At 38.9% G+C, this 139,512-nt stretch overlaps 1 protein-coding gene across 5 annotated transcripts; it reads right to left on the minus strand.

The window, feature by feature from the left end:
- Positions 1-2,370: 2,370 nt before the first annotated feature.
- On the minus strand, positions 2,371-113,402 carry RSPO2 (R-spondin 2). 5 transcript variants are annotated; one of them, XM_068933126.1, is made up of 6 exons: positions 94,116-94,174; positions 92,597-92,663; positions 59,685-59,873; positions 47,717-47,860; positions 47,380-47,568; positions 2,371-2,839 (listed from the first exon to the last, which is right to left on the minus strand). In XM_068933126.1, the coding sequence occupies exons 3-6, from the start codon at positions 59,764-59,766 to the stop codon at positions 2,730-2,732; spliced, it is 525 nt and encodes a 174-aa protein (XP_068789227.1). In that variant the 5' UTR covers positions 59,767-59,873; positions 92,597-92,663; positions 94,116-94,174; the 3' UTR covers positions 2,371-2,729. The 5 variants fall into 5 exon arrangements, with proteins under 5 accessions (XP_068789227.1, XP_068789226.1, XP_068789228.1 ...); XM_068933125.1 differs by lacking the exons at positions 92,597-92,663; positions 94,116-94,174 and adding an exon at positions 112,966-113,402; XM_068933127.1 differs by lacking the exons at positions 92,597-92,663; positions 94,116-94,174 and adding an exon at positions 112,628-112,689.
- Positions 113,403-139,512: the final 26,110 nt, after the last annotated feature.

The following is a 139,512-nucleotide window of genomic DNA, read 5'->3' on the forward strand; positions in this document are numbered from 1 at the left end:
TGGAGTGAATCCAATGGAGGACCACTACATAGGTCACCTCCAAAGACAGGTGAAGGAAACTGGGGCTGTTTAGAGGCTAAAAGGAAATCTATTTGCAGTCTTCAGCTACGTAAACAGGGGTTATAGAGAAAACTGAGCCCAATTCTTCTCAGAGGTGCACAGCAAAAGGACACAAATTGCAACAGCAAAATTCTGATTAGACCAAAGGCAAAAAAAAATTCCCCAGAAGGTGGTGAAACATTGGAACAAGGACTAGAGAGGTTGTGAAAGCTTCATCTGTGGACTTACCTGATTTACTTTTGAAGTTAGACCTGCTTCAAATGGGCGCTGGGACTAGATCACCTCTCAAGGTCCTTCCCAACTTCAGGGTACATATGATTCTATGAAATCTCCAGTGCTATGAATACTTTGATGGGATCCACTGGGCAGGATGAAAACAGATGTCCGGGGTGAAGAAGAAACTTTACATGAGGGCACTTGTTACTTAGGGATGAGTTTCTTGGGCTATACCCAGGGAAACTCTGAATATGAAGATGACTGGGACAAGCGAATTCAATGTGTATGTAACGTATGGTGCCTCCTTGAGTAAGGATGCAACCTTTTCAAATATGGTATAAGTATCAACCACAATGTCTAATTGGAAAATCCCTAAATTTCCCGCTCCAGTGGGAGAAAATCTGCATTCACACACCTTCTCTGACTCTTCTGTGTCCATTCTATTCAAAAGGAATACACTCCTTAAATTAAAAAGGACCAAAATATTTTACTCAGAAGCTTGCAACAACATTTTATTGTATTTTGTAGCATTCTTTTCATGACATGCCTAATACAATATTTGTGACCACTACTAGAAGGATTTTATGTGGATATTCACTGCACTTGCAGCCAAATTTGATAACCAGACAGTAAGCAGACAGGCAGCCACAGTTCTTACTGTCCTTATTTTTAAAGTAAACCATTTGAAGTTCAAAATAGCAGCCCAGGATCAAAACAATCTTACTGTCCTTAACAATATTATGCTCTAGGTAAATACGAACATACTCTAAATGAGAGAAGGTGAAAACTTCATGTTTAAGTGGACGTCCACAAGCAGTTTCATAGAACATTCGTATGTGGCTAAATACTGCGCTTTTTTGTAGCAACACTTCTCCTAGCTATGTATGGATATATTTGTGCTTACAGATGCTTTATTTCCCTAATTTATTTCTAAAGAATAAAACTCATAAAATTAAAATTGTGAGAGCTGTGCGATTTTTCTGAAGTCTATGACAAAAAGATTTTTAGGGGTCTGTTTTACCTTTTCCTTGGTTTGTGAAGGTAACAATACAATTAGAGTTTTAGTCCTAGAACTGGAATAACTTCTGTAAGTGACAGCAGAAATTACAGCCATTTTCATGTAGACTTTTACAGGCAGACTTTCAAAAATCTCCTTGAATGCAAGCCCAATAACGCAAGACTACTAGTTTACACATCCTGAGCCATTTTTACTTCCCTACAAGGAAAACGCAAAAATAAACAGATGCAGATTAAATATGAGGAACTTCTATAAATAACTGGCAGCACTGGGAACTGGGACTGGTGTTTGCTATACTTATGAATTTACATAGACTTTTCTTGCATTTCTCCCTTATTTAGGTACTCAGTTGCTGCACTGGACCGGACTAGGGCTAATAGAAATAAAACGTGGTGTGTTATATTTGAAAAGCTACACACATAATCTTAGATACCAAGAGCTTTCCATATAATTTTCTTCCTGACACTCAAAACATCTATCATCATCACGCCTCATCTTAAAAAAGCTACACTTCTTTTTGCTGAGCTTGGGGCTTAGATAGGAGTACAGAATAGCAGAGAAGACTTGAGTTTTACAAGTCTGGCAAGTATATTTCAGAGCTGACGCTCCACTGTGAGGGTCACTACAAGGTAGTTTAGCCATCCGAATGTACTTTAGAAATGAGAAAAAATCTGGTTTGTAACTATTGAGAAATATGAAAAGATATTTAAAACATAGTAAAAAGTAAACATGTACTGGATTATTTTAAAGCATATTACTGGAACCAACAGGACATAACTTTAAACATGTATAATGTATTATACATTAAAATGCATAGATGTACAGTAAATATGTTTATTTATATGTATACAGAGTAATATGTACACATAGGGTCTGTTGTGCTTCTGAAACTCTAAACAGTAATTCCTGTGGTATATTGTCTTAAAGCAGTTTTATTATACAGCTGTTTCAATGTAACAGGTGCTGAGAACAATGCACATTAACGCTAAGTAGATAAGTCATACCCATTTACTCTTGAAATGTACAAATACAGGAAACAAAGGCCATAAATGCAATAGTCCCTACACCTCCAAGACTTCCTCTTCGTTATTTAAATACGCACAAGTGTGCCTGATGGTGACGTGTAGATTTCTTTCCTGCTTCCATTCCATGTCAACATGTTGGCCAGGCACTCAAACTAAACCTTTGACACACTTCAGCACCGCCTCCACTGATTCAACGCAGTGCACTCCTGACCTTGAAGTCTCCAGGTCAAAAATAAGAGAGAAAAATAAAATAAAAAACATATAAATAAAACAAACAAGCTTGTGGGCTTTTTTCACAAGTTATTTGCCACCAATACTGTCAAAGCAGCTGAATCGTAGTGCATCCATGGGCAGGAGCATATAGCAGCTTTTGTGCACTTTGCAAAATATATATTAAAAAAATCAAGTCTCTACTGGCTTGTTTTATCTGTAGCTAGAAAGATGCTGTGCTGCTTCTGAGCCCTTTCCATCAAATTCTTTTTCTTCTTTTTCTTGTCCTTTGTTTTTGTCGTCCTTCTTCCTAAACAAGAAAAAACAACATAACATGAACAGGTCAACTAAGAAAGGAATACAGAGGTAATATTAGAAGGTAGTCAGAAAACTCAGTGACCAGGGAATTATCAATGGGGAGTGTAAATGCAATGATTAGTTAATAAATTTCAGTCATCACTGGAAACAGAACTTTTCAATATGGTAGAAAAGGAAGTTGGATCCCTGGCTGTCAACACTTGTCCACGCACACAATTTTGCTGGTATGAGTAACAATGTTTATGTAGGTCTCAATTTCAACACGATAACTCACGCAAGCAAAGTTATGCTCCAGGCCTAGGGCCCAGAGCCAAACAAGCATGTACGTAGACTCCTAACTCACTGAAAGCTGGATTTGTGCCTTAGACCCTTGCGTAAATTTGCTTGAGTGAGTAATCCCATTTAAATCAAGTCCAATATATCCATGATTTCAATGAGAAATCAGACATCACAGCCCAAGTATTTGTTTGGATACAGTCCTACATGCTTCGGCAGAAACAATGCCACCTCTGTGAAGAGCTGCTACTATTGCTTATGAGCGTACAGTGCTTAATTCTCACTGTATATCACTATGTAGAAACCAAAACTTCATTACACGTTTTTTGTCCAAAACTACCATATTTGAAGTTCACTGCTTCTGAAAAACAACCCAAGTCAGGAAATCGAGATCAAGGCAGGAAAAAGAATTCTCAGACTCCTGAGATGAGGAAACTGTTTCCTATTCAGAGCCTTTTCATTATCTCAGCAAAGATATAACGGACTGAAAATCTACAAAAGCCCTGCTTCAGCACTGACTTACCTTTTAAGCATATACTTAAATCCTATATACTTTAGTAGGATTTAAGGAGATGACTGAACATTGTCTTGAGTGAGAATTGTCTGGGTTTTATCAGCAGTATCACACTGCAATTTGTGATCAATGGAAAAAACTAGGGATGTAGTTCTCTAGAGCTGCCAACTCTAAACTTTCCGGAGAACTAAATTCACTTATGAAGATGAGAGTAAAACAAAATTCAAGTAGCAGATAACACAAAAAGGTGTAAAGTGTATTTTTCAACTACACTGATAGAATAGTCTTAATTGAGAGAAATGTTTGCCAGTATGACCTCGTCTTACTTCCATATTGTTTCTTAACTAAAAAGGCTCAAATCAATATGAAACATTTTTCTGTGTTGGATAATAAGGTTGAGATATGCATCTGATTTTAAAATTAACAATATTTAAGATTCATTAAAAATGTATGGATATCGTTAAGATCACGTATTTGTGAGTAATATGCTACCTAGGCTACTATTCACTAGGAATAGTAGTGGCAATAGGACAGGACATAAAAATAATGAGAACATGAGTTTAGCTTACTTCTGCTTCTCATTAAAGTCTGGCATTAATGCTGCTATGCCATTTTGCCATTTTTAAATCTAGTTAATCCTACACAGTAAAACCTCAGTCCAACCAAACATTAATCAAAGCAGCTTTTAAGTTAAAACTCTTTAGTAACACTGTATCTAATAACTAGGCACACCTAATGAGGTCAGAGAGATGGAATACTTGACACAAAGTGGCATTACAAGGTGGTTTCAATTACAGAAATTTCCTATCAAAATTTTATTACGTGATTCTACTAGTTGGTACATTGAAAGGCATCAAAACTGGGATGAATATATAGTTGAATACTGTATTCTATCTTGTACTTTAAATACTCAAAAATTTTTAACCCGAATCTTTGAAATATTCATTAAGGAAGTAGTAGATAAGCAGAAACAACTTGAAATGACTGATAATGCTGCTAGCCAGAAGACCAACAAGATTCAATGAGAGCTTTACCGGAGTTTTGCTATGATGTTCGCTCAGCGATCTTAGATTCTGAGTTTTTTCACTGTGCAGACCAATTAACAAAAAAGAATTAATTTGCAGTCAGTGCCACGTCTAGTTTTCTCTATGCTCTCCTCCAGAGAAATAAAGCAAATGCTCACTGTAATGTTAAGGTAGTAAAAGATCTATTCTTTTTCCTCTGAAGATCCTGAAATGCACAGATAAAATGACACAGTCCCCACTGGGCATCTATTTCTCTAAGCCTTATAAGGTAGTCTGCTCTAATACAAGCATCAAATCAAACTGCCAGTGTGCTCCCAATGTGATACCCTAAAATAAAAAAGAAATGACCTGTAATAGACTTCAGTGATTTGATATGTCACTGTACAGCAAAGACATTACCATGTTTCAATGGCTGTGCCATAATTGTCCCTGTACCTGCTTTTACCCCAAGGCACACAGAAGGCAGCTTATCTTCTTTACGTGTGCCATGGAGTAAAAACCTGCACAGAGGCAGCGACCTCTGAGTAGCTGATACCTGATAACTTGTCCTGGTGTTAGTGAACTCTTTGGCTGCACACTGCATTTCCAAGTGCCCTGCAGTACAGAATGAGTTCTCTTGTTTTCGGGACAATATTAAATCACACACAGAAAAACCGAATGCTTGGTGAGGGTCATACAGTTCCAAATTCCAACTGTTATTTTAACCAGAAAACTGAATGCAAAAGGTATTCCTTGACTAGCAGTTGGTTCCCATATTGTTATTAGAACGCAACAGAGATTGGAGATTAGCAGAAAAAAAGGTAACTATAAAGACTACAGAGTTCAAACAAAGTCTGCTGCTGAGATCCCCATGCATGAGAACTTTTATTAAATTCACACTTTGTGCTTACCAGCAAAAGAACAGTGAACAGAAGTAATTTCCAAATATCTTGCTACAGGCTCCTCTTTCGAAAGCCATGATGTTTACAGTGCAGAAAGTGGATCTCCAAAGAAGATCCAACAACCAAGTCTCCCAGTTCCCCAGAGGGAAGGCAGTGGGAAGAGAGGGCCGACGGAAGGGGCCCCCGCGCGGGGCCCCAGCAAGCTCCCCCGGCCGCGAGCCACCGGTCCCCTTGGCTCTTTGGAGAACGCCGTCTGCCGGGGATCCGCATCCAGCCTCCTCCACCCCTCGCGCACGCTCATGGCTCCTGAAAGCATGAGCTCTGCATCCAAACCCACCTCTTTGCCTGAAACAACACTGCTCTGTTGCGCTTGGGTTTGCTGGGGCTGCTGAAAAGGAGTGCATTTTATCCACAGTTTATTATATTCCAGTACTTGCTGTTGTCAGGAAATCAGCACAGACTTCCCAGCCTACGACACAGGAGGAAAGTCCTGGCTTACAACAAGCTGTATGAAGCAAAAGAGGAGGGAGAGCACAAGGACCCGGTGTCTCTGGAAGGGCTTTGCAACCCGCCATGTGGATTCCCAGCCCTCGGAGGCAGTGGGACGGGCGAGACAGCCATGATCATTCTTGCTCTTGCTCAGCAAAAGCCTTCGGTGTGGGCCAGCCAGGCTGGGAGAGCAAGCCGCCTCTCTCAGAAGGATGATGAAACTTTGTAAAAACTGAGCAAACCTACAGAGCCCCAAATGCGTAAAAATAGGGCTATTTGAAAGGGAACAATGTGCAATCCCCTCCCACACTTCCCGTGAAGCTCCGGGGCCTCACATCAGTCTCTGCCACAGCTAGTTAGCTATTAGTTAGTTACTCAAGGCCTGCAACACAGGCCTCAGGGTTTCCTCCCGGTCTGGCTCCAACTCTCCGCTATCAATAGCAAGTTACAGTATCACTGCAGAGGACAGGAACCGACAATATCTCAGATGGTAAGTCTGATCCACACAGCCTATAAAATCCTCCTTATCAGAACGAGAACTCCAGCGAGCAAATGGTTTAGTGCAGCAGTCTGGGATCTGCAGCCAGCAACACTCTTTAAGTGACATGGCATCGTTTCTAGTGATAACTAACTCGCCTGCTTGCCGTCTGGCAGATAGCCACAGGCCTTGCTTCTACTTTCCACGTTATACAGGTTTCCACATCAGGGCTGTTTTTCAATCTTTATTCTATTACTGTGGACAATCTGTCCTTGAAAGTCCTTGGTGCTAACAGCAATGGGAGCAAATACAAATAATTCAAATGAGGAGCAGGATATCTGCACACGGACTGTTCACAGTACTATATTCCTATTACTTTCCCTTGTACACTAACTAAACACGTCTTCAAATTAACACTACTTTTTTCCTTAAAAAGCATTTTTATCTCCCACTATCTAAAAGAGGGCTCCTCAGTTGTTATCATCTGAATTGGTTCCGAACACAATTTACAGAAATTATTTAATACTCTGTAGAGTCCTGTGTATACACTGAAATACATACAGGGCCTAGGAAAGATCTGAAACTTGGCTAGATTTGCTGTGCAATTATCTAGGAAATAAAACCCTTAAATGCTTACCAGTCATTCTGTATCTCTCGTACATCTGCACTGGTTATTTTAAAGAAGAAAGACTGCCAAAGCCATTCAGTCAAACTCTTTATTGCAATGAAGATATGTTACAAATTCAGCTTTCCTGCTTGCTTTATAAATTACTGATGAGTAAGTCTGTATGTTCTACTAAGTAACTGTTATCACAATGGTATCTTTACAGTGCTATTCACGAAACTTTCACGTGGACTACTTACTTGTCCATGGTTGGTAGATGGTCCACTAATATGCAATGAAATATTACTGTTTTAGTTAACAATGTACAACAGCTTTTAATGGTAAAATAACATAAAGGTAATAATGCAAATTCCAACATGATTTCCTGAAATACATATATATACACACATATGTATATTTACACTAATACACGGAGAGTTTTTAACAGCAGTTGTCCATACCGTGGAGAGTAACAGCTATGCGAGTAATTAGTTCTAACCTGGCACTTGGATCTGTGGATGATTTCTCTTGTTTTTCTGTTGTTGTTGTACCATTTTATCCTTGTTGCTCCTACAGCTGCAGCATGCTAGTACATTAGAGAGCTCATGCTCAGTTCCCTGCTTTGTCTCGTATCCTGAGCTCCAAGAAAATACTGCATGTTTCCTCTGGATAGACTCTCACAGACACAGCTTGGACTGCATAGCCTTAACGCTCAGGGCACTCCTGATTTTTCAAAAATAAAACAGAGCAAATGTATTCACAGAGAAAGAAAGAGAGTATAAGAGCTTGTCATAGGCACTTTTTCTATGTAAAAGTTACAAAATAGATCACTGCCATGCTGCTTGAGATGATTGCCTAAGATGTACGCTTTCAGTTTAGTTTTCAAATTGTCCTTCATGTACAACTGTATGACAGCATTTCCTGCTCTTGTGATGGAACCTGTCCATTTCTACTTTCAATAGATGGAGAAAACACAGTATACATCCACATGAGGGCAGTAAGGATTTAAATTTAAAGCTTAAAAAAAAAAGACTCTCTGCAGCTTTGCTTTACAGTGTATCTGTTTTAATTCTCTCACAGTTTTTCAGTGTTCACGCATACAAATTGTTATTTTATTTCAGAGATATCAAAATCTTTAATTCTCCCTTCTTTGTTTAAATCATTTTTCTCTTCTACAGATGACTACTGAATAATGGGACTTAAAGGTGTGCGACTATTTCTCTTCACAATGTTTTCATATGCAGAATTTCCACTGCTAGCAGCAAAGGCACAATTGTGTCTCAAGATAATAGCAGACCTTGCTAAATACACCTTTTGATCTTTCCCTTTCATTTATCCTTTTAGGAGCTACATGCTGTGTACTTGTAAATCATTCTCATACGGCTGCATTTCTAATTTAGACTCTGTGGGTGGCAGCATCTCCTCCACATGATAAGCAAAAAAAGTTATCACACTAAAGTAGTATCACTGAAAGATAGCAGATGCCAGATGAACTAATGACAATAGTGGACACAGGACAGAGGGACCTGATGTTTAACCAGTCAGATCAAAATCAAGAAAAACATAGCAAATGTATGCTTCTTGAGGACTCCTCTCTGACAGAACAACTCTCCATTTGCAGTGTACATCAAGGTTCACATGAACAGCGACTGCAAAAAAACAACAACCAAAGAAAAGGATCCAGCCCAGAAATAATGGAACTGAATCGAGTAAAATGAGCAGTTGCAATGACTGCAAATAGACAGAACTAGAAATATATAAAATACATAAATGAAACAAGGAAGCTCATGTGTATATCCTATTATTCTCCAAAGGCAATTTATTTCCTGGTACTTTCGGCTGGGTTAAAAATTGGAAGAAGTAATGGCATTTCTTATGTCTTTGTGTTGCCTCCAGCATATAGGTAGATGCCAGAAGGAGGTAATTCCACCATGAGTCACTTAAGCATAGGTCAATACTTACAATGTTATGCTGTGCTGAGAAACCTGCAGCAGAGCCATAAGCCAACTAGTATCAAATGAGTGGTGCTATCAACAATAGAATGAACAAAACACAAAAGGACTATAACACGGTCAAAGAAGATGCAAAGAACAGAATACTTAGCAGAAGCAGAGGAAATGAACTCAGTAAATGCCAATATAATTATTTGTTACATAGAGAGGTCATAATCAGGATCAGAGCTCTACTGTATTGAATGACGCTCGCAAACACAACATGGACCTGTACCAAAGACTTACTGCTTACATTTTCGATACTGAAACTGCCAGAGGAATGCATACATTGTAAGAAGACTTCTAAATATATCCTGAATAAAAGAAAAATTCCCTTGCTACAAAGTCAGTCCCTTTCAAAAGTGTGATTTACAAACCAACATTGACAAGTGGCCCTCAGGAAGGGAATGCAAAGAACTTCAATAATGTAGTAAACTGGATGTTACAGGCATCACTACCAATACTGCCTGTTATGAGGAATTCACGACAAATTTGTTAGTAAGACTCTAGTTTGCAGCTGTTTTTTAACACTTGCATACGTAGGCTGAAAATGGCTCAATGTGTGCTACGGGAAGAATATGACGTGAGGAAAATCAGCCAAAGTAAAATGGCCATTTTGGTTAGGGACTAGGAGAGACTGGGACTTGGACAGTGACACAGAAAAAGAAAGGAGACAGGTTGAGCAGGTGGGACAGAATGGGTCCAGTGCCAGAAAACAGTTCCTCATTTGCCTGGGTGAATTTCTGACGTCATTCTAAGGAGTCTTGCATACTCACGTTTGCCTCTGAAGACAACAGAAAGGATGCTTTGAACATATAAAGAACACTAGCTCCGCCTAACGCCACTTTTAATCCCAAAACATCAGTATTTAGGTTAATGAATATTTGCCAAGTACTGAAATACGCTAACAATGGACACCATAGAAAAGCCACAAATTATTTTATCCTTTTTTACTTCATTTGCAAGGGTTGAATAATGTTGAACAAATTAGGCCTTAGAATATTTACTGAATAAAAAGGGAGAAAAACATACTGTAATTATAAACGGTATCATAAGTGATACAAAAAGGAGCAAATGATGGCATTTCTTCAGTTTTGAAGTGTTTGATTTTACAAGCTTACTGGTGTTTTGTATAGTTTTTGGTGCAGTATTAATAGTTAACGGAACATATTATCCATATTCCTGGCCTTTTGAAATTAATAAAACTATCAGAATAATAGACTATGAACATTAGTTTCTTTATGTAAAGGGCACAGTTAGATGTTTTCAGCTGATTCTTGTCTATTTGATGTTAGTTTTCTTGATGAAAATCAGAGAAATTTCTGTCTTGAATACACTTTGTGTACTTTCTGCAGTCATCACTGTGAAAGCAGAGTCTGTTACCCTGCTAATGCACAGCTAACTTGGTTAATACCTTATTTAGTTCTTCTCAGACAGAATTCTGATATTTTATTTTCAACACTGTCACTTAATCACTTCACAGCTTTGGATAAATGATTATATCCCAATCCATATGACATTGCACGTAACCAGTATTTGCCCAATGGCACCAGGCATCAGCTACTGAGATGAAGGCTAATTTAAAAGAATCAAAGAATAATTCCTCAACTAAAAGAAATGTTAAACTATCCCAAATCTATATGTCAATATCACTGTCTTTGCCAAAGTAAAATGCTTTTAATTTTGACATATCCACTAAGAAATGAAAGTTTTTATTAATTAGGGCAAGAATAAGTAAACTAAGGTACAACACTCTTTTCCTCCCAAAATAAATACCTACTTCTTGTTTGGTTTGAATAAAAACTATGCAAGCAAACTAAAATTTGGCAACTAAAATTGTCATCTGTCTAAGAGATACTGATTTCTATACAAAGAACAAGAATTCAGTGGATTTTCCCTCGAGTTTACGACAAATTCACTGAGAAAAGAGTCTTCTTACACTGGTGAAATGCAATGCATTTTCCACAGCGTGGTTTTACAGCTTGTACAGTAGGTAGCAGTGAGATATGAAAATTGGCCTGCACTCCCGATTATTAACCTCCTTTCATCCATTCAAAGAGCATTATTTTTTCTTTATAGAAGCAGCCCTTTACTCTGCCTAGACCATAAACCAACTGATTCTGTTTAGTAAAGAAAACTAAAATTACAGTTAGGACCTCATATATGCAGACTCATAGAAGAAAGAGAAAGAAAGTACACTGGTGGAAGAGGAGAACTAGGAAATTCAAAGTGACATGAAAACTCTCAGTAAATTCTTTTAGGCAACATATGTTTAAGTCAACAGTGTCGATGTTTAAATATTGTGTCCAGTCCTCCTTTCAGTCACAAACAGGTGGGTCTCCAATGCAGCCAAAATGTTTATCTAACATAGATTTAGCTCAGAATGCAATGATAAGAACATCAGTTGCACAGAGGACACTCGCTATTCTTATCTCTGCCACCACCATGTCAGATCAAACGCTTTGCAAGCAGAGCCAAGCAAAATGTTTTCAATGGAAGGTTTGGGTTTGTTTGTTTTTCTTCCTTTCACACGAAATATAAACCAAATCTCAAAATAATAAAAATATTTATACACAGTCAAAAATATGTATCCATGTGTAAAAATATTTTATCTATAGAGACAACAATCTTTGATAACTCAGGCTCTCTACCTAATGATCTAAATTTAGCTTTCAGGACTACCCTTCCTGTGTGTACATCATGCACACTATGGCCACTGGCTTCTCCTCAGCATTCACTCTAAGTTTGTCAAGAAATCTTGTGGGATTTACTGTCATTGTATCCGGGAGAGTAAGTCGTTGAACAGCTCTCAAGGTTATTGCAAATCCAGTTACTGGTCTTTCAAAGTTTCATATCTCCTAAGAAATAGAGAGAAGAAGGAATTCTTTGCATCTGTTTATCAAGGCAACCACAGGTCATTCTTCCGAGACCGTGACTGCATACGCAGCTGACTCCATGCAGCAATTGACATTCATGCAGCAACTGAGAAAGGGGAGCTGCCCTGCCTTTCACCCCACTCCCAGCTGCTTGTTCCCAACCCTTCCCTTGTGTGGACTATGGCATTCAGGCAGGTTAAGGAACTCTTCTGGATGAAAACTAATCTACACAGAGCCTGAACCAGGACTCAACAGCTACATCCGTACATGAGACCAGAGAATGTTTTCAAACACTCACTTGTCCTGTTGAGTTTGACCTTCGCCAAGCAGCACTCTCCCTGCCATTGCCAGGCTCGGCTCAGGAGACATCTTGGGCCAGGGACTGCTCCCAGCAGGCAGGTCCCCATTTTGGAGCTGAAGAGTATAGTCACACGGACAAGGACTCCTCTATGCTGGTTCATGTCAGTGCCAGAGAACAACCAAGTACATTTATTTAACTAGTGCAGAAGTAGCTGCTATCTTTGAGCCATGGTCAGTCTGGATTTAAAAGATGATGAGTTATATGGCATTATCCCTAAATATAGGAGTATTTATTTTCTCAAGACTGACTGTGAGGGCTCTTTGACCTACTGCACACCTGAAGCCCACTAATTCTCATAAGCGTGCCACGCTGATTTATGCTGCGACCAATCACTTCCACAGCACATATCTACAGAAAGTTTATTCACTATTAGAAGCTGGAAAAAGGCACTTTTCTCCCTAACTCTTACTTGTTTCCAAATAGACACATACTACTTTTTCACCGATATCAAAAGTAAAACTGCACAGCCATTTATAATAAAAACAAATAGGTATAGTAACCCATATGGCACTTTATCTTGCTCCAGCATTTGTTTTTTTACTAGTATTATCAAACTGCTGTCACAACTTTAGAAACAGCTTTTTGGACCATGGTAATTAAAAAGCTTTATTTTTTGGTTTCTTGTTCATGTGGAGAATACAACGAAGTCAGGAACACAAAATACTTGACTGCTTTTTCTAACTATGATCTTTTGAAGCTCTGCTTTTCTCTTTGAGAAAGATGCACAAGAAGGTCTATAAGGAAGTGAAAAAGGATTAGGAGGACAGGTACCCTCCATAGCACTGTTGCGCTGCACCTGAAGTGTGCTACTGGGAGCAGTTCCCTTCCCTAACTCCCTGCTGTATTTTGGAAGGGGCATGGGATGTCAGTGACACACTCAGCATGTGGCAGCTTTCCCAGGATGTTGCTGGCTTTTCCTGTCACTATGATACTATTTCTCTTGCTGCAAAGGTGCCATGGAAAGGAACGGCTGGACTAAAGGGTGAGATTCAGCACTGCATGGGAAAACGTAGTTAGAATCCCTTCTCACCCCAAAACCGATACTCAAACAGGCACACAGCTACTACAGTGTTCACCAGAACACAGAAATAGTGCAACTTCTTTGATTTTAGAGAAGACGTATTGAGACTAAAATATTAGACAATGAATAACTGTTTCATGTTGCCTGACAGACTAGGTCTGGAACATGAAAGAAAGAATTTGTATAGCCATCAGCCATTTGCATTACTGTTTATTTTATTTTATAAAGTAGTACTGTTAAGCCTATTTTTTTCATATATCATGAGCCTAGAGCTTTGCTGTACTTCTGGCTCCTAGTCTATCAGTTTTTTTGGCACACAGATAGTGTCTGTGGGGGCCACCTCATAGTTTGGACCATTAAACTTCAAAAACATTCATCAGGAATTTAAAACTACTGAACAAATCTTCTTCAAACTTCCTCCTGCATTTTTTTCCTGAGTGGTTGGATAATATTTGGTTGAACCGTCTGCATAATTCATGCTACAGGAAAAACTCTGCCCCCCCCTCAAAACCCCTCTTTAAACTGCTGCTGTGTTGTAAAGTAGTGTTAGCTAACCTTTTTTGACTGACTGAGACTTGAGGCTTGAACAAGAGTCTGCTGAGGACAGGAGGAAATATCAGCAAATCAGGGTTAAGGCCCTAGGATAAACTTAGCTTGAAAGTATTTCTTTTAGGCCCTGTCAAAAGTAACACATAAACAGATTACCAGACCACCTAACTCTCCACCTTCCAGACACTAAACTGGTGAGATTCTTGTTCCTTGGAGAAAATAATTTCTCTCAAGGTATTGTGAGCCTTTAAAAATATTTTAGTTGATGGGTTTTAGTGAACAGGTTTTAAAATATTTAATATCACTTATTCTCCTAAGGCAGATATTGAATTATTCGTAAGCATTTTTTTCTTTTCTTTTAATTAGAATAGAGCACAAAAGCAGAAAAATTCAATTTGATATGCTTGGAGATTTTCACAGTGAAAGAGTCACATCTGAAGGAAATAAACTAGGTGGTTTCAAAATTATGGTTATTTCAAATACAGAAATTCATGTACAAGCAATCTGTGTGTGCTGCACTTCCTTTAAATTATTGTATATTGTATTGCATCTCCAAATAAATTCAAGGTTGCCTGTAATAGCAGCATTTGAAGCAATGCATTATATATTAAATTTTACTGCAGATGCACATGTGAATATAAGGAGGACAAAACACAAACTAAATAGCCTGTGATTTCTCAAAGTTTATTATTAGGCACAATAACTTAATGTGCCTTGTTTGCCTTGAAGCAAGCCAGATGAACCAGTTCCTATCTGAAGTTTACTGCGCTAAGATTATCTCAAACCTGCATGCCTTTCCAAAGTCTGTAGATTAAATAATAAAGACCTAGATAGCAAAATTAGATAATGTATGTTTCTTCAAGAACGCTTTCACTTTGTATTAATAAATATAATTCAAAACATAATTTACTCTTTAAAACTTGAGATGCATTGATTGCAAATGAGAACGGGGAGGGGACCAAGAACATCTAGTGAGATCTCTTAAATAAACATGAGCCAAAAAACTGATTTTCACATGCTGTTGAGGCTAATAACTTGTTGGAGAAATGCATCCGGCCTAGACTTGAAGATAAGTGGAGACAGAGGATCCACCACTTCCTCCAGTAATTGTTCCAGCAGTTAATCATTCCACCGCTAGAAATATGTGCCAAATTCCTAATTTACATTTTAATATCCAAGTATTATTTCTGGTTATGCCTTTCTCTGCTAGATTAAAGGACTGTTTTATACACTGTAGACAAAACTCTGCTCATCATCTTTTTGAGAAGTTAAACATACGGTAGCCTTTGTGCACTTTTCTACGAAGCTTATTTTCTAGCCCTCAGCTAAAGTTTGTGATTCTTATCTGCACCCTCTTCAGTTTTTCAATATATTCTACAAAATACAAGTCCCTGATTAGATGTTACAGTTCAGCCCATATAGAGGATAAAATTGTTTTCTTGTACTTTTTCATTATTAGCCAAGTTCGACAAGCAAAAATTGCATTTCCACTTTTTCTCATAACATTGCAGTGCTCTCTTGCCAAGGTTTCTTCTCAGAAACACTACTTTCTAGGTGCAATTCCTCTTTCTGGAGGTATGCATTCCTCATTCACTAATTCTTTGATCCTCCACGTATAACTTTACGTTTACCCACATTAAAATTAACTTTGTCTGAATGGAGACCATTTTAGAAAGCAACCTGGATTTTTCTTTAGGTCTACCCTAGAGTATTTATTGTTTACCACTAGGCCTATTATTCTATTACCACTAGGATAATACCATTGTATTATCCTGAAATTCAGATCATTCCGTATATTATTTCTAGATAACTTTATATAATTATATGATTGATAATTTTTATATAATTGACTCAAACTTATTAAGGCCACCATCACTCTCTCCTGGACATCCAACCAGCACATCCTTCAATTTAATCTTGTAGTAAAGATAAGAAAACTTTATAGATCAATGCAAGTCCCAAGTCTGAACATCCTCACTTCAGGCATGGTAGTTATTCCTGCCCAGGATGTCTGCGAAATTTTTGTTTTTTTCATTTCTATAGATGTAAATATTAATCAATTGATTATGCATAAGCTTTCCAGAAATGAATATATAGGCTCAGTCCTCATCATTTTGAGAGGAATTCTGTTCAGATATGTCATCTGCTAGCAATGTAAAAAAACAAAACACAACCCTTGGTACCACTTAACTACATGCCTCTAACAAATTTGACATCAGAAACAGCAATAAACAAACAATAAAATATGATCATCCAGGAAAGTGCTATGAAACCAAGATTTGTTATTCACCTTGACCGTAAGTGCTGATGTTTGGAAGAGACATGAGAAACCTGAATAGATTCTATTTCCAAAGAGAGGTCTTTAATTAAGGCCTTATCTACCCAGCATAAAATGAGTATTGCTGAGGTTGCAAGGAGTGCTCCTTTTCTGGATCCAGGTGGAGCAGCTGAGGACATTTTTGCCCCAGCTGTTCCTCGGTGCCCGCCACGGGGTGACTATCACTCTCATAGCTTTGTGGACAGAAGTGAACAATTGCTAAGCCACTTAAATACAAAACAAAACCTGCAGGATTGCTCAGACTATCTCCCTTGATGCTTAAGCTCACAGACTGCACAGAGCTGAGCAAAGAATATTCACACACTCCTTCCCTCAGCACAGCTGCACACACAGAAGCATCTAGAGTGAGGCAATGCTGTCTCCAGATATAACAAACACGCAAAACGGAACAGAACGGAAATGATTTTACTAAATTGAAGTAAATCCTTGAGAAAAAGTTTATCCATATGAGTTAAGCATAGTGTGCTTAAGCAGACTGAATATTGAGTATACATTTCAACCTTCAGTGTATCAGCGTTAAAACAAATTTTATTTAAAACCATACATCTTTTATATTTAGCACAGACATTAAGAATAACAACAAAAAATACATTGTTTCCATCTCTGAGGTGGCAGACATGGATTTATTAGGGGAATAAATGGTCTATAGCATCTCCATTATGTCAGCCTAGCGCTTCATGTGCTCTCAGAACCCCATGGCTGTCTTCCCCCCTCACACACACAGAGGCTGGAGACAACCTTGGCATCACATGAGATAAGAAGCAATATAACGTTGTATCTAATAATATGTATGGAGTGGACAAATTAGCTTCTTTTCTTATTCCGATACATATCTGCAAGAAGGACAGCACTATAATCTCCACCATCAGTTTAAACGGTCAGTGCAAACTATATTGAAAAACTAATTTTTTCCTGCCTAAATCATTTTTTAGGTATATACTCACTGATAAAGATGAAGAAAAATGTGTGAATGCTTTGTGAAGAAGAAAAAAAATACATGAGATAGACACAGCATGTAGCTTAAAGGCCACTTGCCATAAAGGCTTTCCTTGACTGGAAGTTACAGATGTACTTAAAAACAGATGCACAAAGACTGTTGTTTAGAAGCACAGAGAGAAGTAATTATCAGATTTTTTTTTCAAAAAAGAAATTCTTTATTCTAATACCAATAAAACCTTAGTATGTACAGAATGATTCTATGGGTTTAAGTAACCATATGAAAAATATAAATGTATATGCTATTCCTGCTCCATCTCATCATATTCTTACAGAAACTCTGGGTGAGTTTCTGATGGACATGAGATCTCTACTTCATTATTTTGTGATAGTATTAGCTTAAAGACATTGCATCACTGAAACTGTTCAACTTATTCTGAAGTTAGCAACCAAATGCCTGATGCCAGCAATTCTACGCAGGCCACCGGTACTTCTCCTAGTAGACATGCAGGCTGCCAATACAGGCAGCCTGTCCTGAATGGGGAGACAGTAGCACAAGCCACAGTCCTTGCCAAACCAGTGACTGGCCACAAAGGCTACATCTTATCAACGAACTGAAGAGGGCCAGAGTACAGGTTTGAACACTGTCCTGAAACACTTATTAGCAGGTTTCCTGGCACATTTCTGACCTGTGCCAAGTAGTAACTCTCCCAAGAACGGGTGGGGGCAGCATGGGCCAGGAGCTGTTCCCAGTAAGCAGTACAGTTGAGGTCACCCTGCTTTGGTGGGGAGGAGAATGTCTTGCTGAATGATCACAAAGTAGGCCATGAGGGCCAAAGAACAAGCCTGGCTTATTTTCTTTACATGTATAGATGTAGCTAAATTAGGCAGGGTCAGGTAAAAAAAAAAAAAAAGTGTATCTGTGGACATCTGATAGTTGAGCAATGCTCAACTGGTATAAACTATCAAAATTTCATGAACTCCTAAAAAGTATGTCATTTCATACCAGCATAAAATCTACCTTATATCCTTCTTTTCTCAAAGTCTTTCCGTCAGTGCCGCACCTCATATGAGACAAATGATCACATGAATACAACTCCCTATAGCTGAAGAGCCTGGGGTGAATCAAGTTTTAGATGCATGTTTTTCTCCCAACACAGAAGTAAAACGGGGTAGATTTCAGCATCTCTACCAGTAAAGACAAGCAGAGAATGAGTCAAAGTGAAACAACTAAGTGGTGCTTTAAAAACTCTTGGTAACGTATATCCAACCTGTGGCATTGGCATTGCAGCACGTAACATAGCAGGAACAATTTATTTGTTCTTTCATATAGAAAGACAGAGACTCAAAGTGTTTTGATTAATGAAAGGATCACACTTTCCTATACACTCTTTTCTGTGCATCCCTTGAAGAAGATCAAGAGATGTTTAAAGAAACATTTACCTTAACTCTTCAAACATCACTAAATTCAAATGAGTGGCTGTCCTTCAAACTGAGCAATTTTTACAGTTCTGGTTTTGGATGCATATGTGATAAGCACCAGGATCGGAATATATTGATCTAAAGCCAGACATTCAAGTGTATAACTTTGGCTACATGCTCTGGCTGAGCTAATACCATTTTGTACACTGGAAGGAAGTATTACTTGAATCAAGCTCAGTTAAGTGATTATCAGCTTCTCACAGTGAAGTAAAGCTGATCTCTACCGAACGCTAATTATTTCATCACGCTAGCAAATACTCATTTCTTAGCCAGTGCCTTTATCACAATCTCTTCCATGAGATCACTTGAACTGTCCTATAAAATTAATTTTGGGTGACAACAGGATCATTTCAGGGTTTGATACACCCATCAAATTAGTCACAAACATCTATCTACTCAGATGTTTATTTTCTTCTACTGAAGCAGTTAAACCAATACATCTTCTCTCTAACTCAGACTAGCAGGTAACATTTTCTTCTTGCTATCTGTTGACATTATGAGATTCCTGAGTTTCTGTCTGAATTTATTCTCTTTATAGCTATGGTTAACATCTTACCAGTTTCCTTCTGTGCTGCTGAATGATAATTTACTCCTTAGTGCTATTTGCTATTCTTCTTTAAACTCTTTCCACAACTACGGGGCTTTGAACACGTGATTTCTGTTGTTACTTTCTGTGCAAGTAAACTTTAGATAATAAGCTCTTTCCCAAACCTGAATTCATCAGAAAAGATAAAGCATTAATATCTTGTTGAAAAGAAATTTATATAATAAAGAATAAGCATTTCTCCACGGTTTGCCTGTCTACTCAGCCAGTTATAAGTATGTGAACTATTAGTTAGAAAAAGCCAGTATAGTTCATTTTTGCCAGGACTATGGAAACATCCTGGGTTAAGAAATGCTCTCGGTTAATTTTAATTGTCATGATGTCTGCATTTTATTTTTTTGCTGAATATTTTTAGTAACTTAGTTCCTAAGATGCATAATTTTTCTTGCATAAATGCAAGAAATACACGAGCAAAACCCTTGTGAATCAAGGCTTTACATGCCAAGTCTCAGGTAGGAGGGAATTTCTACAATTAAGTATGAATTCCTGGAAAACAAAGTGTATTATGGAAAAACTGGCAAGACTTCTGCAGTATTTGCTCTAACAGGCGCCACTGTAATGGACTGCAGATCTATGGAAGGCCAAGAACAAAAGCTAAAACTAACACAGAACAATACAATACAGGGGAGGAGAGTTTTTTCCTTTTATTTAGCGGTAATAGATGGGACAGGTTTCAATTTCTAATTTAAATACTGAGGAACTTTACTGGAGTGATCCCATCATTTCTCCAAAAATATTGTTTTGATAAGTAATGCAGTTATGAAATTTCATCTGGCAATGACGATATGGCCATTTTTGGAGACACGATTTATTATCTTCTTACGTATAACAACTACCGCTTGGGATAATAACTGGGTTTTCAAACAACAAATCAGATGTATGACATTACTATTAGCAGAACTTTCTTTATTCCATGCTGGCCATCAGTCTTGAAAAATGCTCTGATCCTCAAATTCACAAATCCTTATAAGCAGAGGTGCCTAATGTTACTGGCTGAGATAGACAGCTGGTACCTCAGAGTACAAGAAGATGAAAGAAGATTCCTAACACTGAAGACAAGAGAGAAAGTCTGGAGAAAGGAAGACTCTCCCTTGGTGGAGGAGGATCGGGTTAGAGATCATTTAGGCAACTTGTCATCCACAAATCCATGGGCCCCGATGGCATGTACCCATGAGTTTTGAGGGAGCTGGCGGATGTTATTGCTAGGCCACTCTCCATCACCTTTGAAAGGTCATGGAGAACAGGAGAGGTGCCTGAGGCCTGGAAGAAAGCTCATGTCACGCCAGTCTTCAAAAAGGGCAAGAAGGAGGAGCCAGGAAACTACAGGCCTGTCAGCCTCCCCTCCATCCCTGGAAAGGTGATGGAACAGCTCCTCCTGGAGGTCATCACTAAGCATGTGGAGGACAAGAAGGTGATCAGGAGTAGTCAGCATGGATTCACCAAAGGGAAATCATGCTTGACCAATCTGATAGCCTTCTATGATGGAACAACTGGCTGGACAGATGAGGGGAGAGCAGTGGATGTTGTCTCCCTGGACTTCAGCAAGGCTTTGGACACTGTCTCCCATCACATCCTCCTAGGTAAGCTCAGGAAGTGTGGGCTAGATGAGTGGACAGTGAGGTGGATGGAGAACTGGCTGGATGGCCGAGCTCAGAGGGTTGTAGTCAGTGGCGCAGAGTCAAGATGGAGGCCTGTGGCTAGTGGTGTCTCCCAGAGGTCAGTCCTGGGTCCAGTCTTGTTCAATATATTCATCAATGACATATGAGGAAGGGACAGAGTGCACCCTCAGCAAGTCTGATGATGATACTAAACTGGGGGGAGAGGCTAACACACCAGAAGGCTGTGCTGCCATTCAGAGGGACCTGGACAGGCTGGAGAGGTGGGCCGAGAGGAACCTCATGAAGTTCCACCAAGGCAAGTGCAGGGTCCCGCACCTAGGCAGGAATAACCCCATGCACCAGTACAGGCTGGGGGTTGACCTGCTGGAAAGTAGCTCTGCCGAGAAGGACCTGGGAGTCCTGGTGGACAAGCTGACCATGAGCCAGCAATGTGCCCCTGTGGCCAAGAAGGCCAACGGTATCCTGGGGTGCATTAGGGAGGTGATCCTGCCCCTCTCCTCAGCCCTGGGGAGGCCACATCTGGAGTACTGTGTCCAGTTCTGGGCTTCCCAGTACAAGAGAGACATGGCACTCCTGGAGAGAGTCCAGCGGAGGGCTACGGAGATGATTAGGGAACTGGAGCACCTCTCCTCTGAAGAAAGACTGACTGCGAGAGCTGGGCCTGTTCAGCCTGGAGAAGAGAAGATTGAGAGGGGATCTCATCAACGTGTACAAGTATCTGAAGGGGGGGTGTCAAGAGGATGAGGCCAGACTCTTCTCCGTGGTGCCCAGCAACAGGACAAGAGGCAACGGGCAGAAACTGAACCACAGGAAGTTCCATCTGAACCTGAGAAAAAACTTCTTCACTGTGAGGGTGACTGAGCATTGGACCACGTTGCCCTGAGAGGTAGTGGAGTCTCCTTCGCTGGAGATCTTCAAAACCCATCTGGATGTGATCCTGGGCAATATGCTCTAGAGGAGCCTGCTTGAGCAGGGAGGTTGGACTAGACGATCTCCAGAGGTCCCTTCCAACCTAAACCATTCTGTCTTGCTACCAGTATTTTTAAGATTCCCTCTTTCAGAAATTGCTAACATCAGACAACATTCTGATGTTAAACTATCATCTTCGGGAAAGGAAATAGAAAATGTTTTCCTGCATGCTTAAAGGGGTCAAAAAAGAGAAAGGCATCTGTTAATATTCTGAGTTGATGCTCAGTTATTCAGTCAGCCATTGTTCTAATGCAAATACTAACAGTTTTTTGCAGATGTTCAGCTGAATATAATGCAGCCAAATCTTTTCTTTTTCTTTTTTTTTTTTGCATTGAGAAACTACACATAAAAGATTGCAGGTTCAGTAAACATTTTTAACAAGAATTCTGAATATAGTGACTACTTGTCAGAAAAATACTCTAAAACTGTCGGCTTCCAGAAGTAAATATTATTTTGAGAAGATTAAAATGTAAGGACTTAGAAGCCAAGGTGGTAGTAGTTTGCTAATAAATTTCAAGATAGAAGAAATCTTTTCAGGTTCTGCCGTCATTTATTTATTTTCATTATTATTTTTGTTGCAGAGGCCCATAGATAGATACAGTAACTCCAAAACAGAGGGCATGTTTTAGGATTTACTATCCTAAAAGTGAGACAAAAGTGGTGCTAGTATCTCAATTGTAAGGACTGAGTGCCCACAGTGTAATGAAGAGTGATATTCAACCTTGTGATAGATTGAACAAGTTACAGAAATTTTGTTGGTATTACTATATCCTAGTAGCTTCTAACTAAATTTTTTTTTTCCATAGCTCTCTACATATTTTTAACACTTCCCCTGCAATTGTCGTCGATGTCCCAGTGAGACTTATGGCTTTCCGTCGCTCACCCCTACTACTATAAATTGCCCTTCCCCAGTCGGGCAATGTCTACAGCTGACCTAAAATATCAAGTGCTCTAATACATAGCACCAATGCACATGTTGTATCACCCGTTTTTCTCTAATTAACAGAAAGCCATATAAGTAATAATAAAACCATGAACTTTCTACCTCTGACAGCATTCTTACTTTCAAAGACATAGAATAAAAACCGATTGATAATTAGTTTACCGTCACTTCAAATTGTGTTTTGAATTCAGACTATGTCTATATAAATTCATTGAGATTTCTCACTAAAAGCTATACAAATATATCCACGTTATTTAGAGTATCTGTGAAATACAACATGGTATCAAGCAGCAAAATTATCTCATAGGCAGAAAAAAGGATATTGTCAGTGTAAATGAGTTACATCAAGGAATTTATTTCACATAGACTGGAAGCAAAAGTAAAATAGTGAATTATCATGATAATGAGTAAATAAACAAAGCATATGAAGTGAAAAACAGGAAAGTGAAGTGCAGGAAACAGAAGGATACCAGGAAAGCTAGGAGGGAAGAACGGTGTCAAAGACAGAAGGAAGGGAAGGCAGAGGGAATGGCATGTAGACATTCTGGTGAATTTACGTTAGGTGTTTTTTTAATCACCCTCAAATCACCTCAAAATGAAGGAATTACCTATTTAATATATTATTTTTAAAAGAAGGTATTGAAATTATTGTATGGAAGCAAAGGACAGAAGTCTGATAATACATTATGCATGCCTCCTAAGTTCAGCAACTTTGAAAATTCAGTTTTTGGTAAAGCTACTAAACTCTGGTAAATGCCTAGAGGTCTCCTTTGCAGCATGCACTGTGCGCAGCACCTTTACAAGCATTCTCCGGCTCTTTTGCCTTTGCATGAGATTCTGAATGCAGCAGAGCTCAGTCAAAGCAGAATCCTGAAACTTGCCTCAATACAGAGCTGACAAATCGCTCATGAGATTTGAAAGGAGCTGTTACGAAATATTACCCGACATTTTTTCCTGAAATGACTTTAAAAACATATCAAGTTTTTTGTGGCTACATTAGAGAGCTAAGTTAAAGAAAAAACAGTAGAAATATCCCAACAAAAATGCACAGTGTGCGCAACAGCTCCATCTCTTCTCCAAACTACATTATTTCATTGAACTCATTTATTGTAGTAACCATGAGATGGAGTTTTAAGGTTATTTACCAGCCACATCTTGACATTTAGAAAAATAGCTGTATCTCAGATAACACAATTATACCAGTACAATAACAATATAATCATACAAAACAAAACACAATCCGTTAACCACCATTTGAATATTTCATATGCTTCTGCAATTCTTAGTTTTAGTCAGTGCTGGAAGCTCCAAAAAAACTGCCAGAAAGATTGTTCTTGTGGCATGATTATAAGGTAAAGTTTTAGATGTTTCTATTACCCAATTAAATGTCTATTCCTTCTTTTTAAGGGTAAAGGATATTAAATCATGTTGAGGCATTTTTGTAATAATCGGGAAAGATAAAATATTCTTGAGGTCAAGGTACTATATTAGAATTCAGCAGATGTGGGTTAATATTTTGACTCTGTTCAAAAATATGCTGTTGTAATTATTCCAAACTAATGTGGAATTTACAAGTAGCTACAATAAAGACATCTGCACAGTCCCTTGCTATCCCTTTACTATTCCACTGCTTCATTTAGCTCTTTTAAAATATATTTTAAAATACTTCAAAATAAATTGATTAATTTTTTACTGATATCTGGCAAGACCAAGAATAGCACAAAAATGTTTTAATGCCTAACAGTTTCAAACCCAATTTCTACACCAAAATCATGGAGTACTCCTTTAGATTCAGTACATGACCTTTTTTGCCTCATTTGCACTAATAAGTGTAAGTGCAGCATATTCAGGAATATTTCATAAATTAGGTCACTTGTGAAAAAAATGAGAATATGATTCTATGGGATTATTAGCAATATGGTTTTTTGCAATCTTGAATGTTAATCTGCAGTAATGTAATACTGCAAAAATCCTGGAGCGCAAGCTCTATAGTATCATTACTTTGAACAGAAAAAGACTAATATTAAGATGGAGCTTTTCCAAAACACCAGAGGGATTCAGAATAGCCAGTTCAACTAGAAGTCAGTATGGAATTTTCAGGAAAAAAAATCTCTTTAAAAAACCACTAATTCTTTTGAAAAGATTCTCTTCAGCAGCAAATTCTCCAGTAGAGAACTATTCACTACAGCAATTTTCAGTATGATTTTCCAGAGTGCTCAGCGCTCAGTAGCTGAATTTGGTGAACTTGAATTGGTGAACTTTTCAAAGTATGAACAACAGTTGTGTATTAAAAGAAGCGCTAGTATCTAAAAATTGGTATTATTCTAGCAGCAAGTATTTTCCTGATTTAGGAAATATTTGCAAACATGGAAAGGTATACAAACATTTTATTTCTATACATATATACTTTTTATTTATATTACATAAAAATAAACAACTATTGTTCCAACCTAAAGTGGAGCGTTAACTTTTGAGGATGACATGGTAAGTTTTAGGTATAAATGAAAAGCATGAGAGATTTCAAACCTATTACAAAAATTTAAGCACACACAAAATTTAAGTTCCAACATCTTAGCCAAATGTGTTGAGACTTATAAAAATCAAAGCAGAATAATAAATGTTGGCTTTGAAGTTTCAGTAACTCAGCCAAAAGTATTTCCAAATTTTAACGTTATACACACAACTAAATATTCAATTTTCTGCTCTTTTTCCTTCAAAATAAAGCTAGATCGTAATAAACATTGTATGAAGCTTCAAGCAGGGGATATTCAGATCTAATCATTATTAATTCTTAAATTTGGCAGGAAAATATTCCAAAACTTCCAGTTTAGACAAAGTTCCTCTCGCATTTATCTTTACAAGTGTAAGATCATCATAAGTACATTTTAGTTCCTTTTTAAAAGGAAAATACGCTCTCTAGCAAAAATGAGATGACAAAGCTTGTTTAGTATTAACTTCTGCCAAGCGTAAACAATTTTCCTCTGAGTTATCACTGAGTCGTATGGCCAACAGCAGTAACTGTTATCACTTCATTTTCTGTAAAACAGTTCAAACTTGAACCCCCCTACTTTTTCCCTTGCAACTACTCTGAATTGTTAGACGATGAAAAAGTGTTGCTGTCAAAATCTAAGACATTTACCCTTCAACGACCTTTTAAAACGCGCACTTTTTGATGTTGAATTTGCTCAACTGAACACCACATTCACATGATCGCTAAAGTAGTGGGATAACTGTTTAATCAAATTAACTTTGGAGACCACACATAACACACTTTTAAAAGAAAGTTACTTTTCTACTAACAGAATTTAAATATAAACAGAGACGGAAGTATTTTTATCTGTATCGGAAATTAATAACGGATTTGGAAAGTTTGGCTCTATCAAAACTGGATCTAGCGCTTTCCCTTTGAGCGCACACAGTTATACCAATTTAACACAGACGAAACTGCTGACAGGAACCAAAGTAGTAAATTACCAGATATTTAGCTTGTTTTCAATGCATTCTGTTATCGCATTTTCAGGGTCTACACTAGAATATGCATTTCCAATCTTCTCAAATTAGCATGCTAGATTACCGCATTGAAATGTTCTTTCACTAATAACACTTGATTTTTTGCAGCTGAGTAGGTTTTACTTAAATACCATGAAGGTAAGCTTTTTGGAAACATGCCAAATCTACAGTCATACAAGACAATATTCTGTTCTTCACAAAATATATGCCAAATTTTTCATAAACTGAAATACATCAGAGTTTTCATACCTAAATGAGACAGAGTTTCGACATACCTTGAAAACTCTAAACCAGCACCTTTACATAAGTTTCTTTTGGTGTTGGACGTCATGCGCAATTTTGACAACCCCACTGATTCAAAAATCATGAGCTAGCCTCAATGTCATGAATAAAATGTAAAACCACTAGATTTTAAAGGAGTAGTTCATTTCCTGTGCTTTTTTATTTCTGGTGTGGAAACATTCAAGGAATTTGTGTTTTCAGATATTTTCCTGCAGCCACAAGGACTAGAAAAATTGCTTAAAATATGAAAACTATTATCAGGTGAGTCCAGCAGCTGAGCTTTAAGAAAAATTATAAGTATCAGGAAACTAGTGACAAAAATCACAAGAGAAAGCAATAGGAAACTCCCATCAATGTCCTCATTACTACTTTACTCTCTTCACTGGAAAGTCTTGGAAAGCAAAAAGATAAAGCCTTTTTACTACCAATTACAGTAAAAGGGACACAGGGTAACTCTCCAGAATGCTAAGGGTTCAGTCTAACGAAGCAACCGAGTTTCTGCAAGTGCCCGTGGGGAACCGAACACCCCATAGGGTTCAGTCGTTCTGCTACTGAGACAAAATGCTTTTCCTTTCTGTTGCTAAGGCAATGTAATAACGACAGTACGAGCATCTTCTGTTTCCAGAAAAGGTCTCTTTCCATCATGTGTCACTTGATCGAGTTAGAAGCTCAAGTTTTCTACATTGCACTGTTCTTAGTAACTAGGCCTTCCCTCTGTTCTCTTGCTTAATATTGTCTCAGAACTAAGCAATTTGAAAAAATAGTGGAAGTGGTATGAAAGGCGGACAAAGTAGCTCGACTGCCTCTAAGCTGGCATGATATTGTTACCTCATATCAGACACTCCTAGAAAGTTTACATAGTTAATTGTGTAGTTAGATGAAATACTGCTTCACATAAAAACTAAAACACACACCTATCAATAGATGCTATAACCTGCTTTAATAGCTCTGAGAGGTGATATGGAAATGCTGACTTAGTCAGTTGTCTAAATTTTTTTTTTATTAATTTAGATATTATTCTATACTCATCAGGTTGTGTGTGGGGGTATATTATTTATCATCATTTCTCCTATTATTTCCTTTATTTATCTCCTACTTATTATCCATTTCTCCTTCTGTAAAACAGATAGAGGCTCCAAAATTGCTTAACAAAGTGGGGAGGACTGCAGTTATTCTGGCATCTATTTCAAATCCACAGTCTTAATTTCCGAGAACCAAAAATGTCTTGATTTTATAGTTTTATATGTGTATGTTACAAGCATATGAAAACATAATGAGACCAAATTATTCTATGGAATAATTAATGAATACAAAACGGTCACCTTTCTTTTCATTTAAATCAGTCTTGCAGTAATAAAACTTTATTGGCTTTAATGGAACTTCTCTTGACCTCATGCAATAAGCATGAAGAGGAGCAGGCTCATCAATGCTATGAAAGTTAAATAGGAACTCATCTGTGGAACAACACCGACTTACTCCAGGTGAGACTGTCACCCAATGAACAAGGATGCGGATGCTTTATAAATCAGAGTCACAATTTATGTCACTGTAAAAAAAAGGTGGTGGTGGGGAGGTTCCCCTTTAGAGAAATAGAGATTTCTTTGATCGCCTTGAAAAAATAATTCAGATGGTTGGAGGGGGGAAAAAAAAAGAGCAAAGGAATATATTATTCTTTCACAACAGACTCCACCCAAAAACATTATTCTGAGAAAGATGCATGAATCAACATTTTTTAGAGTTTGAAATTTTAAGGAAAACTACTTATTTAATAAAAAAAAATCCAGTGGAAAGAAATATTCAGCATGTTATAAAACCTCTTATGAAATACATTGTCCTTTTCTGGGCCATCTCTATTACAGAGTTCTGCGCAAATGATGTCCCGGTTCTCCTTTCCATTGCCTCAGCTGCAAGAAAAATGAACCTTATTTCACAATAATTTTCCATCCATATATCAATGAACTCTTCATCCACTGGCTTCCCCTACTCTGGAAAGAGGCATTAGTAAGCCTATGCTCAAGCTGGCATTGGATTGTAGAGCCAATTGGGAAAGCGTGGTGGCAGAATAATCATGTACTGAGTTGTGCATGTTAAAGCTGAAAGCATCTATCCATAAGTGTTGCAGATTATATATATTTCTTCTCCGCTAACGATTATGAAAATTTGATTCTGGCACTAGAATGTCAGTATTTCGTGTTATGAAGCTGACACAGTCCACAGGGATTTTCAAACCGACTTCGTTTTGCTTCAAGACTTATCGCTCTGTATTCTGCTATGGTGCTTTCTTTAAAAGAGAAACCTTCCATCTCCTATTCTAGGTGACTAACTGGAGCAATAAAATTCTGTTCCAAACCTGACATAGCACTTGCTCAGTACTTTTCTAATTATGGAGTTTTTTTTTACGATACAAATTTCCTTGGTCATCAGTTAAGTACACTCTTTTCTTCTGTTGTAAAAACATTCAAAGAATCTGAGTTATATATCAGTCCTAGTGCTATATGGCAGTTGTAAAAGATTTTTAGTGTTTGCCTCTTATGTACACGCTCGCACTGCTTAAAATTCACTCTCTGTATTTTGCCAAATTGTGGGTTTTCTTTGCTAGGCTGTATGAAAGTTGTTCTTCTAATTTAGATATTATAAGGAACAGATGGTAAAAGAGGAGGTAATAAAATAATCTGATCCATAAATTCAGAGCAAAAATACAAAGTCAGAATTTAACTGTCTTTGTTTTAGAAACCCTTCAGGCATTTGTCACCTCAAGTAGCACATAAATGCAAATTTTCTCAATATCAAAGGTACAATAATATTAAAACTGCATAAAATCTAGCTTCAAGACAATTACGTTAAATCTGATTAAAGCTACTTGGAACTTGCATCTGTAGTCAACAGCTAAAGTTTCATCATGCAGCCTTAAAAGCAATGAAGTAAGTAAAAAAGTTTGACAGTTTTTACAGTATTGTTTCTATTGTGCTGAGCTATTGGCAACCCATTCAAGATGCTCGCCTTTGTCTCTGACAGATAAGCAGAATAGCTTAAGAGTTGGCTGCCGTTTTCATCAGGAATTCATTATAATGTGTGTCATGGTATCATCATGTGATAGTAATGTCCTTGGAAATACCAGTGATCTTTATGCCACGTAATGACGCGACTCAAACACAGGTGCTCGAGAGTCATGCCGTTTGTTTGAAGTTCTTACAGTTCTCAATAAATCTGCCACACTGCAAAGCAACTGCTGTTATTGGTATCCTACTGCTGCTGAGCTTTGCAACCAGATAACCTGCAGGCTTTTCTGCTGACCAGCACAGTCTGACTTAATACAAGGTTCTCAGCAATTATCAGACCTATGATTGTGATAAGAGTGAAGAACCCTGAAGGATGCTCACAGGAAACCAATAAATTGTAGTTTGGGTAAAAAGGAATAAATTGACAAATACATGAACGGTCAAGCTAATCAAGTTCTACAAGAACAAAGATCTCAAAGGAACAGTCTTAAAAAAATGTATTAACACTTTGCTACTGTTACTGCATGATAATATTCCAGACAATAGATGTGCACAGCATAAGACTGAAGTGCCACACTTGGAGGTGATATGTAAGGCAGCGTAAATTCAGCCTTGATTTCAACTCCAATATATATGACTTACTGTGTGTAAAGCATATACCAATCTACTCTCATATTAAACAGCAAAGATGACATAAGATTCAAATACAGTGGAAGATACTTTAAATTAGACTTTTGGGCACCTTCAAAATCTAAGTTATGCCAATTCAGACCCCAAAACTAAACGTGATTGCTAAGGCATAAAGGAATATCTATATGGCACAATGCTACTGGAACGCCAGATGGGCATTCCATAAGCTCTCTTGGGAACCAAACTTATTAGTGCAGTATTGTGTCCATCATAATCAGTACTGCTTCCATGACTGATCATATGGGACAGAGTGTTATACTGACACAGGTTCAGGACTGAGCTGTCTCTGTGGTATTGCACTGCTATTTAAAATATCAATACTCGTTTCAGTACTGAACTGAATTCAGGGCTTTTAAGATCTTTCTCAGAAAGTTATTTAAATATACCAATTTTTAATGAGAAGCTATAAAGCCATGTAAAATAAGAAGTGCATATTATTAATACAGAACAGGGAAGCGCTGTTCCTCATAAGCAGTGCTTTCCTTCCATTGCTTCTCTTCACTGTTAGCTTTCCCACTCCTTTGCTAACATTGTCTGCTGTTCAGATTGAACCTAGAATTCAAACAGTTCAAGAGGAGGTTCTTTTCATTCCCCTCTGAAGGGTTAAGCAAATCCATAAGTACTAAAAGAATCAGTGGTGTTCAAACTTTCCAGTCTGAGGTAAACCATATCTAAGGTCAAGAAAATCATACCTGTTGCAGAGAGAGCAACAGAAAAAGAGAGAAGAGAGATCTTCTCTGTTCCGTTGTTTCTGTGCTGCTCAGGAGAGGTAAAGATACAGAAACACCTAGAAGATCTCCACGAAGGATTTCCATAGCACATCCTTAAAAAATAGTGCAGTTGCCTCCAGGCTAGTTCTAAGACTGGGGGTGAATTGATGACATGAGAGCAGCTGGGGAGACTGCTCCTCCACCTACTCCCTAGTGGCATTCTCCTTGACTGCTGTAGCCAGCTGGTGCTAGTTAATTTAATTTGATCTGGCCTACAGCAGAGTATTGGAAGCTGCTGCATTTATGAACTGAGCAGTGTGCCTTTCCAAAGTTTTTGTGAGCCCCTGTGTGATAATTATTTGACAGGAATTCACCATATAAGAGAATGAGACCCCAAAGTTAGCACCCATGAGCTATACACTCCCACAACAAATCACTGTTCTTTACCACAAACATCCTACCTCACATCCTGAGAGCGTTATATCCACGTAGCACTGTGCCCAATCTAGTAAATCCCGTCTATCAGTAGAGTTAATTAACTCTTGCACAGCATTATGCCGATGCTTTTAAACTGTTTCCATTCCTGGAGCTACCTTACTCAGCACTAGCTTCAGAGCCTCTGAACTGCACAATACTGTAGACATGCCCATCACGCGTGAGATTTTAAGGCAATGGAAGCTAGTCAGAGTAGCACCACGTGTGGATAGGCTTCACCTTTTGTACTCAACTTAGAAAACCATTAATTAAGACCCAACTATGCTTTTGTGATTTTTTTCTCAGTACTGCTGTCTAAAGAGCCAAATAATACAAAGAGGCCATAATGCACGGTCTATTTCCCAGATTCTTTCCTCTCCTCTTTGTTGGATTCTTTAATTTCCAGAGTTGTCCTTTCTAGTTGTCAGATAGGGGCAAACCATTTCTGCTGATTTCAGTTTGAATCTGTCAGGCTACTGTCCTGGATTACCTTACTTTGCCACTAGCTATCAAGTAAGCGAGCAATGGAGCATTCAAAATGATTTTCCATAATAAGAAAGCCATTATAAAGGATACAGGCAGGCTGTTACACTCAATCCAGTTACAGTAACATAAAGGGTTACTAGCTTATCAGCCAAGCAGCTGTAGTTAACTGCATGTACGCTGCTATTGTGCTGCTTCGATAATTTACTCTGCATTGGTATTGTGCAAGGAGTATGCACACAGTTACGGCTCAGCCAAAAACCTTTAACTACTTAAACTGATGATTTAACTGTTGAGAATCCCATAGGCATCCAAAGAATCTTATTTCTGTTACAAATAAGTTGGTGATGATCTGTAGCTGGTAAGAGATCACCAAGCCAGATCTGCAGAACACAGCCCAAACATTCAGAGTCATACAGGTATTTTCTTATAGCTTGCTAAAGGATCACAAGGCAGACAGATAAAAATCACATATTGTCTAAATGTTATATTATGGCAAAATCTTTATGCTGCAGTCACAGTTGCTGTTACTTATGAAATAACACTTCCAATATCTGAACCCTGCCATACTTAGTACATGTACTGCTGGAAAGATTAAGTGTACAAAGGATGAGGAGCATCAGAAACACCCAAGTGAAAATTGTGTTCAGGGTAAGTTAGGATGTGGCACGGTATCAGTGTTGCAAAAAAGAATATCTGTATAACCTATGTTTATTACTCAAAAAGAGACCGAGGAAAAGAAAGGACTTAGTGAATCTTAAGAATCTTTAAAAATAAGCTAGGTAGACTGCTCTCTACCGCACCTGAAGCAGATTGCTCTCTAGACCTTCCGTACAGGGGCCTGCGGTTTGGGAAAACATATGCATAGAATTGTGCTTTCCTGACCTTTAGGGAAAAAGAAACAGTCTTGGGTAGGTGAGATGGTTTCTCTGCTGTAACTGTAACAGCTAATGCTATAACGTATAAAAATAGCTGTCTGGCTGAGAATCAGAAATGAGTATATGGTTTTCCCTCGTACAGGTGGATTGCTGTTTCAGACGGAGCAAAAGAAAAACCTAATAGGAGTTACTTCATAAAGGCATGCACAATAAAGTTTGTCAGTTGCCTTTTATGGAGAAAAATAATTTGTGCACACGGATCAGCTACAACCATTTTCAGTACTTGTATTTCCATGTGGATTAGCATCTGGCTCTCTTTCAGCATTTTTAAACAATCCTGAACTGTATAATTGTCATGGGACAGTTCTAACTTGTACTCTGGTCATTTATGAGGATTTGCGCTCTGGTACCTACTCAGTTATTCATTAAAAACAGATAAATCCCATAGGAAATACTGCATCACATGATATTCATGCTGCTTCTGAAATGTAATACACCTAAGGAAACATGCATGTTAAAAGTACTTACCTGGTCTAGATATAATAATGGCTATAAATTGTGTGTACGACTTTTTAATGACTGGAAAAACTACGTGAAAGTTTTCTCAGCAAAATATTTCCTTATAATTTAATGAATACAGAGAACTGAAGGAGTATTTGTATTCAGAAGAAAGGAGAAAATGTGCTCGAGTTGGCACTCCTGTACTACCAGTAATTCACTGATGCTCCTTTGAAAATAACTTGAAAATGTATCATGCTGCAATAGGATAACACAGTACATAAATTCCACAGACTGAATTGAATTGTCCTGATAAGGCAAATAATTAATGCCTTACATCTTGCACTCAGGTGTATATAGTCCATTACAAGGGATGCTTTGGGGAGTAGTACTAAAACAAAACAGGTAACAGATAACCACAAGCCTTTTCTACGAAAGTGTTTTGAAGGGTACCCTGTAAAGGTCTCTATCTTAGTTGCCTTCCAGTACAGACAGACAAAGGTCTTGACAGGCTTGAGATAAGATATTTATTACAACCAAACATCTCCTGAAAAACCTCTTTTACTGCTCACACAACTACTCACTTTATGGAGCTTTAAGTGTCTGATGGATACAGCTTTTCAAAGGAGCATGGACTCAATAAGCCCTAAGTTTGAAATCAAGAACTGGTAACAACTTTAGGAGATGACAGATGTGATTTATTTTTAGCCTTATAAAGAAACATGGGTATGTAAGTCCTGCTTCAGTCAAAGCAAATGAAGCCTCTTAAAACCTTTAAAAACCTAATCCATCAGCTAAACAAACAAGCAAACCAAAAACAAACTTAATCACAGCAGCATTCTAAGGAAATGTAGACTCCTTGAATATTTCTAAGTTAGAGGTTTCAATATATTTAATGAATTATATCACCATATTCGCACATACCCATACTCATCTGGACTAAGAGAGCAAAAAAGATTTGTAGGAGCACATTCTGTGATTTCATATCAAGCTACACCAGCTCCCATGCCATCACGCCACTTTCAAGGAAAATAACACACACAAGTATTGAACAGTTTAAAAAAAATTCACTCAATTTTTGACAAGTTCTATGAACAATGAATGGGCATAAGCAAAGACAAAGCATGCTAATTACCTAAAGCTTAGAAGGGCTATTTGCAACCAGCATTGATATTTTTCTAAACTGTCTTACTACTGTGACAATTATGCAGACTTTTTCTCCCTGTTCTCAGCCTCTTCTCTGCTCTTACTACTTGATGCTTGGTCTCCCCATGCCTGATTATCTATCAGCTCTTACAGTTTCTTACTTCCTCTTGACTACTTCCTCTATTTAACTCTTTTCTTCAACTGGTATGATTGCTGAATCTCTTCATTCCTCAGTCTCTCCTTCATCTGATGTTTCCATCCATCCTATCACAAGGTTTATCTTGCTGTCTTTTCTCGAATCAGCTTTCTCTCCTCCTGCTCCTAAGTTCACAGCATCTCTGGCAAGATCCCATGATCATGGGATCAATTCCCATAGCACTTCTGTTATAAATTCAGTTTTCCAGAGATTTTTTTCCCTACTGAAGACAATATGATACAAATATAACCACAGAATAATTCAGGCTGGAAGGAATCAATGGAAAACATCTAGTCCAACTTCCTGGTCAAAATAGGGCTAACTTCAAAGTTATACCAGTTTACCATGGGCCTTGTAGTTTCGAAAACCTCCAAGAACGGAAATCCCACCACCTCTATGGATAATGCTGTTTCCATGCTTAACCACTCCCACCAGGAATTACCCTTCAATTCAATGAGAATTTACTGTGTTAAAACATGTGCCTACTACCTTGTCCTTTGGCTATGCACTGCTGAGAAGAGTTTAGTTCTGTCTTCTATATTCCCCTTTTAGGTAGTTGAAGACTGGAATTAGATCCATTAGCCTTCTCTCCTTCAGGCTAAACAAACTCAATTTTTCCCATTTTTACTATTTTCATATGCTCCAGTTCCCTAATCACCTCAGTGGGTCTTTGTTGGACAAGATACAATAAGGGTGTATCACTCCATCTCTCTCCAATTTGGGTACAAGGACATTACAGGAGATTGCCAAAAGCCTTGCCAATTTCTGTCCTAGAGGAAAAATTTCCAAACTTGCTTACTATTACAAAAAAAATAGAACACTAAGATCAGATTTGTCTTTTTTTCATAAAAAAAACCTTTTCATGGTTAATAATTTTCCAAATAAACTGAAGCAGACATAAAACTATAAAACTCAAAGGATTTAAGTCACAATAATATCAGAGTTACCAGTTAATAAAGGTGTTCTGGCAACAATTACAGAGCCAAATTAAACTCCTGCTTCCACATATGAAGCTGCAAAGCAGGTGCATCTGCTGCTGTCAAAAACATACTGTAGTGTTTCAGGTTTCTTTGTATGAGTCAAGAGTTTGACGTTCCAAGCTAAACGAATAGTTCATAGTGAATGTAACAAATATTAGGGGATGTTTTGTTACGTTTATGTCATAAGCAGTGATGAAAGCCTTTTTTGCATAGGTATGGTATATCTGTGGTTTCTATATATACATGTGTAAGGAAAACACACGTATATTAACTGTGTTGAATGATCTGTCTCTCTCAGCTATGCCATGGCATTCCTGGTTTTCTAAAGCAAGAAATACAAAGCTGGAAAGTGATGCCAGTCATCAGGGATCTTGATATAGGGACATACTAGGTTGTTCTATTAACATGATGAGCATGTTATTTCCGTATAGATTCAGTCTGCCCAGACAGCTTCTTCTAGGACTGTGGCTGGGTAACAATATTAGTCCTTATGAAATCTACTTTTACAACTGATGCAAAAGTCTTTGTACTTAAGTTAAGTCTGAATTTGGACCAAAGAACTACTTTATTAAACTGCTTTTTAAAAAGTGTTAGATGAGAAGACAGCTATGTCCTTTTAACATCTAACATACCCACCTCAATAAAAATTGCCACGTGGTGTTTCAATTCACTTAAACTGTATTCTTACCACTTTGATGGGTATTAGGAGAACATGTTATTCTATACAAAGGAGCATGAGAACGAAGATTTGAGGATGTTGCACAAACTAAGCAAGCAACCTTCCTTGTACAAGTTGCATGAGGATTCATCAAGTGGCTTCCAGGAAGATAGATGAAGGATCTGGATACATTCTAATAGAGATCGTCTGGGCTCTCCTTTCTTCTACCTACCCCATCTCCTGCTTACTACGTAACTTAAGAGTGGAAGAGAAGAGCTTCCATATGCTGACTATAACCCCACTTGGTAAGTCAATTCTTCACCAAGATAGATAAGAAGAAACAAACTGGCATGAGCACAAGGGGTACAAACAATGCCTTTAAAATACTATATTTCAGTGATTTTATAGGCATGGGAATTCCAGAGTTCTTTTTCTTAGATGGTCAGGTGATGATTACAGAAATCATACACTCTCTCTTTTTGACAATTAAAAAACATCGTAATTCATCCGCAGCCCTTTTAGGTCACTGAATTGCTTAGCCACTTAATTTAATTGAACTTATCTGAAATACATAGAAAATGGAGACAGATGAATCAACAGCAGCACCTTGCTCAAAACCTTGTGAGAGCCCTCTAGACCATCAAGCAAGATCATGTAATTCAATCACAGTGAGAGAGTCATTCCTCCATAAAATATGTGAAAGAAACCTGGAAGTAAGCCTTGCTGGATAGTACTCGGTTTTAGAATCAAACTACTACTACTTAAATTGACGTTATATAGCATTTAAGCAATTATTTCTAACTCCTTTTCAGGCATTGGTCTAACCAGATTGCATTGTCCCTTAGAAAACAACTAAGAAATAGATTCCTTCCAACAACATAATGGAAAAATAATTCCCAGCAATTTTTAAAAAGTCACTCTAAGCTTATATTTCAACACATCTTAATGAATCTGAATCAAATGCACACATAATAGTCATTTAATTTCTTAGCTCACACATCTGTATTCATTTCACCCTGACATCTGCTGCAAAGAGAGCACAGCTAGGCACAAACAGTCAAGGAGGTTCCTGCAGAGCATTGACGATAACTTTTTGACACAGGTGGTGGAGAAAATAACGAGAGGTGTGCTGCTGGACCTTGTACTAACAAATAAAGGGGGAGTTGAGCTAGATGATCTCCAGAGGTCCTTTCCAACCTTGGCCATTCTGTGATTCTGTGATTTTTTCCTGCATGCATTCTGTTTTTTTAATAAAAGTGCTGTAACCTAAATTCAACAGAAACATTTTCAATGCAAGAGAAGCTCTAGAAAACAATTTAAAAGATTCATTCAGCCACATATTTCATCCTTCCTATGAATAAAGATCCACACACAAACAACACTGTATGAAAAATACTATTTATATCTTTCTATATCTCTGTCCTAAGGGGTGAGAACATCAACATGAAATACTGGGTTGTCAGGAGCTAACAGATTTATTATTCATCAGCCCTAAGGAAAGAATATATCTGCTCATCCTTCAGCATTACCATCCACTCTAGTTTTCTTTACTTCTTTGATATTAAAGCATAAAGGAATAAGACTCCCCTGTCAACATCTTACTAATTTTCGTATCCCTGCTTGCAGGAGGGAAAATACTACATACGAGAAACAAGAGCATAGGTTTTGTTTCTTAAGTTTTTAAGAAATGACAACGCAAAATAAGTGGAATGGTTTTACGCAGAAAAGAAGATAAGGGTTTCTTGCCGTATTTCAGTTACTTTATAGTAGTAGCCTATTGGCTGAGAGGCGCACAGCTTATTATTTGGAAAACTAAGAGGCACCAGTTGACCATGCAAGTGCTCCAATACAGATACTTACATGCATAATATTGAGTCCTTACACGCACAATATTGTGTCAAAAAGACTGCACAAACTAACAGACATTCAAATGCAAAGCTTTCACAAAGAGTTAATGAATGCACATGTCATGAAAATTTTAAATTTGCTGTGCCTTTCTATGTTTTCCACTTCGAAACAGAAAACAACACCATTTTCCTGATCATTTGTTAACCAACATTTCACAAATGATCATATAAACAGTAGTACAGCTAATGCCCCAAAAAGGGAAAATATTTTATCTTCAAGGATTGTCAAGAGTAATAGCTAATCCTGCTTTTCTCACAGCTGACCTGCTTTAAGTAGGACGTTCGACTATATGACGTCTTGAGGTTCTTTCCAATCTGAACTATTCTGTGACTCTAATACGCTAGATTCACAATTAGTAGAGATGAGAACCTTTGTGCTCTTTTTAGAAGCTGATAATACAGCTATACAGCTTGCTTATGTCCCTTAATTTAATATACTCAAAGTCCAGTTGCAGGTGCTCTCACTGCAATGAGAGGAATTATGAATTTAATTTTCTTTATGGTCTAGCTTTCCTTCACAATTAATTTTCATCTGCAGGAGTCTTAGTGCTATTATCCCTTCTAAATGCGATCAGCTAAAGAATAGAAAAAAACATGTTAATACTCTTAGGACAATGCTCACATACGAAACAGATGTTGACAGTCCAGATGAGCAGATTCTGCAGCTGACAAAAGCTCGTTTCCTGAACAAACGCACTAACAAGCATGCCAGGCTCTGAGGGTTAAGCCATACTATAAAACAGTCTTGTTCTCTGGAAGGCCTCCAAGCTACATTCTTGTCCCTTCTTGCTCCTACTTGCTGCCCTACTTGCTTCGCAAAATGTGCGGAATGGCCATCAACTAAAATAACTACACAAATATTTGCTCATTATAATTACTGTCCCAACCTGTCCTGTGCAAATAAGCATCTTTGGCAGAGTTTATTTATTGTAAATTATTTGCTGATGTCACATTTTTTTCCCCCTTCAGAAGCCTTGAGTCATACTTTGTTAGTGAAAATTATGGGGTATATTTTCAGACAAGCTAAGGTCAAGCCTTCTTGGTCAGAGTGTAATTGATGCCCACAAAACGTATTAGGGAGGCAGGCCTGCTTGGTGGTACCACTGTTCTGGCAGAGCCAGCATTCATCAGAGCTACACTTATTGCACTTATTACACTTATTACACATGGTCCAACGCTGCCGCAAAATTAACAGAGAGCACTGAAACGGAAAGTATATTGTTGCAATACTGAGTACTAGTCTCACTTAAAATGCCAGTAAGATTTGTAAACTCTAGATTTTAGTGTTACCACGATTAACAGCACTCCAATGCCTTCACAATTCATGCAATACTAACCAAGGCAATGAGATCTTCCTGTCTGTAAATATTACCACCTCTCCTAAAACCACAACGCTTTGTTTGCTACCATCCCTCTTCAGCTCATGCTTCAACTTATCAAGCTAATATTTTCAAAGTAGGATCATTTTCTTTTGTCTGTAACATGCCACATACATATATGTTATGCCTTTAATAATGGAAAGAAATCCTCAAGTTATTGAAAATGTCAACAAGGTGTAGAATGGATTTTTGTTTAAGTTGAAATGACCTTAGGGGGGGAAAAACAAAAAAAAAATCAAAGCAAGTCTAAAACTAATACACGGTTTGATATCTCTATAGTACCTATGCTGGTCTTTCAGTGTTCAAGATTCTTAGACTGTGATAGTGCATTAAATTAAAATAAAGGTACATTGTGCTATGTATCTTTCATATCCTACATGAGCTTTTCGAACTACAAGCGAGTGGCATTCAGCCAATGACAATTAAGTGAACAATGAATAAGTGAAATAATAAAGTAAATTAAGAGATAAGCACTTGCATCTATAACCCAGAAATGCATGAAGCTACAGTTATCAATTTGACTGGCATTATATTCAAAACATTATACATACTCCACACGTTCCTCCATTATCACTAAAATAGACCAAATTAAGAGATTTCAGTACTAGAAACAAACATGATCAAATTTTGTTTGTTTTTTTTTTTTACTCCTCTGAGCAGTCATCCTAACTTCTTGCTAATTGGAAACATCATATATCGGAAATTTTAAAAGTCCAAACAGAAATAAGTCTTTCAGCCTAAAGTCACAGTGTGTTCTGCCTTTCTCTCATAATTAGAGAATCATTCAGGTTGATCCCTACTCCAACTTCCAGCTCAAAGCAGGGTCAAGACCTTTCAGACCAGGTTGCTCAGGGGTTTGTCCAGTCATTCCTTGGAATCTTCCAAGGATAGAGACTGCACAACCTACTGGACAAACCTGGTCCAATCCTTGTCTGTCCTCCTGGAGAAAAAGACCATTCTTGCTGTTACAGGTTGGACAAGTCTTCTCCACTTATGTTATCTGTTCTTGTGGCAACATAACATGACCAACAGGTGACATAAAAGGTTGCGGTTATGTCCACAAAGTCCCACCTACAGAGAGCCCTAGCATTGACTCTCAAAAGGCAGTTGGTGTTTGTAGGTATTGGGAACTCAGACTGACTACAAGCGCAATGTAGAAATGAAGGTCTCAAAAACATCCTGGTTTACAAACTTCTTCAGAAAGATAAGCCACTTCAGGAAAAAGCTCAAAAGGATCACAGAGACTACTTCCTGAGCTCTTGTGCTGCATTTATTTTGAGCTCTTTTTTTTTCATTTCTCATTTCTGAAGAACAGATCATTGTAGCTGAAAGGAACCTCACAAAATTCATTAGAGACAAGTCCAAAGTCCTGCATCTGGGAAGGAAGAACCCCCTGCAGCAATATTGCCTGAGGACTCACTGGCTGGGGAGCAGCTCTGCTGGAAAGGATCTGGGGGTCCTTGTGGAGAGTAGGCTAAACATGAGACAGCAGTGTGCCCTGGGAGCAAGGAAGGCCAACAGCGTTTTGGACTGTATTACTAGAACAGCAGACTGGGGGAAGCGATTATGCCCCTTTAGTTGACATTCAATTGACCACAACTGGAATACCACATAGGGCTTTGGGTCCCCCAGTACAAGAAAGATATTGATGAACTTAAAAGAACTCAGCAGAGAGCTGTCAAGATGGTTGGAGCACTTGCCCTGTGAAGAGAGGCTGAGGGAATTGGATTTGTTCAGAATGGAGAAGAGAAGGCTTTGGAGAGCTTTTCAATACCTATGAGAAGCTCATCAAGACAACAGAGCCAGGCTCTTCATTACTGGAGGATGAACGACATCAGACAAATTGAAATGAAAGGTTCAGACTGGATATAAGGACAAACTTTTTCATCATGAGGACAGTCAAGCATTGCAACAGGTTTTGCCTGAAAAGGTTGTGCAGACCCCATTTTGGAGGGATTTCAAGACAAGACTGGAGATAGCCCTCGACAAACCAGTCTGATCTTTTTGCTGACCCTACTTTGAGCAGATGGTTAGACTTCATGACCTCCCTAGGTCTCTTCTAACCTGATCTAGTTGATGATTCTGTGATTTTGTTCATGGTACCATTACAAGATTCTTCAGTTAATCTCTAAGTAAAATTTTGTTTATGTTCAGTGAGAAATCCAAATTTCCTATGACAATTTTAAAAGGAAAACAAACACAGACATCACAAAACTTTTCTCATGGAAACAATTTTTGTTGCATATTTTTATCTGCAAGGCGTCAAGGTAAAGCCAGAAATTTTTAAACATTCACATTCATAAAAAATATATAATTCTATAGAAGGAAAAAATGCTTACCTACTAAACCTAACTATACTGTAATATTGCTTCTACTAGAAATTATACTAGTTTAGGACAGTTTAAGCATCTTCACTTCAAGACAGCAAGATATATCAGCCCATATAATATTTCGGCCTACTAATTTTCCCTGTTGCTTGCAACTTAACCACTCTTTTCAAAATTCCTTTTTCTTTTTTTTTGTTCTAAACAGTAGAAAATTCCTGACTGTGAAGAGACCAGCAAGGAATGGCCTCAATGATCCAAGCCATCTTTTTCTAAGTCCAACCTCTCTCAGTACGAATCATGTTACACCCAAGCCACAGGGTGACATACATAACATGAACAGATATACAAATGTGACACCTCATCTGGTAATAACAGTTAAATCAATTAGTACTGACAAAAAGTAACATATTTGAACTCAGCAGAGTATCCTCTTTTATGTTTCTGGCTTCAGTAGGAAAGAAGTGAAATCATCTTTCACTTGCATTCCAGCTTGTATCTCAAGAATTCTGCCAATACTGAAAAAGAGTTCCTCTTCATAAACTAGATTTGTATTATAGCCATATGGCCAGATGGATAACATCTCCATCCCTGATAAATATAAAACTGAAGTAGTTAGTAGCAAAATTTAATTTAATTACACCCCTTCTGCAAAGACCTGTAAAAATGTGTACAAAAATGTTTCAGAAGTTTTTGTGTAATGTGGATCAAAAATACAGTACAGAAATAGAAAGCATAGGTCAAAAGCACTTTATTTGACCCTAAACCACCAAAAATATCCTTACTTCCTGTGCTCAATTTAATCCATCACAATCTACAACCATCTTAGCTGTATAATCTAATAATTATCCCACACGTTTCTGTGAATTTATGTATCAAGAGTATTAGGAAGAAAGGATTTATTAACATAGCCTCTCAAGAGGTATTTATCGTGATTATGGTTCTTCACTTCTCGAGAACACTAACATTTTCTTTTATTTCCTCAGGTTCAAAATTAAGTTACAAAATTTGTAATAGTAGAAAAATGCCACATCTTTTAAAAACTAAGAATTCCTTCTCTAACAGCCAGGCTGTACTTGATTTGAGCTCCCATGTAAGCAAATTTTCTGCCTCCTGGTACTTCACAGTGGTTAAAAAAGTAACTAAGCATTTTAAATGACTAATAGGGAAACCTGCTAACTTAATGAAATACGATAAAGGAATGGGATCTTAGATGTACTGTGCATATAATAATTAAAATATATTACGAAGCACAAGATTCCAATAGAACAAACCCAACAGCTTCCTCACCTGCAAAGGTATCCAGGTCCAAGGAAAAATTTCCTTGGACACTGAAAAATAGCACTAACACACCCTCTTAGGAGACAAGGAAGTTTATACTCTGGCCAATGTTCTACATGATTGTATAAAAGCATTACTAATCATCAGCATTACGTATGGAGAGTTCAAACTTGCAGTTACGTATGCTTTATTCTTTATCCCTGAAAATACAGGCAGGGAACTCCACAAAGTGCAAGGACAGGAGGCCACTATAATGTTTAGAACTTACAGGAACCCATAGTTATGAAAGAGCCCTACAAGCTTTTCAAACTGAGTCTGTATTTGCAGCAAAAAACATCTGATTATATACTGAATAAAATACAGAGATTTGGTCAAAGTTTTTGATGAAGACTGCACAGTAAATTTCCTAACTCTCAGGAAAGCCTACCAGCATGCCTCTGAAAAGTTAAAATTTGAAAGATAAGTCTAATCAGTGACCTGAATCGCCAGACAAGAAAATCTGAACAACTAAAGAGAATTTGGCTATAAAACAATATGAATGTCCAATAGTTCCAAATTACTACAGTATCATGAACATGCTACAGTATTCATAAATATTGTGGTCCACTAAGCACACTTCTCAAACTATCTAAAATAATTAGAATAATTTGGAATCCTGACTAAAGTATCAAGACTAAAACCATACCTGTAACACTACTTGCCAGGATTTTATAAACAAGCTAGATACTATATCCACAAAATAACTCCCGGCATACACATTGGATTTATAAGCCAGAAGGAAGGAAGGAAAATTATCTAACTAAATCTCTGCCATATGGAGTTCAACTGAAAATATTCAGCAATTTTATCAAATTCTCCACTGCAAGCTCAACTTCATGCATCTGAAAGGCAAAAAAAGGAAATACCGATTGTAGATTTTGTGGAACTTCACATAGGTTCTTTTCGCTTCCTTCTGCTTTAGCAGTAAAACACTTTGCTGTTTAATCTCATCGCTGCCATCACCTGAGCTTCAGAGTTTGTTAAAATAAACAGGACCAGTTCATGTACCTCAGCAGGCTGTCTGCAACACTACTGAGCATGGTCACCTACCTTGATATGGATGCTTCTGAGTCACAACAAAGATGCCCTGAGCTGGATACCATGAGAGCCCCATTCAGCCTTGATTTCTACCTTTTTATTTGTCCTTCCTCCAGAGGAGTTCACTTCATAGCCTTTTTCCACCTCACCTCTAGATGCATCATTTCATTTCATCTGTCCTGACAGAACTGATACCAAAACCAGTCTTTCTGTTAGACAATCAATGTATTCTCCCTTTTTAATATATAAGCTACTTTCTAATATTGTTTATATTAAAAAATGAACAGATTAACTTAAAAATAAGAACAAAGTTTTAGAAAACACAAATAATGTAGAAGGTGGTGTTATGGGCTGTATATTGCATATAATATAAATCATTTTGATGTGGCATAAGAAGCCTATATGATCTCTTGTTTGTGTTACATTTAAATTGCTGAAATTTTAATCTCAGATCATTTTCAAAGAGAGTTCTGCTGCTAGTTATACAGAAAAATACTGGTGGTTCAGAATCATTATTATAAGCTGACCATAAAGTTGCTATCCATCCTGGCTACATGCTGTTTTTTATACTAATCACATGCTATTGATTTCTTGTATTGAGAGTTCAAGCTATTTTGTTTGTATTTCATCTTACACAGGAGTAGTACCCAGACAGCAAAAGGCTACAAATAAAGCTTTTTACATTTCAAGGTATTACAAATATTATCCAACAGGACACAGTAAAAAAGGACTATTAATAATAGTAAACTTGTTGAAATTGAAAGATGTTCAACTACAACACAAAGTTTTTATATAAAAAGATATACAGCAACTAATCTAAGTAGCAGTGCATGATTTAGTGCACACCATGTGAAAAGATGAATCTCTGTACTTACAGTCCATGAAAATCTGTAGTAAACAGGGAGAAGCTGAATACTACATCAAGGAGCATTAGGATGAAGGAAGGTTAATACCTTCAAATATGTAGACTGTAGGAGGATAGGCTATTATTCATCATTTTGATATTGAGGGTAGGCTGGATAAAATGGATTGCAATAGTTTGCAGAGCTCTGGCTGACCGTTCTTTGGTTTGAATCAGTTACAAGAACACAACAGTACTAGACCATGTTTTTATCTACTCCCTTCCTTCCTTCCCCATTGGTCAGTTTTCTGAATTTGACTCTTAATCACCTAATAAATAACAGGAAACAAACAAACAAAAAAAATGGTTCTTATTTATGGTAAGGCTGCTTTATGATGTCTGATAAAGGATACAGAAGTAATTTAAGTCCATTTTCACTGTTATTCATGGAGGTTTGCACGTAACAGAGAATCAGACCAAGTGTATAACGTGACAGTGACACTTAGCTGTCATTTAAATCCACTGTCTTTCATTTATGACCATGACTTTTTGCATATTTGCTTTGCAACTGACTGCTATAATTGCGCCCCCATTTCATTTACGTAAATAAAAAAATTAAAAAATAAAAGGAAAACATGGTACCATTGTAGTCAACTCTTCAATGTCTTCAGGAGGTTTATTTAGATTGCAGATTAATTATGCCTCAGATACAATGCACTAAGCAAGCTCTGGCCAAATCATTAGCCGAGGTAGTGTCAATATTGCTTAATACCAGCCCTGCCAGACCTAAACAGAATCCGATAAAGCTGGTCAGACCCCTCTGCACTACCCCTCGGTGCCCTAGAGTCCAAGAGAACATGGTACCGAAGGCATGGCACTGTTTTGTAATTGATAAACCCTCCTACAACAGTAGCGGCCTTGATAAGCCCGCTTGGTTCAAGGAGGACTTACTAGCTTTTGGGTCAGGAATAAGCATGCCTGGCTGCATGCTACACGGTGCACCCCAGTACCGCTATGACTGTATATGTGAGGGCATGTAGGCGCATGCATGCAGGTATAGCGAGCCGGAGAGGGAGGAAGACTTGGTTAACCTGGATAACAGAGAATCGACTTTATGTTCTCTTCCAGAAGGTATTTGCATACTAGAGACAAACATTAAACTTGCATGGATTTATTCTTTAAGCTAAAAGTTTACATATAATTTTCCCACACAGCAGCGGGCAGCATGTTCAAGCCACGAGGGACATACTCAAAAATTCCAGACTACAAACCATACGTATTTATGTACCTATTTTTAGACCATTTCAATTTACCTTACTCATCAGGTCATGCTTTTTTCTTAGGACTTCACAATCCTTTATTCCTTTTTATTTGTCTGATCTCATGGTTGACCCTGCTTGCAGCAGGAAGTTGAAGTAGAGATCTTTTGAGGTGCCTTGTAGCCTGAATTTTCCTTTGATCCTATGATTCCAAAAGGAATGGTATCTTTACTACCTGCTGATCACCCACCCCTCCTATGAACATTTAGTTTCCTTTTATGCTGGCTTTTTTGCAAGAAGCTCACTTCCCCTTCCTCTAATTTCTTAAACCATTTCCTTGACTTTCAAAACATCTTGGTTCTCTTCTGCCTTGGAGCCTGCAATAAAACTATTGCCAATCGGTATTAGACTGCAAAATAGACCAGAGACATGCTTTTCCTAAGAATGATCTCTCCTTCTTAAGAATAAGTACGTGTAGTTTCACCCGATGTACAATATTCAGAATAAGTAATACATTCATAGTTCCAGCTAACACTGCCATATGCAACTTCCTTCATTTAATTAAAAAACACCAGCCAGAAGCCAAGAACACCATTACCAGCACAGCATATGTAGCCTACACTGAGATTTAGAAATATGATCTTCCCTGCAAAGTGCAGAGCAATTACTTATTCCACAACACTACAGTCTTGATGTTGTAGCTCAAGCATCAACCTGTTACAGTTCTTCTGCAAGGCACCTCTTTGAACAAACCTCATTACCACAGCAGGAAGAACAGTTTCTCAAGCACACTGAGAGGCTGATACTCCTGCTCTGAGCCTTTCCTTCAAGTCTTGCTACAAACACTAGGACTGCAGCGGTATTGCTGCTTTTTCAGCCTTGCGTGGCAGAGCAGAAACAGGATTTTCTCTTCAGTTGGGATGAAATAGCTCTCTTGTTTCCAGTTAGAAATAGGATTTGAGTTAAGGAAAGCTTAAACGTTTTGTGGCATGAACTAGGCTTACCTCCTGGACAATGCCTCATGGCCATTTTACACCGTCTGGACTCTGCAATGGTTGGACACTGTATTGTGTCTTTCGCTGGCTTTTTCACAATTTGTCTTGTTCTTGTTTCCAGGCCCCATTTAAATCCACACGTTTTGTTATTTCTGCTGCAAGTTCCCCACTCACTCCACTGACCCACCTCGCAGCCTTCTAATAAAGCAAAAGAAACACAAGTTAGCAGGTCATTTGGCACTCAGGGTTTTTTTTCCTCCTTCTTTTTAATTATCAAGAATATATCTGAACCTAGCCACCTGGCAAAAGAGTTGCTTCAGCAGCACTAGTGTGCTGGAACACTCACCCACACACTCCATAATCTCTTCCAAGGCTGCAAATCCAGGGGGGCACCCTCTGAAGCAGCGGCCTCTGTGCGAGTAGAAGCCAGTTTTGCATTTGGTACAAAAGTCTCTGCTAAAGCAGGAATCGCAGTTTTCTATTCTGCATCCTAAACCAGAAGGATCACAAGGAACAACATGACAGTTAGGTTAGGATAAGACTAAAAATTAAAACGCTTTTAGAGCAACAGAATAGCAAATATGAGAAGTACTATGAAGAGGAATACTGCCAACCCAAAACCTACCCAATATATATGAGTAATTAAAGTTAACTATAAGTACCACATTTTCTCCCATATCCTTCTTCTCATTTTCTTATTAAGAAAGGAAAAAGTCATATTGAACTGTTGTACAAAGATGTCCTCAAAGGAAACTGACTAAACAGTAGAACGGATAACACTGGTAATGAGTAATAATGTTTTTAAAGTAAAAAGCTGAAATGCCGAAACTGTAAAATAAAATAAAATTTCTAATTAAATGATCTTTGAGTTGATCACATCTTTTTGGAGGAAAAGTGTTCAATGTAAATATTCTTCTGTTTAGGCAATTTTAAGGAAAAAAGACGTGATAAATTATTTTAGGAAGTATGTATATATTGTGCGTATTAGGTTTGTTTTATCATTTGTCATTGCAAGCAGGATCCAAAAGTTTTCAATGAGCTGACCCTATAAATAGCTGGATGAATGCTTTCACATACCAGGTTTGACTTCCATATCTACATGCACACACGCGCTATCTTGCAAAAACCTCAATTCTCCATTATTAGTGAAGCCAATCCATAAAATATAACCCTTATTAAGTGATTAAAAGACAAAGCTAGTCAAGAGGGAAAGAAAAATTTCCTAACATTGAATTTCTCAGAGAATTTAAGAAAAATACACTCAACAGATTCAGAAACAGCCTATTCCATACTAAAACATGGAAACTTGGAAATAACGTAGATACCAAGAATTATACACACACCTGAAAAGCAGAAAATACTTACATGGTTGGTTATGAAAAGTCAGTCATACATACCTACAAAAAATGTCAGGGAAAAATGTTCCAAAGATTACAGAGAAAAAGCTATTATACTGGAACAGTAATAACAGTACCTTATAAATTTTAAAGATAAAAATAAATCCTTCAGCTAATGTTGTTTATATGAACTACATTAATTGTATATTAACTGTCATCAGCTACATGAAGTTACAGCAATGAGCATTTGTTATTCATTTCATATAACAATGTACTAGTCTTTGTGGTCACTTATGTCATTCATCTATTTTTTTCTTTCTACAGAAAAAGTTCACAAAATATGGCACTTCTGAAATAAGAGCAATTCCCCTAAAAACACCGTAAACTTAGCCAATCTTTATAAAACAGATTTTAAAATTTATTCTTGAACTTCAGAAGGCCAAAACAGGATATACTATAACACAAACTAAGTGGTGGTGGGAAATTATTCTTTATGGGGAATTTTAGGGAAATAAGGCTTTTTAGACCATAGGTCTTGTGGTTGCACTACAAATAAGGCAGATTGTATGGAGGGGGAAAAAAAAATCAAATGCTAGTATTCCTTCTTGCTTTTAAAGAACTCAAAAATCAGAACTCAACAATCAACAAGTCAACCATCAGAACTCAATCATCATAAACAAACCGTTTGCTATTAACTCTAGTGTTCATAAGCACCAGAAATTTGGCTCCCTATACACAGTTTAGTCCATAGGAAATTTCCAGGAACTGTCTTTTCTTTTTTTCCCCACAAAGTTTGAACTGACCTTCAAAGAGAAGATCGATGCCCACACAGGATGCTTGAAAGTAATGCAGACAACATAGGTCTACAACAGTTCCAAGTAAATTCCTAGATAGGGTCCCTTGCCTTGCAAGAAATTGATTTGTCTTACTTGGGCAAAACTCCAGATGAATTCATATAAACTACTTCATCTATCCAAAGAACTCTGAAAGCAGATGGTGAATGAAAACAGATATAAATACATTATTATTGTTAACCATATGGGTTTTGGTCAGAGATATTAAGTTAATATATCTTTAATATACATAGATAACCTATTAAGAGTACGACCCACAAAATTTCTTCTCCAGATTAACGTGTGTCTGCAAAATTAAGTCATAAGGTGAGGTGCTCTGGAAACGAACTGCAGTAGTTAACTGCAAATCTGGTTTGTTATACTCAAGTTGTACAGCAAATGTTTTATTAATTGCAATGCTTGAATTAAACATGTGTTTAAATATTCATAAAAAGATTTGCCTCTTGCCCACCCACACAAGACAAACTGAAAAGACATCAAGGTTTTTCCAAATCATTTAGTCCAATGATGAGGCGCAAAACAGAGCATTAGAAGAAAAATTAGTTTCTTGTGACCCACCTTCACATCCAAGTGACGCAAATGTATTTTTGAAACAATGTTTTAACTATTGCTTTCAAAATATGATAGGGAGCAATATATTTACAGTTTATTCCATTTGAACTCTATGGGGTAGAAGAGGGATTAAACAAAAGACTTTTGGCACAAGTCGCCCTTTTATAACATATAAATACATTTACCAGGTGAAATCCTGCCTCATCTGACCCTAGTGCTACCTTACATAAAGCAACCCCTGTTTTGATTTAACAGCACATACCTGAATACCCTGCATTTAAACATTAAATTAATGAATCAATCGTCTTTCCATTTCTTGATCATAATTCAAGACTCCCCTCCTATTCATATCTTTTCCTTTGCCTTTTATGGGAGCTTTATTTTGCATTACCGTAGAGTCTTTGCCATTATTAATCGTATTTTGGAGGAACCAGTAGCAGCTCTCCAGGGTTAAGGTTCAGCTGAGATTTCCACCAATGCAGTTTATTTTCCAATTTTTCCATGAGGATAAATTACTCAAAACATGAAACACCTAAGATTTAATCTATAATAGATGCAATTTAGAGGAAAACACTGAAAAAAACCCACTAGGCTTACTTTAAGAATTCTAAATGCACGGGAGCGATATTCAACACAATGCTTAGGGCTATTTTGTGCTAACTGCAATTATAGTTTTGATCACACTGTTGCTGAAGATCACTTGGGAGTGACAACTCCTCCTTTTCAATATCCTCAAAATACTCTTTTTCAGAATATGAACGGTGCTGGCACAGCTCTGAATCTTGTAGCGACTTCACCAAGTTGGATAATTTGCCAGTGAAATAAAATATTTTCTCATGCCTTTGCAACCATGGCAAAGAACCAACATTTTACCACTGTTTTTGACAACAAACTAAGATTTTTATCAATTTATTATTTTTGGTGCCTAGCTTCATCTTATCATACAGTTTAAATGATCTCAGGGCAAATTTGCTTTTACTTATTTTTTAAGTCAAAGTGCTATTAATAAATGATTTTAATGGTGAATGAGATTAGTAAATCAGAATAAATTATTTTAATTCTTTTGCTTTTGCAGCTAAATATACCTTCACAAAGAGAAAAAAAAGTGTACACATTTTTAGTTGCACTCCTGAAGAACTTTGATTCTCCACTGTAAGAATTAATATACATTGGTTTGAAACCAAATGTAACTTTGTACCAAATTCTGTATTTTTTTGTTAACCAACCTCATTATCTATATATACTCTATTACATATAGATCTTAACTGAAGTATATTCCAAGTTTCCACTTTATTTGCATTGTATTGTTTAAATAATAAATTGGATAATAAATAATGTAGTAACCTACAGAAAAGCTATTTGACATCATATACAATAATTAAGAAAAACAGCATTTAAAAGAAAGTTTTTATCTATTACACAAACTAATGTAATAAAAACCCAAGAAAATATATGTAAAGTTAATGAACCGAACTGCCTTCTTCTGACTGCCACAGTTTTCAACATAAACTTGCTGATCTTAGCATCTTATGTCTAACTTTGGAGAAGTAAATCTTTTCTACGTTTTCTAACCCCTTTCACCTTTAAATTAACTAGTTAGTTCACTGGTAATAATTGCAATAAACTGAAATAAAGGAAAATTCTTTTTACATCTGCAGAAGATGCTTGACAAAAGTAAAATTTATGACTTCCATTTACTGCCTATGAATCCAATTTTTTCCCACCAGTTCAATGGTTTTATTTTCTATAAAATTTCAGTTTCAAAGGCATGCTGCTGGTATATTCTTTTTATTTCAATTAAAGGATTACCTAGAATTTCACAACAACAAAAACAAAGGGAACAGGACCAAAACACTCGAGCACAGTTAAGATATTAGACTCCAGGAGCTCTTTAAAGGAAAGAGATGGGTATTGCAGAACCCACAGTATTCCCCAGAAATGCTTTGATTTTTGCTCTTAAATAAAGGTGCCCACTTCCAGCTATACAAGAATAACGGAGATTTTAGAAGTAAGAAGTGGTAAAGAAAAGAAGTAGGAAGTGGGAAAAAAGACTGGTGCTCAGAGAAGAATGAATTTATAAAATGAGTCTTTCTGAAGAATCCCAAAGAGCAATCACACACCTTTGAAATGCCTACCATACTTGCAGGATAACACTGTTAAGCGAGCAAACCTAATCTTAAGAACCTGAGACTGCAGAAGTAAAAGGTGCTTTACCGCTGCTATTCCCACTTAGCTAGCAACAAGAGGGTCTGACGGCTAGTGGCAGATATTTCCGAGTCTCTACCTTCTCCTTCCCTTGTACTCAGTTTGCAGTATCTCACAATGGGTCTGCTTCCCACCAAACCTCAAATGCCTTCTATTCCTGTTCAGCACTACATCTCCTTAGCACAGTTTATTTCTAAAAAAAAAAAAAAAAGACAGCTCTTAAACAATACTGCACCATACTTTCCACAGGAGTTATATGTCAATACTAAAAGAAATTCTGACCTCAATGAAATCAATGTCAAAGGTCCTAATTGCTTCAGCAAGGTCAGTTTTCACTAATAACTTTCTTACCCCATCAGATAGATCAGATCCCACTATAATTATCTGAATGGATAAAAAGGATATTAAAACCCCTAAAAAGATGCACTCTTTCATGATAAATATGTATTTAAATCACCCACGCTTTTAAAGGTGAAAGCTAAAGGAAAGCAGTACTCTAAAACTTAGAAAAGCTAATTTTTGAGAAGTCTATTTGCAATGATAAACTGTCACAGGAGTAATTATAAATCATAGCTCCGTGACTTCACTTCTCAGGGGAAAGGGTAGAAGAGAAGTCACTGCTCTGCCTGGTAAAGCTAAGCTGGGCTGAAATTATATAGAAGTGCTCTGCTCAATATCCTCAGTGTTTAGACAAAGCAAAGCTAAACGAAAACTTACCTTTTCAACAGAGCTCTGAATTCTGATTTATGGGACATGAGCAAAGATAATAATCATCTTTATCCTTTTCCAATGGAAAGACTATTGATACTGTGCAATCTCTTAACTTAGCACGACAGAAGAATGAGAACTTGAATTCAGTGCAACGCAAGGGGAGAACACAGTACACTAAAGTGCCTCCATAACTGAGATACGTTACAGTACCAGTATAGGCTCAAGAAAGAAACGTAACTCCTCGAGTTAAAAGCGTGTCACTCTTCAGTCAATGGCCAGGAAACTCAGAGAACTGAGGGACTAAATTCTTTATCCTGTAGAGTTTTCAACAGACAATTTGACTGAAGTGCATTTTAGGTCAGAATCTTCTCCTCTTCCAGAAAAGGAGAAAAAGGATTATAATCTCTTTCTCACAGCCTCCTTTCCTTCTCTCAAGAAGTCCATTGTCAGGAAAGAGTCCAATGACAGAAATTTAAAATATCTTAGACTTTGCTTACTGAAACAGAGTAGCAATAGAAAAGTTGTATAAGGGACTTAAGAGCCAAAGTCCCCTTTTACTTCATCTGTAATGAGCTCTAGCATCCTACGGCACTTTAGAAATAATCTTCTTCTAAAGTGTTTTTAAATATACAGCAGGTTCTTTGTTGTTTTTTTTTCTTTGTTTTTAAGAAGTAATAATAACGGTTCTAAACCATGTTTCAGCCAAAGTCAGGGCAACCAATACAGTCTATAAGAAGTGCGCTTAGCTAGCCAGAAATAAAATATTCAATTTAGACTTTATAATCTTATTTACACTGACCCAAATATTAATATGCAATTTACTTGAATAACAGGAAAAACCAAATCTGATTGAGGTGGATGAAATTTAAAATATATATAGAAAACTACATAAATGGTGCATTAAAGAACTCTGGAGGGAAAAAGCCTGGATTACAAATCATGCCCAAATTAGAGACATATTTTAAGCAGATGAACCACAGTGATATTAAAAGATTTTCCTGACCTGTTTTGACTTTCTGACAGCCATGATAAGCCACTACTAGTAATTCTGCTTTTAAAATAAGCATTGAGGAATTTACAGACTGATAGGAGTTCAAAATACAAAGTTCAGATATTGAATTAAATCTAGATTGAGATGCATTTGCCTGTTTTTGTAACAAAAAAAAAAAAAAGAGTATGCGCTCTCAACAGCAACCTCATTTTGTATTTTAGTTACACAGAGCATTACATTACTAAAACAAAGACTCTTCTTCCATAGTAAATTTACCACCAGCTTATAAAGTGATGCAGAATACGATGAACTGTTGGGAAAGATATGCCTCTGAAGCTCAAAGTGAAGTGTAAAACGCTCCATATTGAGATGCATCAGCTTTTATTTTTACACATCTTAACAAGAAGGTGGCTTATAAATTAAGTTCTCATATGATGAATTTTAAGATCACAAGAGAACCTATCTCAGTTGCAAAGAGTGGTTACTCATTTGTAAAGTACGGTTAGTGATGACCATGATCTTGAAAATTTTACACTAGCCTCTTTTTACTTTTGTGGTAGATCCATATCCTGTAGTGTTTGCATCAGTCTTTCTAAATGTACACAGTGAGGTTGAATGTCCAACCATAACTCCCTTCACAACAATGATATTTTGCAGTACACATAGCAGAAAAGAGTAATGTCAATAACAATAATAACTATTCACAGACAATACTGCTGTACATGAGAGGCAGACACCAATGAACAACACGCGAGTATTGGAAAGGAAAGAGAGAACATACACATCAGGGAATCTGCATGGGTGGAGTCCATCAAACAGTAGACTAAGAAAGAGAACAGTACGGAATACCTTAGAGAAGGAGCAATAATGATCATATTTTGCCAAGGGAAGCTGCAGATTGAGATTGGGGAAGGAATTTGGCATTCCTAAACCGAAGGGCCTGGTAGTTCACGCATACATTCCTGCACTGAAACTGCGCTCCTTGCTTGAGGTGTCTCCTTTTGTTTAAGGAGTGAAAGTGATAGCAGATGACGACCTACTATGGTCAGCGTTTTTTTTCTCAAGTTCTTCCATTGAGCCATCATTGTAGGGGAGCCTCTGGTCCCGTAACTTGTCACCCCAGGGTAACCAACCTCACAACTGCTGCCTGGTCCAAAATGCCATATGTCCACAGTGGGCTCTGAGTCACAGCCTCCCAACACCTCTAGCCTCAGATCCCTTTGCCTCTTCTAACGCAGACTGTTCCCACACTTCACCTATGCCCAAACTGTCCACATTCCTATTACACTCACTGCTTCCAACTGTCCTAGCCTAAACGCCTTCCCGCTCCCTTCTTCCTGCTGCTCAGTAAAACAGCATTAGTGCTGCAAACCTACATCCATACTACCATCCTGACGTGGCTGCTGGCACTCCACATCACTCTCCCACTGAGCAGCACCACCTTCTAGGTTAATTCTCCACAGAAGTTCCTAAAGCAAGAGGGATTTAAAAAATCCAGACAGACTACACATTTCAAATTCACTTTGCGGACAAAAGAAAAGGGCACATTAGGGACAAAGAGTGTGTTAATGCTTACGTGGGTAGGAGTCAGATGGACAAAGCTGAAGAGAGCTAGGACATGAGAACAATTTTTGTAGGGGAAGAACTATCAGTTGAACAACCAAAGGAAAAAGAGCAGAGACCGAAATGTCAGTCGATTTCTGGGAATGTCAGTGAAGAGACAGTAAGGAAAATTTATCACAAGCGAAAGAGCTCCAGCCTACAAGGGAATAACTATACAAGCTAGGAGTATTTTTAAATTCCTAAAAGGAAGTGGCTTTGGTAGTTGCAGTATTTTATCATTATTATTCAAATAAAGATTTTTGGCAAGAGTGATGAGAGAATGATATACACAGCCACTTGACTATAACAGTTTCTGGAGTTTACCACACAACAACCATATCAGAGAGATCAACACCTGGAACAGGGAATGCTAATAATGGAATACTATAGTGTATATTTTTAATGAATTCCCTTAATAAACACTTACAATATAGCTTCAGTATGTTCCAACTTTGATTCATTATTAGTTGACATCTTTTAAATAAATGCCAAACCACAGTGTTTTCAATTAGTATTTTGCAAACACACAATTACCTTATTAAATCTAAATTGACTACAGATTTCAGAAATTTTAATTCAAAGCACTATTAAGATTTTTCACTGCCAGACATATGGAAGGAAGCTCCTTTCACAAAATACTGAGTAAGGCCAATAATCAACAAGTTAAGAATGTGACCAAATCCTTTTCAAAAAAGATTTGGAGGAGAGAAAAGGGTAGAAGATATGAGAAGAAAAATAAGATGCCTGTAAAATAATGATCAATGTAGACCTCAAGTTCTGGCTACCTAATTTAATTTGCAAAATCGAAAATGCTATGTTGAACCATAAAGCTCGTTTTTTAAAGATAAAATCATATTTGAAGGAAATGAATGGAAAAGTAATGAAAACTATTTCTAAAAACTCAGAAGAGTCATTTTAAAGTTCAGTGTGTTGTCCTTGCGATCCTTGATCCCACTGACAGTCTGTTTTGAATTGCACTGGCTACAGAAATCTTAAAACTTCATATGCCCTGCTATGCTACATGAGCAACAGTCAAGCCATGATATATTAATGAAGTCTTGCTATTTTGTAACAGGTTTAAAAAAAAATCATTACCTTTCTTAATACAGCATATTACCTAAATGTGCTTAATAAATACTTGAGCTGTTTAAAAGCTTCTCTTTATCTTGTTTTTACTTAAGGTACATGGAACATGCAATAACAATTTCAGCAATGTCAGGCCCTCCTGCGAGAAGTAAAGGTGAACCTAAACAAATGGAATAGCCTATCAAAGCTGAAGGGAACTGTAATTACTAAATTCTAGTAAGTGCTTCCTCCCCCAAAATGGTAAAGGTTACTATGGTTACATACTAAGTTGAAAGGTTCAAGATAGGCTTGATACATTAATCAGATCGCTGTTAAACGAGCCACTGAGGTGACAGATTTCATATTTATTCTTTAATTCAACATTATTTTTTTCTTGGGAGATTATTTCTTGTTGAGACAGTTCAGTTCAAAATTACTTAATTATTACAATTTTTGGAAAATAAACCTAATGCAGTTTTTCTCTTGGGCGTTCTTCTACAGAAAAGACTGAACAAACACTTTCAAATTCCATGTTCCAAATGTAGTGCACGTCATGCTTCAGTGTTCAAGATGAAAATCATGCCATCTAGAGAAGTTAGTTTCTTTCAAGCAGAAAACTTCACTGAGAGATAAGCAATCTCAAAATTACATGATTCGCCATTACTAGAAAAATAGTCTAGAACCACTTAGCAATTTCAAAACACACATACTGCTTACACGTACAGAAGAAGTTAATCTTGAAATTCAAAATTCCCATAACTTTGGAGCTGTTACTTTTGGCTGTAGTACATATCATGTTATGTTGGGCACTAACTACATTTGACTTTTAAAATCATGCCAGCTTGTTTCGCAGAAGCATGCTCTAAAGCTTCTCTAACACAAATGCTCCAGTAATAAAATTTTAAACAGCTTTTGTGTTTGTAAAGACATTAATAGGGCAGAAATAATTTTAGCTTATGCAAGTCAAGGGCTCCCCAAGGTTTTTTTAACATAGCTAGCATTTTTTACCATTGCTAGCATTGTCTGTCATTTTTAACTGGGAAAACACTATCTGAGCGATAGAACCTGTAAATAACTATGTATAAATTAAGTGCGCCTATTCTATTTCAGTAAGACTATTCTGTTTAAGAATATTTACCTTAACTCAACTGGAATCTACAAAACGTCTGTGTCCCCACAGTGCAATGCATGTGCCATGTAAGATCACTAAACCAAGAGCAAAAATGAAAATGTGATTTACAAATACGTCAGTTGGAAATTACATCAAAAGAAAATTATATAATGCACAAATCACTGGAGAGGAACTCGAATTGGTCTGTAAATGCAGCTACATCATTATTCTCAGAGGGGGAGACTGTCAAAGGCATGAGGGTGAGTTAAATATCTAGCACTCAACACATGCCAATATTGGTTGGACACAGCTCCCATTTATGCTTTTCAAAACGTATCCTGTAGTTCAGGAAAAGAGGCCACTTTCTGTAAGTGATAAAATTTTTAAAAAGTTGTATTTTATTCACAATCCACCCTCTGCAAATAACTTGACTTAAAGAATGACTTCCTATACAGACTTCAATATTTCCTATATCACAATCACAGTAGAGGCCAATATAGATGAATTTATCTATTTCCCAAAACTATAATAGCATTCAAAAATTGTTTTTTGTGGGCAAGTACTTATAGGCCAGCTTTGAAAGGTTTAAAGTGGACAAGCTGCTGAATTCATAACTGTGTTATGAAAACTAAGGCCAAGATCCCCAAGTACTTTACAAAAGGGATATATATAAACTATATATTAGTCTCATTTCATTTTTCATCAAAATCTAGCCACCTGGTATGTATTAGGCAGCGCTCAGCAACATTACATAACAGTTGGGAACACAAAGTGAAGACTCTCATATCCACTGAAACTGTACAGGGAATTTAGAAAAACAGGCGGGATGTCATTACATGAGTTGGAACCTGGCCAGAGCATTGGAGTTAATGCTCTTATTCCAGTGAAAAGTGCCACAGAGTGACCTCATATGGATATCAAGATTATATGTCATCTGAAAGACAGCACCCACTTCCTCACAACACAGTGCATCCCAGTGACGTTCTGCAGTACTGTGGAGGATGAGTGCCATACATTTAATCAACATTTGACTATTTCACGAAGCAAAACAAGATATTTCTCATTTCAGGTTCTTATGTTTGGCGACCTAACTCAGGTTAGACTATGAAACATGACAAAATCATAAATAGGAATTAGAGGTAGTAGCAATGATTAATAATCCATACAGGTAATACCTCATGTGTGAGCATATCGAAAAAGCCATACAAATAGTCACAACTGGCTGATACAGATGATGGTGAAATAATGTGTAGATACACTGGAGCACTCATTGATTTAAAAAGTTGTGCTTTTAGGTACAAACATGCAAAAAAAAAATCTTGTTGCACATTAGCAGATTGTAAATTTCCATATAAAATGTACTGTTAAAAACAAACAAACAGTCTTTCACTTTTAATACTACATCTGTTTTATTAAAATAGCAACACATACTAAAACAGGTCTGGTGTGAGGTGTCTGGTCACATGACATTTGTGTGGGAAGAAAGGGGACAGGACACGTCTGCTCTGCCCACCCGTGTATAAGGACATACACTAAACTAGTAGCTGCACGAGGCATTGTTAAATTAACACTTAACCCTTTTTAATTTCATGTAATGGGAATTTGTTTGTTAAAACTAGGAATATCTGTCTAAATCCTCATTTTTTCCTAAGTTACCCTTCTAACTAAAATAACAACAATAATACTAAACTAAGTCAATACACTATTTGACTTGTTCAGTGTTGCACATCTTGGTTTTAGCTTGGATGTTCTTTAGCAAAGAAGTTTTATGACTATCCTGAGACATCTGTAGAAATATCATTATGTTCTGCAATATATCATCTTAGAAATGGAGCGTGAATTATGGCTTTTCTACAAAAGTGAATGTAAACTTTAAAAAGACTCACTTGAACATCTGTTCATATCTGGCGTTCGGAGTCCATAGTACCCTGATGGGCAGGAATGTAAGCATTCACCATATTGCCTCATTCCTTCTCTTCGTAGGAAGAAGAATAACTTATGTTGGCATCTGATGCACCCATTATCCTTTGAACAAGATAAACAGCCTTTGCAAATTGGATTTGGTCCATAGCTAGCTGCAAAATAAGAAGATAAATCACATTTTAAGATCATTTCAAAAGTTTTTTTGGCTGGAGGTCCTCTTCCCTCTGAAATCTTACTTATCCACTTCACAGTTACAGGTAGTTTTGAAAGGAAGGCTCTGAAAGCGCGCTCATTCTAACACATCTGCACTGGCCAGGGAATAAATAGAAATGCAATCTCTTTGTTTTTTTTAACTAATATGTGGTGCCACTTAATGATAAAATGAAATGGCGCCACTGCTTTCATAAAGGTACAGGCAATGGAGATCAAGGTGAATAAAGTTCACTAGCATAACATAAGTAAAACCCAGGTGCTAAATTCTAGCTTGAAGCTAAGCACATAAGCCTACAACAGCAGCAAAACATAAACATAACATCAGCACCCTAGTATATGCACCTGAAATGCCATTGCGATGAAAATCCAGAAACCACACTAATGCAACTTTGAAATAAAAAATTACAACACACTTGGATACATTTATATGCCTTGTGAACAGAGAGCTAGTAAGAGCACTGAACTCACTCTGCAAAACTGGGGCAGAAGGAGCAACGGCCGCTCTTACTGTGGCACCTGTGCTGCCCCCTACCTTTTAGGGTACTAGAGTGGCTGCCTCCGCGCAGTTGCTTCTTAGTCTTTCTAATGGGAATGTCAAGGCTGTTATTTCCAACTGGAGAGAAGCAGCTTTTAGCTTCTAAGAGTTTTTATCTGCAAGTTTCTATCCAAAACGGGCCTGACCGCCCCCCTGCCCCGACATTACCAAAGAGACATTTCAAGCAGATTACCATTTTAGGTCACCAGCTGCTGGGGCTTCAACTACGTTATACTCTCCTTTTCCGAGTTGAATGATACTGCAACACAAACCCGAACTGCATTCTGCTCTTAGGGGCTCTCGCTACCCTGCCTCTCTCCAGAGTCACACAACTCCCCCCTGCCCGCATGTGCCATCAACTCTTTCTCAGGTGCTGAGGTTAGCAGAGGGAGGATGGCTCAAGAGGCTTCTGAAACCAGAATAACTTAACACATCTCTTTTAAATATTAAATTGGCCGCAGGGCTTTACTGAAGTTTGCTAGTTCAAACCTGGTTTACCAGAAGCAAAAAGAAACATTATGCAGGAAAGCGTCTTCTTTGGGGTGTCAAAAGCTTTTCAATAGCAGTAGCTCTGATGGCAGCTTGCCAGGAGGACAAGGACCATGTTCAACTGTTATATTTTCAAACAATTAAAATGATCCATACTCTACTTTGGTACTTTTAGCTAACATGAATGCTTAATAGGGAACGTTCCGTGGCTGACTTCACTAGCAGAACCGGGAAAAGAAAAAAGAAAAAACCCACCGACCTCTGGAACCAGTAGCTGATAAGCTTTACTCTCACCTTCACACATCTGCACGCCACATTCTCACTCCCTCGCTGCTTCCGTCCCCCATGCATGCCTCAGCAAGTTTTGCACGATAGCATTCAACTTTCTTGTACAAAGTAATTCTAGTGGGTGGCAGGCCGGACAAGGAGCCAAGAGATCTGGTGTGCAACAGCTCAGCCAAAGGGACCTGCACAAGTGCTGGAGTCCCTGGACACTGGGCTCACATGCTGGGAAGATTCTCCTGACATGAACAGCATCCAGACCTTCTGTAGTATATGCACTATTCTCCAGCCCTGTTAACCCCTTTGTAATAACATTCCCTACCAGATCAGCTGCCCTAAACCCCTGAACCAGTGCTCATCTCCTGGTATACCCAATATCTTGGGCACAGCTTTCCTTACAGTTCAGATAAGAAACAGCCACAATCCACATCTTCAAAGACGTACAAGAAGGGAAATAAACAGACGATGAGCTAGGCCTGAACACATCCCTCATCTCACCGTCAGCAGGGGTCGCATATCTATAACCACATCAAATATTATGTGACAGTGTACTCCAAAACAATTGTTGCTTAACCCATGGTGGGCAGTTTTGTAGACCTCTAAGTCCCCTTTCAGTCTCCATGCATCTCCCTCTTACCTCCAACTCGTTCAAGGTTCCCCAAAGACCCCTATATTTTAACAAAAGAATTAAAGGGAACAAAGCAAAAGGCAAGCTGCAAGATGCTTCAGTTTATTCACTGCTTGTGCTTTTTGGAGTTCAGATCAGCTGAAGTTAGGATCCCATATCCAGCATGTTGTTTCTTCCCTGAATCAAGGGTGTTTTTTTCTTCTTTCTTTCTCTTGAGCAGCTACAGAACACTACTGTTAAATAACACAGCTCTGCAGCCCACCCCAAGTTTCAGCCTTGACTATCCACACGGTCTGGATACAAGTCCTACACTCTATTCTGCAGTGAACTAACTCCCTCCAAAAAGTGACCCGTATATGTTTCTGGGTGCAGTCTGCTGCAGGGGCTCCAAGCAGGCAGCACGAACAAGGCTGCACCACTCTGCGCTATGCAGTCCTTCAATCTTTTTCTAACAGCCTTGAGTAGGATCCCTCAAAGACTCCCACTTACACTCATGCACATCCTCCAACATCAACAGCTGTCGTAAAATACACTATCCAAGCAGGCTTTACCCAACCCTTGCATTACTTCAGAAGCTTTCAATAGAGATAAAAATATTATGATTATGACCTAGGGCAACCCTCCAGGGCCTAGAAGAAACGCAGGGCCAATTGCTGCATAGCATGGCCACTCTGACGGAAAGGGTACTGCTTTCAGTAGTGTGGCCTGGGGACCACGGATTACCCTCTGGAACAGATACATTAGTAGTATCCACATAGGTCTCAGTCTTTCTCCCCTCCTTTACCCACACTAAGAAAAAAAAAAAAAAATCAGACTTCTCAGCTACAGAATATGCCTCTCAGTTCAACTCTACTGTCCAACTTTTTTCCAACACTATCCACATTACTCTCCTAAAGTACCTCTTTTTTCTATTTCTGGTCAGATGTCTGTTAATAAGCCCTCTTTCTGCAGCCATATTTAATTATGCTGATTTCCATGGCCTTCAGCTATAACTCTATCCTAAAAACATTTTCATATGAAATGGAGCTAACAGCATATAACGATCTTCCATTACCCTCCGTTGTCCTTTGTTTAGGAGATGGAGATCGCAGCTTATAGTCAGCACAAGATATACGCAAGAGTTCAATAATACAGTAATTTTGTAAATGGTATATATTTATCTCAAAAGTGTAACTTTCAAATAGATTCCCCAAATCATCACATATAGACCCTCCCTTACTTTGAGTGACCCTAACAAATCACTTGTAATTTCTGGGCCTGCATTTTTTCTCTCATAGGAATGCTATGAGATTCAGTTCACTAATGCTTACAAACTGCTCTGAAACCCTCAGATGGGAAGCGTTATAGACATGATAAGTCTATTGCTACTTCAATGACTGATTATTAAACTGTGACCTATCAACTTTGGGTAACACATCGAGGTCAAGATGGTCACATACTTGATGGTCACAGAAATGACTTACTTTCTTGCTCTCCTAGTTACCAGGTTATAATAAAACAACTAAAAATGCGTAAGATTTTTTTCTTCTCTTTCTTTACTACATTAGGCAAAAAGCCATCATAGAATTAGAGGTAAGGAGAGAGAGCTTGATCTGCATTCTGTAGTGCAGTAAGTAAAATTCATGAAAGAACCTGAAAATTACTGTGTTGTTGAGGTACCAAACTGATCAATTTCCCAGTATTTTGCATACAGTAAGTATATGTCACAGAATTTGTATTCTTCCATATTTGCTGTTGCTTTCATTTTTGGCAGAGCTATATGGGAAGTATACTGACGTCTACCGCATCCTTTCTGTCACTTCAACGTGTCACAAAACAGGAAAAAAACACAATATGCTCCATACCTAAATTACGTGGACACGGAACACGTTCTTTATTGAACTGAAATGTTGTGGCACTATTTTCAGTGTCACATTGGCATGCAGTCTTGAAGATATCAACTTAACTTTCTTTCTTTGTCCCTATATACACAGGCTATAATCAAATCCTACAAAGTCTATCCCCCCATCACCTCTTTCTCCATGTTGGTTTCTTAACGCAACAAATGCAATATATCGTTATCACATACAGCTTTTCAATTCTCATCTAATTGTTCTTTGAATAAGGAAGTGAAAAGCCTCTCTACATTGAGCAGAAAAATCTGAACTCTTCCTTTCAAATTCCTTCATAATCTCTTTTTTTCCCCTTCCGTATTAGGCTGCAAGAGAAAATAACATGGTTCCAAGCTGTCAAACATCTGTTGTTACCACTTGCATCATGCACAATTATACACACATAAATCACACTACTGTCTCAGTTCTCACTTATCTATTTCCACTCCACCTATCATGCCTGGAATACCCTCCTCGACTTTGTGTGCCAGGCAGCCAGGTTTTCTCCATTCGGCTCCCTCAGGAAAACTCACTCCTTACACGAGGCCCACAAATGTTAACCAGTGTCAGAATGCTGCTGTTGTCACATCATAAAACTAAAAACGCACACATGCTCCAAGTTAGCACCATCCTCTGGGTCTCAGAGTGCATTATTGCCCTGGCTGTCTGTTAAGATTGTAAGCTCCTTGCAGCAGCAGCACTGTATAGCTACACAAGTATGTATGCGGGTGCAAACGCCTCAGGCATGCACACACCTCTATACAGATGATTATTTCCTATACCTTCTGCTTGCTGCTTCTACAACTATATCCTAGAGCATCTCTATGCATAAAGAAAAAGCATTTACCGACTTAATTCCCTACGTTGATTTTTTTATTTTAAAACTGGGATTAAATATGGCAAGTTAAAAAAGGTTACTCGAGAACACAGACTAGTACCCAAATACTGAATGAAACACTCCTGAACTCTAAGGGTGTTCAAAGTTTCATGGTTTGGATCCATATCAAGTAAAAAAAAAAGCCAGTTAACTACTTTAACTCTTCCCTGCATCAAACATATTAAAAACGCTTCAGCAATATGGCTTAAAGTAAATTGTTAGGATCATTTGAAATCACAAGAGAATCAACAGTACAAAATGAGTCGACTCTGTTCCCCACAATAACATAAGTTGTTCTGCGAGTAAAAGAACTAACAGCATCTAATTTCCTATGGATTTTACTGTCTTACAGTCCACTTCAGAAAAACCACTATAAATCTGTCTTTCTTGTATACCCACCTGCTAGCTGTCAAAAACGTCTTTAGAATCTGGTGTTGCATTACAGTCCACTACAATAACTTGGTATTTTGGCATTTCTGTAGAAACTGTGTTGAAATTGAAGAATGGAATCAAAAAACTCTTTGAGAAAGAGCCTGGGCTTGGCAGAGAAAGCAAGTGACAGAAAATATTGTTACCTAAAAATCATTTCTTTAGAAGACCACACCGAAATGCCCACTATCACTGCCTGTTCATTGTGTCTCTATTCGTCCGTCTTTGCTTTTGGTCTTTTGAACTCTCTGAAGTCAGAAACTGGGCTTATTGGTACAAGGACCAGCTTAATGGGAACAGGGATTGCAGCTACATAAATGCCGGTAACTGGATTTTAGTTTAGATCTAGCAGAAATGTCTCCAAGACACTCACTCACCAATATAAACATGAGGTGTACAGAAGATACTCAAAGGACTAAAAGACCACTGCAAGCAGCTGCACTTACTGCAGAGGAGAGCAGATTTCATAATCCTGAATTTAACTGATGGTATCAATATAAAAATATCCAATACATATTTAATTTAATCAATTTAATTAAAATAAACTAAAGTGCAGTCACATTTAGCATAAGTCTTCAGGGTACAAAAGAATGGAACAAAGAATACAACAGCCACACACACACATCAGTATTACATAATATACCAACATGGTCATGCTATAAGACTGCAAAGTCATTACAGTTAGAAATCATCTGATGGACTATGACTAGGCGCTGGCCAAGAAAAACACATACTTCTTACTAGAACTGTGCAAAAGCAAGCTTTGGACAGAAAACTTCAGTTAAAAAAAAAAACAAATTAAAATGCAGAAAAGTTTTGACTAGCTATTCCAGCTATTGTCTGGAATTAACTGAATTAAGAAATTCAAGGTCAAGGAGGACTTTTGTGCTTAATTAGTCCAATACCCTATATAAAGAAGCCACAGAACTTGAGCTTTACTAAAACATATCATTTACAAACCATTCAATCTTGATTTTAAAATTGTCAGCAGTAAGGAAACCACCACAACCTTTGTTAAGATATCACAGGGGCTAATCACTCTCACTGTTGAAAATCTGCAATGGAATTTTGAACTTCTAATAGTAACCACTGGACCGTTTTATAACTTTATCTGCCAGATTTTAACAGTTTTTCAATGGTTTTTCCCCAATGCAGACACTGTGATCAGGTCAACCCTTCGCCTTCTCACGGGTAAGGTAAACAGAGCAAGATTCCAGAATGTCTCACCGCAAGGCAAAGTATCCAAACCTTTGATCAAATCCTTACCATTTTATCAATAGACTTATGGAGAGCAAAAAAAGAGCTCAGCAATGGAAAAGGGATGGTACCAGTGCCAAATACAGAAGCAATATAACCTCTCTAATATTCCTAGATATTAGTCTCTTGAAATACTCATGTGCTATATATAAGTTCTTTTGACCACAGAGACACAGCTTCCCAAGTATCATACAGGTCTGTTTAAGAAGCCAGCCATTTTGTTCTCCAGCGCGTTTTGAGTTATGCAGGAGATCGCCCAGTGTCATCTTTCTCAGGATACTAATCCTTAAATATATAAGATCATTTTTTCCCAAGCTATCAACAACTCGGAGAACTCTCATGTTCAAGAAAGCGCCACTCTTCCTCGGTAGGTAGACTAACCGTGGGGTAACATTTCACTTTGATGAGGTTTACACCAGACCATTGAATTTATACTCTTACGTGAACAATTTTGGCCGGCTTATTATGATGAAACCATTTCTTTACTTCCTTTGGAGAGAGGTCTCAATTACATTTTCAGTATCATAACTGTATGCTTAAGATGCTGTCATTTGTCATCTCTTTTCACTCTTTTGGTTTTGATTTAATGTCATTCTGACTATTCTAGTTTAGGCCTCACAAGATTCGTCTTCATTATATATACATTCCACAGAAAGTGGAATAAAATTCCACTAAATCAAAGTATTCTACTTTTACCACATGGCTACCCAGCTCATTACTTCCAGAATTTTCTGTACTGTTTTCTCCCTACCAGAGTAGTAGGAAGAATCACTGACAAGATTGGTTAGATATTACTCTCCTTCAGCACCTACACAAGTTTCAATAAGTCATCTATGTGTTGGGAGATAGTCTACAATATTTAGCACCTACAGGCATCATCGGTGCTGGATACTAACTTCCAAATTCATAAGCCTACATGTCAATAGCGTGACATTCCATGTTTTTTTTCATGAGGTCTTGGGTGCTTAGATATTTTAAGGACATTCCTGATTTTCTTTTTTTTCAGGCTGGACTGAACTGCCATCCACAGAGGTATCTCAGCCATCTTTCTTCATTTAACCATCTGGATCTTTTAAAAAACATCACTCATGGTTTACCTCTTAAGTAACTGCTACCAACTGGAAGTGTTTCACTCTCCTAGTTCTCTTCTGCCTGTTATTTCTGGCCTACTGACCCTCACCTGCCTTCAACCCTCCTGAATGCTGCTTCATGCTTCTGATGCTGGTGTGAATTGTCTTCCACAATTTTCTTCTGTTCATTTCCTTGGGGGACAATTCCTCTCCCCGTAGAAATGGGGTGGCAGAGCTTCCTCACTCTGGCTGCTCAGAACTCTTTAATTTCCCCAGTGGCTACAGTTGTCCTTCCAATTCAGAAATCCAGCAGAGTCGATTTACATTTCATGCTCAGGAAGTCCTTTTTGGCTGCAGGACAGAAAAAATATGGACCACCTATGACAGGTCACAGCCACCACTTCATCACTAGCCATCCTAAAATCAAGTACAGAAATGGATACAGAAAGGAAAGTCTGCCATTCCCTGTTCAAATTCCACAGGAAATATTAGCTTTTACTGCTATTTGCTTGTGTTCACAAATTCATCAGTTTCACTTTTATTTTAGGTCTTCCTGCACTCCCTGACAGGGAGTAACTGAAAGCTCATACTTGAAACATTGGGGATAATAAAAGGCCCAAGCACTACAGTCATAAGGTGCTTGCAAATATTAGAATAGAATAAAAATTAAAAAAAAAAAAAACAATAAAATAATCCTGTTCAGAAAAACAAGCCTTATCAACCAATGAACCACAAATATCATTCACAGTTCATCTACCTCTAAGCCTAGATCCCCTCAAAAACTTTTATTTGGCGTTCAAAAGTCATACATGATTCGCCTTCATGTCCACGTTGCCAATCCCATTTCTAAGTTCTAAATTACAGGCCATTACGCTTCAGCTATAGTACTACTAGGCAAGAAATAACACGAACTAATCCTACCCTGGACCAGCCATTTGCTTTAATTTATTCAAGTTGTCGATTTGTAAAGTGGCTGCTTCAGTCGTCTTCATGCTGAGAACAGCCCCTGTAAGATGACCTCTTTTTCATCTTACGGGTTGCCAGAACGATGCCTGTTTAGGAACCCTGTAGTCTAGCATTATGGAAACATGGCCAATACGTGTCCATCTCTGTACTGTTTGCACAGCTGTGGGCAGTTTTGCCTGCTCCAAATTTCAAAATTCTCTATCTTATCTGAGCTCTTCAGTCTCTGCAGAGGTATCCACAGCGTAAGCTGTTTAACATCTGTAAGGTGGATTTATGATTTAGGATACTTCATTAACCCCAGGTAATTTGATTACATGCTCCCTCAAAAACATATAGCACCTTCAAAAAAACTCCAAAAACAAAAAACAAGAGAATTTTTAACACACGATACATTGGGAGGATAACTTGCCTTCTGATTTCTGTTATTTAAATTTTGCTTTAATTACACGCTTAGTTTTCTACAGTTCTATAGACTAAAATGTAAAAATCCCCTAAAGCCATTAAAAAAAGAAGAAAATAATCACAGCCCTCCTGAAGACAGCTAAGTGAGAATGCATACACTCTCATCTATAGGATGCCTTTTATTTCACAGGTGAGGGTTTTAAATTGTAGACTGAAGCTAAAGCAGATAATGTGTCCTGAGGTGAATTCAGTGCTGATGGCCTGAGAGGTGCACCTAAAGCACGCCTCAGCCAGGCTCCTCTGATAAGTGTTGGCTTATCAGCTTACTGGGAGGTAACTGCATAGGCTACTCAGCACTGGGAGCTCTGCTAATGCAAAGAGGCTACATTAAAGCATCTAGAGCAAGAATTAGCAAGTTTTCAAAACTAATTGTATGTCCTTCCAAACAGGCTTTTAAAAATCACGTTCTTCAGCTAAGGCACCCAGCTTTCACCTACATTTCCTAACAGTACTTTTTCTGGGCTTCATATGTAGGGAAAGGGAGGCAGGAAAGGTAATACACGACAGCCCCACAGCCCCCAGTTTATTTAGAGTGGAGAGTTTATTTGCCTTCCTTTGGAAAAAAAAAAAAAAATCGCATTCGGAAGTACAATGACATGCTCAAACACAGGCTGCTAGTTCAATTTCTAATACAGAAGAAATAGCCACATTCCTTTCAGAGAGATGTATCATATCTTGGACCAACTCTGTTTATAACATCAACCTGGACGCTACAAAGATATAAATGAAAAACAAACACTCATTTACTTTCCTCATGATCCTGCGCTGGTGGGAGAGGTCTGGTCCAGGAGATTTCATGAGGCGATGTACTTCTTCCACCTCTCAGGTGGTTAAACTTCACATGGTCACCAGCAGACCTCCCGTCTTCAGAGTCCCATGCTATTTCCCATTCCTAAGTGTACCAGCTGTCACAGCCTATTTCTTAATTACAGAAACGCACAGAAAAGGATGCAAACACCAAGTTGTCATTAGCTATATTTATCTGTTCCCCCTGTATATAACCTATGTGCCACTGTCTGACAGCACGTTCAACGGGAAACTTCATCCAGCATGTTGATGCTGCAAATCAACATCTGGGACACAAATCCTATTGGAACAAAGTCCTAGGCATTTAAACAAATTCATTTTTGTCCAAGTCTTTTAATATCTAGAGTATTTTAGCTTGCTGCTGTGAATAAGATTCATCTCTAGCGTGCAGGTGAATAAACAGAGATTTAATTTTTTCCCCTTTGATGGTTTGTTTACTTTGTCTTTTATTGTAAGTTATAACTTTTCCAAGCGCTGAAAACTGCAGGGATCCAAAGTAGAGGCATTCCAACAAAAACACAGTTCCAAACCCAGATCCACCCAAACTGCTTAAGACAAAACATTGTTGGAAGCATTAAAGCTAAAGAGGTGAAGATCCAGAATGCTCTGCTTAAGAAACAGAGTACAATGACATACAAGCAGACTTTATCTTTGATGCATGATATTCCACTACTGCATTTCATACTTTTATTCAACAATTCCTAAAAATGTAGAAAAGATCATGGAAAAGAAAAAAGTATTTAGAGGAAGAGCTCAAGCCTTTCTTTTCACTTCCTGGAAGATGTAATTCAACCTACTTTGCAAGGGATAGATACCAAATCTGGACTCTGAAGCTAGATAACACATACAACCATTACAATAGAAATAAGCAAATGCAAGTGTTACATGGTTATTTGCATTACGTTAGGCACCACTAAACTAATGACTGTATGCTTAACGATTGTTTACTATCACATTTTTATTGTAGAAGTGTACAACCGGAAGTGGCATGTAAAGGAAATACCATACACAAACAAACACTTGACTGTGGATTGTAGATCTATAACAGTGAAAAACATACTTTATTTCTGCAGTACATATAGCAGTGAACACACTGCTTAGTGTTTCATAAACACCAAACTTCTGAAAAGTTGAACAGGATATTAGTGTAGCTTTTTGCCTTTTTTTTTTCCTGCAGAGATCATTAACAAAGTGAAAGGTTCAGAGAGAGGTGTCATCTAAGAATGCATTAGGTTTTGATAGCTGGGAATAGTCTTCAAGATTTAATGGCTTCAGATCTAAGGAGCTAAGCAGGAAACTTTAAAAACCACAGGTAAGGTTACATTCACAATAGCATAAATTCCTGCAGCAGTAGTGTTGTACGGGTCCTTGCACTGAGCAAAAAGCAGTTACTAGCAGAGCTTCTCTGGGAGTCTATACAAGCAGATTTGCCAGATGTCCAAGTCTGATGAAGGCAACCTGGTTTCAGGTTGGGCATTAGATTGAGAACGAAGCCTGGACCACAGAAAGGTAAAACAGCTCCACACAGTATTGCAGGGGACTGGGCTGATACTGCCCAGGTACATATGATGAGACTGTAGAGACAAGCATTTGGGTACTGTGTAGACTTAGTGTTGCATTGCCTCAAGTCACAGCTGCTGACAGAAATCAGTTACTGATTATTTTTGGGCTAGGAAACCCAATAACAAGCTCCTGGTTTGTGTGTTTATGCTGAACCCATTCCAACTCCATACTGAAGCACTAGGAAGACAAAGGGAAGGTATCTTTTTTCCCTTTGCCCATTTTCACAGAAAGCAAATTCAAAGCTAGATGGAAGTTGTGATTGTTCCAACAGATACCCAATTTCATTAAGTCCAGGACTCCAAGTTGCATTACAAACCTCCTGAAAAGGCAAAGGAAGACACAGTCATTTCAAAACCCAACTAAAGTGCCAAACAACCTGGTTTGATCTCACAGCTGACCCTGCTTGAGCAGGAGGTTGGAGCAGAGTCCTCCTGAGGCCCCTTTCAATCTGAATTATCCTGTGATCCTATCTATCACCTGCATGTGAGGTATCATATCCTATTTCCTGCTTAAAAGCAAGAAGCTTCAGCTACATGAAATGCTGCATAGTTTAATGGAGGAGGAACTGAGGAACAGGTAACAAAGTACAAGAGGATATGGAGGATTTTCTGGATCTCCAGATGTGCGCAATATCACAGGAGATCCCATAGAGGGAGATCCTGTAGAGGGAAGCAGCAAATATCAGGGAATGAAATGGAAACAAAGGAGATCAGAAATGTGTTGTAATTACAAATATGAGAGCCTAAAAGATACGCTCGTAGCTGGAAGTATCAGAACTCTTCCCAGAACTAAGTGAGACATCTTAAGAGAAAAATTTGCTAAAGCTCACCAGAGAAGACCTACAGGTAATAATGCAGCTCAGCACAAACCAGACGAATTTCAGAAAAGCACAAGATAACATGTGCCATTGGCTAAAAAGCCCAGGAAGTCCCCTTTACAGACTCCTTTACGTTCAAAAGAGCCAGGAGAACAAAGGACAGTCAGACACCAGACACCTCCTGCCACCCTAGGAGAAGAGGGCCTCTCTACATGGACAAGCTACTCATCCTGACTGACATTCTCACAGATGTTTCATCATCTGTACTCCTAAAATAAGAATTTGGAGACAGATACATGCTTTGTATCCCTAGAGACTAAGAAGAAGGGGCTCTGTGATTCAAATGTTAAAAACAACTGTTCCACCGAGCTAGAACGGCTTCTGAGTGGTGATAGGGACAGCATTCTACATCAGACAGTTGCTGTTCACAGTCACACAGACAGGGAAGTATACAGAAGTACAGCAACTCAAAGGTCTATGAAGTTCTCATTCACCAAACTAAAAAGTTAGTAGTGGTGAACTTCAAGCTCGCCAAACAGACCAGGACCAGCCATGAGAAAAAGAAAAATGGCATCCTAGGAAACCACTGCCATCGAAACAATCTGCTAAATATCTGATATGAGCATTAACAAAACTTTATATCTAGAGTTTCTTATGAAAAGAAAAAGAATTCTTAGCACAAAGGGCAGTATCCTTATTAGATTAGACACAAAGCAGGTAACTGCTGATGAAAAAATCAGCAGTTGACGATGTATCTGCGATTCTTGGTCTTGCTACATTTCCATTGTACAAATACGGCATAGCACAAGCCAGAACTTTGATTACTTGAAACTCTGAACGCACCAGTTTTGTGAAGCCTAAATTACTTATTGCCCTAATTGACTGGAAATGAAAATTAGATATTGGGAAGAGTTAAGACTAAAACTAGAATTAAAACTAGAATTAAAGCATTTTTAATGTTAGTTTTAATGTTTAAAAGGATGGAAAAAATAAGAAGTAAATAGCAAATAATTTAAGTTAAAATACAGAGATGATTGACAAATCAAAGCAATCCAAAAGGAAAAAAGTGCCTCAAAACAACTCCGCTCCCCCCAAGCCCTCAAATCTCAAAACTCAGTGAATAGAGACCAGAATAATAAAGTATTTTCTAACTCTTAAAATAACAGATAAGGAGAAAGCAAAAGACTGTGACAGTTGCATCCCTTTTCTGTTTGAAATAAAGCAGGATGTATCCACCCATTGTGATAACATAGCTGTAATCAAAATTTTGCCATCCATAAAAAGGAAACTATGTAAGACCGCTTGCCAAAGAGAAAAAAAACTTAAACAATCACCGCATATCTGCCACTCAGTCGCCAAATGCACTAAGGGCTTCCCTCTACAATTCATTTCTTTTCAATAAATGTTGGAAAACTGATGGAATCCCAAAGGCCTGGAGGACTGCCAATGTACAGAGCAGGGGACTACAAACCAATCCACCTGACATCAATTTCAGGAAAAAAATAATGGACTGCTGGAATAAATGTTCTAACAACAGAGAAGCAGATTCTAAATATAAATAAATAAATAAATATATATATATATATATAAATAACATGGATACATATGCATATTTAACTTCTGTTAGTAAGCATGATTTTAGATCAAAATAAACCGTTGCTCTCTAAGAGCACAGAATGAAAGAACACTCTGCTGCTAAATTGTAGTTTCATTTCTTCAAATCATCTGACTTAGCACCACATGGAATTTTGATTTTAAAACCCAGCTCACTGCCAAATCTCAAAGCATATACTGTATTGCGAAAGCATCAATGCTTACCAAAAAAAATCTACAAAATATGGAATCTTTTCCTGGAACAATGTGCGGATGACAAAACTTGGTGGGGTAACAAGTCATCAGAAGGAACTTTACTGGTACAGAGTCAGCTCAAGGCGTGACTAAACACAACGCAACAGTTGAACAAAGATAAATACCAACTACCTAGGGAAAGCAAGTCAGGGAGGGTAGGAGGGGAGTCTATCCTGCTGATAATGTATTGAAGTTAGGCTTGAAATAAAACAAGATGCATCCAGCAGGCAATTAAACACGGGAACGTGTCACTTGGAAGAGAGAGGCACGGGTGAGAAAGGAATGGGAAAAGGTTTGCACAGGCCTGAACGCCTTGTTAAGGACACTCTCTCTCTTTAGAGGATATGCTTTCACGCCACTTCCAGGATAAAGTGTTTAGCTCTTGCCCATGCAGACGTCAAGCAATCACTTCAGAATATGTGAACTGTGAGTGTCTCTCACTGTTTGGATTATAAGTGTGCTTTTGAAACAGGAATCCTAATCGTCCTCTACAGACTGAGCTTTGTTCCACATCACAGGGCAATCTTGAAGCTGTATTTCCTTCCAGTTAATCTGAACCGGCCGCAAGTGTGCACCTAACATGCTCCAACACAGAATCACAGAATGCTCGAGATGAGGAAGGGACCTCTAGAGATCATCTAGTCCAGCCTCCCTGCTCAAGCAAGGTCACCTAGAGCACATTACCCAGGACCATGCCCAAATAGCTTTTGATCATCTCCAAGGCTGGAGACTCCACAAACTCTCTGGGCAACCTGTTCCAGTGCTCTGTTACCCTCAAAGTAACAAGCAGCATGTATTCAGTTCACAGGACCAGATTAGAGCTGGCCCAAAGTAAAACCCTGAAACATGTAAAGCACAGGCATCAGGTCCACAGAACTCATTGTTTTTGTTCTACAAATTCACCCTACTGGGTCTCATTTCTTGCTATTGTAGACATACCCAACGAGTCTATCCCGATCCCAGGGAGGACACAAATGCCTGGACTGCCCTCAGCATTATCGTGCCTCTTGAGACACTACTTTAAATCACATATAGTCTCATGCTTCAGAGCTCACTCAGTAACCTGCAAAGGTTACGAGGAAATTTCTACCTCTGACATGCAACTGTCAGATATAATTTCCCAAGAATAAGGGAAAATTACTTTTCTTCCTCTGATCTATCAGAGATTGTCCATAACCAGGGACAAAAAAAATAAGCCAGATCAACACTCATGTCTAGTTTGTGCATGTTCCCCATATACTCAGGGTCAAACTAGTTATCATGCTGAGATAGGTTACATTCAGAAAGGAATTTTCTTCCATCAAATAGGCACAGAATCGCAGCGTGTGGCATCATTTACCTGCTGGGACTGTCTGGGAAATTTTCATTTAGTTAATGTCTTGCCTTTCCAAGGACTCTAAGTATTTTTTGGTTCCTTAGTCTCCGCTGCAGTCTGTGGCATATAGATTAGTCCTCTGAGAATTGAATTGCTTTGCGCCATTTCAAGTCTTTAAACTGCATTCAGGAGATCTCATGTACATGAGTTATGGTACAGTTTGGTGTAAAAAGTAAAAATTCATTTGTAGTTTTCCACTGAGCAAGGAGTGTGCAGTACAGCCTTGGCTCAGCTACTCAGGCTGCTAATTCATATCATGATTACAGTTCTCATTATTAGATTGACTTGAAGTAATTAACTAGGAGAAAGAGAACATATTTTCCCACTGGAGACAGATGATAGGCATTTTCTGTAAAGACTGGCAAAAGCTGTTTAAGAATTTGACTGTTAGAAAAGCCTCTGGAAAGCCTGAAAAGCAGCAAGTAAAGAAAAGCTGCACCATAACTCTCCATAACATAATGTCATGTAACTAGTGTCTTCCATAGACTAGCAGTACTAATCATGTTCTAATATATATCTGTCCATAGTCTCATATATCCACAGTCTGTTTCTAGGACCTCAGGAAGAAAAGTAAACCTTAGCTTCAAGATCGTTCACATAACTATCTGTAAAAAAGAAGCATTGGTGTGGAAGATCTGGGCTCTAATTTGAAAGTAGAAAGGGCTGAGAACAGTGAAATCATTTTGTCGCATATGTGCCTGCAGGCATACATACTGAGACAGAGGGGCTACCTCAAATGATCCCCTAATAAACTTACATAATCCATTTTCTTCACACAGTTATTTCACAGGAAGAAAGCAAAACATTTACTTATCTCTCACTTCATACCTCAGATTTACTTGAGTTTTTAATTGTTCAAGATATTATTAAGAGCTGCAGCTGAAAATCATAATTATACTGTTGCCTCCTCTACCATCAGAGGCAAATTTTTAGAAAGTTAATAACACTTTTACTTTTGTCTCTGAAAAAAATCAGCATTAAACACATGGATACTTAAACTATGTATTGATCCTCTGAACCTTGAGTTATTCAGGCAATCTCTACCAATTTTTTTTTTAAATTTTCTGACATTGTCAAGTGTACAGAAAACAGGTTATCCAACCTGAAGTACAGAAGCATTTAAAAAAATGGAATAAATGATGCAGTTGGAATATTCTCCAAAGTACAGCTCCTCTCTAAAATATGGCTGATAAACAACATTGCGGTGTTCCATACTTGTGCCTCAAGGACTTCCAGAGCAAAGTTTGCTTGAGTTACAAGCTGCACACATGTAACTGTGCATACACACACACACATACATGCGTAAATATTCCCTGCCAAAACCAGGCCTACAAAACAACTAATTAAATCATGACATGGAAGGTGCTTGTGTCTCCCTCAAAGATTTTGCACTAATTATAACCTCTGTTAAACCAATTAAAAATCATGGCCCTCTTGATTAAAGAAAGATGTCAATAAAGAGAGCATTTAGATTAGTAGTGGAAATTTATTTCATTATCCTTTACATGTACAAGCTAGAATATAAAGTCTTTTTTGTCACAAAGCTGGCTTTGCAAAGCCAAAAAAACAACCAAACACCCTGCTACTCCATGAAACAAGTATGATACAGAACGCATGCAAGAGGGTTAAGAAAATAATCTATCCCAGAGAGAAGACTTTATATAAGTTTCTTTACTTTTAAGATTTTTTTACCCAATTTTTTCTTCAAAATTGAATCACCACATGCCTCAGTGTGGTACTATTAACATCTGCCTATACACTAATATTCTCAGCAACTAATATTACATCCATCCAGCTATAATGTAATTCCACATAAGAGGAGGCTCCCAGTCTTACTGTTCTTTTATGCCTAAAAGTTCTGACTTTCATTATAAAGTAAAATCAGGATCTCCTTACAGTCCAGGTCTGCAGAACATGACACAATGGTCCAATTCACCAACAGCATCACCTGCACGAAGGCAGAGGCGGGGGAGCACCAAGCCCTGTATTTGCAGCGCCTGCCAGCACCTCGTGCAGAGCTACGGAGGGTGGCTGTAAACTCCTGCCTTAGCACTACTGCCTCCACACTGGTCATCATGAGCGGCCAGTGACCGTTCATATGTGCTTACGGTCAACCCTTCTTTGCACTTGAGCAGAAGCACTGGACCCTGTCACTCTCGGACCCTTAATTCAGGGCACACAAAACTATGAAGGTGATACTAATTTTGTGGCTATTTTCCTTTAAAAAACGACTTGTCTTATTTCTACCATGTTTACCTTAATGCAAAATGAAACAGATGAGTATCTGACCAAGATAAAAGACAAAGCAGATGATTTAGAATCACCATGGAAAATGCTGGAGAGATAATCACATGTGATTACCAGACTTGCAGATTTCATTGCAGCCAGAGGACTGGATCTTGGAAAGAGCTTCCCCTCTACAAACTTTCTGTAATTCACCAAACAGAAGGAACTGTTTGATGATGCAGTGTAGTCTCGTCAGACTAATGTTCTGGCAAAAAGATATAAAATATCCTGCAAAGAGGGAATGAAAAAGAAGGAAGGGAAGAGGGATATATATCATGCCACCTTCTTATGCCCATTCTCTCCACCTACACTCCTCATATATCCCCATTCCCCATCGAGCCAAAAAACTCAGCATATAGGCCCTTACAATTACTATAACCATCTGATTTTTATAACCTCCCACTTCAAGCATTCATTAACCCCAGACTCACTTGATGCCAAGTCTTCCTTCCTGGAGCACCAAGGCTACGTGTGGAGTCCAGCTAGTAAGCCAGGGAGACATCGTAAATTGGAAGAGCGTGCTGGAGCTACTTAAAGCTGTGGTGAACCAGAGGAAAAAGACCAATTGCACAAAAGATTTAGGAAATGGATATGGGGTGTTAAAATAACCATCAAGAGCATAATTTATGAAATGACATCCAGGGCATGACAAAAATCTAACAATAAAAACATCTATATGAACCAAAATCATCCATCCAGACCTGGTTCTGCACAGACTGACCTATAAAAACAGACCCTAAACAGCTACCCTACACGAATCACTGTACGTTTCCTGACTTCTAGGAGTGCAGCACAGTACAAGAAAGCTGCAGATTTCCCAGTCTTGTCAATGCTCCTCAAATTTCAAAGCTGCCAAATTTTAATTTCTTTTCAGCAATGACCTCACATGCCATACTTTGGCTGGGAACAGATTTTTCTAGCCAGTTATAGCTCCCTTACTCCAAATGGAAATGCTGACAGGTCTCTAACTTCAGAAATATTATCAGGGACCATAACAATACAAGTCTGGTTTAAAACATAACCTGCAACCTGAGAAGTCATTTTTAACACTTTAACATTTTGTGTATTTAACTGATAGGCTACATGTGAAACTTAGAAACTAAAAAAAAATAAAAAATAAAAAAAAAATCCCAGATGCCAAAAATTCACAAATCTCCTAAACAGCAAGCAAGGCTCCCACGCTTTCCACTATGGTCCTTGTTGAAAAGCTGCCTCCTCTGTCAAAAAAAAAAAAAAAAACAAAGAAAAACAATTGTGCCACATACCTCAAGAACAGGTTGTGCAATGCTTAGCTCTGCTTTGTTGCAAGCACTGTAAAACACATCCATTTTAATTTATGTTTTAAAAATAACTCAATAAATATCTGGAGAAACAGACAAAAGGATGCATGAACAAGCTACATTTTGTCTTCATAGCATTATAGTAACTGATTTATCTGCATATATTTCTAATGAGGGAGAACCAATTTCTGATAAAGCTAACTCAAAGAAAAACTCACTCACCTGCGAAATCACCTGGTTACACAAACTCACTCAAACTCAAAATGATCTAGTTGCATATTAGACAGCCATAAACTCTGCCTCATCAAAAAAATAAAACAAAAACACCACAAATGCTTGGCTGTTCAAACAACTATTCCGCCAGTTCCATAACAAATGTGAAAAAGGGATTGATCATTAAAAAAAATACACGAGTGGTTTTTAAGTCATTCCATACTTCTGCAGCGTTAATTGTACAATGATGTTCTGCAAACAGGTTTTTAAAGCATGCTGTTCCCTAACCACATAACTCTTTACCCGAATCTACATCATAATTCAAAATCCTGTGGTATAAAACAGTTCTTTTCCTTTGTAGGAAAGCACAGGACAAGATAATCCCACTTCACAGAAGATCTTACTGGAGCACAGGTGCTCAGAAGCTGGCACTTCCAAGACTTCACAGGTGCTTCAGCCCCTTCCATAATACCTAGTGGCTAAAGAGGAGCTGCTGATGATTGGAAGCAAGGCATGCCTGTCTGACTCCTTTCCACCTTGCCCATCAAGCTCCTGGGCAGCCAAGACCTTTGGGGCCCAGGAATACCCTGGAAAAGCAGCCACCTCAAAGCTCAGGACCAACCAACAGCCTGTGGAGGCTTCAGCCTCCACAGCAGCTTTTCTGGTTAAAAATGCAGCTGCAGGGAAGCCTGTGTTGATGAAGCCCTGCTATCCAGCACTTTCAGATTTTCAGCTCTCGCTCTGCCCTTCTAGGAAGCACTAAGGAGTAGAGCAGGTGAGCTGGCAGGAAAGCAGAAGCAGACACTGAGCACAGACCAGTCTCCTGTGCTGGCCAGAGCCAAGACAGCTCCTCCTGTCAGCCGGAGCCCAGGTTGGTAGAAAGTGCCACTGAAGAACTTTTAAACACTCGACTGGTTTCTCCAGCCACCCAGAGACAGTCCAGGCACGGTTATGCATACAATCACCCTTGACTGGCAATACTTATCTGCACCCCTGTTTCTTTACAACCAACAATATTCCTACTGTTGTATTCAACAGCAATAGGGCCTCCCTGACTTCACTGGAAGGGCAAGGGCTACAAGAGAGTGCCGTTTGCAAATTGCCATGTCAAAATATAAATAATTATTCATTTGAAAAGAGATATATAGTGGAGTATTTCAGAACCAATTTAGCTTTTATCTGCATCCTTTAAACTTGACTTTGTTCTATACCTCTTTTTTTGCTTATCAGCAGATAAGATATAAAATTCCTGATTCAAAAATCAGAAGAAATTATAATTATTACTAGTAATAAACTTTTGGAAATAAAATAGTATGTTGGGAAACACTAATTAAGAAGTTACTTATGATTTACTTTACTGCTTAACTTACTGGTTCAAGACTGGAGAATGTTCATGTATCAATATATAGAAGCACAGTGGGAAAAATAATTACCATCCCCTTTTAAAAGCTGTTTGAACTCTGTTTCCTTAAGGAAACAGTCTTGCCAGCCTTAATTACAGTTTCCTCCAACTATAACATTCATAGGTCTTAAATCCTTTACTTAGTTTTATTGCCAGTAATTAGAGAATGTTTGGTTTCTTTCCAAAAGACGAAACTGATTTAAAATATTAATAATTTTGTCAAGAAAATTAGAAACTTTGATATTGCTAAATTATGATTTCACTCTTTTCCCCCTCATTCCTCAGGTTACTGAATTAATTTTGGAAAACAACACATACATTGTGTTTGGATTTGTCCCAGATAAATGAACTTTAAACCACTATTTATCATTTACGATGCCTTTTCTAAACACATTTGGCAACAATATTGCAGCCAGATCCCTTTTTACTCAAGAGTTTGTGTGAGCAAGCAGGACTTCAGGCACCAGGAAAACAATTTATACAAAGAGTCAAAGTATTAAACTGAAGCACAAGTTTTCCTTGAGCCTTACACATATGCTGCAAAAGTCAGTGCATTTTGAGTGTATGAATGAATACAGAAGCGATAAAACATTGCCCACATATTTTGGTAATATATTTTGACCACTACAGGCAGTGAGGTTTTGGTTTTGTTTGGGGTTTATTTGCTATTACGACAACACTGCTTGATGTACTGAACTAGTAAACAATTTATAGGTTAAACAGCCTTGCTAAGTACTAAAGAGGGCACACCATGCCTGGACCACAAAGCATATGAATTAGTGATGTTCTGTGGATTAGTGATGTATAGGTGGAAGCATAGACAAGAAAAAGTTCAAAAGGGAAAGCGAGTCCATGACATTCACATAATTTCTATTCTGTTCCACCTTGTTTATTAGAGGAAACATTTCTGCAAACAACCTAACTCCAGGTCAGGATATCTTTGACTCCAATACTTTACATCAATTCTTTACTATATGAGATATAGTATATATTCTATAATATATAGTATATATTCTTTACTATATCTGCTCTGTTCTTTATGCTTGTTTCTAAAAAATCTGGTTGTTAGAAAGACTAAGTTATGAGCTTGGATTCTGTACTTGGGGATTGCCTTTTTGCTGATATTTTAACTGCGCCATTCCCACTTCCATCAATCCTGCTGTGTACAGAAAGGCACGCTCCATTTGTAACTATGGGATGTTACACTTGTGTGTGTATGTGTGTGTGCATGCATACGTACCCCATATTAAGCCACTTCCTCATCCTTCAAGGAAAGATTATTGGAGAGGGTGGTGTGTGGGAGAAGAGCATTTATAACAAAACTTCAGTAGGAAGGAGAAGAAAAAATAAACACGGAGGTAAAGTTAGCAATAGAGTTCATTAATATTCTGTTTCACAATGCTGGCTGATTTTAAGTCCTAGCCATCTCAGTTACAGATGCAGAATTGACAACTGATTATTGGATAAATTCTGCACACTACAAAATCCAACCAAGATTTTAAGAGACACTTCAAATTTGTTCTAGCCTCTAAAAACCTGCAGCTCCATGCCAGTTCTGCATAGTCTTGGGACAGACTAGCTAGTAAGATCCAACTGGAAGTTAACAAGCTCCGTCTGGCCCACCACCTTTTCCCTAGAGGAAGCAGAAAACAGCTGTCTAACCAACCAAACACACACCAACCAGCCAGCCATCTGCCTTTCGCGCCCAGCCATTCTGGGAGCATCTGCTACCCCTAGAACGTCACTTGCCGAAACGTGACTGCTGCAGTTTTGTTCAAGTGGGGAAGGAGGAAGAATTAGCAGAACTGTAAACTCCTGTTTATCAGAGGGGGAGAGGAGAGACGGGTTAAGAGGCAGGCCTCCCACGCAGCTTAAGGTTGTCCTGAGCTTCTGTTATTACCATCTCCCAGGAAGAAAACCAAAATTGACAGCTAGTTCACATACACCGTGGTTAAGGCTGGACCACCTTATGCTAAATAAAAATCTAACCATCAGATCTCCTATAGTGCATTACCCATAAAGACTAAAGACCAGAAAAAAGCTGTTTGGAATGAATATAGAAATGCAAATGTGCTAATCCCAAATCTTTACTCTCACTTAGCAATAGAAATTCTCAGTCAGGTATAAATGAAGGAATAGATCACTTCGCAAGGCTTGGAGAAGTCTCAGGCTGTTTTCATCCCTGTGGAGAACATTCCAGTGGCCTTTTGCTTGGCCAGGAAGGTAGGGAGTCCCCAGCCTCTCCCAGGCACGGAAGACGTTACCGCATCCCTGCTGCGCCACTGTAACATATATACCCATTCATCAGCTTTTCCTGAAAGCTTCCTGTGGCTCAAGAAATCTCTCTCCAAACACTTTTTTCTGCAGGCACTCTCCAGTCAATAGAGTTGAACAAGATATTCTGAAGTGAGTTTAGAATAGGAAAAAATGAAGTTAGATCTTCTGAAAAGATTACCTTTCCTAGAGATAAGTGATTATATGTTTGATCTGCCTTTTTTCATCAATCTCCACCTGCTGGTAGGAAAGTTTAGCTACTACAGTGCAAGCAAGTTTGAGGAAAACTATCTACCCCTAGAAAGTGGAATTACGTACATTTCTAAACAATGTCAAAACATGAAAGGAAACCTCTTCTGCCCTCTTGGGCTAGGGATGACTCTCTCTTATTCTTAGGGCCCCTAAACTTCTTTTAGAGTGGAAGAAGAATTACAGATAACGTTGTACACACACACACACACACACACACTCTCTCTCTCTCTCTCTCTCTCTCTCTCTCTCTCTTTCTCTCGATCTCTGTAGTTAAACAGATCCACCATTTGCTATCAAACAAGTGTTCTATAGAAAGAAAAAAGACTGGAATCATTAAGACTGGAAGAAGAAACGCAAAGATCAACCCTGACTGACATTGACGTCTACTGTATTACCCCAAATCCTTTGACTTCTTTCTCAGATGTCCCTATTTCAAATAGATATAACTGTTAAATGAAAATGCATTTATTAAAACAGGGAGAGCATAAAATATATGATTTTAGTAACAAAACAGTTTGGAGATTACAAGAACAATTACTACATCACTTTAGTCCTTGAATTGTTTACACTAAGGATTGCTCTCTTCACCACTTGGCCTGCTGCTCTTACAGACACATGAAATCTCGAAATATCATGTGTCAATACATACAAATAAAAATGCATTGACTTTTTTTGCTAAACTGAGGCATCAACTTTTGACCAAATCCAGAAAGTGTACAAATGTAAGGTTCTGGCATACAGCTGGTGGGGGAGGATCAACTGAATCTTTATGAACCACAAAAGAGCATCAGCTTACTAACACGGTACAGTTCCAAGTCTGTTCCTGTGAGATCTCTTATCTTTACCTACTGATTGTGCATGGCATTTTCACAGACTGAGAAGAACAGAACCATTTCAAAAAACGAACCGGAAGAGGGGACATGTGATTGAAGTCTACTCACCTCCAGCTGTACTTACAGAAGTGATTTACCACCTCAAAGTAATTCTATGACAACAATCACGTCAGAATGAAAACACAAAATACATTAGTATTCCTTACTTCCCATAGTTTCAATACCAGCTGAATAGATATTTAAAATCAGTTACCTCTGCACAAATTTAAATTTCCTTGGAAAACTAAGTCTGGAAAGTAACTTTTGACGTGAAATGACAATCTAGTCTAGACAATATATGGAACCAAATAAGCAAGCCTGGGACAAAAGGCAAGCTGTGTCCCGGAGATCAAGTTCTATTCTTTCGCTTGACATTCAAATAGCAAGCACATGTTTTCTCCTTGATAACTCAGGTGGCAGAGCAGAATACCTTAATCCTTCCCTAGCATTCCTGAGTCTAGTCTAACATTAATAATATGTGTTTTTGGAATCAGAATAAAAAGCTTTATTTACAGCAAAAAAGAACAAGCGCAAATTAAAAAGCATCCAATGAGGACATACATGACCATATATCTCATTCTAAAAAGCCCATCTTAACATACAGGTGTATACAATTCAGGTATTTATGTCTGCATGTGGCCAGTAGCTTTACCATGAGAAAATTATGTGCTCCGTTATAAAGAATTAGATCATAAAATGGTTATTCTTTGTTTTTTATTTAAATCAGATACAAATATCACAGAAAACTCTGTCTTATGTAGAAGGGGGGGGGGGGAACCAAACTCACTCCTAGCACTCAAAGATACTGAATTATAATTCAGTATAGAAAAAAAACTGATTTTGCTGAACATATTTTCAATAAATCCTTTTAACTCATGAAACATGAGTCAGACCAACTCTTAAAGCACTTTAAAAAGCACTTCACAAACTCCCTTTGATCGACACCGGAGACGTAAAACCCACTTACAAGGTCAACTCTAGAGAACATCAAGAAAAGCAGGGGCCACACAGAAGCACTTGCCTACACAGACAAAACAAATACAATACATATAAGATTTCAACACATTTTCCAGTTTTTAGTGTTAGCAGAAAATGCATGTTCCCTTGAGTCCTATTGAAACTATAAACTCTACCCAGGTCTAAGCTTTGAGAGGCTGTTGAAACAACTGTGTTTTCTACACTGTATTTTGCGTTAACTACTAATGCTGGACGAAAGTATACTTTGTTTGTGTTTTTACTTTCCTCTCCAAGTCAGTAAGTGAACATTTCTGACAACACAAAGAACAAATATCTAGCACACTGTGGGAACAGCAAAACCCACACCACATACCACCCACAAGTACAAGATCAGTAATTACAATGCAAAGAAACAATATTTAGGAATTAAAGAGAAGACAGAAGCCACTCAAAAATTAGTGCCAAAAATCAAAATAATTTAAGACAAGCAAAGGTAAGCAAAAAGATGCTAACTATGCAAAGCCAGACAGGAAACAGAGGGGAAAAAAGTAATATAGTTATTTTTATAGAGATAATATGACGGAAACGTTAATATTGCTGCAAAATTGAACATACAGAAATTTGAGACCTTGGCAGAATGTCCTAATGTGCTTTCTAGGAAAACCTGAAATTCATCCTACCAGGGCAAGACTCTCCATGAGCACTACTGCTGAAAAGGCTTCAAAGTTTGAGCAGATTTCTTTATTTGGTAAGCATTTCTGTTACCCCCAAAATGCTGCTTATTAACAGGTAGGAGAAAAGGGACGTCATCAATAGGAACCACGTTATCTTTGTGCACACCAGGTTTTGCTGGATACATTCACTTCAGTACGCTTTGTGAAATCAGGGTTTTGAAAATATATGACTAAAGAATGGGAAAGAACCTGTGCAGGTGGTATGCAATCAAATAACTGTCATAAAACTGAAGTTTCACCTTAAAAGCAATTTTTTTTCTGCCACTACTTCTAATCAGTTAAAAAAAAAAAAAAAAAGAACTCTGGTCTCCAAACTCCAAACTCAGACCTTCCCCAGTGGCCACCACTGCAGGATTCTGAGCCTTCATGAAGGTTTTCTTTACAAATTCACAACTCAAATGTTATTTTGCTAAACTAATGCTCTGCTTCAGTGAAACTCATATCAAATATAACTTTAGTTTCCGCCATGGATATCCTGGATCAATCCAAACTCAGAATCATGCACACTCTTATAAAGACATAAAAAACAACAAAAAAAAAAAACCCACACACACAACAACAACAACAACAGCAAGCTGGGGGGGGGGGGATTTTCCTCATCCAACTTGGCCTGCTAAAATCTTATGCATCTACTCTTAGGCCAGCCTCATAGAATAAGACAAATTACCCTCTGAATACGCTAGTCTTCTTCCATTGACTGCAGGAAGAACCTAAAAGCTAAGTGGACTGAGCTTCCCCGCTGAGATGCCCATTTCATTTCACTAATAGCTAGGTCAGGCCGAATTTAAATTTCGGATGACTAAAGTTAAGCGAAATGGGTCCCACTCTAAACTTTTAGCCTGTGACATTTGCATACTCTATCTGCTCTAATGATCTATGTGTCAGAGGGGGACTACGCTTCTAGCCTAGGCAGACATTTATCGGTGCTTCCCAGTAGTATCATTTTGTTGATAACAGCTCTAAAAAAAAAAAAAAAAATTGCATCATTTATTTGAGTATCTAACAGAAATAACTGAGAAGCTGCAGTAAAGTATGAGGGTTATTTTGTACATCTGAAAATAGGTTTGAAAAACTCTTTGCTGTTCGTTCAGCTGGAAACCAGGATCACTCAATGCATATGAATTCATATCATCTCCTTTAGGTTGCCTTTAAAGGCTCCTTTTATCATAGTTTATTTATTATATTTAAAAACTCTTTAACCACAGAGGAAAATTACTTTTAGCTTGAGTTTCAGTACAATTACCTTTCAGTGGTTGAACTTCCAGCTTTGAGATTTAAGAGGATTTTCTGGGGCTTAATGCTTTTCTGTACATATGTGCACTTAGCATTACTGTACTGTTATGCTATAGGAAATGAGGCACTCATACTTAGAGAACACCAGCTTCTTGTTAGAGTCAATCAGAGGACAAACAACTGTGTCTTTGTCACAGAAGCCCAAGTTCAAATGCATAAGGATCAGATAATGAAAAAAAGCATCTTGTATGACACAATATGCTTTCACTTTATTTAAGAAACGAATGCACAAGTATCCAAATCAGATGCTGTGGAACTAAAACAGTTTAAATTAGTGCACTTTAAAGCCTAAAACATTTTTAAGCCATTGGGGATTATAACAGCATACATGACATTAACAATAAGTTAAAATTATACCTTTTCTGTTAGTCTTTAAATTTTAAAGAAAAAAATATAAATACAAATAAAGGGTTCCAAACTCCAGAAATATTTTTAAAATTTGTGTGTGTTGGGGAGAAGGAATTAAGAGAGAAAGAAACAGAATTCATTCTGAGAAACAAATTACCATCTCAACATCCTTGTCTTTTATGTTTTGAATATGTAACAGGAAGTGGTGAATTGTCAGAGGTATGTATAACTATGCCTAAATTATAGCTATAAAGCCAGCTAGCCTGATTCTTACAGAGCTTCTAGTTAGAACCTACTCAGATTACATACAGATAATAAAAAGAATTAAGCTAGGAAGCTGAAGGGTTTTTTGCCCACACATTATTTAAACATGAATCCAATTACTGAAGTTTCATGGAGTGGCTGTCTCACTCCATCCAGTCTCTCCTAAAACAAAGATAATAGAGCTGTATTGCAGTGTTGAACAGTCTGAATTAATGTGGGCAACTGAAACCCCTTCTATAACATTATTCTGCTGTGGGAGGGGCTGCAGAGGACTCACTTTTGGCATAATAAAAAGGATTGTGATATAATGAATAATTATTATGAGGTTTTATAGCTAGAAGGCATGGTAGTTATTTCAAAGCTATTTGTAACCAACAGCCTTATAAAAAGCTAGAATGTATTACATATGTGCAGAAGGTAACTGGGAGCATGTATTAAATCCCAACATCTAAAATAATGAACGGATGTTTCCTTCTAGAGTAACTACCCCTTTTTCAAATGTGGGCTGATGAGCAACTAAGTTAATTATCAGCCTTAAATAAGGACTTAAAAATAAACTGCCATGAGATTAGAGTTCTCCCTTCCTTCTCTGACTGACAGCTATATCATTCCCTTCCTTCCAGTAGCAATGTAGTTTTCTGGTGAAATGCATTGGTGGACACTGGCCCTGGTAGATTAATTAGTTCCAGTGGCCAAAAAAACAAACAAAAAAAAAACCACACACAGCACACACCTTATGATTTGGGAGAGTGGGATTCTAAATCCCAAACTCCTGGCTTTTTGGGATAAAGAAAAGCCGTTGTTCACTTGTTTTCCTCTCAAAAAAGTACAATTCTGAAAAGAAAAAAAAATTGGATGCATTTGATGAAGCTGTCTGAGTTTGCAGTCTGTACAACAGTGTTGAAATGCATGAATTGCTTTAAAGACTAGAGAGATTTTTTTTGTTTTACCCACTTTGCTTTGCAGAAATATCACCAATTGCAGTAAGCACCAAGGCAACTGTTTTACTTCATTATCCTGAGGCAATGTTGTGACACCACACCAGGATGTGGATGGAGAGGATGGATCATGGTGCTTTCATTGCTTCTCCAGGAGGAAAAAATGGATCCCAGCATTGTTACTACACATAGTGAAAGAACATTTAGCTTAAACCTGACATAATCAGTGAATCGGCTCCCAAGGCCACAGAGTTCTGCCATAGGGATGGCAGAAGGCAGAGGAAGGTGAGAGTTTGCTTTTGTCAGCTTACGACAGTTGGCAAACTAAAGCCCTAGTCCAACAGCTAAGAGTAGGTGGGACTCATTTGGACCATTGTCCAGAGCTTTAAAACCTGCCATTTGTCCTGCAGAAAGAAAACCAAGAAGCCATCTCTTATCATGGGTGTTAGTACAGGATGGGTATACAGTACTCTTTTTCCAAATAGTTAAGAGAACAGAGAAGCTTAGCCCCAGGCAATAATCATGAAATGGAACATGAATATCTATGTGGACTACAGAAATGGGAAATGCCATTTGGGTTGGTGTCCTTTGAACTGGAAAACTAACTGCCCTGAATGTGACTTTGCGGTAATAACCTACAAGTGGGTCAAGAAAAAGAAAAAAATAAAATAAAAAAGGGGGAAAAGAGATCTAGCTCCATTTGAAATCAGCCTTTTTTTAAAAAAGGTAAAGCTAAGCAGTTCACGGCACTAATAATTCAATATTAAAAATATTAATTAAATCAAAAACTAATACAAAGGTTGCAATTTTATTTTTTCCCAAAAAGTCTAGGAAAAGACCTTTTATTTGTGAAATTTTCATCTGGAACTCTAGCCAGAACTTAGCAAGAACTTCAACAGTGCTTAGTAATTCTCTTATATGCTCCCACACACACATGCACATTTATACACACTCTTCTGAAATGCACAAGTAGCTTTAAGACATATAATGAAAAGCTGGAAGAGCAGTTTCCTACATATGCCCTTTTAATAAAGTCATGGCCTTTGTTTCCTACCAAAACATGCTTGTCTCATTAGTGGTACATTTATGCAAGTGAACACATGGTCCAGAATTCCAGTCTCAGGGCTCTGGCAATAGCTTGTTACTCCTCTTGCGGATGTCTTCAGTGCTGCTCTACAGTTTCAGTTCACACAGTGGTAGGTACAGTGAGGACTGAACAGCAAAGCTGTGCAGGCACATTACATTGCCTTCCTCAACAGCCTGTGCCTAATGGATGGAAGGTGAAGGAGAGATTACACCACCTTTCCTATACATTCGTCTTTAATGTAGATACAGAATCCAGCAATGTGGCTTTTACTATGTAAGAACTGGTAGCCGAAGCAGGATGCATGTAAATGCAACCCTGCCATTGTATCCAAGTTCAGTGGGTTCTGAAATACTCTCAAGCTTCAGCGCTGTTTTTCTTCCCCTCCCCTTCTTTTTTTTTTTGGGGGGGGGGGGCGGCTAGGGACTGGGGGGGAGGAAGGGAGAAGAGTTAGCAACCCATTAGTAGCTAAGCATTAGTTTTTAATTATAAAGTTGATTTAAAATGCTTAGCCAAGGAACAATTATTGAGAACCAGATTTTAGTTTTCCTGTATGAATAGACCAATAAGTAAAATTGATGCAGGAAGACAGCACCATAGATCCATAAGTTTTCCTATATACATATACTTATTGTAGCCTGAAAGAGATAGAGTTAGAGGCTAAACTAAGATCTGTTTTGAAACAATTATTTTAAAAGGCAAGTGATACTGTATTTGAGTAGCTGCTTGTTCAAAATGAGCTTTCCTTAAGAGGAGGGATATTGCATTTCAGTTTTCATAGATTTAAAGGAACATGCAACCAGCATTGACGCCTGTTTACTAAACCAGAATACTGTTGGCTTGAATCCATTAATGAATTAATCTGTGTCAGAAGAGTGTCTATAAAGAAGGTTCTTAAAAGACCCCAAAGATATTATAGCACTGATGGTTTACCATTATGTGGTATAGCAAAGTTTTACTAACCAGTTCTAAAAGCATACATATGGAGCCCATTAAAACCCTTTCTTTCTTGTGGTGTAATTCTGAATGGCTGTATTATGCTACTTATTTGAAATATGGATTGTAACTTCCACCACCAATTAATAAGAGTTCTACACATTGCATGCAATTTATAAGATGCACAGACTCCGTCATCAGTACCTATAAACTAAAACAATGTCAGGAACAGTATTTGTTATAGTTAGCTGAAACATAAGATTAACTTAATGCAAAACAAGTAACTTTGACACCAGTTAAGTCAAGGACACACATTTTAGCTGCTGTTAAAACCAATGAAGAGGTGCTTCTATAAATCTCCTGATACTTTGAAAAGTTTATCTGTTTTTATGCACCCATTACATTCCCCCATTACACAAGCATAACCATATTCAACCACAATATTCAAGTAAAGAATTTCTTTATTTAAATAAAGAAAATTAAATTAAATAAATTATGGAAAATTAAATCCTTAATTTTTTATAAAAAATTTGTATAAGTCTGGCCCACACCTAAAATTAATCAGATTGCTCTTCCATAATAAAAGCTGCCTTCTTCACTATTGCTTCCTCTCTGTGCCACATTCAGTCTAGTTACATCAGCATCACCCCTCCCCACCTTGCTTTCTTCATGCTCTTTTGGACTTCCTGAATTAAGCGTTTAGGCCTCAGCCTTGCATGTGGTTTCTGAACTCAGAGTTCAGTGTGTATATAGATGACTCTTTACACATATGTTACTTCAAGATCAGGGCCATGATAGAAAAGTTAGAGGCAAGGGCCAGGGTGCACAGTCAAGGTTCCAGTGACTATCTTCTCGCAGAGCATCCCTTTCCGTTTGTCTGGGTGGAAGTACTGTGTTAAGAGATATTCAGAAAATGCATCTGCATTCCAACTGCACACACACTTAGGCAAACATGGATTGTGGGTCAAAAACTTAACAGCAGTGACACTAAATAAAGCCAAGCAGCGCAGGAAGACTCATCTACCTCTAGTCAGCCCTCTACTGTTGCAAATGCAGTTTTAAAGAGCTAAGATCCCCCCAAAATACTAGGTTTAGTAAATACCTTAAGTAGTTAAGGAGAAAGATTTTTAAAGATACAAACGAGAGTCAAGGAACTAACTCTCTTGTCTTACTAAAAGCTTCAAATAGTCAAGTCCATATGACCACCATTTTCAATTTAACATAATAACATTTATCTCTGAAAGTGTGAGCTTTTGCCATGGGTTCTAGGGGAATCTGATAGCTAGCAGATAAAATACCTCATACATACACTGGTCACTGGAAGTAGATTAATTGAAGAAAACAGGAGGGAAGAAAGGACAGCCCATTTAAGATAGTTTGGTGTCCCTGTAGGCCAGCCTCCAGCCCACAAATTGTTATATGGCCATTCAGATGAGAATATGTAAGGTGCATTTTGGAGCAGAGAAGTCACTCATTTTTGAGCGATTCTCACTGAGCTCATTATTGTACAAATACTGGGCTTGGGTTCAGTTGGGGAAGAGACCAAGAGGTGATCATAAGGTAGAAGATTTCGGCAGTCAAAAAAAAAAAAAAAAAAACCACACACCACACACACTTATAAGCACACTCTAAATATTATAAACAAAGCTGAAGCCAGACTTAGGTCAATGTAAAGCTCCCATTTAAATGATTAATTAGCCAGATATTGTCACCTGCAATTTAGCAGGAACACTATCTGCAGCTTTTTCCTTCCTATTTTGGACTTGTTAGCTTTACTCTGAACAAGAAGGAGAAAGATCATCTCCACAGGAACCCAAGAAAAAGGCTTTATTTTGAAAAACAGCTCTTACGCTTTCGCTGTTCTGCAGCTACAAAATCTTGAATACTTCATATAGTAATCATACAACCAAGAATTAACAATCAAATTATAGCAGACAGCAAATGTTCTCACGAGTCACTGTACTCTATATTCTTGATTTGCTGGATTCTTTGTAGAGCAATCAAGTTAATTACTGGGCTAACTATAGAACACAGAAATTGTAACAACTGCTCAGATATGGCCATTTAGGAAAAAAGACTGATTTCTCATTACTGCTGCAAGTTTCATATTTGAGTTAAAATGAAAGTGCATAATGACAGTTTAAGAGATCTCATTGCAATTTTGCTCCAGCTAGTCACAAATTCTCACATAAACATGTGCTTTGTTTTTTAAAAGGACTGTACAGCTATATTATCTACCTACCACAAGCCTACCTTCAGGCTACTCTCCCAGGTCTTGTAATACAGTATTTCAGTAGATCTGGGTTCCTCAATTCAATATCTGGAAAATTCCAATAGATCAGATAGCATTACAAAAACAGTAAGAATCTGTCTACAGAACACAGAGTGCAATTTTTTTTCATTGCTTTTGCATCCCACACACACATTTAGACCTATGCAAAGTGAGCACAGAGTAACATGAAATGCTACCACAGAAGAGTTCGCGGTTCTTTTAACTAGTACAAAAAGCTACCGAGTGGACAAGGCAGTTAAGAGTTGCCCACCACGCAAAACCTTGGGATTCAAAACGAGCAGTTCATAGCAAGGAATTCTATATCCAGGGACGTTTCTGGAGCGTTCTTCAGAGCATTGGCAACCTGTTAAAATCATCATTGTCTCAACATGCAAATGCATCTCCCTACTGACAGTTGTTCCAATGGCAAAATACTTGCAGGAAAAAAAAAGAGATTGTTTTCTTTGAACAAAAGCCAGTGCAACATGGACAACAGGCAGCCAAACTGTAACAGAAGTTTGTAACAGTAGTAGGAAAAAAAAAAATTAAACATCTTTTTCTGAGGGATTTCATCTTTTTTAAAGAACAAAAAGAGGAATGTCTACCACTGTTACAGATACAGGTACCAGTGCTGGCAGATATTAAGTTTCCAATTATTTGTTATAACACAGCTGAGAATGATTAGACAGTTTACATATGACTGCTAGGAGCCCAGTGCACATTATGTGGGCCATCAGGTCCTGCAGCCTAAACACAATTCTTGATTTAATGGATAAATGAATTTTGCTAAACCACTTCAAATACAAGAATGTTTTCTGAATCTGTGCACAGGCTGTTAGCATATTTCCGTGAGGTCTTATTCTAAAGAGATCACAGTGCACTCTGGTCAGAACTAATAAAAACTGCACCCCAAAATCCCATACCAATTAATCAGATGCTATTTTCTATGACTGGTTGTAAACTTCCCCACTGACATCTTGTTCAGTGATTTTTTTCCTCTTTACTAAATGATACTTTCTACAAAAGTTGTCTGCTTTTCATGAAAGAAGTTGTTGGTTTTTTCCCCCTCCTATTTGCCTACCCTCCCCCACCACCGGAAAACTCCTCTTGAACTTTCCTCCACCGAATCCAGTGGATCCTTTACTTGTTCGCCAAAATTAGCATACACTCACTTCACTACTGTGGAAGTATAGTGCTCTCAGTCCTAAAGAAAAGATCTGAGATTTAAGTATAGTATAAAGTAAGGCTGCACATTTTTTTCCACTCCATTTTTTCACTGGCAACTTGAGTAGTAAAGGAACATAACTCATTCTTATGAATACTATTACTGAAGTTCTCATATTTCTGCTATTCTGCCTTAGAAGAAGAAAGTAATATGGCAGCACACTAATGCAACACCAGAATTTTGCAGCACTATTACATAATCAATAATGCATTAATTAGGTGGTCCCAAAAGAATCACACAACCTTCATTTATAAAGGAACAGTCTTTTCACTTACACAAATATATTGAAAGTCTGTCTATTCTGGAAGACAGTGCACTGTAATATCTTCAGGACAGGCTCTATGAGGGAGAAAGGGAAACCTTAAAAACAGGTTTTAGTATAAACAAAATGAAACTCTGCAACATACAGTGGGTCCATTCTTGGAATCAGAGACTTCAAAAAGTTTTGAAACATCACAGATAACAAAGAACTTCAATCAATGTTTTGCCTTCGACAAATTTCAAGCACCAGTCTGGAGCCCTGAAAGCGCAAGTACCAATTCAAGAGGAAAATATTACATGGGAAAAAGGAAAACTGTATTCAAGACAAAGGCCTTCAAGCTTCCTTTCCGCAAGAGCGTTCCTCACAGTATTATGAGTTACAGATAATACACACAAGTTACTCTTAACTAGAGTATACTTTCCAGTTTGGAGTCCAATGTTTCGGGGAAGCATGATCTGAAAATACATTACATGTCACTTCACATAACTTGATATTCATTGATCTTAGATGCAAGCAATCACACAATTAAAAGCAATTTACATGTAAGGTACCAACAAGTCAGGATTTTAATCCATTTTCCCCTCAATTTTGAGTTAATAAACCAAGCACTACTTCAAAACAGCATTTTTCCTTTAGCATGTTTATGTAACCTATTCATTGTAGAGCTTGTTGCAATTCAGTTGTCCACCCAGTAACACCAACTAATTTACTGAGACTGTAGAGGTCATCACCTCTAAAATCCCTGTAGCACATGCTACATGTATCAGTAGGAAATTATTCTTTCCTATTTCTTACGTGAACTGAGTAACTGGCCCATTAAACTTTGTAAGGATATCCAGTCCCAAATTAAAAGGTCATGGTAAAATAGAAGAGCTTGTAAGCACTTTCTACTTCACTGATTAGAACTTTTTTGTTATTATCCTCACTGTCAAATGTAACCATTCCCAATATTGAGAGGTCTTTCTCTTTTGGAGGGCTCATTGAAGAACTCTTCATATATTCTTTAAGTTGCCTTGTTTCCAGTTTCAACGACGAATACTGAGCTGAAGGTAATAAAGCCACTGGATGTATCTCTTTAAGCCGCATCAAGCAAGATGTGATAGGCATCAACGTGTAATGTTAAACAGTTGATATTTCTTAAGGCTTTTTGCTCTTAACCCCAGAATAAATGAGTAGCAGATGAGTCTTGTCAACAATTTGCTAGTTGCTTAGTACATTCTGACTACCATGTTCTAGAATGCACACTATAGATCTGGTTGGTATTAAAAAGCATAATGAAGAACATATTTACATCCTGTATTTTTCCAATCCTATTCACTATATTACAGGATTAATGGGTCTAAGGTTCATGTCAGGAGCCAAAGTGTTCTAATAAAATATGAAGCAGTTGTTATCTGCTAAGAGGCTAGAAAGGGTATAGTTCATTTACTGCCAAATCTGAAACAATTCTAACAGAAGTGTTTTTTACTAAGTCTCATTTGTGCCTGAAGGATTTTATATGCTAAGACTACACTGACAGGAGGAGTAAATAAATTTCAGAAACTTAAGGAAATCCTTTTCTCTCCTTTTCATCGAGCATTAATAACAAGCTTGGTTCTGCACTGGAAATAGAGGTAGCTGAGGTGAGCTGGAAAACAGGCTAAGGTATCCAAGGCCTTATTATAACCTACATAAGACTTGCAAAGGTCCTTGCTTGTTGGCACAGTATACAGTCCTACTAGAACATATGAAAACAACTGAATCAAGTTCGTTCACAGAGAAACTAATCCAATCGTCATATCGTTTCACAAAGTACTTGTGACTGTGGCAGTGTTCTCATTCCACTAATATCAATGGAAGATGTGCCATTCATTTCACAAAGTCAGAATCCTCCCTATAACTTGGTCTCAAAGAACCTACAGATCAATTTAAATGTTAAAAGTATACTCTTTTCGAGTTCAAGGCCCAAGGACACGGGTTTGCCCATCATGCAGCTGGCAACGGACACCCACCCATAAAGGAAGCTTCCAAAGAACACGTTGGATGAAAGGCCCTAAAAGCAGAAAATAACGAACGCCAAGGAATATTACTTCAAATTATAAATACCAAAACAAAAAAAGGTGTGCAGAAGAACACAAATAGAAACACAGAGAATTAGACAGAAGAAATAAATTCAGATCTATTAAGAGACGTGCAGAGTTTTCACCATTGTAGTGCTGTTTCTCGTTTATGAGAAGGGGCAAATTTACAGCCCCATCTTCCAGATGAAGAAAGGTGGAGGCAGGAGGTAGACTGAACAACTTCACCCAGGTGTCACAGGCTAGGAGTCAGGAAATGAAATTAGTTCTTCTGTACCACAAAACAGTTTCTTATCATTGCAGTCATCCTGTTCTAAGTCTTGTAAAAAATGTAATGCAGTGAGTGCGAAAATCTAGTTAATAGCTAGAGGTCTTTAAAACTCAAATTACAAAATTTTAAGACTCCAAAACTTCCTTCAAGGCTATCTTCCCAAAGAAAGAATGAACCAATAAAGCCTTTTTCAATAAAGATAGGTTTTTTGGAGGTGGGAGGAAAAGAAGAAAGTGATACTTCCAATAAATATGGAGCACAGTGTTAGCAATAATCTCAGAGAGAAAATGAGAGATTCAAAGGCAAAAAAAGAAGTTACAGAAACATGGAAAAACTATGAAAGAAAAGTAAGTGCTGAAAATGATGTGAAACTTGCACATGACTGCCAGAACGTGGAGCAAAGCACCAATTTAAAATGGACGAAGGGCAGAAGGATTAAGAAAAAAGCAGAATAGATGTTTTAAAACATCAAGTCTAATACAGTGAGAAAAAAAAAGATCAGGCTGATATATGCATATATTACCATATATAAATGTATGTAACTTTTCAGAGTAACAAAAAGATGCATGAACAGGGGAACTCAAACTCATTTTTTCCACACTAGACAAACACACACTGAGCTGTAGGAATTCACTTTAATTCAATCCCGACTGCATTGTGCTTCACATCCTGCATATACATAGCACATTCAAACCATCCACACTTCTATCATCCTCCCTGTTGTCAGTCCAAGACATTAGTTTGCAACATCAAACAATGATGAAGAACCTTGAGCTAGGACAGATGGAGCTCATTTGCTGTTCAGATACGTATAGATTTATCTTCTAATCTTGCCTGCTGGAGTACCATTAGAAAATAGCATATAAAGTAGCAGCTTCTGTATTTCAGATCCACTTAACTCACAGCAGGCTCCATTGCATCCAGAAAGAATCACAATTAGTGGCTACAGTTTTGTTTTTTTTTTTTTTTCTTTTAACCCAAATCATAATTTCATCATAAGGAAGAGAACAAAAAAGGTACTATATTTACCTCTGCTACCTAGGTGTTTAGTATATAGCACATTTCAAGCTGAAATTAAAATTAGTATTTTGCAAAGGGCTACTGAATTGTTTTGGCTATTCTGTAGAAATGCAAATATCATCTTAAAAACTGACAAGTCATATCTTCATTAAAAATAGCTAAAAGCCACTTGGCTCACATTACAAAGATAAGGTTTGTAATGTGAACAACAAGGGATTCTAGAATAAAAGGAAGGATACAGACAGCTCTGTGGAGGTAAAGACAAATACGCTTGATAAGACATACATTTCTTAATTTTCAGAATGCCTTGTATTTTGAAAGCTGTTTCCATTTTCAGGTAAGTCACAATAAAAAAATAGTAAGGTGTTCAACTAAGTACCTCTAATACAGGCATCTTTGAAATATATTAATTTTATAATCCAAGTCTGAGATGCCTGAAGCTTCTCATCATTTTCAAAGTCTTCACCATACAATTATCTTGGTATTGTATGGAATAAAATATAATTTCTGTGTGTGTGTGTGTGTGTGTGTGTGTGTGTGTGTGTGTGTGTGTGTGTGTTCCTACCGAGATTAACTCAGTCTATTGCAAATAGTTATCTGCATACAAAGAGCTTCATCCTTTGCGCTTGGAAGTTAGTAAAATATGTCAGGATAAAAATCCTGTCAAACATTCTCTGGCATATAGCCTGTAATGAATAAGTTGCAGTAGTTTCTACATACCATAGAGCAGAAATGCACAGTCATACAGGTTTTGTTATCTCACCTCATATGGACGTAAGAATGCAGTAGACTTTACATTACATATAGCAAACATTTTCTAAATCTCTTGGATCACTGCCATGAATGCAGTGTTTCTCATGCAGATGTTTGTCTAGTAAAAGTATGAAATTGGAGAGGCAGAAAACTCATATGTGCTTACTGTTCTTCACAGTAACTGTATACATGCCTAGAGAGATCAACACTCTAGAATCTTTAATTTATATCAGTGATTTGCATGGCTAAACTGCGTTGTAATAAAATAGTACTCTCTGCACCAGAGGAAGTGAGGCACAGACATGAAAAGCCAGATCAGTAAATATACAGAGGGGACCTGCAGTTCCTGTTTAAGTTGCAAATGCTCAACATTAGTATGGAGGAGGTAGGATGAGAAGATCAGACTCAGTCTCAAAGCAAGAGCCCCTGTAGTCATGGGCAGCTGCAGAAAAAGAGAACTTGCTGCAGACACACATGGGAAAATCCATTATTCAGGGTGGTGGGTAGAAGAATCTGACAATTTAAACGTACTGACCAGCTCTGCTGGTATGCAAACCAGGCACCTTGGATTCAAATTTCATGTTCTTACCACTAAACCACAATCCCTGCGGAGCATTTAAAGTAAAGCTGTAAAATGGAACATCAAACAGCAAATGCAAAGCTCTGGGATATACTTGAATACTATCAAGAACATTCAGCTAGTCAGCCTTCTCCTTGGCTAAGTATATATAAGGAGAAGAGAAATTATTCCATACAGTAGAATATCCAGGGAATCTTTACCCGCTTACTACTACGGGAGAGTAGAGTTACAAACTATTAAAAACTAAGCATGAATGACAAAAAAAACCCAAACATTGTAACAAGTAGTGGTGAAGAAACAAGTCAATGCAGTTTATGGCTAAATAAAATAGTTAATGGCTTAGAGAAAATATCAGAAGTTGGCAGTGCAGGACGTGAGAAAGAAGGATAATTCTACGTGGTTCTGACATTAACTCATTTCAACACAAATCTCTAGAGACACGCTACTCTTTTGTAGCGCTACATTTCATTGTTGTGTACCTCTTCTCATTACATTTCTGCAAAGTTTAACTGTGATTTAAGGTATTTTTAAGAAGAAAAATCAACCACCCAGTGGCACATACAATGCTGAACCTCACAAAAATCTAGAGCCAATTACCATTTGATGGATTTTACTTTTCTGTGAAAAGAGAAACTTTGTAATGAAAAAACTTATGTGGAAATAGTAATGCTTTTGCTCAGTATTTCAAACTCCAGCAACAGTTAATAATATTTCAGAGAAAGGTGCAAGAAACCTCTTGTTGGTAAAGGCAAATTCCATTTCTATGCTAGAGTATTCCTAGCCCATAATACTCGAGCCTAAACCCAGAAGTATTAGATTAAACAGCTCCTCTAAAACTTGTAGTTCTAATAAAGGTAAATTGCTCTCATTTCCACATAAAAATACTTGCCACTTTTAACCTACAATGGTCAAATATCAAAGATTTAGCAGGCTGTTGTAGGTGTTCCTGCTGTGACAAACATCTTCCTAGTCCCATCATCGGGGAGCAATCATTTGTCTCCTTCTACCCATATCCCCATTCATACCAGGCTTGAGTTAGAAATCTCTTATGACTTAATCTTCCAGAGGTACTAAACATCCCCAGTTCTCATTCTCTCTTACCTTGCACAGAAACTCAGGCCTTCATATCCCCAGGACCCAATTTCTACATATCTAAGGGATATCCCTCACTTTAGAGGAGCAATACCCAAACAGAAGAATGAGGCTACTGGGTTTGCTAACCCCTCACAATCAGAGTAGTTGGGTTGGGGGGCACACAAAGACCATAGTAGATAAAGTACCACTGCTACTAACACTCCGGGGAGTTTTCTCTTAGATTTGAAAGTGTCAGTGCACTTCTTTTTTTGAAGCTCTTCACATCTAAAGATATCAACTACACGTGTAGCTGTTTATCAGCTAGTGCGTGTACACTAAGCTATCAGTGAGGATGAAAGCAGAGTGCAGATGAAAAAATGTTAAGACTTCAATAATTAGAAAAAGCCAGCTGCAGCTAATAAGGAGAAGGAATGTTAAACTGGGTTTTTTTTTTTTTTTTTTTTTTAAAAACACTTTAGTGCAGCTGAGAAACAGAAGGCAAGTAAATCACTGGACTCTTTCACTATATGACTGCCGGTAGAAAACCGTGCATGGAAAAACCACCGCAGCTGATCTGGTAGGAACACAAGCCCTAAATGGAGGTCTTCGTTCAGGTCAAGCTTTGGCAAATTCTAATCCTTCTCAGGTGACGTTACTTGTATTCGTCCACATCCAGCTGATCTCCTCAAATATTTTCCTTCCTCTCCTCCTTAAGCCTTCCAGAGTGTGTTTAAGTAGCACAGACTAATGTTATTTTACCCAATGAGCCTCATATTACACCAGGCTCAATCTGCAGTAGTTTCACTTAGTGGCTGCTTGGAAAGCTATTAAGAGAAAACAATATGAAACCGAGTCTGTCTTCAGATTCAGGTTTACTAGAGTCACATTTCAATCCTTTTCCAAAAGCTGAAAAAAACCTCTACATGTATTTATGCCACTGCTAATGTTACAATAACTAAAACAAAAGCTGGAAGCAGCTAAACTTTTTCCAGGAGTCTGATGGAAAGAACCAAAAGGAACGAAAAAGAGTTTGAGTTCTCAAATGTAGCTTTAGCAAACTGAACTACAGCTCTTAAATAAGAGAACTGCCTGGCTTTCAGTCTTTCTGTGGGATCTGAACAAGTCTGACAATACCACTGTATGGGAATATGATATGCACCACAGCAAGTACTATTCTCAGAAGTATATGCTTCATCTGATGCAGACTGGTATTACCCCCAGACTTACTCCTGACACACAAAGAAAACTCCACTGAAATCAGATTTAATTCTAGTATCTTAATCATTTCATTCACAATAAATGGTACTTTGAATTTGATGTTGCTGATATCAATATTCGAAACTGAGGAGTAAGGAACCTGTATGATGCAAAACCAGCAAGACAGAGAACCTTATTTGTATAACTTTGAGTGGTCTCCTATATTTCCCCTATGCATCAATGTCAGCTCTTTCTGCATGAGTGTGTGCACAGGAGGGAGAAATGAAAAGCAAGGTGAAGGTGGGATGGGTGCTATTTCAAGGCTTCTGCTAGAATAGCAGTCCTAATGAGGGGGAAGTGATAGAACTGGCAACTCTTATGTCACCCCTGATACCAGGAAACTCCTCTGGGTTGATCTCAGTACTCCCGAAGGTGGTAAGGCAGTTGCACATAATTCAGTTCATTTATGCTACGGATTTACAAAAGGACTGGGCTCTCCATTCTTCTTCTCTGCAGCTGCCTAAGATAACTGAAAACCAAGCAGACGCAAGCTAGGTACCCGATACATTTGCAAACCACCCTTCCAGAATACTGCTGGCACAACATGCAGATAACAAGGCATTTTTAGCAAAAGAATTGACAATATCCTCTCCTTCCAGTACCCAAAATTGAGCAAAACCAGATTGTCTTGGACACACCACAGACATCTCTGCATGGGCTGTAGAGATTACATAAAGGAGAACTGGATAGAGCATATAGAGCAGAAATCTGGAAAAGACCGCAGGATGATTGTTGATTTGTTGATTTATGTCTGTGCCAGCCCAGGGAGATCCAAATGAGGGTGAACTTTGATAAAGGTTTTCCTCAGTTTGAAACAGCGGTTTGTGCTAGGACATGCCCTTAACACAGGGGGCAGCATAAACCAATGAATGGAGATGTCCATGTCCATGATGAATGGACAAATATGGAGAACTGGTATGCTGGAGTTCATAATACTTCACACCAAGATGGTAATCACACAGCTATTCTTTATCTCCTCTTCTGCTCCTGTCCTCCCATTCCTATCCTATATTTTGTTTACTTGAACCATTCAAAAGTATGTATTTTTAGTACTAGACATCTGTACAGCGGTAGAGATGCACACTGTATAGCACTAGGTAGTCTGTTCAAATAAAAATAATATTTTGTGAACGACATAGTAAATTTGAATCAAGGTAAGCATTACAGAAAAAAGTTACTTTAAATGCTAGAGAAATGTTTAGGATTTTTCTCATTTTATTTTTCAACTATAGCTACAAGTGTTTCCTAAAACCCGATTCACCCCAAAAACCTTTGAAGGCCAAGTGCAACAGATGTAGTTCAGCAAAATCTTAGATGGAATAAAAGAGTTATGATGAACACTTGTAATTCTGCAGTTTCACTAGCATGAAAAGGAACTATTACCCACTGCCACCTCAGCATCACTGGAATCACTGCGGTCCAGCAAACCACAGTACTACTGTACTAAATATAGTTGGAAGCCAAAACACTTGTCAAGAAGTACAGTTTCAATTACATATTTTATTTACTCCCATGATGCTAATTTTTTCATGGTAGAATGCTGCTGAACATTTACCTAAGGCATGAATTTCTTAACTAAAAGGGTTTTCTTTATGTGGAAGGACTAACAGGAAAAGCAATCCATCTGACTTCCTGAGCATACCCTCTTACTAACAAGGCAGGCTTTCCAGCACTGCTCCATGTCAGACTTGTAACATAGACACAATCCAGACAATCTTCCCATGTGCAATCAACATTTGCTAGACAGCTCTAAAATTGCCAAGAGATGCATTCAGGCCAGGTATAGCTTTGATGGCCTGGAAGCCCAGGGATCCTATCTAACCTGAAAAACTCTCCTATCATCATCCGTTACCACAGGAACAGGGGAACGACAGCAAAGGCACATAACTACCTTAGTCCAAAAGTTCCTTCCTCAGGTCACTTTCCTCACAAGTGACAGTTTGGCAATGTAGGGGAGACAAAAATTGATTCCTTATGGAGAGGACAGGGAACAGGATTTAGAAGTAAAAACTGAAGTGGTCCTGATAAACGTATTAAAACATGTAAATCAATAAGGTGTTAGCTTATTTATCTAGCCTCACAAAACATTCTTTGTTCTTAAGTTCCTGACAAGAGTGAAGCCCTTCAAATCACAGGCCATTTGTTAAAGTTTATGAAACAGGTTTGAAGAGCTGCAATGAAAGACCAAAGGACGTTTCTGCTAGTGGAAGGAAGTCCAGGACACACACTGTTCTGGGGAGCTAACTTCAGCCATTCTTTCTTTGTTTTTGCCTCCAGCAGTGCCAGCATCACAGGGCCTCATCTCAGCTGGTATCTTTAAATACTAACTCAATATCGATAAGCCCATTCAAGAGTCTTAGCTACACGCTTGCCAGTAGATTCTATAAGAAAGCCAGCCAGTAGGTTTATAAAGATTTATCTACTAGAAATTTAGTAGTAATTCAAAAAGATATGACAGCAAATTATTAGCACCTGTCCTTGCTGAACAAGAGTTGCTATTTTTCAGGGGTTTCCAACCTGCCCAGCAAGTTTTCACACGAACATGCTGGTTGCTGTCAGCACTGCTATACATGTGCAGATTAATCTGGGCATGCACAACAGCCATTTGTCTGATGTGGCTAGTTTGGGGTTTTTTGGTATTTCAAAGGTGGCAACCATACGGTTGAAAAGACCATACATTACTGCAGAATACAGCTTTCTGTGTAACATATTATGGCCAACATTTCAACTCAAAAAGGCAAAAGACTTGTCTGGATTAGGAAATTTATGCCCAGTTACACCACTGCAATTCTCTAACATAAACACTTTTTTCCCTCTGCAGCATAAGTCAGCACAAGTTTTTCACAGCATAATAAAAGGCACAGACTTTGTTTTCATTGTTGCACGTGGTCTACTTGAGAGTTAGTGTTCATGCAATAGCCTAGTATAAAAGTAAATAAATAAAATAATGATAATAAAGCCATTTTAAACAGTACCTAACAGCTGACATTACAAACAGTATTTATTTTTCAGGTCCTTTCCCCAGTCTCACTACATCTATGTGTGTGTTTGTTTTTCATTAAGAAGGAAACTCTTGATGATTCTCCAAAAAAGGATAAAAGTGTCACTGAGGTAAACTTGAGACTCATATTCCCTAAGATGTAGATTCTAAATTATTTTTAGATTTATATTTTTAAAATCATAGAAAGTGAAATTTATTTTCAAATAGAATTCATATTGGAAAGAATCACAGAATGGCAAGATTTCCATAACATTTTGAATCTATGTTAACTGTACATAACATTTGCTGTTACCCTCCTCAAATAACGTTCATAATTCAGTTAAAAGTGTTTCTGAGTGTAACTACAGAACTGCATGCCTCTAAGATGATAGTTGTAAATAATTACACCTTCCTTATCACAGTCATATGAACACCATCCCATAAAAATAAAGGAATGAGAAAGCCTACCGTAACTTCCGTTCCCTTATAAAAGGGCAAAGTCTTACAGATATATCAAGTACTTGGCTGTACTAAAATTGACATATTAAAAAGAAATACATAATCGATGAATTACTAGACACCAAGATTTGCAAACTGCTCGCTATCAGAAGATGTTTCCAAGCCTCTCCTATTACAGTGGAACAGAGATCATGAACATTTTTGCAGCGCTTACCACATCTTGACAGGTGGACTCTTAAAAACCTGCCCTCGCTTTGTGATCACACAATCAAGGTACTTTCAGTACCAGTTCCTTCTCTGCTTTCCCCCAAGAAGTCACCTCTTTCTGCACCATATGGCAATTTTATTCCTCAGTTTACGTTCTTTCACTCCTTTCAGTTTATGCACTAAAGTGCATAAACAAGAGGAAAGACCGGGAAATTTAATCAGTCTTGCCCAGGCTACCACCCAAAAAGAAACTTGAAATAACTCAGTGTTTAAACAAGCAGTCCCATCAAAATGGAATATGATTAAAGTAAAGCTACATAAATTCCTTGCAGCGTTGCACTACGAGCATAAGCACTGACATGAGGATGAGGCAGTGTGTTGCACATGTCCAGAAAATGCTAGCACCTGCTCTGTGGACCACAGTTTGATAGGGTCTGCCATGCATGAGGCTTTGAAATCAAGGTGCTGAGACAGAGTGATTCAAAGGTGAAGTGTACATGCAAGGTCCCAAACTCTTGTAGTCTTAGAGAATGTTAAAAAACCCATACACCACTACAGAAAAAAAGTATTGTGATACCCCATGATTTTACATGAATTACAGCAGTGGTCTCCATTCCACACGTAGAACATCTACTTTCATTAACTGTCATTAAATATGATATTTACAAGCATTTTTCTGTAATTGCCCCCCTCACCACTGCAGAAACTGCATTGGAAAGGTAGCACTAATTAAAATATCTGTCAATCTCATTCTTTCACACTTGATCCTCCTGTATTTGAAGCATCATTGCACTGTTCTTTGCTCCCCTCCTCTTTTTTTTTTTTTTGGCAAACACAGGAGAGACCACCACCTTGATCTATTTCAGCTTTGTTTCTCCTCAGAGTTTTGAGAATTATTAGTGGAAATAGACAGGACCTCATGATGAGTGAGAGCTGGAGCAATTACACCTACAGAAGCATAACTGTATCATCTTGTTCTTCAGTCAAGCTCAACAGTTATTTTACTGCACACAGATGCATAAAGTTCAACAAATATAAAAATAAACTGGCCAACAAGCAGCTGTTATGCATGGAGATGGCTTGATAAAGCCAAAGTACAGACAGGAGAAACAGCTGTGCAACCCAACCTCTACATCTCCTTGTGCTCAGAAGCAAGAGCCACTTACCACTTCACTTTCTCAGATGCACTAGTTAGGCTCCAAATATCAAAGTCATATCCCCACCCTGTTCCACACTCCACACCAAAAGTTATTTGGGAAGCAGATTTAACAGGCTTTAAATGCAATATTACTGCCCCAGAAAGTGATGGGTTTACTCTGCATGAACAAAGTGACTGTGCAGTATCTGTCTAATGTTTTCTGAAGCATTGCATCCGCTAAGCAAGTATGACGCCGATAATGAGCGTACACGCTGTGGCAGCGCATACTGTTGTGTGCGCAAAGCAACCCTTGACGAAAAGGTCAAATCATTACCCTTGTGCATTATCAATAGCCAGTATATCTATGAACTAATGCTTTTCACTAGGAAAAGCATCAGCAAGCACCTGAAGTTTACACAAATACACAAAGTTCTCCAATTGTGCCTGAGCAAAATTGGGGTGAAAAGAGGACATACCTGAAGAAAATTGTTTTAATTTGGTATTATATAGAAAATACACCTGAAACTACATAAATCGTGAACACAAGAGAATGCATAACTTTCAGGCACTGCATCTGTTAAAGCTAGCCAAGCTGTATTAACATAATTTTAATAATAGAGGTCACAAGATCAAGGCTGTGGTAGATCCCCTCTCATCTGGGGTTTATTTCAACATACCTCAGGTGCCAACAATGAAGATATGTGTATCTGAGCTACACTTCAATTATAGTTAGAAGCAATCTAATCATCTTACTTAGAGTTTGGGGTATGCTTTATCTAATTAAATTGAGGTATCTACCACAGGATGAGTTAAATTGTACCCACAGCTCCATGGATTGGACTGACCAGCACTCTATTAACCATAAAAGAAAAAACAGATGCTCATGTTGCAGATAATTACGTTTACTCACACAAATCCCACACCCGGAGTTTAAATCAAGGATGCACTTTTGTAAAGCAATGTTACGGCTCAGCTGCAGGCTTCTGAGTTTGATGTACAGATCACTGGGAAAAAAATGCAATCTGGGATGACCAGCATGTTTGACTCCTAAGCTATGAAAAAAATTAAGAAGTTTTTTTGGAAAACAAAAACACACCACACTAGACGATCAAAAACAGAATGCAGATCTCCACGGGTTAGTCAGATTCTTGGTGGAAGTAGCGAGAGAAAGAAGAAAGAACACCTAGCAAAAAGACATTGTCTATTTCTTTAAGCCTTGAATTTTGACAGTGAATAACTCTCCAAGTTTTTAAACTTTTAATACAAGCACATTTTTCAATTAAAGCAACTTGTGTAAACAATGCCATGATAACATACCTTATCACGCACTGTTATTATGCTGGCCTGTATACGATGTTGTAGATGATACGCTACAAGTGTAAAATTGCTTTCTTTCTTTTATTATCCTAGCTTTCCTGCATTAGTAGGCCTCCTCACTTTTGTGCATTTTGAACTGCTCTGGCAACAGGTTTCAGCTAAAGCTGAAACACACCTCCATAAAAGGAAAACATACAATTGAGCCAAGTTTATCAAGCACATAAATGCAAGTCCTCCATCACACTGAAGAGCATTATTTTGTAAGTTTTCCTACAGGTTTTGAGACTGTCCTTACATTCTTCTGTATTGTCAGCTCTGACCAGAGACCCATCTAGCCCAGTATCCTAATCCCAGCAACGACCTAAAAAGGAAGCTAAGGGGAAAGCATACAGAAAAGGAAAAGCACACATACAGCAATACTGTGCCAGTACATGCTCCTTTTTTCAGTTTCCCACCATTATGGGAGTTAAGACACCTGAAGGCTTCATTCAGATGCATATGACTTGCTCCAGGGCAACCTGCGTGGCCTCCTGTTGCTCTAGAAGACCATGTAAATCCCACGTCCCATTTGCCAGGCCCAAATGGATGTCTTTAAAATATCGGAAACAGCACTACAAACCTCCTTTAGGCAACTGAATCGAGTACTCGGTGGACAAGCTTCTAAAGTTAGTTGCCAATCTCAAGCTGAATCCCAACTCTTGGTATTTGGAGCATCTCTTCAACAGACCTTCACAACCTGCTTCACAATTGATAACACTCAATACCGCATTAACTAGTTTGTTATTCATTCATACTTTCTTTTCTAGACATACTGAAAAAATTCCAGCATAAACAACACCAGATGAAAACTGATCAGTCAGTCCTCTCATTTATTTGCTATCTTTTTATTAGTTAGTGTAAGTCTTTGTTTTTATCCCATGGTAGTTTAGCATTTTTAAACTATTTGTTGAAGAACCAGGTATAGAGATTTTTGGAAATAAACGTTTATTATGTCAACCAGATCACCACATCATCATTTTTGGCCCCCCAAAAGCCCCCAAAGAGATTTGTGAGAAATGTTTACAATGGCTTTATCTTTTCTAGATTATGCAGAATAGCATTAATATGCACATAATGTATAACCAGTATCAACCAATTTGCCTAGTACAGAAAGTTAACCATACGCTCAAATCCTTCACTCATATTTTAAAATTTGGTGACAAATTTACTTTCTTCCTGTCTTCTAGTACCAAAGAAAATTAAGCCATAGCTTTTAACAACTGAGTTATCAGCCTAGCAATTTCATATTTGAGGTTTCTTTATAACTCTCGAATGAAGAGTGTCCCGTCCTGGTGATATTCATTTCAATTTGTTGAAGACAGCACAAGTTCTGACTTCTGCTGGCATTTTAGTTTAGGAAATTTTCCTCAGACTCTCTCAGACTAGGACATAAATCAGAACTTTAAAAAAGCTTTTGACTGGTTAATAGTTTCAGTGTTAGAATTTTCTTATTGTTATACTACAATGCATAAATAAAGAATATTTTATAATTAACTGTCCTAAGCAGTCAGGGGTTGAAGAACAGAAGCTGAAGAACACTGCTTTATTATGGATCATAATTAGCTGGGAAATTATTCCAGAAAGTGTAGCTTATCTTGGTTTTTTCCATGAATTATGTTACAAGCATTTAATGTAACATCTGAGGAAATCACATACTCCAAAGCACAGCCTCCTAATAAGATTTTTACGCCTTAACCTACAGATAAAAATTTCACTCTCCTCTAAATGTAAAACATGCTCCCGCAGAAGGCTGAAATTTCTAGTTCAAAGAGACAAAGAGAATAGAATAGATGTTTAGATACTGTTAGACAACTAAAAGATGTTCTTTGCGGTATGATCACATGCCAGTATACCATTGGAAGTTTTAGGGTTTTTTTTGTTTTGTTTTGTTTTTAAGGGGAGGAAGCACATCACTCTTGTGGAGTTAGCACCATCCCTGAAGAAGCAGATGTGGATTTACCTTAATCAAGTGTTTCCCACACAGGTTCCTTTTGCATAATGCTCATATTATCAATCTTTCCCATAGCTTGACTCTGCAATACAATAGAAAAACGCTCCAAGATTATCCCCTTCTCATGTAAGCAATTAGTTAGGAAAGCTAAATCACAGTCCCTGACATTTGAAGATGTTTTCTTCCAGTTAACATCACACATAACAGATGCTTACATAGGTTTATGGTCAAGGTACCCATCTTACATTAACATGATGCAGATTTAATTAACAAAATCTTGTTCCCTCCTTAATACATTCCTCCATACATGCATATACTCATATAAACACTATACACAGAGCTACAGTGAGCCACCTTGACACTTGGGGAATTTCCATTCCTAGACGCTCCTATTTCCACCTCTAGATATTTTGCCATTGCTACCGTTGCCTATTATTCACTCAATGCCACAGATGTAGCCCCTTTCCTTATACACATCTATTCAAGGAGAGGCAGAACATCCAAGAAATCCCAGGGGTGATTACATAAGACAGTCCTTGTCATGCTCCTGAACATTTTTCTTATGAACTAAATAGAATGACAGATTTTCTCCATCCATAGTATTTCTTGAGTTCTTCTTGGATATAGGTAATTTCTGACCTCCCTGGGCAACTGCGTCCCATTCAACATTGCCTCAGCATTCAAACAGTGGTCTCGTCAACCCCAGCCAGGAGATACTACAGTTTCTCTGTACCACAAAGAGTCTCCCCGTCAATGCATGCACTGCCATAACTCGGATATTTCTTCTCAGAGAACTCTGCAACTAATTTTTAGATGGCAGTTTACAGTGAACCCTACACTCTTTTCAGTCAACGTTTTTGTAGAATACCACTCAGGCTGGTAAGTCAGGCTTACCTTCATTTCTATACACTACTTTGATTTGAGGTTCTCTTTGGGGAAGTTATCATCATCCCTTCTCAAAGACAAGGAAAATACCCTGGTCTCTCATGAGCCCTATGATATTCAATGAAATACTAAGATATGAAGCTGCTTATCTTACACTGACTGCTAACGAGAAAAAAATTTGAAGAGGTTAAAAAAAGCTTATAAAAGCAAACATATAAGAGAGTAGCTATTCAAGAGAACAACAACAACAACAAAAATCAAGTTATACAGTTAATCAAGAAAGGGAAAGGCAGTGCTTTGATATTAGGCTAAGCTAGCTGTGAGATAAGCCTACCGATCCTTAAACTCGGAAATATGTTTTTAGAATAGCTTCTGAAGGAAAGGTAAGTAATCATAATTACCTTCTCAGCAAATTCTAGCTTTGGAAGCCTTTGTCCTGGAGAGTTTCATCGGAAGTAAGGGTTCTGAACTGACTGACTATGGAAAACAACATTTTAATGAGCTGAGAAAGAAACTAAGAACAGCAGAATTATCAGAATCTGTGGTTTATCATGAATTTAAAGACTAATTTTTAACATACAGTGAGATTTACTAACAAAACAAAAGTCAATGCCAGGTAGGAACCACACTCTAAACCTAAATTTTTCATTCTTCTTTTATGGCAATGTTGCACACCTTGGTTTGGGAGAGGGTTAAAAGCAGAAGTGGATAAAGAAATCAGGAAACTTCCTCCCAGCTTGTCTAAACTCTTGTTAACTAGTGTATTCTACACTAGCTACAAATCCACAAACACTCCAACACAGGAATATATAAAGTTTACTGTGTACAGTTTAGCTGTGTCTAAAAAAAGTCACAACATATGATATATTTTCTCACGATTCCAGACTGAATGCAATTGACTTCTACTGCACAGGAGACTAAATCTATGCCAAAAATTTTATTTCATTAAGAAAATGATATTATGGAGCATCTGAGCTCATGTAACAGACAAAACAGAATGCCAGAGAAATTTTAACTGCCAGTACCCCACAGTGAATGCCTGATTATTTGCAGATGGGATATGGAAAAATTGTGAAATTATTGGAATTTTGGGTCCTGAACGAAGCCATTACTTCAGACTGCATGTGTCATGGCAAATGTCTATTATAACTTTGAATACATTCTTAGATTTTTGTCTTCAGTGCTTAAAGTTGGCTATGCTTACTTCTTTAAGCTTCTTAACTGAAAAGAGTGCATTCTTCAAAGTGCAAAACAAAAACCTTGGGTGACAGAACAAAATAGCGCTAGTAAGTCAACTGTCAATACTGATGTTATTTATCCAATAACTAAACCAAAAACTAATTTAAATCAATCTCCTTTGGAAAAGCCAATTGTTCAGCAAGCACAACAATTGGTCTAAGATCAAGCAGTGAACATGAGCTCAATTAAAACCAGCTTAAGTTTTTGTAGAAGGACAATTCACACAACTCAAGTTAGATGTCTATTCATTTCAGTGCTCCCACAATGCAATCCTTAAGCCCTGTTGTAAAGCAGAAATGCCACTATCACCCTCCGCTGTCTAGCCAGCACTCTAAGTAGTTCCACATTTAATTAAAGACACAGTATACCCTTTGTTAGCACAGATAGTCTGGTCACTTTAAAGAACTGCTATCGTTTTAGCCACACACACAAAGATTGAATGCTGGAAACCATCTGTTGAAAAGCCATCAAAAACCAAACTGCTTTACAATTTTGTTTCACTTCTACCTACTCTGAAGTTTACACATGCCTGAAAGGGCAAATCATTTTCCCTTTTGCAGTGTTGCTAGCGTTTGCCCTGGCTTAACGCTGGAGATGTTAGCCCGATCCCCCTTCTAGATAACCTTTCAGTGCCGTTCTTTCAGGAAGGCAGGTTAGCAGCAGCCGAGCCACCCGGTTTTCAGTCAATTTCGGCTTTAGAAAGGGCGAGAGGCACGGCCGGGGAAGGACTCGGGAAAGGGGCAGCTACACAATCAAGCGTTTAGCGAGAGCAGTTTTGACCGAAGGTGAAGCCCGAAGCCCCGCACGGGGAGCGCTGCAGTAACCGCGCCGTCCACACGGGTGCTGTACTGCCACGCTGCCCGCGCCCAGCGCTGCGCTCCGCCGCCCCCCGCGCCCGCATCCTCGCCAAGTACACGGGACCCTAACACACCCTTCCTCCAAGGCGAGAGGGAACTCCCAGCAAGCGCTAACACGCCAGAAGACGCACGCCAACCCCAGGCAGCTACTGCCGGCCAGGCGCGCAAGCCCGCGCGTCCAGCCCTCCGCGGGGGCGGAGGCGGCGGCGCGGCGCGGGACGAGCCCCGCGGCCGCGGCGGAGGGGCGCCGCGCCGCACCGCCCTGGCGCGCAAGCCCGCTGCCAGCCCGCGCGGGCGCAGTCCCCCGCGCCCGCCTGCGCGGCAACGGCCGGCCGCGCCCCCGCCGCCGCCAACCGCCGTAACGGCCGCAACGGCCGCGCGACACCGCCGCCTCAGCAGCCGGGGGGGGTCTCCGAGCCGCGCCGCGCCGCTCGCACTCACTCCGCGCCCGCCGCCCCGCTCAGCGGCCGCCGGCAGAGGAGCTGCCGCCGCCCTCCGCTCCCAGCCCAGCGGCTGCGGCAGGCGGGCGCCCCGCGGAGGGGCTGCGGCGCCCCGGCGTGATGCTCCGCGCGGCGGCGGCGGCGGCGGCGCCGGGCCGCCCCACGTGCTTCCCGCTGAGCCCGCCGGGCGGCGGCGGCAGCGGGCGGCCCTGCCCGGCGCGGGCAGCTCACCTGCCGCGCCGCCGCCGGGGCTGAGCGCCCCTCGCTCGCCCGGCGGGGAGGGCAGGCGGCGCGCCGAGGGCTCCCGCAGCGGCCGGGCGAGCAGGCGGCGCTGCTCACCTCTCTTGCTGCGTCTCCAGCGGCCGGCTTGGCAGTGGCTGTAATCCATGCAGTTCAGGATGATCAAGGCAAAGGAGAAGAGGCGAAACTGCATCCTGGGCCGCTGAGGTGGGCAGCGAGGAGCGGCGGCGGGTGGCGGGCGGCGGGGCACCGGCTGCCGCAGGGACCGGCGGCGGCTCACGCGCCTCCTGCTCCCCTTCTGGAGCGCTGCAAACTCCCCGCGGCTCCCAGCATCTCCTCTACGCTGCAGGGGAAGAGCGGGGGAAAGAGTGACGGCTTTGCTCTCGTGGCAAGCCCTCTGCGGCTCTGCCCGGCCAGAAACAGAAGCTCCAGCGCGGAGCCCACCGGCAGCCCCAACTTCTTCCCAAGTGGGCTACGCCAGAGGCGGCGGCGGGGCGAGCTCGCCCCCCTCGGCACCCCGTGCGCCGCGGGGATGCGCTGTCGCGGTAGCGGAGCGCTCTATTTATCCCGCGCGGCACCCCGTGCGCCGCCCACCCGCGCGGCCGTGCGCGGGGCGCAGCCCCCACTCACCCTCAGCGCGGCGCCAGCGGCCCCGCGGCCCCCCGCACGTGGGGCGGCGGCGGCAGCCGCCCGCCGGCGAGCGGCGGCTCAGCGGGGCGGGCGGCGGCGGCTGCCGGGCACATGCAGGCGGTGCCCGCCGGCGCGGGGCGAACGGGACAGCGGGCGCCCGCGCTGCCGGCCCGAGTCCGGCCGCCCCGCTCCTCCCGCCTCTTTTATGCGGCCCGTGCGGCGGTGACGTGAGGGCTGTCAGGCCGCGGCAGAAGCGGCGCTGGCGCTGCGCAGCGGGGCCGCGCGGCTCCGCGGGGATGCGCGCAGCGCTCCGGTAAGTAGGTGGTGCTGTGGTCCAAGCCATGCCGTGGCCCCAGCGCCGCCGCGCGGCCCTAGCGCCGCCGCCGCCCCTCCTCGGGGTCCTAGCGCCCGCCCCTCCCCCCCTCACCCCCCGCCGTCCGACCCCCGGGGGTCTCCGCAGGCGCTGCCGCCGCGGGCTCCTCCGCAGCAGGCTTCTCCCTTTCCCCTCGCCCCTAAGCGTGCTGCCTCTCCCTTGCACTGTTATAGCTTTGGGAAACAGTGTCCTGCTCACACCTTTTCTTTTGCAGTGTTGGAGAATCAAATATTTTTCTTTTTTTCATTCCCGGCCTTGAGATCTTGATCTATCTATTTTCCCTTCCTTTTTTTTTTTTCCCCCCTGGATTCCTAAAATCCAATCTAATTCCAAAGCCTCTTCTTTACAGTGTCATTTGCATTATTCTGGGAAGGTGACACTTAAAGTCCTAAAGTACAACTTGAGGACGTGATTTTTAGCTGTTTATAGTCCAGTCCATTCTGTCGGAGGTGTTGTGAAGCTGTTTTTCCCAGGCAAAGGGGAAAAATTGATAGTTTTTCCCTGATAGTATAGATGAATGGAGGGAGCACCCAAGTGGTTCTAGGTGAAGTTAGTTCTGATCGCGGACAGTTCACTAACCCCTCATAGCATCAGCCACACCAACCCCAGATTGTCCTGCAGAGCCACTTGATTTCTCTGTTCCTCACTCATAGCCTGTTCCCCAGCTCTGCAGGTGCCACGAGACCTTGGTTCAGGGGTTGTGGTGCCGGACCCGTTTGTTCACGTGGCGCTGTGCCGGATCTAAGGAGCCTTGGAGGACTGAGACTGCTAAGAAGCAGGTGTAAAAGCTGGAGAGGCAGCCCGGGTCTGACAAGGCTGGCACAAAGCCAGGTCTAATAGACCGGCTGGATCCAGGCTGACTCTGTGCAGAACTATGGGGAGTTTCTGCTCTTTTCTGCCCAACGCTTCTGGTTCTGGGAATGTGGTGCTGAAATACCCGAGCTGCCTCAGGACAGAGCCAGCTCGGTTCTGACAAAAGCAGATGTACTATTTTCAGAGCAGAACTGACCCTAGAAAGAGCATAACAGCATTCACCTGGCACTGTGCCTGAGGTAATAAAACGTGTTAGACCCAAGCAGGTTTTTTATCCGAGGCCCGGACGATTTGACCACAGATAAATGAAAGTTGACTGTATGGTGTTTATATGGCCTCCGTGACCTTATCATCCTAAGACCTCAGAACTTTTCAATGTGTTTATCCTTGTAGTACTCCTCTGAATCAGAGAAGCACCATTATCTTCAATTTACAGATGGAGGAATGAGTTACAAAGAGAAAAAATAATCTGCCTGAAATCGTAAGGGAAATATGTGACAGAGTAGAAACTGGATCCTAAGTTTTTCAAGTTCTCAGATAGTACCATGACCACTGGGCTGCCCTTCTCTGAGCTAATCTACTGTACGGTAATAGTACTATACTACTTTAACTGCTATGAAGATTTTAAAAAGTCATGTTATAATATATGAAGATTTTTAAAAGATTTTAAAATGAAGATTTTAAAAAGTCATGTCACAATATAGAATGATAGCTTCTGATGTCAAATCTTTATTTATCATAACTGTCACTATTGGGTCTCAGTGGATGAAATCCTACTGTGCTACACAGGGAGTCCCATATATTCCAGTGTTGTTATAATCTAAGAATTACAGAGACAAGACCTTTCAACTGATTACTAAGAACCTAGGAACTAGGTCAGTCAAGGTCATTCTAGCTCAGTATCTCATCTGAGTGTCCTCCAAGTGGATTTGGAGTGGATGCTAAGGGAAAAAGTATAAAAAGTCAACCATGTATACATGTGGTTTGTGGTCTTTGTTTTCTCCAATCTACTTATACGGTGAAACTCTCAAAAGGCTAAATATATATATTACTTTTTGCAACAGATACCATAATTTATTTTAATGGAGGATATTTATTGGCAACCAGAATTCCCCAAGATGTATAGTCCGCACATCCGTTCTAACTTTATATGATGGATCGTGTGCCACAGACAGCTGAGGCTGAGACTTTTTGTACTAGCAGTAGCTTTAGAGTACGTTACCATTTGCTGATGCAGAAATAGAAAGTGTATCACCACCCCACAGACTCTCCCAAATTGCAGGGCAAGGGAGAGATATATTAAACTACAAGAGGAAGGGAGAATCAAACAGAGGTGTTAATTACACAACTGAGAGAACTTCGGGAACTTGTAAATAAACTTCTTTCTTGTTTTCAGGTCCACGTACCCACTGACCCTCAAAGTCCCGGGGTTTTGTGGTCAGTACAGCAATTAGCTAGAGATGAGGCTCAAAGTCCTTTGTGTAAATACTGATATCAGCACCTCCCCCTTAGTACAGCACCATTTCTGGATGCTTCACAAATATACAAAAGGACCTTCAAATGGGTAACAACAACTGAGGTCTCACAAAGCGCCTTCCGGAGGTGGCATTAGGGAAAGCCGGTCTCAGATATTTCCCGAATTCTTATGGGAGAACGCCTCTTCAGCTTTCAATCCGAGCTCCAGCAAAGGTCTCCTAGACCTGGAAAGTAACTCCAGGTGAAACTCCTAGCCGTTGAGAGCAGGGGTAAGCAGAGGTTCAGGAGCTTGGGATTTCAACATCCAGTGTGAGCCAAGCAGGCTAGACCACCCAAGGGCAGCCCCCATCCCAGCTGGCAGCACTAGCCGCAGACGAGCATCCTATCATGCCCTGTAAATACAGGGCACAGCTACCTCCTCAGAACTGCTCAACGTGATCTACGTCAGGAGGCAGCTGATGGGGAATATCAGGAGACAGCGAGACAGTATTAGCCTGTAATAGGCAGATGGCTCAGCGCGGCTGGCATTATCGAGACATTTGTAGGGAACACGGCTATGACAGCTTTCAAGGGATGCAAATAATTAGTTTTTTTTTTTTTTTTTAATATTTATGAAAAGCTCTTCCCAAGCATGATGAGCTGCTAGGCAGACAGTCTAAAAGCACTTGTTTGAAAGGTCCAGAGTTTGAGTAATGGAGATCTTCATCCTTGATCAAATGGAGATGGGAGATGAGCTCTTAGTAGTGGATGAGATAACATACACACGAAGTGTTTTCAAGGAGTGGACAAGCAGTTTGTCTTTCTATTATGAGGGAGAATCAGTGGAAGTATGCAAGAAAAGGAGCATTATAATCAAAGTTAATGGCCAAGAACACTATTCTAGAGAGAGAACAAGTTAAAATTGCATTTAGATTCACAGAATATGATGTTACAACAAGCAACATACTTGATGATAAGAATTTGTTTGATAATTTGGATAAATGGATGGAAAATTCATGCTTTAAAATAAGTTACGTACATCTGCTTTCTAGGTATACACTAGATTTAGTCTGGTAGTGAAGACCTACAGGTAATGTGAGATGATGACCAAGCTAGTTCACTAACTGTCAAATGTGACAGTGATGTAGTTCACAATGACCATGACTAAAAGGAGCAGAAAAGCCTCTCGGAACAAATTTTTGCTATTTGAGTGAGCATTTGAAAAAGGCCAAGATGCTAGCTTTAGCATGAAGAGATAGAAAAAAGATAACTCAGTCATGATTCCAGTAATGATCCCAGAAATGGTAGCTGAATTTGTGTTTTCAGAGATTACTTAGAAATAGAGGGCAGCGGGAGGAAAAATAGAGGGATGCCTAGAAGAAACGAGTCAGCCCCTTTCAGGCAGCTGGAAGGTGGATGAGGAAGAACCTTTGAGGGTCTTCCGGAGGAATGACAGCAAAAAAAGAACGAGAAGAATGATGGACAAACTAATGGACAAGAATTCAAACAGATAGCTAGCTGTTTATGATGGTCAGTAAATCGAGAAGAGTGAAGGTAAATTTGACATTTGATTAAGAGGAAGTCATTAAATATTTTGAGGAGAATGGTGTCAGTGGTTCAGAAGCTGAAGCAGAGTCTGGAGAGACCAGTGTGTGTTTACATTCAGAGAGAAAAGAGTCAGGGGGCTTAGGAGGTTAAAGAGCAGCAGAAGGAAAGGTACTGGGATAGATTCTGTAGGATAGGGTAGGCCTTTCTGTCTGTATGGTGTCCCACTGAAATCACCAGAAAGGAACTTTCTACAGACACTGAATGGTGTGTGTACCGTCTTGCAGGATTCAGACATTAATGAATACTGCACACATTCTAGAGGTTGAATTGTCAAAGCAAGGAACTGGGAAAATGATCTGAGCAATGGTGTGTTCGATAGACATGGTCATAGAAAGAATGCATTAGCCAAGGCCCGAGAAGATGATGTGGCGATAATAGAAATACCAGATGATGAAAATCTGGACAACAGCTTTAGCCTTGTGGATAGCTAAAAAGGATGTACTTTAGGTATGTTATTCAAAAGTCTGAACAGCCAAATCAATGCATTTGAACAGTGCTGAGATGACTGATTATACACTGTTCCGAAATGATACTGTTTTTTAGAACTAGAGTTCTGTTCATTGCAAATTCAGTTTTATGTGTTGTGTTCCACAGAGATTTCACTGTCTGTAAAAGATCTTGCCTTCTACACTTTGACTGTTAAAGCCAAAGCTCTGCTGCTTTTGCAATATAAAGTAATTGAACCCTTCCATGCTTTATGGGACTCCATAGAATATTGTCATCTGCAAGCATCTTAATTTCACTACACAGCAGAGGGAGATCTTAAAATGAACAATACCAATATTTATTTAAAAAGAAATGTCTGCATCACTCAATGTTGCTGTAGCCGGGCGACTCATCTCCTGTATGCTGAGGTCATGATCTTTCTGAAGATCTGAACGCCGGCAGTAATACTGAAGTCTAAATAGCTTTACACTGCAGTAGAGGAGATGCATATCTTCAGTGAAAGAAATGAGTGATCCTGATGAGCTTTACAAATGAATACATTTATCTCCAAGCTGGTTTCCAACTTTTTATCTCCAAGTCAATCTTTAATCGACCCTTCTTTACGCTTCTTTAAATTCCCTTTCCCATAAAATACACTTATTTTATGAATTCTTCAAAATGTAATAATAAATAATTAATAAATACATAATAAAATAATACATAAAATAAGGAATATTGTGCCCAGTTTGGGGCCTCTCAGAAAACTGTGGATAAACCTGAGCAAGACTAGTGAGGGACCACCAAGATGGTCAGGGCTGGAACACTTGTGTTGTGAGGAGAAGCTGAGAGAACGGCACTTTTTCAGGCTGGAGACGAGATGTCTTCAGGGAAGCCTAACAGCAGCCTTCCCATACCTACAAGGAGGTTACTGAGCAGGTAGAAACAGACTTTTTACTGAGGTGCATGGCAGAGTAATGGGAGACAATGGTCCTGCATTAAAATAGAGAAGGTTCTCATTGGGTGTAAAGAAAAAAAATCACTAGGAGGATAATTAAGCGCTGGAAGAGGTTTCGGAGAGGCTGTCGAGTCTTCTTCAGTGGGCAAAGCCTTGGGCAACCAAGGCTGAATTTTGTAGACCCTGCTTTTAGCAGGAGGTTGGATGAGGGACATCCCAAGGTCCCTTCCAACCTGGATGATTTGCTGGCCCTATAAAAAACAGGAAATCCCAAAATAGGGTGAGAAGATTACCCCATGGACCCTTCAGACACAAGCACATAACTTGCCTTCAGAGCCTAACAGGCCACCTGGTATCTCTGTAATATCCACAGTATGCAAAGAAACGTACTCTTAGAAGTGTGTCTCTTGGTTCTGAAGCAAAAGGAAGGACTCAAATCATTCTGCTTTTAATGTTAAGGTACAAAGGATCTTTAAAAATAATTTTCTTTGTAAAAGCAGTGAAGCAAAACTATCCTGAATTATTCTGTCAGGCTATGGAGATTTCAGTATTTTCTGTAGCAAAATTATTCTGATTTTTAAAAATGTTTTATGTTAGCGAAAATATCCCATACCTTGTGGAGGAAGCTTGCAGATACTGTTGAAGTACTGTGAGTAGAAGCAAATCCAACTAAATTCTTTTATATATTGAGCAGAGGATGGAAGATTTCCATCTTTCTGACCCACCTCCCCCTCTGAAATAGTATCAAACTGCTCAATTTTGGACTTAATTATTCAGGCTTTGTTCATACAAAACTTCCAACAGTGTCCATGAGCACTTTGCCTGAAAAAGAACAAATTCATTAAAGCTGTATGTTTTCATTAAGGGCTCAGAGAAGCAAATGGAAAGAAGGGGTAACATCTATAAAAATAACTTTTGTAGGTCTCTTGAGTTTAATTTCCAGTTCTTTCTATAAAAAAAAAAAGACATAGAAAAAGTAATAAGAAAAATATGCTCTAAATGATGTGTATCCTCCTCTCCCAGACTGGACTGGCACAAGACAACCAGTTCCTGTCTGCCAGCTGTGGACACCCTATTTCTTTTGGAGTGTGCGAGATCCAATTTGCCAGTATGTGGATATCACATTCTTAAGGTAAGAGTTCAAATTCCAGCTTGGCAGCTGAAGATAATCCACTTCTTTTTGGAGAGTGGTGATTTCAGTTTGCCAGCATATAGATCAGAAAATGCCTAAAAAATTAATGTATACCAAGCCAGTCAGAGTTTCTGTTTTGGAATGCCTTTCATTACACTCTAACTATAGAGTAGTGGTTTGCAACACGTATATATGAACTTAAATTTGCTCTAATATGGCCTCAGAAAAATGGTTTCACAAGGACCTGTGGAATGCAAAGATGAAATGTGAACTAGTTTTTTACATAGTTTTACATAGAAGACTTCACATCTTCTGCCCCAAGCTTTACGCAATTCAAATTCACTCCTTTATCTCTCGCACGCATACAAAACCACCCACACGGGATCATAGCATAATTGAGTTTGGAAGGAACTTTGGAAGATCATCTAGTTCAACCTCTTGCTCAAAGCAGGGCTAACTTCAGCATTTGCTCAGGCTGCTGAGGGCCTTGTCCAGCTTCGACAATTTTCAGGGATGAAAATTCCACAGTGTCTCTGGGTGGCCTCCTGGGGCTTGGCCACCCTCATGGTGAAGAATTTTTTCCCTATGTCCCATGAGAACTTCCCTTGTTGCAAGGTGTGACCACTGGTCCTTGTCCTTTCACTGTGCACCCCATCTTCTTACAAGCACTCTTACCTGTGTATTTTGCAGGCATACTCACTTTTACTTGTATGCTTTCCTTTTATTTCTACTTTGTACTTGCTCTATTTCTTTGCCACTTGTACATCAGACAGGGAAAATATTTAAGAAACTTTTTAAAAATGTCATCTGCAAGATCAGTTCCACCTCTACAAGACACCCACTGTAGTGGAAACTTTTTATATTAATTACAGAAGAAAAGAGGAGCAAAGGTGATTGTAAACACAAAACTGTTCCTTCTATGAGCACTGATGATCAGAAGTGGCTCTGGAAATGATCCTTTTTAAAGGGGAAAGTGAGAGGATGGGAACTTTTTAATTGAAATGTCCGAGTATGCAGATTATTTTCTTGTTCAGCTTAGATATATTTTGTCTTCAAGAACATATCCACTGAATAATCTACTTTAGTAACTGTTCCTGGAGGTATATGCCATACAACCTAGAGGCCTATACTACCTAATGGTAATGCCATTTTTTTGAAAATGTAAAGGCTAAGTGCTAAATATTACGATGTTGAGCACATGCTTTCTCTGGAATATCTATTTAGCAATAAGGCGATTGCAATATTTGTTGGAATATACAAGAAGTATTTCTGCCAAATGATAATAAAGAAGGGAGTTTAAAAACAATTTTGGTCAGTTAAGAACCCCGAGATAAAATCCTAACAATTTGTGTAGTTAATCTACAGTGAGTTTCAGAAGTAAAGTTGCCTCCATTAATATAAAAGCATATGTTTAAAACACTTCTATAATCTGCACAGCATTATACTTCTCCACTGTCACATCATTGATTACTCCTTGTCTTATTGTCTAACAAACAAAGCTCAGGAAAACAAATTAAAACAGAACTCATTAACGTTCTCTCTGAAAACGCTGTCATGTCTTTTAGGCCAGCTCTCAAGAAAGCCTGGATCAGTGGATAATCCTTCACCAACAGAGCAATAGATAGTGACACTAATAGGAAACGGCCGTATGATCTCACTGCGCTTAGGATGCCAGCCCTTGACACATTGTGAGAAATGTCTAAACACAGACATGAAGGTTTTCAGTGAAAGGGCAAGAAAATAGCTTACATTCAGATTTGCCAGAGGGATTGCACAGATGTACCAGAGGACATATTTTCAGAACTTAAGAGCCACAAAATATACCTTCTAATTTAAAAAGTGTATAAACCACACTAAAAGCCTCTTTTGCTTGGGCTCTACACTGTGTCAGTCACCATGGGAACCGAATGCCAGCTTTTGCTCCATTACAAGTTTTGGGGAGGTATATTATACCTTTTTTCTGGAACAAGAATTTGACTCTTATTTCTGTCCTTATAGCAAGATATTGCTGAACCATAAGGGAAAAATGTGCAATGTTAAGGCCACCATTCTTCAGACTAAAAGTAAATGATAAAACAAGTCGGATAAACTGTGACATCTGCCATTTCAACAATACACCAGAGGCTGAGATGGGGACTGCTGGAGCTAAATGCATGAACCACGCTACGTAAGTAGCTTTAGACTTGAACCATGGCTATCTTCTGTTGATCAGCAGGAAGCCTATAAAGCACATGCCCCTTTAGAGACTGTAGGGTTTTAAAAAGTGTCAAAGGACGCAGTCCCGCCCTGGCAGAATAATACACACAGTAATCTAGCAGCCAATTTCCACCTTTAATTTCTACTTTCCTTTGGATTCCCTTTTGTTCTCCACTGAGCCCTTTAAAAGCAGAATAGTAAGTGAAGCCATGCTACACACAGATATGTCACTTTACTTTCCTTGACTCAGCACTGAAGTTTTTATTATCACTTTAATTGACATTTTAGGATTGGTTGAAACTCAGACATGATTTCATTGTTTAATGTCAGCTTCTCTCCCATGTGGAAAACAAAAGGTTTGGGGTTTTTAGCCAGCGTGACAATTAACAAAAGGAATAGAGCAAATCACATGGCTCAGTCTGATCATCTGGAATGCCTTCATGACGCTCCAAAACCTTCTTTTACCCCAGTCCTACTTTGGCCCACAGCTGGCAGCTAAATATTTCCTAACTGATAGCCCACTTGGTGAATACAACTAGTAATAACACTGGGCCCAAGTCCACTCCCCACTGTTCAGTTCTTCTGTGGAATAGCTTCTTGCATCGTAAGCAGTTGTTGTGGTATCAAAATTCACATTTTATCTACCCAGCATGAGGGAGACGGAGGAATGTGGCTAGGACAATTTCAGGGAAGGGATTTTTAAAAGTGATTTCAGCTTGTGCTGTTGCAGTCCCGTTAGCGAAGTCTCACCTTCAAACCTTAGGATGATTTTTAAATATTAGAAGATACTTGGTATTAGAAGATACTAGAACTTAGGGATATGTGAAATGGAAGATGTTTGAGTGTCTGCAGCTAAATTTAGGCTGAATCCACCTAAATCCAAAACTGACATCCAAAAAACACTTGTTCCTCGCCCTAGTTGTTTTGAATTCAGTAGCACCATTTAGTTTATTTCAAAGATCCTTCAGAAAGAGTTTTGCTTCTACCTCAAGAGAGCCAATGTGAAAGGGGGAGATCCTCTCTGACAGTAGCGTTCTCAAAGCCTAAATGTAAAAAAATGTGTATCATTATTTTCATTCTATTATCCTAGTCCTTTTAGTGTGTTTTATCAGTCATGTTTGGACAAAAACCTCTTGAAATGGTCCCCTCACAAAATGCAGCTATGGTGACTTCTTTGTTAAAGTCATGACCAATGATAGCATGCTCATATACAGCAACTGACTGTTTTCCTTCATTTGCATGATGATACCAAAATCTCCATCTCTGAAGGTTTCCAAAGCACCAGAATAAAGAGCAATTAGGAGGGGGAGGCCAGGGCAGGAAGGAGGAGATCTACAGAACTCCTATTGCAGCTGGGCCGCTGTGCACAAAGTAAATCAAGATTTATTAGACTAGAGAGAAGGAACAAAAAGGAACCCACAGCCTAGGAAAGAGGCTTTCTTGGGTTCTCAGTTTCTGCCCCCAGAAAGATAAATGTATATATTCATTACTTACTGGATAAAATGTAAGATGTGTCAAGATACAAAAATATTTCAGAGTGGAAGGCTTAAAACCCACAATTAACCATTCCCTTTGGAGCACTCCGACCACCAACACGCTCTATCTGTGATCAGATGTTAAAGCAAGGGTGAGTGAAGGAGGGAATGCATCTCCTGCTAGTTTTCAGTTAGGAAAGTGCCTGGCTACCTGCACCAAAGAGCAAGGAGATGTGAATATGAACACTGAGGGTAAGGAGAAATTTGAGTGCCTGTCTCTCACTCCCTGCCTGAGTGATCTCACCTGTAAATTGCCCAGTAGAAGAAGGACATGAGCTTATTTTAAAAGAAAATGGTGAACTTTGCTTTGTTCTTTGAAAGAAAGGTTGCAGGTGAGGACACGCAACACCTGTAGTTTTCAGAGGCCTTAGCTGGTTGGAGAAGCGTGTCCCTTATGCTTATGCAGACACTGTGCTGTCTTTGACCTTTGGCATCTTGCCTAATCCCTAATACCTTTAATCACAAAGACATTCACATACACCTCCGAGCAGCTAGCTAGAGGTCCATGGATCAAATCAGAGTATGCTTTTTGCTCTGTGAGGAAGCAGAAGTCTCTAGTTGGCTGGTTTTTGTCTACCTACCATTTTGTGACTTTTTAAGAATGTCTTTTCACATGTCAAGAGTGAGGAAATGACCAAAAAGAGAGCCAGCATTAACAGTGCCTGTTGAATCTCACTCACTCATTTGCTCTGACACATCTCAGGCAGCCTTCAAATTGCACGGTGTAACACCCCAGGGCTTGAAAATCACCTCTTCATCCAAGCGAATGAAGTTCAGACCAATATATTCTGTAGTGGTATTTGCTTGTCCGATATCATTTGATGCAATGATCTGGCAAACAACTGCTTGCTGGGTCAGCCAAGAAGTCTGCTATTCTGTGAAATGTTAGGGGAACATTGTTTTGCTACTTCAGGTTAGAATTCGCATTTATCACCACATGTGTCTTGTCAGAGGTTTGATGCTTAAGTTATGATCATCTGCAGAGAAGAGAGGGAAAAGGAAATGCAGGGAACAGCACATAAAACCACTCTAGCTACATATGCTCCTCCATGTTCTTTTTTTTTTTTATAATAAGAAATGTTTGTTGTTTCTGTGCCTGCATTTGACTTCTCAGGATTGCCAGCATGCACGTGGGTATGAATAGCCTGGAACAAAAAGCAGTGGGCATAGAAGAGGCCTAAGACCATGTTGACTGGGTCACAGTGTATAGTTTTGTTAAGAAAATCTGTCTTGCTCACTGTTTTACCCAAACTGCCCACTCTGCGACTCTAAGCTGGGAATGACTCTAAAACTGTGCAAATGGCACAGTCTGAGGAGGGGACACAGAACGGTAGCTATTACCCAGCTGTTGCCAACGAACCTACAAAGCAACATAACGCACAACTGTAAAATCAGCCATAACAAAAGAAGGATAGGAAAAGAGGCAAATCTTTTGAAGTGCTGATCGCAGACTTATGAGGTGGGAAGGCAGCAAATCATCTTTCTTACCAGTGGCAATGGTAGCAACAGAGTTGTGATATGAAAGTCTGCTGGCAAGACTCAGAGCAGCCCTTCCCATGCCACTGACCTTTTTGCTTACTCACTATGGTCACATGTCGCTATTGTCTTATTTTTCTCTCGTGAGAGATGCAAACTATATTTGAATGAAGATAATTCCTCCAGAATCTCCTCCATTCATGTTCACGCCCAGGGTATGGCCCAGATCTTCAGAAGAGGAGGAGGACATTCCTTCATCTCCCATCAATGTCCTGAACCTTTCTTCCAGACCTTCATCAGAACCTTGGCCTTGCTGTAGCCTTGAGCCTGACACTTTATTGTGTCAGACCCTGGCCATAATCATATTGCAGTCGCTGGGCAGGGACTAGTCTATTTAGGACACTCCCAATTATTGTCCTTGTGTGAGTGGTTTGTACTAGTGGAGATCTTGGACCTCTGTTGAAGTCAAGATGGGAGCGTATCATACCCGCCTTGGAGAATACTATCCCAGTGGCCTTGAGCTGGGGCCTGACTCGAGCTCTTGCATAGCTGTGTTGTACTTTTTGTTACGTATGGGTGAGTTGCACTGTTTGGTACTTGCATGTTTACATTCAGCTGGCTGATGCACAGAGGTGATAATGAAGGGTAATTCTTCTGAGCTGGCACAGAAAGGCCCAGTGAGATGGGAAAGGCATAGGCCTGAAGCTGTTTGGATCTCCTGTAAAACGGCCACCCGGTAAGGACTAAAGGTCTGAGCCTAGTTATGGACAACCTAATCAGACAAACTGATAAACCATCATGAACATACAATCCTAGACCCAGCAGATACCACATCAAAGTTACAAGACAAATAATATTTCAACATCTGACTTGGCAGAGTCTGTTTACACTGGGTCAGAAATTTGGCTGAGGGAGCTGCAGCTTTTTTAATTAAATCTCAAATGGCCTGCAACTGTTTTTGCTCTTGCATTTGACTATACTGTAATGCTTATGATGTTGAAAGAGAAGCTTGCTTATTTATTTGATTTGCTCTTGCAGTTTTCCAGCACGATACTCTGAAAGTGGAGAGTTTTCATAAAAACAGGTGCTTCCGTAATGGAGAAAATGTGTCCTGGCAACTAACGAAAATAATGTGATATTTTTTAGTAAAATATATATGTATATATAGTTATACATGTCTAGCACAATACAGTGGACATATAAAACCTCCCCAACAAGAATGTGTTAATTGTTCAATGAAATACTAGAAGACAGCTACCCTTTGAGGCAACTACCTGAAGGCAGCCATTAGCACAACTACACTAACAATGATTCTTTTTGCAGATATCCCAGATCTCTCCAGCTGATATCTCAGTCAAAATATATCCACTTTCTCTCGGTATTTACACTGCCACAGAGCTTTGGTTAAAACCATTCAATAAACTGTTCAGTTTTGTATACATTGTATATAAAGTGCTTGTGTTGGAGTTATCAGCATCTAGATTAATAATGTCTCATTTTCTTAGAAATGTCACTTTGAGTAAAACATTTCAACAGTAATTGTGAAGGAATGACTCTAAGACTTGCTGGAGCAGAAATCTTTGTTCTAAACCAGGAGAAAGGGAGACTGAAGCCTGCAAACGGAGTCTCTCAGATGTGTGCCCACACTAGTGGGTGGCCATTATACAGGAGATATATCTTTCCTTGTGGTTTTTTTTGTTTGTTTGCTTGCTTGTTTGCTTTCCTGCTAGGCCAGATCCCACGGACCACCATGGTAGGCTGGACTTTACAGGCATGACAGGTGAAGGAGCTTGCTGTGAAGGAATTTGTATAAAGCTTGGGCTGCATGCATGAAGCTAGGTATTTAGCCACGTAGGGCATTCAGAAGTCTCAAAGGCTAGATGGCGGTTGTGAAAAGGATCACAGATTGTAATTTTGGATTTCGGTACCTGGAAGTGACAGGAGGGTTTTCTATCACTAATTCTCCTTGTGGGGTTGCATGGGGACGTTACTGGTGACAAATACTATAATAGTTATCAAAAAAATTCCCAGGTTACTGTGATCTCATTGGCTGGCTGAAGAAAGATGGTTTAATATTGACTATTCTTACACATTTCTGCCTGTTAAACTAAAACACACAACTTTGTGTTAACTAACACACTTCTTTCTTCTGGGTTCTTGATCAACAGAGCTATGGGTGGAAAAAAAATCAAAAATGAAGAAAACACCATAATCCAAATCTTAACCTGAGTTAATGTCACAGTAAACCTCCCATATACTTGATACTAGACATGAAAGTATAGTCAGCTACACTGTTGACTTGAAAGCAGGACAGAAAATTTTAGGAATGTACAATGTGGCTAGGACAATATTGCTGTAGCTGCCTTGGCACGTCCTGACTTTTTGATACTTACTGGGCAATACTAACATTGCTATAGCTTTTAGGACTGAGTTGGGTATTTTTAACACACACATGAAATCTGCACTGCAAGCGAAGTTGCAATTGAAAAGCAGCAGGCACGCCCTCTCTATTTTTGCTCTAGTTGGAATAGATAAATGTGGTAGAGAAGACCCAGCTGTATGGGCTTCGCTATGGGCTGTACCAACCTGCTGAGGACACTGAGATTTATTTAGATTCTTGATCTGTGCTGATTCCTGCAATGCAGCATCCTCATTAATAGCTAGATCAGGTGGATTTATACACCTTCATATGCCACGGTCACACCTCCACACATTTGGTGGAGTACTTGCTCAGCTCCGTGAATGCTTTGGATTTTCCAAGCACTGCTCATACAGTAAATAATGTACTAACATTATTTACAGGCAGATCAGGTGGATCTAAAGAATAGGCTTAAAGTTTCTGCCTGTCACAGTTTGACAGAAGTATCTGAAGGGGGCTTGTGGAAAGATCCCAAAAGGCAGAGCTATGGTTAGAACCTCCTGGCCAACATAACAGCTACAGTTTTTAGCTTGACAGACCAGGTCATTTGACAGCATCAAAATACACAAGCCACCTATAGTGCTTTGGACAACTATACTCTGTAATTTTTTTTTATTACCATTTTAGACCAATCTAGCAATAATAAACTGAGTCTTAAGGTTCCTGGCAGGCTGCCCCAGTATGAGAAGCATTCTCGTCCTTGTTTAAACTAACGTTTTTTCAGCCAGACTACTTATCTAGCTCTGGGAGGTTTGGACTGTGGTGACTTCTTGCTCTCAGCCATCCCCACATCATATTATTTATTTGTGGCATTCTGTTTAAGGGCTCCTATGTAAATTCTAGTTTGGAGCCTTTGTCAGATTGATAGCGAGGACTATATTGTGCCCATTCCCCTAGTGGCAAGGCAGCTTCAGTGTCACTTAATAAATCATAGTTCCAAACACGAGAGAAAAAATATAAGTATGTTGGAAATTTAAAATTGGATCTTTTCTGTCATTCTTCTCTCATCACAAATAAACCAAAAAGAAAAGAAAGAAGCTTGTGGTACTAGAAGCCTTTGGATTGTTATAACTACTAACCAAAACCTCCAATAAGCTGCCAAAGTGACTACTTTCCTCAAGCTTATTATTGCATTTCTGTTTCTCCCATTTAACTCCTCAACTGTAAAATTTCCATGCAAATAGCACGATGTGCCTAAAATGTCTTATCTTACATAAAAGTGAGAACAAAAATTTTCAGGAGGACACTGTGTATCTCTTTTCCCCCTTATGCCTGCAGCTATGCAAAACCAAAATGGTTTCCTTCTTGGCAGACAGGCAGGATTCCTAATGAGCCAATATGCAGAAAACAAAGGTAAAGTTAGGAGACAAACACCAGAGGCTATGTCACCCTCTTTTCCTTTCCTATCATGCTTTGTCCAGCGCTTACCTCCTTCTACTACCACTAACTAAAGCTGACAGATATTTAGAAATTATACTTCAAAAAATGTGATCGGCTAACTAGCTCCTCACATTGACACAAATTCAACACTTCTCCTGCATATTCATGGCTATGAACAATTTTTACTCTGTTCATATCCCTGCTCTAATTTTCTCCTAACTTTGCCTAATGCTTTTTGATTCTTAGCTAAAGGCTTCTTTTATCTCTTTTCCAGTAATGTGCTTCGCGTTGTTTCATACTGCCTTTGTCCTTTCCCCAGGCTTCTCCTCCACCTCAGATGTCCTGTTTCTTCAGCCATCTCTTTCAAACACTCTTCTGTAGTGGGGAGTTTCCCCTACGATGTCCCTCGTATTTCTCCATGAGAAATTCCTCGGTTCAGGAATCACAGAGCTGAAAAGCGCTGCGTGGAGCAAATAGTGCATCCCCCGCTCCCTGATGCGATGGAATCAGAGGTTTTGAATTGATGTAGTGTGCACAAATAGATGGATACTGGTAGCTAAAATACATGGATATTGCCAGTTGATGGATATCTCTTTATATCCTACTTTTCCTATTTATTTTTTTCACAAGCATAGAGTTAACACAGAGAGAGGTAGGAGACAGAAGGGTGGTGTCGACTTTCCACCAAGAAAAATTCAGAATCTGGTAGATCAAGCGAATATGAAGTGAACACAGGGGGACACTGAAATATTTGGGTTTAAACTAACATAATTCATATGTCTTTCTGGCTCCTTCTGCATATATGTTAAACAAAGTCCCACTGAGTTTAGCTCATTAGTATTATACGTTAGTAAAGTACATACATGATAGCCCATTAGTAATGTTGAATATAATTTAACTCTCTTTCCAGTAAGTTCTGTTTTTAGTATTTTATCAGCCTTAGCTTTCAGTGCTGCTGACTTCTAACAGGCCTTTTTTGGGGATTTTTTTTTCCTGAGCTGGTTTTGGTGGTGAGTGGGAGTGAAGAAAGAAATTCAATAAGCCTGAAGGCAATTGCTGTACTGGCAGTGTGCATTGCTTTTCATTTTTTTAATTGGCATGAAGGCCCTCCAAGTAACACAAGCTCTCCTTTTTGACAGAAATGACAGATAAATTATATAACAAGATGCAGTATGATAGTTTTTTTTTTGGGGGGGGTGGTGGGGGAGAATTAAGTGAAGTCAAATTTGAAAGCTTATTTAGTATCAGGGGTATTCCTTAACTGTACTATTAAATAAAGCCTCTTTTAAGGTGCTCCTAAGGCACTTTACAAAAAGCACTTTGCAAAATAGAGCCAAGATTTAAAATGACATGGTTGTCTAAATTAGATTCTTTAATCTATAGTTGAACATACCAATAATAACTCAATAATCAAGAATGTTTGACCTCTCACAAATCCTATTAACTTTGGCAGGGGGAACTGCAAACGATTTGAGTTGTGCAAGTAATTTCAGCTTTCAAAACTGAAACTATAGATTCTAAGGTTTTAAAGCATTGGTTGAATTTGTACTAGAAACCAATATGTAACCGTGTTAAAAAGCAAAATAGATGAGTGTCCTTGTTTCTTCTAAATTTATTTCAACCTCCTGTAGCCCCACAGAAGTTCTCTGACATTTCCCATTCTTGGTAACACTTCCTCTCTAATCAGATCAGTATATCTACATACTCGACCACATTCTTTATGCTAATTTCCAATAAATGTTTTCAAAACTTGGGAGGCTGTCTTCCTTGAGTGATTTTAAGCTCCTTAAGGGGGCTTACAAGGCAGTATGAAGTGAGGAATGAAGAGGAAAAGAAATTACTTAAATTAAGAAGCCTTTTCCTGAATATACAGTAATAAAGGCATGGCACTAAACAAATAGTCCCTAGTAGGTCAAAAATAAACCTGCATAAAAGAAATAAACAGGTTCCTCTCTATTCTATATACTACTCAAAACATGAAATTTCCTGTATTACAAGTGAATGTTCTTTGTTCTTTTCAAAAAATCACTAGGAGAAAGGTTTTCCCATCAAGGAAATTGGACATCACAAAGTCCATGTAAGAGAAACCATGTATGGTTTTATGCAGAACAAACTCTTCTTGCTTAAGTATCTTCACCTTTTTACCCCCTCAAAAATACATCAGTCTTGCATCACGGGAGGAAAAGTGTTTCTTAAAGCAGTAAAAAGAGGCCAAGAAAACAAATGAAGTATCACCTGAGCAATTACTATCAAATAATAAATTGCATTGCTGTGACTCTTATCACACAAGCCTCTGAAAACACACTGAAATATTTAAATTAATTAACTTCTCAGTATTACAAAGAAGTCTTCTAATGACTATTTTTAAGTTCAGCCACAAAGATTACATGTTTCTTTTTTGTGATATTAAACAAGAAATCTGTGTCAAAGCCATGTACAGAATCTAAATCCTTTCGCATGCAGCCTCACAGTCTGACCACAATATCATTCCTCTATACATTCATATAAATGACTCTTAGGCACAGCACATGTTTTCCATGATACCATAAACTCCATTCACTAAGAAACAACATATAAATGTTCCCAAAATAGGTATAAAGAAATATCTCTCTTTCTAGATTGTTGTCTGGAATAGCTGCTTTCACATGCTAACAAGAAACTCAACCTACTGAAACACGCTTTGGCTTTCATGTTCTTTGCACTAGAATTTCCCTTCATAGCCAACTTAGTATATCCAGGTCCTGCAATTAGTTAGTTTTGGGAAGACAAGCTGCAACATCACAACCTAACTCATACAAGTTTTCCAGTTCCTTAAGCTAAGGAACATGTTTATTCTACATTTTGATTTTGCTCTGCACTGTAGTTCAAATTTGTCCCACATGGGAGCAAGCCTTCACGTAAAGGTATTTTGGGACACGGTGGATGGAGAAGTCTGGTCCATACCATTAGCACAGTGCGTTCAGGTGAGGCATACTGCACCTGGCCTAGTCTGTTACCACACAACCTGTTCTTTTAAACATAGGAGGTAAGGATTGGACATAGCCTGAATTCAACTGTCCTTGTGTCACCAGGAATGCACTGACCAGAAACAGATACTCTATTTATGAGGATGTGTGCGAAGCTGACTCAAGGAAGATGCTGAGGTGTAGCTTATTCCCCAGCTTAGGCTGCTAAGATATCAAAGCCACCGTCTACTTCGACAACTTGATGTGAATATCTTTTGACAGCTATAATTCACTGATGTTTTGCTCTTTGTAAAGCATTGCTCATTCTCATACACAATGAAAATATTCATTAGGAAGCTTGCAGTTTTGCATTTTCATATATTTAAATTATAGTTTATTCAGTGAGAACTGCATTACACAAGTAAAGGAGAAAGTTCCTGTCAGGTTGCTCCTCAGATAGAGCAATGAATTAGTTTCATAGCTCTGCTCCGCTTACCAATTGTCATCCTTTGTAAGGATACTAAATTCATGAATCAGGGCTCCTCACAGGGAGCTCGTGTGCATCTCCTAGACAGTTTATGGGCAGTCTGCTCTCTGTGCTAAGCACCATATCACACTGTGACCCACTGGTCTCAGAAGTCTTTGCTGAATTGTTTCGTCCTGAGGAGGTAGTTGTTTATTTGCTGTAATTTTGTTCATCTACAAAGATGGTGCACCGTGTCCTGTATAGACAACTATAAAAGCAATAAAGCAAGCCAAATCTGCTTTCCAGCAATTATGGGCCCTCAGAGCATGCTTTTCACTGGCTTCCCCTGTTTGCTTATTCCTGGTTCTGACTTACGACACATAGACTTACAGCAGTCAGCGCATTAGCCCTCACATTTCTAGTTACCACTGGAGGTAGACTGTGATGGTGCAGTGGAACACCGAAAAGCAACAACAACAAAAAGCAGCACTGGAAGGGAACAGTCCTTCCTCCACCCTATTCCTTCCTGCTCCCTGGGTGTTTCCCTTCAGGTCATTCACCCAATTCCATGGGGAACTGATTTAACAAACTAAGCTACTAAAAACAGCTACCAAAAAGGCAGTCAGATGAAAATCAGTGCCAGTGCAAAGAAGGGAAAGGGCCACCTTTTTCTGTGATAGCTGCTTAGCTGATAAGCTTAGATGTAGCATCAAAATGCTCCCGGTTTTCTTGCATTTGTTCTTGCTCCAGACAGTTCAAAGCCTTGAGTAGTTCCTTCAAATATTTCTATTTTTTTTTAACATTTGGAGGCTTTTAATAGCACTGTAATTTAACCTGCGTTGAGAGGTGGCCAGCCATCCTATCAGTTCCAGTAAAGACTGTGATTGTTCATATACCATAGACACTTGCCAAAGGCCACCAGTTCCTTCCAGTTGCATTAAATTCTGACTGAGGTAGTCAGCACGTAAACAATACTTCAAAAGATACACATCTCTAGGAGATAATTCTTATTTCCCCTACTAAAAGAAAAACAGGTTCTGAGAAACTTCTCTAAAGTGCTGGCAGCAAATGTTACCCAACAACTGTAGTGTGAACTTGGCAAGGACACTTCCACCATGCATTACAGAAAACATCAGCCACCATATGGATTTAAAGCATTTAGCTTTGTTAACTTGCTGCTTTTCCTGTGAAAGAATATTGAAGATAAAAGTTTCGTGTTGCATTTGTAACTTTGTAAGGTTATTTTTTGCTATATGTACTGTTCCCATAGGGTAAGAGCTCTCTCAACTGGCCCCATCCTCCTCTAGGCACAGTGTTTGAAGCTGTTTTCTCCAATGTCCTCAGAATGAGCTCCACACAGTAAGCTAAAAAGCTGTCCTTATTTTTTTTCAGCTTGTTCCCCAAAACTTGCTTATGATTTTATATAGGAATCTTAGCAATTGGGAATCTGCTAATGCAATTCAAGCGCTGCTGATACAAGCCTGTCACACTGATCCATGTTATCTTATGATTTCCATTCCTTGTTTGTTTTGGTATTAGGCTGTGAACTCCTTGGGGCAAAGTTCTGTGATTTGGGCTTTTTAGTGCATTCAGGTTTGTACCTGGTCCATGATCAGAGCTACTGGTGCTGTCTGTGATAATAAAAGGAGATAAAACAGTTTGAGAGCACTGGGAATGTATATTTAAAAGGCTTTGCTTACTTAATATAAGTGCAAAAAAAGTTCTTGCATTCACTTCTCAAGAGATACTCATGACAAGGTACAGCAAACACTTCAGCTATGCCTTGGGTGCAGGGCAGTTCACTCTGTTACGGGCTCTGCTGTCCCAAAACTGGCTGCGCAGACTGAGAACCTCCCTGAAGGGTACTGCAGCTCCCTTTTGGCCTGCATGCTTTTGGAGTTCCTTTCTATTTCCACAAAAAAATGAATGACAGTTGGCACTCAACCTAATGCCCTGCCACACTGCCATTTTGTAAGTAACTAGAAGTGCTGAACGGCTTTTAGGTGGAACATAGTGCTGACTGCAAAATAGCAATCCACAAAAACCAGCAAGTGCATCCTTCGGCACATATAAAAATCAGTTCTTGCTAGCAAAGTCTACCACCCTCAGTGCATATATGTACATGGACTTTCTTTACAATAACTGCAGTACCCAAGTGCTTTTTCAGTTTCATATGTCAAGATACTAAAATTACAATAGAAAAAATATATAACTCACCTAAACCGTATACTCTACAACCATATGACAGTGTATTACAATACTAAGAAAACTCTATGTCAAAACCTTTGCTTACTGACTCTTGACCTATTTTCATTATATATGACAGAACAGTATCATTTTCTTTACAAGAGGTTGGCACAACCCTGTCAAGAGCATAAAATATAGTAACGACCTGCAGCAGACGATAACGTGTCTGCCTTTCCAAGTTGCTAGTGTGATTTAGCTTAAACATTTATTTGATGTACAGTTCACAGGCATCTGATTTTGCTTTCTCTTGGATATTAAAAGTTCCATAACTACCAGCTAATTGCAGGGAAGGAGTATAACTCACAGATCCCATAAGTTCCTCACACCATTCTTCCACTTCCACATGCTATAAAAGGAATCCAACCTCAGAGGTGGTAGTCTCCCTTACCACTACCCTCCCCTTCTTCTGATTAAAAATTCTTGAATGACTTTTGCAGGATTACCATACAAATGCCATCAGAAATTAAGAACTGAGAAGATATTTAGTGAAACTATTAAAAATTTTATTAAAACAACCGACAAACAGATGAGGAATTATCTTTACATAAGACATAACACACCTCTCCTAAAAGAGAGAGATGAAACATTTTAACCTCCAGAGAACCATAGTTTTATAGATTACGCGTGTATTTAAAGACAGAGAGCTGCAATCCTTATTTTCTATAAATGAGGAGAACTGTCTGGACAACACAGCGTTTGAATTGCTCAACAGATTTTCTGAAAAAAGTAAATCAACTTTGTTCAAAAAAAATCCTTATGCGAGGGGAAAAGAAAGACTTCCTATCTTCCACCTTTATACTCTTCCTTTCTCCCCCTAGAAGTAAAGAGGGCCTTAAAATGCTCTTCCTCTCTCCCCTTCCCACAGACTTCTTTGAGCAGTACCTATGAATGTTTTTGTGAAAGCAAAGCCAGAGCGATAGGCACAAAGTTGATCTTATCTCCATGTAATTTGAAGATGAGAGCAACTATTCTTGGGTGTTTATAAAATATCACTGCCACTGAGATTTCTAAAGCTTAGGCAAAGGAAGTTGTGATGTAATGTGCAGTTGCCATGCTTGAAATAAGTTTCATCTGCTCTCACCCTGTCTCAGCACTCGGGCTCCAGACAGCTTCATCCTTTGGCTGGGAACATCTGTTTTGCCTTCCCTCTTCTGCCCTCTCTCCCCTGAGTATTTGTCATAACTCAGTTATTTTGTGAAGACCTCCTAGATTCACCACATGACCAAGACAATACCTAATCAGTCCTCCCTGCAGCAGGTTACACTGAGCACACGTTTGCTCGTGTCGAAAAATGGTTCAGTGAGATTCAGCAGGGGCAGGCGAAGGGCCCTCCCACAGGGACCATATCACTGTGTTGACAGAGTACTGTAAGACAGAGTGGATTCCACCAGGTGGTTCATAGTTTTAGATTTAGAAACAATAATTTCTCCTCGCTGGATAGCAGCACTGGCACGTACGGGGGGGGGGGGGGGGGGAACAACAGGACTAAATTGTTAACTATCTCGGTGAAAGACGGCACACAACAGGTTCACCTTACTGAAGAGTCACCTGGAACCAAAGCCCTTTATAACCTTCAGGGTGCAATGTGAGGAAGGCATCCCCTTACACCCATCAAAGCCAGGCCTTCTGTTTGGAACTAGCAAGATCTAAGCAATTTAAGAGGAAGAATGATTTTAGCAACATTACCCTAATTGCGTAATGGCAGATAGACTTCAGCAGGTGTGCCCCCTTCTTCAGAAGGGTAACAAACCTTACAGGCAAAGACGGTGCCAGATGGCTGGCAGAAACCATATAAAGAAATACTTTGTAAAAAAAAATAATTTCTTCTGAAATTAAAATTTTAGAAAATTGGAAATACTACTTACAATAAACTTACAGCTACCTACAATAATATCAGCAATGAACATAGTTTCCTCTGAGCTTTATGTCATGTTTTTAATGATTTCTGTTTTAGTGAACTGACTAGCAAATGTCTCTTCTGGAAAGTGGTGTGAATTCCCTGCATTTTGAAACCTAACTGACCATTACATTTAAAGTCAATGGCTCCAGTCTTCACCGTACTGGGGTCTTAACGCTAGTGGAAGAACAAGACTCAAAAAAAGTGGAAGTTGTACAGCTACAGGAAGCTGAATAAACTTCACACTTTGGGCATCCTGGAAAAGACCAAAAAACGATGATCATCAGCTGTGCGTGAATGCTTTGAAAGCTTCATTTTTTTATTTTAAGCTGGATTGAACCCTTGAATGGTTCCCATTTAATGGGCCCTTTGAGGCATACTGTAGCTAACTGGTGTAGTAATTCAAGTGTAGGGGCTATTAAAAATATTTTGGTGCATAACACATTTACATAAGGTATTCCTCATGCAAATTACTATGCAGATTTCTTTTAAGGTTTACATATAAAAAAAACTTTCAAGCCTCAAAACCGATGTTCCCCTCGATATCTGAGGGAAACTACTAAGAACTTAAGCAGTACTACAATCCTCGTGCAGTTTTATTATTCATGCGCACCTGATAGAAAGGTCAGAAAAATGGAATAAAAGCTTACAATAACACAGTATTGTGTTCATGAGACGAGATGACTTTAAAATTCAGTGAACATTTTTTAAGTGAATTTTTCCTGTCAAAAGGAAAGCCACATGTGGGCCATTTCCCTGCTGCTTACAAAAAACATTCCAATTTTATCTCATTTTAAAATTCCTTAATTATTACACAACAGGACTTTTGTGATTGCACTATCAAACAGGGGACATAGTTATTATGCAATCTGGATTGTTCTACAGCTAGTATTTTGGGGCTGTGATGGTGGTATACAGCGCATCTATGGCCTGCAATTTAATCAACCTCTCAAGAGAAAACTTGAGAAGCATTATGAAATGTTTCAGTGTAAACAGAGAACGTTCAGCCTTTGAAAACTCTGCTCTCCAAAGCCAACTTGCTAACTTCAGCTCCGATTCCAGCTCCTCACCCCCATCACAGGGACCAATCCTATATGCTAGGAAACTGGTACTGTTGACCAGTTACACAGACCTTTTGTGTTGGCTTATACCATTCAGCATCCTTTAACTGCTTGCTTCTACCACCTTTTAAATTCCATCTGTCAGGCAAGAACAATTCTTTTGACACTCATGGGGCAAAAGGAGCCAGTAATCACAATATATAAACATAACAATGTTTACTATAGCTAGATCAGCTCTTTCAAGTCACAATTGTATAGGAGAAGAGGTTTGATCAAGAAGAGTGTTGCATGACAGTAGGAACAGAGAACAGTAGGAACAATTGGCCATGAAGTGTAGACAGGAGGAAGAGATGAGTCCAAAAGAAGCTACTTGCAAAATCAAAGGGCCTGCTGAATGTGCCAGTGACTGAAAAACAGCGTTTCCCTAGGAAGAAAAAAACTTTAAAGAAGCCATGATTAATCACCCTTCCATCCCATGCTTATTCTAGTTTCAACTCCATTATTCTACAATCCTCTGTGTAAAAGTAAAGGCTTCTGGCAAACGGCCTACGTGCTGATTAGCTTCTCTTTATTAGCTATGAACATCAGAATGATTTTTGCCCTTTTCTTCTCTGTCTTTACAACTGTATTACAGGATTAGACTATTAACACATCAAGAAGTTAGATTACATCTGCTGGAGATGACTGAAATTACTGAATTAGAAATGTGTTTTAAAATAAACTACTAGTATGTATATTAATAAACCTGGCACATTACATCACAAAATAATTTAGGTAAGAAGGAACCTCTGGAGTGCAACTCCCTGCTCAAAGCAAGTCCAATTATATCAGGATGCTCATGAACTTACCTGCAAAGGCAGAGATACCACAGCCTCTCTAGGTGAGTTGTCCTAGTGCTTGATGACCTCCATGTAAATAAATAAATAAAAATTGCCCCACCTTACATCTAATTAGAATTTCCTCATGTTCCACTTTGTGCCTATTGCCTCTCATGCTATCCTCATGCACCTTCAAGAACAGTCTGGCTCTCTGTTCTCCATACCTTTTCATTAGGAACTGAAGACAGCAGTAAACACTGCTCTCAGCCTTTTTTTGAGGCTGAACGGAGCTCAGCCAACTTTGTTCTCCCAGCCTTTCCTTGTATGTCATGTGCTCCTGTCCTGATCATAGCAGTAGCCCTCCCCAGGAATTACTCTAGTATATCAACGCCTGTCTTGTAGTAGGAAGCCCAAAATTGGGCACTGTACCATAGATGTGGTCTCACAAGGTCTGAACAGAGGTGAACAGTTGCTTCCACAAACCTGCTAGTTACACCCTTTGCTAATATAACCCAGCTGTTGTTGGCCTTCCATGCCACAAGGGCACACGGCCAGCTTACCTTGCCACCCACCAGGACCTCGGTCCTTTTCTGCAAAGCTGTTTTCTACATAGTTAAGCCCCCTACCTATACTGCTATATGGGGTTATTCTATTCCAGATGCTGTACTTAATATTTGGCTTTGCTGAACTTCAAACAGTTCCTGTCAGCCAATTTCTCCAGCCTGCTGCAGTGCCCCTGAATTGTGATCCTGCTCTCCAGGATATAGACTGCTCCACCCCAGTTTGGTATAGTACATAGTATGGGAGTAGAGCT

The sequence above is a fragment of the Struthio camelus genome, chromosome 2 (assembly GCF_040807025.1).
Source record: "Struthio camelus isolate bStrCam1 chromosome 2, bStrCam1.hap1, whole genome shotgun sequence".
NCBI lineage: Eukaryota > Metazoa > Chordata > Aves > Struthioniformes > Struthionidae > Struthio > Struthio camelus.

Bases quoted from the DNA above. Each gene is read 5' to 3' on its own strand.
- RSPO2 (XM_068933125.1), bottom strand. From the start codon at position 113,059: ATGCAGTTTCGCCTCTTCTCCTTTGCCTTGATCATCCTGAACTGCATG. The intron at 59,874-112,965 runs GTGAGCAGCGCC...CTTATTTTGCAG, and splicing joins CTGGAGACGCAGCAAGAGAG to CTAGCTATGGACCAAATCCA. The intron at 2,840-47,379 runs GTAAGCCTAGTT...TTTCTTGTTTAG, and splicing joins CATGAGGCATTGTCCAGGAG to GAAGAAGGACGACAAAAACA.